Source organism: Trachypithecus francoisi, unplaced genomic scaffold (genome assembly GCF_009764315.1).
Source record: "Trachypithecus francoisi isolate TF-2019V2 unplaced genomic scaffold, Tfra_2.0 Lachesis_group15, whole genome shotgun sequence".
In the NCBI taxonomy this organism is placed as follows: domain Eukaryota; kingdom Metazoa; phylum Chordata; class Mammalia; order Primates; family Cercopithecidae; genus Trachypithecus; species Trachypithecus francoisi.
Window position 1 is genome coordinate 56616973 of NW_022681460.1, and position 122245 is coordinate 56739217.

At 41.5% G+C, this 122245-nt stretch overlaps 2 protein-coding genes across 6 annotated transcripts; one reads left to right on the forward strand and one right to left on the reverse strand.

The window, feature by feature from the left end:
* Nucleotides 1-32188: 32188 nt before the first annotated feature.
* GTF2H5 (general transcription factor IIH subunit 5) lies at nt 32189-48265 on the reverse strand. The gene is made up of 3 exons (XM_033234942.1): nt 48190-48265; nt 46633-46705; nt 32189-32623 (listed from the first exon to the last, which is right to left on the reverse strand). Exons 2-3 carry the CDS (start codon nt 46665-46667, stop codon nt 32443-32445), a joined length of 216 nt encoding a protein of 71 aa, XP_033090833.1. The 5' UTR covers nt 46668-46705; nt 48190-48265; the 3' UTR covers nt 32189-32442.
* Nucleotides 48266-48293: 28 nt separating this feature from the next.
* SERAC1 (serine active site containing 1) lies at nt 48294-109978 on the forward strand. Of its 5 annotated transcripts, none has more exons than XM_033234937.1 (17): nt 48295-48443; nt 59089-59180; nt 61902-61938; nt 67053-67189; nt 68700-68789; nt 70751-70882; nt 73222-73343; nt 74418-74546; nt 88277-88390; nt 90508-90670; nt 98330-98480; nt 99749-99890; nt 101071-101165; nt 102600-102697; nt 103916-104098; nt 105903-106046; nt 107984-109978. In XM_033234937.1, the coding sequence occupies exons 2-17, from the start codon at nt 59090-59092 to the stop codon at nt 108118-108120; spliced, it is 1965 nt and encodes a 654-aa protein (XP_033090828.1). In that variant the 5' UTR covers nt 48295-48443; nt 59089; the 3' UTR covers nt 108121-109978. The 5 variants fall into 5 exon arrangements, with proteins under 5 accessions (XP_033090830.1, XP_033090828.1, XP_033090829.1 ...); XM_033234938.1 differs by having other exon boundaries at nt 48307-48376; nt 107984-108120; XM_033234939.1 differs by lacking the exon at nt 68700-68789 and having other exon boundaries at nt 48294-48443; nt 107984-108120.
* Nucleotides 109979-122245: the final 12267 nt, after the last annotated feature.

Below are 122245 nucleotides of genomic sequence, written 5' to 3' on the forward strand. Positions count from 1 at the left end.
AAGAATAAAAAAAATTTTTTAAATTCCATTTTGTGAAGTCTCTGAAAACTACAGCTAATATTAACACAGACACTAAGCTATTTTGAAGCACTGAAGTTCTAAGTCGGCATCAGGAACATTTTGGGCCTTGGGAGAAAAAAGAGCAAGTTTCATGTTTACTATTGTATCCCTATTCCCATGCCGAGCCCAGCAGTAGGTAGTGATTGTGTGAGCGAGATTTGAGCGAGACTCCATTAAAAAAAAAAAAAAAAAAAGGCTCCACCTGTCAATGTGGTCACAATGGCAATGAAATTTCCTTTTTTTTTTTTTTTTTTAAACAGAGTCTTGCTCTGTCGCCCAGGCTGGAGTGCAGTGGTGCAACTTTGACTCACTGCAACCTCCACCTCCCAGGTTCAGATGATTCTCCTGCCTCTACCTCTGAGTAGCTGGGATTACAGGCGCCCGCCATCACGCCTGGCTAATTTTTGTATTTTTAGTAGAGATAGGGTTTCACCAATGTTGGTCAGGCTGGTCTCGAACTCCTGACCTCATGATTCGTCCACCTTGGCCTCCCAAAGTGCTGGGATTACAGGCATAAGCCACCACACCTGGCCAGCAATGAAATTTCAACATGAGTTTAGAAGAGGACATTCAAATCATAGCAAAAGCTATAATAGTCTCAAATAAAACACTTGGGGGGAAAGTTCTACAGATTAGTATTTATTTCTGTATATTTTAGGTAAAGAGAGAACTAGAGAAAGTTGCCTTAGAAGGTAGTGAGTTTTCTTGGAGATATTAAAGAACAGAGCAAGCAATAACTTGGCAGGGGTATAAGATGTGACAGAGAAAGTTCAAGCTTGGAAAGGTGGTTGGACTAGTTTTGCCTTGATATTACCTGACCTTTTAAATAAAGTGATGAGGGATACTAGTCAAGGATTCTATATTTAGCAGTTTTAATAATTTAATAATAAAAACAGAGTGCTGTTTTTAGGCTTTTAATTATTATTTTAAGAAGTACAAATATGAGATGAAAAATTCATATCTCTAAATGGTTTCAGATCACATACCAAACGAATCATCATAAATTGAGTACATTTAATTATAGGCAAGAATCCCTACACGAAATCATCAACCACTGAAGTTCAGGCCTTGCAGCCCTAAACACATACAGCGACAATAATGCCAGTACTAAAAATACTTGCCTTTGATATCAGTTTTAAGAAAAACAGATTTTGGCTGGGCACAGTGGCTCGCGCCTGTAAACCTAACACTTTGGGAGGCCAAGGCGGACGGATCACGAGGTCAGGAGATTGAGACCATCCTGGCTAACACGGTGAAACCCCGTATCTGCTAAAAAAAAAATACAAAAAATTAGCCGGGTGTGGTGGTGGGTGCCTGTAGTCCCAGCTACTCAGGAGGCTGAGGCAGGAGAATGGCGTGAACCTGGGAGGCGGAGCTTGCAGTGAGCTGAGATGGTGCCACTGCACTGCAGCCTGGGTGACAGAGCGAGACTCCGTCTCAAAAAAAAAAAAAGAAAAAAAAAGAAAGAAAAACAGATTTTATATGAAAAATTTAAGACAATGCAGATATGTATTGACATTTGTTCATTTTTTTAAAGTAGAGTGCTAAAAATTTTCTTTCTCTTAATAAGACTGAAAGACTAGGAAGTCAGCTTGGAGAAATAAAACAACATGACGTGGACAGATTAAAGTTTCCTGGGCCAGGTGCGGTAGCTCACGGCTGTAATCCTAGCACTTTGGGAGGCCAAGGTGGGTGGATCACCTGAGATCAGGAGTTTGAGACCAGCCTGACCAACATGGAGAAACCCCATCTCTACTAAAAATAGAAAATTAGCTGGACGTGGTGGCACGTGCCTGTAATCCCAGCTACTCGGGAGGCTGAGGCAGGAGAATCGCTTGAACCCGGGAGGCGGAGGTTGCGGTGAGCCGAGATCGCGCCATTGCACTCCAGCCTGGGCAACAAGAGTGAAACTCCGTCTCAAAAACAAAACAAAACAAAACAAACAAACCAGAAAGAACAAAACAAAAATTAGCCGGGCGTGGTGGCATGTGCCTGTGATCCCGGCTACCCGGGAGGCTGAGGCAGGAGAATCACTTGAACCCAGGAGGTGGAGGGTGCAGTGAGATTGTGCCAGTGCACCCCAGCCTGGGCAACAGAGCGAGACTCCATCTCAAATAATAATAATAATAGTTTTCCTAGAAATGATTCTATTTTAGAAAAAATATCTATCTATATCTCTATCTAATATATATTTAACCTAAATAGTACATACTTTCTCCCAACCTTTCTGTATCTCCAGAGCAATAGAAGAGATGTAGTGAAATCGACTAGTTGCCTAGCAACCTGAATTAGTGAGACATGTCCCCTTTCATTGATTTGATTTTAAATCATGCTTTTCTTTCTTTTTTTTTTTTTTTTGAGGCGGAGTCTCGCTCTGTCGCCCGGACTGGAGTGCAGTGGCCGGATCTCAGCTCACTGCAAGCTCCGCCTCCCGGGTTTATGCCATTCTCCTGCCTCAGCCTCCCGAGTAGCTGGGACTACAGGCGCCCGCCACCTCGCCCGGCTAGTTTTTGTATTTTTAGTAGAGAAGGGGTTTCACCGTGTTAGCCAGGATGGTCTCGATCTCCTGACCTCGTGATCCGCCCGTCTCGGCCTCCCAAAGTGCTGGGATTACAGGCTTGAGCCACCGCGCCCGGCCTAAATCATGCTTTTCAAGGGCGACTATGAGATAAATGACAAACATGTAAAAGCTCAGGATGCCAGCACGGTAGGTACAGTGAGATTCAGGAACAAGCTGCATATGTGGTCTGCATGTTAGGATATTGTGGTTTATTTGGAAAATAATTTTAGTCCAGAATCCTCTTTTTCCTGTAATGATTAAAATTATTTAAAATTATTTTTGCTAATGGGGATCTCCAGAGTGTCTGTGCAGGTTTATATATATATTTGTACAGGTTCTTTATAGACTTTTTTACATGGAAACATAAGGGTAAATTTGAGGTCTGAGGCCAAGAAAGCCTCATAAACTTTTTTACACGGGTGGCATAAAAAGAAGAGAGGCTGGGTGCGGTGGCTCACTCCTGTAATTTCAGCACTTTGGGAGGCTGAGGTGGGCAGATCACGAGGTCAAGAGACTGAGACCATCCCGGCCAACATGCTGAAACTCCGTCTCTACTAAAAATACAAAAATTATCTGGGGGTGGTGGTGCACGCCTGTAGTCCTAGGTACTCAGGAGGCTGAGGCAGGAGAATCACTTGAAACAGGGAGGTGGAGGTTGCAGTGAGCCAAGATGGCACCACTGCACTCCAGCCTGGGTGACAGAGTAAGATTCTGTCTCCAAAAAATAAAATAAATAAATAAATAAACAGAAGAGAAACACATAAAGAGACTGTAACCTCCAAATATAGAAGTTTATAAATTAGGAATTTATACTTCCTTTTTTTTTTTTTTTTGAGACAGAGTTTCGCTCTTGTTGCGCAGGCTGGAGTGCAATGCCACGATCTCGGCTCACCACAACCTCTGCCTCCTGGGTTCAAGTGATTCTCCTGCCTCAGCCTCCCAAGTAACTGGGATTACAGGCATGCGCCACCACGCCTGGCTTATTTTGTATTTTTAGTTAGAGACAGGGTTTCTCCATATGGGTCAGGCTGGTCTTAACTCCTGACCTCAGGTGATCTGCCTGCCTTGGCCTCCCAAAGTGCTGGGATTACAGGCTTGAGCCGCTGTGCCTGGCCCAGCAATTTATACTTTTTTTTTTTTTTTTTACCAATACAACATGAATGCATTAATTTATTCCAATGTACTACTTCCAAGGGAAAAATATATACATATATATAGTTTGTAGCAGCATTTTATTTCGTTATTGCCTACCATGACACAGAGAGCTAAGTAAGGACAAATTCCAGAGGCATGGAAGGTCTGGATCCCCCAGGAACCTTATCGATGCTTTTTTTTTTTTTTTTTTTTGAGACAGAGTCTCACTGTGTTGCCCAGGCTGGAGCAGTGGCTATTCGTTGTGCCCTACAGCCTGGAACTGCTGGGCTGAAGCTATCCTCCCACTTCAGCTGCCCAAGTAGCTGAGACCGCAGGCGCACTGGGCTCTGCGTCTATACTTTTAAACTCTTGCTCAGAGCTCCTCCTACTGGAACAACGCATTCAGTACCACGTCATATCAGACCGCATCACGATTCACAATGTAACACAGTGTTGCAGACTCACTACACCACAAATTCCTTCTTTGTGGCAGGGAAAAGATTTCACATTAACTGCTGATTTTTTAAAAATCCATATCACCTCTTCCATTTACCTTACAATTGATGTGTACATTCAGATTTGGCTTAACATTTACATAGGGCTTATGACCTGCCTAGGACTATTCTAAGAGTTTAAATATAACTATTCACTTGATCCTTACAACAACCATATAAAGGAGGTACTGCTAATCTTCATTTCAGAGGTGAGAAAGTGAGATACAGAAATGAAGTATTTATTTTTATGTTTATTTATTTATTTTTTTTTTTTTTGAGGCGGAGTCTCACTCTGTGGCCCAGGCTGGAGTGCAGTGGCCGGATCTTGGCTCACTGCAAGCTCTGCCTCCCGGGTTCACGCCATTCTCCTGCCTCAGCCTCCCGAGTAGCTGGGACTACAGGCTCCGGCAACCTCGCCCAGCTAGTTTTTTTGTATTTTTTTTTATTAGAGACGGGGTTTCACTGTGTTAGCCAGGATGGTCTCGATCGCCTGACCTCGTGATCCGCCCGTCTCGGCCTCCCAAAGTGCTGGGATTATAGGCTTGAGCCACCGCGCCCGGCCGAAAATGAAGTATTTTTAAAACTTGCCCAATGTCACACAGCTGGTAAATGACAGACTCAGAATTTGAGCCAAGGCAGTCTGACTCCAGACCCCAGTGCTCCTAATCACAGGCTATGCTGTCAGAAACTTGGAGTAACCAAAAAATGTCACCATATGTATTGAACACGTTCTAAAGTGTTAAGAGTCAATGATGTCAAGATGATTTTTTAAAGTAGCTTTTGTTGTTGTTATTGAGATATAATTAACATAATAAAATGAACAAAACGTGTTTAGTTGAATGAGTTTCACAAATGTATCTGTGTGTGCAAACACCACTAACAATAGAAATAGTTTATCTCCACCAATTTTGGAAGTTGTTCTATTACAATCAAACCTAACCCCTCTCCCTGCACCCCCACCTCTGAAAACTACAGTTCTAATTTCCATTACCATAAATTATTCTTGTCTGTTTCTTGACTTCATATGAATTATACAGTATGTATTCTTTTGTATCTGGCTTTGCTTTCTCACTATAATGTTTTGTTGTTGTTGTTTGTTTGTTTTGAGATGGAGTCTTGCTGTCACCCAGGCTGGAGTGCAGTGGTGCGATCTCTGCTCACTGCAACCTCTGCCTCCCGGGTTCACACCATTCTTCTGCCTCAGCCTCCAGCTTCCCGAGTAGCTGCGACTACAGGTGCCCACTACCACATCCAGATAATTTTTTGTGTTTTTAGTAGAGACAGGGTTTCACCGTGTTAGCCAGGATGGTCTCGATCTCCTGACGTTGTGATCCGCCCGCCTTGACCTCCCAAAGTGCTGGGATTACAGGCGTGAACCACTGTACCTGGCCTCACTATAATGTTTTTAATATGCATCCATGTGTTAATTCAACTAATTGAATTTGTTTCTGCAATTTGCCTATTTGCTTCTGCAATTCTCCTGTTGATGGACTTTTAAAATTTCTTTTCTTTTTTTCTTTTTTTTTTTTTTTTTGAGACGGAGTTTCGCTCTGCCACCCAGGCTGGAGTGCAGTGGCCAGATCTCAGCTCACTGCAAGCTCTGCCTCCCGGGTTCACGCCATTCTCCTGCCTCAGCCTCCCGAGTAGCTGGGACTACAGGTGCCCGCCACGTCGCCCGGCTAGTTTTTTGTATTTTTAGTAGAGACAGGGTTTCACCATGTTAGCCAGGATGGTCTCGATCTCCTGACCTCGTGATCCGCCCTTCTCGGCCTCCCAAAGTGCTGGGATTACAGGCTTGAGCCACCGCGCCCGGCCAAAATTTCTTTTCTTGAGACGGAGTCTCACTCTGTCGCCCAGGCTGGAGTGCAGTGGCGCAATTTCAACTCACTGCAACCTCTACCTCACAGGTACAACCAATTGTCCTGTCTCAGCCTCCTGAGTAGCTGGGACTACAGGTGCCCGCCACCACATGGTCTTGAACTCCTGACCTCAGGCGATCCACCCACCTTGGCCTCCCAAAGTGCTGGAATTACAGGTGTGAGCCACCACACCCAGTCGACGGATGTTTAAGATGCTGCTAGTTTTTCGCTATTATGAATAATGTGCCATGAACCTCATTGTACAGGTTCGTTGTAGACTTTTTTATTTTTAATTTTTTTTTTTTTTTTAGTTTTGAGACAGGGTCTCACTCTGTTGCGAAAGCTGGGATACAGTAGCATGGTCTCCACTCACTGTAGCCTCAGCCTCTCGGGCTCAAGCAATCCTCCTGTCTCAGTCCCCCAAATAGCTGGGATTATAGGTGCATACCACCATACTCAGCTAATTTTTTTTTTTTTTTTTTTTTTGTAGACGGGGTGGCTTAGCATTTTGCCCAGGCTGGTCTTGAACTCCTGAGCTCAAGGGATCCACCCACCTTGGCCTCCCAAAGTGCTAGGATTATAGGCGTGAGCCACCATGCCCAGCCAACATGTGTTTTCATTTCTCCTGAGGTGATACCTAGGAGAGGAATTGTTGGGCCATGGAATAGATGATCATTTAACTTTATACAGACTGTCAGGCCAGGTGCAGGGGCTCAAGGTTGTAATCCCAGCACTTTGGGAGGCCGAGGTGGGTGGATCATGAGGTCAGGAGTTTGAGACTAGCCTGGCCAACACAGTGAAACCCTGTCTCTACTAAAAATACAAAAATTGGCTGGGCGTGGTGGCAGGCACCTGTAATCCCAGCTACTCGGGAGGCTGAGGCAGGAGAACAGCTTAAACCTAGGAGGTAGAGGTTGCAGTGAGCCAAGATCATGCCACTGCACTCCAGCCTGGGTGACAGAGCTAGACTCTGTCCCCACCCCCTCCCAAAAAAAAAAAAAAAAAGAGCTGTCAAATAGCTCTCCAAATTGGATGCACCACTTCGCACAACCAGCAATGTATGAGTCCCAGCTCGCCACGTCCTCCTCAACACTGGGTACTGTAAGTCTTTTTGCTTTCAGCCATTCCAACCAGTGTAAAATGGAATTGCATTGTGATTTTACTTTGGATTTCTCTAGTAATGTTGAGCAACATTTTACATACTGGTTGGGCATGTGAATATTTTCTCTTGTTGAATGTTGTTAAATCTCATTAAATGATGAAGTCTCTTGGTCATTTTATTATTTGTGTTTTGGTTTTTTGCTCATTTTAAAATTTGAATTGACTTTTTGCTGATTCGTGGAGTACTTCATACTCTGAATATGAGTCTTTTATCAGATATATAATTGCAAATATTTTTTCTAATCTATGGCTTAATTGAGTTTTTTGAAGTGGTGCCTAATGATTAGAAGAAATGTTAGCCTTTACATTCAGTTTATTAATTTTTAATTTTATAGTTATGCCTATCTCAATGCTGTAAAGATATTCTACAATGTTCTCTTCCATTAAGTCAGGGGTCCATCACAATATATAAAGAGAGGCAAACATCTGTTTAAGATTTCTCTTTCCTTATGGTCTTGGCCTGGCTCTTTTGTCAAAACTCAACTGAACATATATGTGTGGATCTATTTCCTACGTATGTGATATTTAATGCTATGGAAATTACATTGTTAAAACTTTATTTTCCAGGGTCGGGCATGGTGGCTCACGCCTGTAATCCCAACACTTCCAGAGGCCAAGGCAGGCAGATCACCTGCGGTCAGGAGTTTGTGACCAGCCTGGCCAACATGATGAAACCCCGTCTCTACTAAAAATACAAAAAATTAGCAGGATGTGTTGGCAGGCGCCTGTAATCCCAGCTACTAGGGAGGCTGAGGCTCACTGCTTGAACCTGGGAGGTGGATTTTGCAGTGAGCGGAGATCGCGCCACTGCACTCCAGCCTGGGTGACAGCAGGAATTCAAAACAAAATGAAAGGCTGGGCGCAGTAGCTTATGCCTGTAATCCCGGCACTTTGAGAGGCCGAGGCGGGCGGATCACCTGAGTTCAGGAGTCGAGACCCGCCTCACCAACATGGAGAAACCCCGTCTCTAGTAAAAATACAAAATTAGGCCGGGTGTGGTGGCTCATGCCTGTAATCCCAGCATTTTGGGAGGCCAAGGTGGGCAGATCACGAGGTCAGGAGATTGAGACCATCCTGGCTAACACGGCGAAACCCGTCTCTACTAAAAATACAAAAAAGTTAGCTGGGCGAGGTGGCGGGCGCCTGTAGTCCCAGCTACTCGGGAGGCTGAGGCTGGAGAATGGTGTGAACCCGGGAGGCGGAGCTTGCAGTGAGCTGCCATCATGCCACTGCACTCCAGCCTGGGTGACTGAGCAAGATTCCGTCTCAAAAAAAAAAGAAAAAGAAAAATACAAAATTAGCCTGGTGTGGTGGCGCATGCCTGTAATTCCAGCTACTTGAGAGGCTGAGGCAGAAGGATTGTTTGAACCCCAGGAGGCAGAGGTTGGGGTGAGCAGAGATCACGCCATTGTACTCCAGCCTGGGCAACTAGAGCAAAACTCCATATCAAAACAAAACAAAACCACTTCATTTTCCAATCAATTTTTTTATTGTTAGTATGTAGAAAAATGATCTTTATTTATTAAAACTATAGCATCCTATGACTTAGCTAAATTCTTTTTTTTTTTAAACAGATTCTGGCTCTATCACGTAAGTTGGAGTGCAGAGGCTCGATCTCAGCTCACTGCAAACTCCACCTCCAGGTTCAAGCGATTCTTGTGCCTCAGCCTCCCAAGTAGCTGGGATTACAGGAGTGTGCCACTGCGCCCAGCTAATTTTTGTTTTGTAAAGATGGGGTTTTACCATGTTGGCCAGGCTGGTCTTGAACTCCTGACCTCAGGTGATCCACCCAAAGTGGCCTCCCAAAATGCTGGGATTTTTCTAATGACTAATGATGTTGAGCAACAGTTCACATACTTATTGGCCATGTGGATATTTATCTCTTGAGACCAAAGCTCTCTTTTTCTCCCAAGGAGCTCACAAAGAAGAGGTCATATGAGGACATAGTGAGAAGGCGGCTGTCTGCAAGCCAGGAAGAGAGCCTTTGCCAGGGAACCAAACCAGTTGACACCCTGATCTTGAATTTCCCAGCCTCTAGAACTGTGGAAAATAAATGTTTTTTTTTTGTTGTTTGTTTTTTTTTGAGACGGAATCTCGCTCTGTTGCCCAGGCTGGAGTGTAGTGGTGCGATCTCTGCTCACTGCAAGCTCCGCCTCCCGGGTTCACACCCTTCTGCTGCCTCAGTCTTCCGAGTAGCTGGGACTACAGGTGCCCGCCACCACGCCTGGCTAATTTTTTGTATTTTTAGTAGAGACGGAGTTTCACCGTGTTAGCCAGGATGGTCTCGATCTACTGACCTCGTGATCTGCCCGCCTCGACCTCCCAAAGTGCTGGGATTACAGGCGTAAGCCACTGCACCCGGCCGAAAATAAATGTTTTTGGAGGAGTCTCCCTCTGTCGCCCAGGCTGGAGTGCAGTGGCCTGATCTCAGCTAACTGTGACCTCCACCTCCCAGGTTCAAGCGATTCTCCTGCTTCAGCTTCCTGAGTAGCTGGGATTACAGGCCTGCACCACCATGCCCAGCTAATTTTTGTATTTTTTAGTAGAGACGGGGTTTCACCATGCTGGCCAGGCTGGTCTCAAAATCTTGACCTTGTGATCTGCCCACCTCAGCCTCCCAAAGTGCTCGTATTACATGCTGAGCCACCGCGCCCGGCAGAGACAACTTCTTAATGAGCTCTGCTTCTGGTCCACCTTCACTCCATTCATTCTTCATACTCTTGCCAATGGCTTTTTGCCTTTATAAAAAGATACCAGAAACAAATCTGTATCGGAATCTATAATCAAGGGTAAATGAAGGCAAATCATGAAATTCTTTTGCTGAAAATGCTTCTGTGGCTTCCCATTGCCTACAGGATGAAATTCAGACATTTTGTCATAAAAATAGAAACTCCTACAGGAGCTCCTCTCCTGCCCTTCTCCCAAACACACCCTATTTGTCCTGAAACCTAACTGAACAGCTTTTTTGCAGTTCTTGGAACATGACGTGCTGTTCTTCACCTCCATTGTTTTGTTTTGTCCGTGTTGTCCTCTCTGCTTGAAAGCCCCCTCTTTTCCTGCTGCCTGGTGAATCACTCATTCTTTCAATTTCAGTATGAACGTCATCTCCTCTGTGAAGTTTCAGGCAGCGTTAGATGTTCCCACCTGTCTCATACAGCATCTGATAAGTACTTAGGTGTTTTCCATGTTGTTGTCTCTTTCCTGCACTGGAATCTGAGCTCTGCAGCAGCAAGAATTTTGTTTTCATCTCACCAGACCCTAAGACAGTACCTGTTTGTTGAAGGATGAAAGAAGACATTCTGAGCAATGTACTGTGAAACCAGTATGCCTGGACATCACTGGTGGCATTTTCAGCTGGTACCATCATTTTGGAGAGCAATTTGAGAAACATATACCAAGGACCACAAAAATATTGAAATTCTGTAAACGAGTGACTCTACATCTAGGAATGTTTCTTTTTTTTTTTTTTGAGACGGAGTCTCACTCTGTCACCCAGGCTGGAGTGCTGTGGCCGGATCTCAGCTCACTGCAAGCTCCGCCTCCCGGGTTCACACCATTCTCCTGCCTCAGCCTCCCGGGTAGCTGGGACTACAGGCGCCGCCACCTCACTCGGCTAGTTTTTTGTAGTTTTTAGTAGAGACGGGGTTTCACCATGTTAGCCAGGATGGTCTCGATCTCCTGACCTCGTGATCCGCCCGTCTCGGCCTCCCAAAGTGCTGGGATTACAGGCTTGAGCCACCGCGCCCGGCAGGAATGTTTCTTAAGAAAATAATTCGAGACCGGGCGCACTGGCTCAACCCTGTAATCCCAGCACTTTGGGAGGCCGAGACGGGCAGATCACGAGGTCAGGAGATCGAGACCATCCTGGCTAACACGGTGAGACCCCGTCTCTACTAAAAACTACAAAAAACTAGCCGGGCGAGTTGGCGGGCGCCTGTAGTCCCAGCTACTCGGGAGGCTGAGGCAGGAGAATGGTGTAAACCCGGGAGGTGGAGCTTGCAGTGAGCTGAGATCCGGCCACTGCACTCCAGCCTGGGCAACAGAGCCAGATCCGTCTCAAAAAAAAAAAAAAAAAGAAAAGAAAATAATTCGAAATTTTTGGTACAGGTTATTCATCACTGTATTAGATATTCAAAATATTGGAAACTGCCTCAATTCCAGCTATTGGGAAATGGCTAAGCAAATTATGGCATGTTACAAAGATACGTCACAGTCATTACAATTTGATTTTAAAGAATATTGGGCAACATGGAAAACATCTTATTTTACACTATTGGGCACACATTTGCAGGCATACTCTGATTGCAAATGCTGCTCTAGGATTGCCTCAGGACCTCACTGAGAAGAGGTCTGCTTTAGGAATTGTCAAGGGCAGATATAGCAAGGAACTTGACTAACCTGAATCCAAACCAACACCCTTCCAGGCCAGGTGCGGTGGCTCACATCTGTAATCCCAGCACTTTGGGAGGCTGAGGCAGGGGGATCACTGGAGGCCAGGAGTTTGAGACCAACCTGGCCAACATGGTGAAACCTCATCTCTACTAAAATAAAAAAATTAGCCAGGCATGGTGGCAGGTGCCTATAATCCTAGCTACTTGGGAGGCTGAGGCACAAGAATTGCTTGAACCTGGGAGGCGGAGGTTGCAGTCAACTGAGATGGCGCCACTGCACTCCAGCCTGGGTGACAGAGCAAGACTCCATCTCACCATCTCAAAAAAAGAAAAGAAAAGAAACCCTTCCAGAAGAGCAGAAAGTCAGAAGTCAGAGAAATTAGGCACAACTCAGGTTACTCAGGTTCAAAATAATCTCAGCTGGCTATAACTTCTTGTGCATTTGGAATCCCTTCTGCAGGGCTTGTCCATCTGGCAATGTGTGGATCTCAAGATCAGCTGTTAGAACAAATACGATATTTTAAAAACTTGTCTGAAGATTTTTTTAATATCCAAAAAGCCACAATAAGATTTTTCGAAAGAGGATTGGTAGTGCATTAAAGGCCACATGAGTACAAACAGAAAAGTGGGTCTGGGCACTTGCCGTGAACTCTGTTGATTTTGGGAGGCCGTACAGCTGAAATGACTTAAGGCACAGGGTCAAGGCAGACAGCAATCAAGTAAGATGATATATGCATACAGGAGAAGGACCCAAATTCCATCCGCTGGGTTCAAGGCAGGAAGGAAATGGTTCTGGACTACACCATTTGGTCAAAGTAGAGTTCATAGTTAGCTGGGCTCTGGACTGAGCCAAGCGGGAGCTTTCCCCAGGTCAACTGCCTAAAGAGGCCCTGGGCTATGGAGGAGCAAGCAAATTGGCAACGAGGAGGTGGGGAGAGAAGGAGTGGGCATTGCAAGTCAGGAGAGGGCCCAAGGTGCTGAGTAACAGATCACCAAACTCAAGGTCAGAGACAATGGGAAGACAGCTGCATGGGGAAGGGATGGGAACACGGAGGGAGAGCTCATATCACCGTCCAGGGGTACTGAAGGCCAGTTCCGACATGAGTTTCTAGAATGTGCTCATCTTCCCTACATGCAGGGCCTGGAATGTGTCACTGGGCCAGGAGATGTCCACAGGGCAGCAGCGCTCACCTGAGGAGATTTGGAGGAAATACACCAAAATGCTAACTTGCATTGGATTAGGGTAGTGAGGTTGTGGCTGATGTTTTTCTTTCTTTCTTTCTTTTTTTTTTTTTTTGAGACAGAGTCTGGCTCTGTCGCCCAGGCTGGAGTGCAGTGGCCAGATCTCAGCTCACTGCAAGCTCCGCCTCCTGGGTTTACGCCATTCTCCTGCCTCAGCCTCCCGAGTAGCTGGGACTACAGGCGCCCGCCACCTCGCCCGGCTAGTTTTTTGTATTTTTTAGTAGAGACGGGGTTTCACCGGGTTAGCCAGGATGGTCTCAATCTCCTGACCTCGTGATCCACCCGTCTCGGCCTCCCAAAGTGCTGGGATTACAGGCTTGAGCCACCGCGCCCGGCCGATGTTTTTCTTATTTTTCTGTAATATGATGATATTCTTTCTGTATGGAGAAAATGAACATTTAAAAATAAGAAACGGGCATTGTCAATAGATTCGAATAAATTCTGTTACCATGCTGGATAAGATCAGCAGAGGACGCTGTTTTCTTGACTGACATAGCTGGAGGGACCCTGAGTGACCTGGTGCACAGGAGTTGGCTGCCCTGCTCTCTGGTCACATGTCTTTTCTGTTCTGTGGGCTTCCAGATCACAGCTTAGGGCTGTACCCAAGGTATCCTGCTGACAGCGTGCATGGGGACTGGAACCACGTGGAAGAGGGACACGTCTTCCTTCACCTAAACATACTGTCCAGTAGCAAAGCCGGCTTCTGACACCTTTTTCTTTGTTTTTTTGTTTTGTTTTGTTTTGTTCTCTTTTTTTTTTTTTTTTTATTATACTTTAAGTTCTAGGGTACATGTGCATAACGTGCAGGTTTGTTACATATGTATAGTTGTGCCATGTTGGTGTGCTGCACCCATCAACTCGTCAGCACCCATCAATTCATCATTTATATCATGTATAACTCCCCAATGCAATCCCTCCCTCCTCCCCCCTCCCCATGATAGGCCCCAGTGTGTGATGTTCCCCTTCCCGAGTCCAAGTGATCTCATTGTTCAGTTCCCACCTATGAGTGAGAACATGCAGTGTTTGGTTTTCTCTTCTTGTGATAGTTTGCTAAGAATGATGGTTTCCAGCTGCATCCATGTCCCTACAAAGGACGCAAACTCATCCTTTTTGATGGCTGCATAGTATTCCATGGTGTATATATGCCACATTTTCTTAATCCAGTCTGTCACAGATGGACATTTGGGTTGATTCCAAGTCTTTGCTATTGTGAATAGTGCCGCAATAAACATACGTGTGCATGTGTCTTTGTAGTAGAGTAATTTATAATCCTTTGGGTATATACCCAGTAGTGGGATGGCTGGGTCATATGGTACATCTAGTTCTAGATCCTTGAGGAATCGCCATACTGTTTTCCATAATGGTTGAACTAGTTTACAATCCCACCAACAGTGTAAAAGTGTTCCTATTTCTCCACATCCTCTCCAACACCTGTTGTTTCCTTACTTCTTAATGATTGCCATTCTAACTGGTGTGAGATGGTATCTCTTTGTGGTTTTGATTTGCGTTTCTCTGATGGCCAGTGATGACGAGCATTTTTTCATGTGTCTGTTGGCTGTATGGATGTCTTCTTTTGAGAAATGTCTGTTCATATCCTTTCCCCACTTTTTGATGGGGTTGTTTGTTTTTTTCTTGTATATTTGTTTGAGTTCTTTGTAGATTCTGGATATTAGCCCTTTGTCAGATGAGTAGGTTGCAAAAATTTTCTCCCATTCTGTAGGTTGCCTGTTCACTCTGATGGTAGTTTCTTTTGCTGTGCAAAAGCTCTTTAGTTTAATTAGATCCCATTTGTCAATTTTGGCTTTTGCTGCCGTTGCTTTTGGTGTTTTACACATGAAGTCCTTGCCCATGCCTATGTCCTGAATGGTACTACCTAGATTTTCTTCTAGGGTTTTTATGGTATTAGGTCTAACATTTAAGTCTCTAATCCATCTTGAATTAATCTTCGTATAAGGGGTAAGGAAAGGATCCAGTTTCAGCTTTCTACTTATGGCTAGCCAATTTTCCCAGCACCATCTATTAAATAGGGAATCCTTTCCCCATTTCTTGTTTCTCTCAGGTTTGTCAAAGATCAGATGGCTGTAGATGTGTGGTGTTATTTCTGAGGACTCTGTTCTGTTCCATTGGTCTATATCTCTGTTGTGGTACCAGTACCATGCTGTTTTGGTTACTGTAGCCTTGTAGTATAGTTTGAAGTCAGGTAGCGTGACACCTCCAGCTTTGTCCTTTTGACTTAGGATTGTCTTGGCAATGCGGGCTCTTTTTTGGTTCCATATGAACTTTAAAGCAGTTTTTTCCAATTCTGTGAAGAAACTCATTGGTAGCTTGATGGGGATGGCATTGAATCTATAAATAACCTTGGGCAGTATGGCCATTTTCACAATATTGATTCTTCCTATCCATGAGCATGGTATGTTCTTCCATTTGTTTGTGTCCTCTTTGATTTCACTGAGCAGTGGTTTGTAGTTCTCCTTGAAGAGGTCCTTTACATCTCTTGTAAGCTGGATTCCTAGGTATTTTATTCTCTTTGAAGCAATTGTGAATGGAAGTTCATTCCTGATTTGGCTCTCTGCTTGTCTGTTACTGGTGTATAAGAATGCTTGTGATTTTTGCACATTAATTTTGTATCCTGAGACTTTGCTGAAGTTGCTTATCAGCTTAAGGAGATTTTGGGCTGAGACAATGGGGTTTTCTAAATATATAATCATGTCATCTGCAAACAGGGATAATTTGACTTCTTCTTTTCCTAACTGGATACCCTTGATTTCTTTCTCTTGCCTGATTGCCCTAGCCAGAACTTCCAACACTATGTTGAATAGGAGTGGTGAGAGAGGGCATCCCTGTCTTGTGCCAGTTTTCAAAGGGAATTTTTCCAGTTTTTGCCCATTCAGTATGATATTAGCTGTGGGTTTGTCATAAATAGCTCTTATTATTTTGAGGTACGTTCCATCAATACCGAATTTATTGAGCGTTTTTAGCATAAAGGGCTGTTGAATTTTGTCAAAAGCCTTTTCTGCATCTATTGAGATAATCATGTGGTTCTTGTCTTTGGTTCTGTTTATATGCTGGATTACGTTTATTGATTTGCGAATGTTGAACCAGCCTTGCATCCCAGGGATGAAGCCCACTTGATCATGGTGGATAAGCTTTTTGATGTGCTGCTGAATCCGGTTTGCCAGTATTTTATTGAGAATTTTTGCATCGATGTTCATCAGGGATATTGGTCTAAAATTCTCTTTTTTTGTTGTGTCTCTGCCAGGCTTTGATATCAGGATGATGTTGGCCTCATAAAATGAGTTAGGGAGGATTCCCTCTTTTTCTATTGACTGGAATAGTTTCAGAAGGAATGGTACCAGCTCCTCCTTGTACCTCTGGTAGAATTCAGCTGTGAATCCATCTGGTCCTGGACTTTTTTTCGTGGGTAGGCTATTAATTGTTGCCTCAATTTCAGAGCCTGCTATTGGTCTATTCAGGGATTCAACTTCTTCCTGGTTTAGTCTTGGGAGAGTGCAAGTGTCCAGGAAATTATCCATTTCTTCTAGATTTTCTAGTTGATTTGCATAGAGGCATTTATAGTATTCTCTGATGGTTGTTTGTATTTCTGTGGGGTCAGTGGTGATATCCCCTTTATCATTTTTTATTGCGTCTATTTGATTCCTCTCTCTTTTCTTCTTTATTAGTCTTGCTAGCGGTCTGTCAATTTTGTTGATCTTTTCAAAAAACCAACTCCTGGATTCATTGATTTTTTGGAGGGTTTTTTGTGTCTCTATCTCCTTCAGTTCTGCTCTGATCTTAGTTATTTCTTGCCTTCTGCTAGCTTTTGAATGTGTTTGCTCTTGCCTCTCTAGTTCTTTTAATTGTGATGTTAGAGTGTCAATTTTAGATCTTTCCTGCTTTCTCTTGTGGGCATTTAGTGCTATAAATTTCCCTCTACACACTGCTTTAAATGTGTCCCAGAGATTCTGGTATGTTGTATCTTTGTTCTCATTGGTTTCAAAGAACATCTTTATTTCTGCTTTCATTTCGTTATGTACCCAGTAGTCATTCAGGAGCAGGTTGTTCAGTTTCCATGTAGTTGAGCGGTTTTGATTGAGTTTCTTAGTCCTGAGTTCTAGTTTGATTGCACTGTGGTCTGAGAGACAGTTTGTTATAATTTCTGTTCTTTTACATTTGCTGAGGAGTGCTTTACTTCCAATTATGTGGTCAATTTTGGAATAAGTGCGATGTGGTGCTGAGAAGAATGTATATTCTGTTGATTTGGGGTGGAGAGTTCTATAGATGTCTATTAGGTCCGCTTGGTGCAGAGATGAGTTCAATTCCTGGATATCCTTGTTAACTTTCTGTCTCGTTGATCTGTCTAATGTTGACAGTGGAGTGTTGAAGTCTCCCATTATTATTGTATGGGAGTCTAAGTCTCTTTGTAGGTCTCTAAGGACTTGCTTTATGAATCTGGGTGCTCCTATATTGGGTGCATATATATTTAGGAGAGTCAGCTCTTCCTGTTGAATTGATCCCTTTACCATTATGTAATGGCCTTCTTTGTCTCTTTTGATCTTTGATGGTTTAAAGTCTGTTTTATCAGAGACTAGGATTGCAACCCCTGCTTTTTTTTGTTCTCCATTTGCTTGGTAGATCTTCCTCCATCCCTTTATTTTGAGCCTATGTATGTCTCTGCATGTGAGATGGGTCTCCTGAATACAGCAGACTGATGGGTCTTGAATCTTTATCCAGTTTGCCAGTCTGTGTCTTTTAATTGGAGCATTTAGTCCATTTACATTTAAGGTTAATATTGTTATGTGTGAACTTGATCCTGTCATTATGATATTAACTGGTTATTTTGCTCGTTAGTTGATGCAGTTTCTTCCTAGCCTCGATGGTCTTTACATTTTGGCATGTTTTTGCAATGGCTGGTACCAGTTGTTCCTTTCCATGTTTAGGGCTTCCTTCAGGGTCTCTTGTAAGGCAGGCCTGCTGGTGACAAAATCTCTAAGCATTTGCTTATCTGTAAAGGATTTTATTTCTCCTTCACTGATGAAACTTAGTTTGGCTGGATATGAAATTCTGGGTTGAAAATTCTTTTCTTTAAGAACGTTGAATAATGGCCCCCACTCTCTTCTGGCTTGTAGAGTTTCTGCCGAGAGATCTGCTGTTAGTCTGATGGGCTTCCCTTTGTGGGTAACCCGACCTTTTTCTCTGGCTGCCCTTAAGATTTTTTCCTTCATTTCAACTTTGGTGAACCTGGCAATTATGTGTCTTGGAGTTGCTCTTCTGGAGGAGTATCTTTGTGGTGTTCTCTGTATTTCCTGAATTTGAATGTTGTCCTGCCCTACTAGGTTGGGGAAGTTCTCCTGGATGATATCCTGAAGAGTGTTTTCCAACTTGGTTCCATTTTCCCCCTCACTTTCAGGCACCCCAATCAGACGTAGATTTGGTCTTTTTACATAATCCCATACTTCTTGCAGGCTTTGTTCATTTCTTTTTCTTCTTTTTTCTTTTGGTTTCCCTTCTCGCTTCATTTCATTCATTTGATCCTCAATCGCTGATACTCTTTCTTCCAGTTGATCGAGTTGGTTACTGAAGCTTGTGCATTTGTCACGTATTTCTCGTGTCATGGTTTTCATCTCTGTCATTTCGTTTATGATCTTCTCTTAATTAGTCTAGCTGTCAATTCTTCCACTTTTTTTTCAAGATTTTTAGTTTCTTTGTGCTGGGTACGTAATTCCTCCTTTAGCTCTGAGAAGTTTGATGGACTGAAGCCTTCTTCTCTCATCTCGTCAAAGTCATTCTCTGACCAGCTTTGATCCGTTGCTGGCGATGGGCTGCGCTCCTTTGCAGGGGGAGATGCGCTCTTATTTTTTGAATTTCCAGCTTTTCTGCCCTGCTTCTTCCCCATCTTTGTGGTTTTATCTGTCTCTGGTCTTTGATGATGGTGACGTACTGATGGGGTTTTGGTATAGGTGTCCTTCCTGTTTGATAGTTTTCCGTCTGACAGTCAGAAGGACTGTCTGTTGGTCTGTTGGAGATTGCTTGAGGTCCACTCCAGACCCTGTTTGCCTGGGTATCAGCAGCAGAGGTTGCCGAAGATAGAATTTTGCTGAACAGCGAGTGTACCTGTCTGATTCTTCCTTTGGAAGTTTCCTCTCAGGGGTGACTCCACCCTGTGAGGTGTGGGGTGTCAGACTGCTCCTAGTGGGGGATGTCTCCCAGCTAGGCTACTCAGGGGTCAGGGACCCACCTGAGCAGGCAGTCTGTCCGTTCTCAGATCTCAACCTTCGTGTTGGGAGATCCACGGCTCTCCCCAAAGCTGTCAGACAGAGTCGTTCGCGTCTGCACCGGCCCCGCTGCTTCCCCTATTGGGCTTCAGCTGTGGGCTGTCCCCAGAGGTGGAGTCTACAGAGACAGGCAGGCTTCCTTGAGCTGCTGTGAGCTCCACCCAGTTCGAGCTTCCCAGCGGCTTTGTTTACCTACTTAAGCCTCAGCAATGGCGGGCGCCCCCCCCAGCCTCGCTGCTGCCTTGCGGATAGATCGCCGCAGACTGCTGAGTTAGCAGTGAGGGGGGCTCCGTGGGCTGGGACCCTCCCGGCCAGGTGTGGGATATATTCTCCTGGTGTGGCTGTTTCCTTAAAGCACAGTATTGGGGTGGGAGTTACCCGATTTTCCAGGTGTTGTGTGTCTCAGTTCCCCTGGCTAGGAAAACGGATTTCCTTCCCCCTTGCGCTTCCAGGTGAGGCGATGCCTCGCCCTGCTTCAGCTCTCGCTGGTCAGGCTGCAGCAGCTGACCAGCACCGATTGTCCGGCACTCCCTAGTGAGATGACCCCAGTACCTCAGTTGAAAATGCGGAAATCACTGGTCTTCTGTGTCGCTCGCGCTGGGAGTTGGAGACTGGAGCTGTTCCTATTTGGCCATCTTGCTCCGCCAGAGCTGTTTTGTTTATTTTGAGACGGAGTCTCACTGTGTCGCCCAGGCTGGAGTGCAGTGGCACAATCTTGGCTCACTGTATGCTCCGCCTCCTGGGTTCACGCCATTCTCCTGCCTCAGCCTCCTGAGTAACTGGGACTACAGGCACCCGCCACCACGCCTGGCTAATTTTTGGTATTTTTGGTAGAGACGGGGTTTCACTGTGTTAACCAGGATGGTCTCGGTCTCCTGACATCGTGATCCACCTGCCTCGGCCTCCCAAAGTGCTGAGATAACAGGTGTTAGCCACTGTGCCCGGCCCTGCCACCTTTAACTAACTCACACAAAGACACTGTATGTGGCAGGTGTGTGCTTCCCCTCGGTAAGGTGGGACATCTTGGAATTTATATTGCTTTTACTAATGTAACTTTGGCCCTATTTCTTGTGAAGTAATGAACCTGGCTTTATTTTGCTAAAGGCGCATTTGCCCCTGGTTGGCATCCTAAATCTTCTTCACATTAATGCCAGACCTTGTCTTTAATCCCCAAGTTTCTCCCTGGAATGGGGGTGGAAGTAGAATGGAGTTTTAGGTCAGTGTTTGTGAGGCACTAGGTGGATTGACAGTTGGATAATGAGTGCCGGGGGGGACCCTCATCTGATGCCTTAACTTGCCATTTCTGTGGTTTCTGGAATGAGCTTTCAAATCCTCCCCCTTGCCCCACAGTGGCTCCCTCATGGCCAACTTTAATGTGCATCAGACTCATCTGGGAAATCCCGTAAGATGCAGATTCTGATTCAGTGAAGTTAGGAATGCGCTTCCAGGTTGGGGCCAGTGCTGCTGGTCTGGAAACCCTCTTGGTTTCTCAGGTCTCTGGAGCCTCCAGACTCCTCTGGCAGTGGCAGAAGTTGGGGGCTGCCGGGCGCGGTGGCTCACGCCTGTAATCCCAGGACTTTAGGAGGCCGAGGCGGGCGGATCACAAGGTCAGGAGATCGAGACGATGGTAAAACCCCGTCTCTACTAAAAATACAAAAAACTAGCCGGGCGAGGTGGCGGGCACCTGTAGTCCCAGCTACTCAGGAGGCTGAGGCAGGAGAATGACGTGAACCCGGGAGGCGGAGCTTGCAGTGAGCCGAGATCCGGCCACTGCACTCCAGCCTGGGCCACAGAGCGAGACTCCGTCTCAAAAAAAAAAAAAAAAAAAAAGAAGAAGTTGGGGGCTCCGCAAAGAAACTTGGTTAGTGGAAGAAAAGAGTACTTCCTCCACGGGGTCACTGCTCCTCCGAGTGGATGGTGGACTCACGTAGGGAGGTTCTGGAACACTCTAGCCTGGCAGCCCCAAATTTGGCTTTCCAGGGAAGAAGAGGCGTCAACTGTGGCGATTCTGAGGCTCTTGGCTTCATAAGAAGAGAGGAAGATGCAGAGGGGACGGGGAAGACCTTTGGTCATCACTTGAGGTCATGGAGTTTGCGGGCTTTGGGAGTGCTGAGGCTTTCTAAGAACAGCTGCTCTCCTGGAGACCAGAGAGAGAGACCTGGCCCTCCCCGCCTTTAAGGAAAAATGATTTCAGCATCACCTCACCTGGCTAAATTCTGGTGCATCCGGAATCCCTTCCGCAGGGCTTGGCCACCTGGCAATGTGTAGATCTCAAGATCAGCTCTTAGAACTAATATTATTTTTTAAAAACTTGTTTGAAGAGTTAGTCAGCTGCTTTTGTTCTTCCCAAACGGAAGTGTCACATGAGCAAGTAGTATACTCTATGATTTTGGGATGGCAGAAAAAGAATCACCAAGCCGAATAAACTTCTGTTTTTCTTATGAGCTCTGTTAAGTACCCCATTGGACTGAATCTAGGTTTTAAGGAAACAGAAATCATTACAATCTACAAAGCAGTCATATTTCCTTCACATTACTCCTCCTCAGATTACTCCCCTCTGCATTAATTCCTCCTGAGGATACAATTCAGAAAATGCAAACCGCTCATGTCATCACATTTCAAATCCTATGCCTGTCTTTCTTGCTAATTTTTGTATTTTTAGTAAAGATGGGGTTTCGCCATGTTGCCCAGGCTGGTCTTGAACTCCTGAGCTCGGGTGATCCACCTGCCTTGGCCTCCCAAAGTGCTGGGATTACAGGGTTGAGCCACCACGTCTGGCCTAAACTTTTTTCTTTAACTTCTATTTCTCTATGATACCATCACTTTGGGTGTTCGAGCTTAGCTACTCAAAATGTGACCTGCCAGACAGCAGCACTGCCATCCCCTGGAAGCCTTCTAGAAATGCAGAATCTCAGGCCCCAGCCCACACCCACTCAATTGGAATCTACATTCCAAGGACTTCCAGATGATTTGTAAGTACTTTAAAGTTGAAAAGCACTGATATAGACTAAGAAGCCCTCAATGGCATATCTGCCTCAGTCAAGACCATAAAGAACTATATGCTAGAAAATTTTCAGAGCGGCTTTTGGACCAATTGCTCAGTATAGTCATAGTTAGAGGTTTAAACACTTATAGAACATTTACTTTTAGACATGGTAGCTTCTATTACAATATCCAAAGTGCAATCGCTACAAATTACAGTTGCAAATAGCTCCTGATTTAATGTGTTTGATAAGACTGACATAAGACTAACCCTTCCATTCCACATCTCCACAGAAGTTCAAAACCTTCCAAGATTTCTGTGAATTCTTCATGTCACTAAATCAGGTGTGTTTGTATATCTCTCATGGTCCTGCCTCTGCTCTCCCTGTTTTTGTGTGTCAAACTCAACTTCTGTCCTTAATTTAATAAAATATAAGTCACACATCCAAAGACCTTCTTTGGATGGTGTAACATGTAAGTGCACATGTTACTGAGGGCTTGAGGGAACCAGAGGAGTGATGAGAGTTAGGTAAGCCAGTTAATACTGAATTAGACATCTACCTCCGAAAGTCTCTTCCTGAGAAAGGATATGCTGACATAGCTTAACAGTTTGTTTCACACACACACAAAAAGCAAGGTAAATAGTAAATAAACACAAGACTAAAATATCTTAGTGAATTTATGTTTTATTTTTTAAAAACCTTAACCAATTATGAGTACTGCAATGACTTTCCTCTGTCTAACCAAATGATCCAATTCAAGCTAGCTACTGTCAATAAATAGGTTTCTGCAACGACTTGGGGAATCAGTTATCTAATTAGTGAATTTTAACAAAAGCTAGTTCCTTGCTGGGCAGACTCAGCATTTCCTTGGCAGTAAAAGGAAACAGCTGTGCTGGTAGATTAGCCTACTGGAAACCAAACAAAACCCAAAAACAAACCCTCCTACCCAAAGTCTCCATTGTGCACACACTGGCCCAGGAGTTCTCAGTTCTGACTGCACAGCAGAAGCACCAGGGAGGCCTTTTAAAGATGCTGACGCTTGGGTCCCATCCCAGAACAAGTAAATCTGAATGACTGGGGGCTGAGGCCAGGCATCAACGTTTTAAGAAAGCTCCCTATCTAAAATCAGAAGAAAAACTTTCCTCTGAAATAGAAATCCTGCTTCGGGTTTTTAATAAAGGATCATGAAAAATTAAGTGAAAAGGCAAGTGTCAAAGCAGTGTGATCTCATTGGGATGGGGGTAGAATTCTTTTTATATTCTTTTTTTTTGAGATGGAGTCTCGCTCTGTCACCCAGGCTGGAGTGCAGTGGCTCGATCTCTGCTCACTGTAGACTATGCCTCCCGGGTTCACGCCATTCTTCTGCCTCAGCCTCTGGAGTAGCTGGGACTACAGGCGCCCGCCACCGCGCCCAGCTAATTTTTTGTATTTTCAGTAGAGATGGGGTTTCACCGTGTTAGCCAGGATGGTCTCGATCTCCTGACCTTGTGGTCCACCCACCTCGGCCTCCTAAAGTGCTGAGATTACAGGCGTGAGCCACCGTGCCTGAGCTCTCTTTTTATATTCTTAAAAAAAAAAAGTGTAGATTGTCATTAGCTTTTTAATTTTTTTTTTTTTGAGACAGGGTCTCACTTTGTTGCCCAGGCTGAAGTGCAGTGGTGCAAGCATGGCTCACTACAGCCTTGACCTCTCGAGCTTAAGCGATCCTCCTGCCTCAGCACCTTCCCCCAACTCCGGTAGCTGAGACTACAGGCATGCATCATCATGCCGGTCTTTTTTTTTTTTTTTAAGGCAGAGTCATGCCCTGTCATCCAGGGTGGAGTGCAGTGGTGCCATCTTAGCTCACTGCAACCTCCGCCTCCTGGGTTCGAGCGATTCTCATGCCTCAGCCTCCCCAGTAGCTGTGTGTGCACATCACATCTGGCTAACTTTTGTATTTTTAGTAGAGATGGGGTTTCACAATGTTGGCCAGGCCGGTTTTGAACTTCTGGCCTCAAGTATCCACCTGCCTTGGCCTCCCAAAGTGCTGAGATTACAGGTGTGAGACACCACGCCTGGCCTAATTTTTTTGATTTTTCAGTAGAGACAAGGTCTATGTTACCCAAGCTGTTCTGGAACTCCTAAGCTCAAGGGATCCTCCTGCCTTGGCCTCCAGAAGTGCTAGGATTACAGGTGTGAGCCATCACACCCAGCCTGCTATTCACATTTTAATTGTGGCTACTCCTGAGTGGTGGGATTATGATCGAGTTGTATTTTCTTTTGTTTCCCTTTTTCAGTCTGCCTGCAATGAATGTGTGTCACTCATAAAAAGAGAACTTCAATTAAAAATAAAAACAGGCTGTGACAGGTATAGTTTTAAAAAATTTTTATTTTAGATTCAGGGGGTGCACGTACATGCTTGTACCACGGATATACTGGGTATAGGTGGGGATTGGGCTTCTAGTGTACACATTACCCAAAGAGCGAACACTGTACTTAAGGAGTAGTTTTAAAGGGAGTGCAACATAACCAAAAGCTCAGTAGCCAAGATTAAATCATGTTGGGAGCAGCAGAAACAGGTTTTCAAGAAAGTAAATCAATTTTAGTGACGAACTTGAAAAGCATTCTTAAAACAGAGAATTAAAAAGCAATGAAAATAATGAGATAATAACATAAAAGTGTTAATCATGGAGAATTAATACATTTCTGAAGAAAACAAACAATACACGTATTAAAGTTGTAACAGCTTATTCAAAAACGTCAAAAGAATTCTCCCCAAAGCAAAACAAAACAAACCACCTGTTTGAAGAGATCAAGAAGACTCATGTATTCCAGGCAACATTAAGAAGTTTCAAAATTTCAAAGAAATAATTAACTGCAGAGGAACAAAGGAAAGGGAGGGAGGGATGAAGAATGATGGCCAACTAGAAAAAGAACAGCAGGGTAAGAAAACAAGAGACAAGCTAAGAGAATGCTCCTGCAATCCAAACAGAAAGAGCTCTTCAAAAGTAGTCCAGGCCCGGCGCAGTGGCTCACGCCTGTAATCCCACCACTTTGGGAGGCTGGATCACTTGAGGTTAGGAGTTCGAGACTCAGCCTGGCCAACATGGTGAAATCCCATCTCTACTAAAAATACAAAATTAGCCAAGTGTGGTGGTGCATGCCTGTAGGGATGGCTGAGGAATGAGAATCACTTGAACCTGGGAGGTTGCAGTGAGCTGAGTTTACGCCATTGCACTTCAGCCTGAGCAACAGAGCGAGACCTTGTCTCAAAAAAAAAAAAAGAATAAAGTCCAAACTGGACTCTTTACATTTCTGAGGACAATGAAAAAAATAGCCTAATTTTTATGAAAATAGATTGTGATCCAAACATTCTATACGAGACTATCATTCAAGAATGAAGGCAAAGATAAGAATGGTTTCAGAAATGTTAACTATCCTGACACCTTTCCTGGTAGAGTTGCTCAGAGACAGTTTTGAGATCAGTGAAAGCATCAGACTGTTGGTGGACTAGCTACCCAATGCTCTTTTTTAAGGAATTCTCCTCCTTCATCTGTTAGTTTCTGCATGGCATTGTGACAATGGGGAAAACAATGTATATATGTGCGTATTTCTATCTTCCCCTTTATCATTGTGCTCTTCTAGATTCAAGGTAACTCAGTTTCATAATGATCTGCTTTATATATGAGGGGACTTCAAAAAGTTCATGGAAAAATAGAATTAAAAGATAAAAAAATATATATTTTTTGTTTCTCAACATAAGCTCCATTAAGTTCAAGCAATGATACCAGCCATTCAGTCTATCCCTAAAGAACTGACGGTCCTAGGAAATTAATTACATCAATGCAGTCTTTTTTATTATCTGAAGAAAAACAGGTGCCCCTTAGGGATTTTTTTAAGATAGGGAAACAAAAACAAGTCAGAAGGAGCCAAATCAGGACTGGGAGAGGGATACCTAATGATTTTTGATAGAAATTCTGGCTAAACTGCCCTTGCTTTATGAGAGGAATGTGCAAGGGCATTGTCACAGTGGAGGGCCCTGTGGTGAAGCTGTCCCAGGTGTTTCTCTGCTAAGCTTTGGCTTTCTGGAAATACTCTCATAAGCAGATGATATCTTTATTTGGCCTTCCAAAAAGTCAACAAGCAAAATGACTTGAGGATCCAAAAAACTGTTACCATGACCTTTGCTCTTGTTCGGTCTGCTTTTGCTGTGACTGGGCCTCTTCCACCTCTTGGTAGCCATTGTTTTGTATTTTGTCTTGAGGGTCATGCTGATAAAGCCATGTTTCTCTCTGTTACAGTTTTTTTTTTTAATGTTTGCAAAATAATTAGATACTTTATTTTACAGCTCAGCAAAAGAAATATCATTGGATATTTTGAGCAAAAGGACTCGGACAACTATAGATTTTTTGAACGAGTGGCAAATATTCTGCATGATGACTGTGCCTTTCTTTCTGCATTTGGGTAAGTATCTTATTTAACCGTGTGTTAGTGGGTTGGTTTGGTTGCCATGTTAAATTCCTGTTGTATCTGGTCATTTTCTGAAGATGATCTCTCCCAAAATGATCTCAGTCCTCTTAAAATCACCAAGCAGTCTTTATGTCTGTCTCTGAATTCTTTTTAAGGTTTTAAAAGTCTGTTTTTCTTTGTTACAATTCTTTGAAGAAATGCTTCAGGATCTTGATCTCCCTTGTTTAACATTTCCATCGAAAGCTCTGCTTTTGTCTGCGGTTGACCTGCGCTCGATGGTTTTGTCATCCATTGAGTGGAAAGTGTGCTCAACTTTAATTTTTCAGTCAGATTTACAAAAGATGAATCAACTGAGAAGCATATTGTATTGGCTATTGTTTCTGCTGTTAATCATTGGTCCTCTTCAAGTAGGGCATGAGATAAGTTTTTCCTCACGAAGTGACATGGTCTGCTGCTGTAGGTTTCATCTTCAACATTGTCTCGTCCTTTCTTAAAAGGAATTATCCATCTTTTTTTTCTTTTTTTTCTGGGGCAGAGTCTCGCTGTATCGCCCAGGCTGGAGTGCACTGGCACAATCTTGGCTCACTACAACCTCTGCTTCCTGGGTTCACGCCATTCTCCTGCCTCAGCCTCCCAAGTAGCTGGGACTACAGGTGCCCGCCACCATGCCCGGCTAACTTTTTGTATTTTTAGTAGAGATGGGGTTTCACCGTGTTAGCCAGGATGGTGTTGATCTCCTGACCTCGTGATCCGCCCGCCTCGGCCTCCCAAAGTGCTGGGATTACAGGCGTGAGACACCGTGACCGGCCACAATGAATTATCCATTTGTAAACTGATTTCCTTGGGGTGTTGTTCCCATAAACTTTTTGCAAAGCATCAATGATTGCACCATTCTTCCACCTAAGCTTTGCCATAAATTTGATGTTTGTTCTTGCTTCAGTTTTAGCAGAATTCATAATGTTCTGACAGGGGCTCTATTTACACTGATATCCTTCTTAGTGCCTCAAACTAGATCCTGTTCAGACATGCTATAATGTTGAGTTTATTTTGTTGCAAAAATTTTGAAATCTATGCATTTTTTCATAATATGCATTTTCCATGAACTTTTTGAAGACCTCTTGTATGTTAACTCCCATTCATTTTAATAGTCTTTAAGAAGGGCATTCCTGTTTACACAAATGAGTACTCATTTGAGGCACAAAGAAATCCAATCAATGAAACATCTGAGATCCCAGAGCTAGTAAGCAGAGATCTGACACTTGGACTCAAGGAATCTGGATTCAATCAGTGCTTTTTTTTTCTTTTTGAGACAGGAGTCTCGCTCTGTCAGCCTGGCTGGAGTGCAGTGGCACGATCTCAGCTCACTGCAACCTCGGCCTCCCAGGTTCACGCCATTCTCCTGCCTCAGTCGCCCAAGTAGCTGGGACTACAGGCGCCCATCACCACACCTGGCTAATTTTTTTGTATTTTTAGTAGAGACGGGGTTTCACCATGTTAGCCAGGATGGTCTCGATTTCCTGACCGTTTGATTTACCTGCCTAGGCCTCCCAAAGTGCTGGGATTACAGGCATGAGCCACCGCACCTGGCCCAATCAGTGCTCTTTTTTTTTTTGGAGACGGAGTCTCCCTCTGTCCCCCAGGCTGGAGTGCAGTGGCGCGATCTCAACTTGCTGCAAGCTTCGCCTCCCGGGTTCACACCATTCTCCTGCCTCAGCCTCCTGAGTAGCTGGGACTACAGGCGCCCGCTACCGCGTCTGGCTAATTTTTTGTATTTTTAGTAGAGACGGGGTTTCACCGTGGTCTCGATCTCCTGACCTTGTGATCCACCCACCTCGGCCTCCCAAACTGCTGGGATTACAGAAGTGAGCCACCGCGCCCGGCCACAATCAGTGCTCTTAATCACTTGCCTATCTTGAGAACAGTGTTTTTTAAAAAGCTTATCCAATAATCTCAACCATAGACATTTCAGTGTTATCTTTGCTGCAAATGAAATTAAGTTACATACACTTGAGAATATTTATTGACTATATTTGCAAACTGCATAATTTCTCCATCTTTAAAATATACTCCTTCCCCATCTGTTAAGTTTATTAAGGTAGAATGATGTCAGTATTTTAGTTATAACAGAGGTTTTTTGTCAGAGCTTTTACTGCTAGTTTCTTGTCAGCTAAGATTTATTGTATAACTACAAAATAGAGTAGTAAGTACATTATCAGCTTCTCAGAAAAAGGTACAATTATGTCAAATCACGTGTTCTAGAGAATATAAAGAGCAATAAAATCATTAATGATTTGGATTACCACCTATAATGCCTATCAGAAATAAAATGCAGTAGTGTTTGTTGCCTATTATCTGTAATGCTGTTACTGTTCACCAAAACTGATTTCTCAAAATACATTTTTTTTTTTTTTTTTTTTGAGACGGAGTCTCGCTCTGTCACCCAGGCTGGAGTGCAGTGGCCAGATCTCAGCTCACTGCAAGCTCCGCCTCCCGGGTTCACGCCATTCTCCTGCCTCAGCCTCCCGAGTAGCTGGGACTACAGGCGCCCGCCACCTCGCCCGGCTAGTTTTTTGTATTTTTTAGTGGAGACGGGGTTTCACCGTGTTAGCCAGGATGGTCTCGATCTCCTGACCTTGTGATCCGCCCGCCTCGGCCTCCCAAAGTGCTGGGATTACAGGCTTGAGCCACCGCGCCCGGCCTCAAAATACATTTTTATATCAATCAACTGTGATGTTAGATAGGATCCCTGGAATTTTAAATTAATCACATGAAATTTCACAAGGAAATTGGAATTCAAGGAATTAAGACCTTGAACTTTGACCTAATACAGTATTAAAAGAAAAAACCTTTATTGAGAAATATGACTCAATATCACAACTTTAGTCCATAGTTCTGTGACTGATCAGCTACCTTCCATAACTTATGATTCTTTTATGGTTAAGAATTTTTTTTTTTTTTTTTTTTTTAAGAGATAAAGTTTCACTCTATCATCCAGGCTCCAGTGCAGTGGCACCTTCTTGGCTTACTGCAGCTCCTGGGCTTTAGTGATCCTCCTGCCTCCAGTGAAGACATTTTAATGCTACCTTTAGGACTTTTTTTTTTTTTTTTTAAATAGTAGTAAATTTCTTGGTGCCAAGCACCAACATCTTTGTTCTGGACATTTAAAGTATGCCAAATCAAATAATGCTAGTCAGATACCAACAAACAGCCTAGGTAAATGTCACTTATTTCCTGTTCACTCATAGTTGGACATGTCAGCTAAGTGGTTACAGGTGGGCTTCCTATCGTTCACATCACTCTGTCTTTCTTAATAATGTCCAGAGAAAGAAAGATATTTAACATTTGCCCCAACACAACTTTCAATAAATAAGAGCTAATATTTTCCTTCACTTATTTCACTTAATACTCTTTGCAGTCACTCACTGTTCAATAGTTTTCTCCTAAATATCTTTTTTTCTCTTTTTTACTTCAGTGGCAAAAATCCTAATACCTTTTTAACTCTGGGATTCTATCAAAAATTTTCTAAGTTTCATGTTAATATGAAAGGTTGGTAACAAATGCCTGAGGAATACTAAAAGTTGATTTAGACATGCCTGAAATATAAGATACATTAGTAACATTTTAGTATAGCTGGAAATTCTTTTTTTTTTTTTGAGACGGAGTCTCCCCGTCGCCCAGGCTGGAGTGCAGTGGTGCGATCTCAGCTCACTGCAAGCTCCACCTCCTGGGTTCACACCATTCTCCTGCCTCAGCCTCCGGAGTAGCTGGGACTACAGGCGCCCGCCACCATGCCCTGCTACTGTTTTGTATTTTTAATAGAGATAGGGTTTCATCTTGTTAGTCAGGATGATCTCGATCTCTTAACTTCGTGAGCCGCCTGCCTCGGCCTCCCAAACTGCTGGGATTACAGGTGTGAGCCACCGCGCCCGGCCTGGAAATTCTTAAGAATCATCTTTTACTTAATAAGTTTTAGTACTAGTAACTCATCAAAATTTTTTGCATTGCTATGAGGGAATGAAAACTGTCAACTGTATGGACTGAGTTATATGGGTGGGAACCATGTAAAATATACCTAACTGAAAATCTCCAGATTCAGTAATGTTGTGTAAGTGAGTAAAAATGGTACACAAGTACTTTGAATAAACATACCATAAGGAAGCAGGTAAAACAGATTTGATAAGATTCTACATGTCATGAAAATTCTCTTTTCTCTTGGAAAATTCCTATTTTAGGAACTCATCCCAATGACATTATCTTCAGGAAGGGAAGCAAAGTCCCTCTCAGTGTTATTGTTTTTGCCTTCAATTGATCACAGAACTCTCTCTTGCTATACACACACACACACACACACACACATACATATACACTTTCTTTTTTTTTTTGGAGACAGGGTCTTTGTCACTCAGGCTGGAGTGCAGTGGCAATGATCAAGGTTCACTGCAGCCTCAACCTCCTGGGCTTAAGCCATCCTCCTACCTCAGTCTCCCCAGTGGTTGGGACAACAGGCAGATAATTTTTGTAGTTTTTTGTAGAGACAGGGTTTCAACTCCTGGGCTCAAGCGATCTGCCTGCCTCAGCCTCCCAAAGTGCTGGGATTACAGGTGTGAGCCATTGAGGCTGGGCCACAATATATTTTAATCTAGTAAGTCCTTTCCTGTTGGGCTGACTTTGCATATGGCTGTTCCTATTTTTCTTTTTTTTTGAGATGGAGTCTCGCTCTGTCGCCCAGGCTAGAGCGCAGTGGCCGGATCTCAGCTCACTGCAAGCTCTGCCTCCCGGGTTTACGCCATTCTCCTGCCTCAGCCTCCCAAGTAGCTGGGACTACAGGTGCCCGCCACCTCACCCGGCTAATTTTTTTTTATTTTTTAGTAGAGACGAGGTTTCACCAGGTTAGCCAGGATGGTCTTGATCTCCTGACTTTGTGATCCGCCCATCTCGGCCTCCCAAAGTGCTGGGATTACAGGCTTGAGCCACTGCGCCCGGCCCCTATTTTTTTTTTTTAGGTAAGTTTGATAAGTATTCTTATAGGGAATAAGGTCAAGTAGAATTTTTTTTTTTTTTTTTTTTTGAGGCAGGGTCTCTCTGTTGTCCAGGCTAGAGTGCAGTGGTGTGTTTGTAGCAACCTCGGACTCCTGGGCTCAAGCAATCCCCCCACCTCGGCCTCCCTAAGCTGATTTCTTAATAAAACAGAATACAGATAGGAAAATGCGGCCAATAAAGTTTGAACAAGGAAAAACTAAAGATGCAAAGCAGCATATGCCTTTCCCATTTAGTTGTTTGTAACCCTCTTAAAAAACAATATTCCATTTTCAGGGAAGTGCAAACTGTAGTTTATATTAGTTTTACATCTTCATCAATAGAGCTGGCTGGTATGCAGGTAGGATTTGTGAGACATACATAATGTCAAAGTCCCCACCTTGGCATATTCAAACAGCAAATCTATGACGTTTCTAATTGAAACCAAACAACCATATCCACGCAGCAAAAATGCACAGTTCACAGGGATGAGCAAAATAAATACCTATGTTATACTGACAATTTAAAAGCACACTCCTGTATTAAAAAGGCAGGAAAAGCATTGACATTTGTATTTTAATAAAGGATAATAAAAGACAAATTACAGCCAACTGTTAAAGCCTTTTTTTTTTTTTTTAATTCTATGGTATAACAAAATCAGTTCAGGGTTTTTTTTTTTCTGAACAAATGATCATGATCCCTTGGTCTTTCCCGTGGCATGCTGCTACTACAACACTCTATGTCTAATCAGTCACCTATCAAGTGGCAAGTCTTTCATATTTGCTGCTTATAATTCCTAAATGGTCCATATTGAGTATTTTCATTTCTGGGTAAGGGAAAAAGCATTTTGGTCCATTAATTCACCCACTCGCTCCTGGAGGACATTAACCAATTCTGCTATTACAAAGACGTGAGTGTCATCAATGTCTTGAATGATAAACTTCTTCCCCAGGGCATTGGACTCATCCAAGTACAGCAGAAACTGCTTCATGGCAGGATCACTGTAAAGACAAACACATGATTGTAAGACAGCTTGTTGTCAAATCACACCACAGAGACTTGAGCAATTAAATTTGAACATGTAGAATTTTTAGAATGATTTTTAAAGTTCTGTTACTCAATCCCTCACTTCCTCTCTGCCTTAAGTATTAACAATTTATAGACATGGCTTCATTTTAGAACTATTAGTGTAAGTTAAAGAGGCAGAGGCCAATGGCAAGATTTTTAAAGAATAATTTGTCACTAAGTGAAAAAAATAAAAGAATATCCAAAGTTTTGTAGTTAGTAGGGCCTAGAATCACAGCTTTCTTTTTTTTTTTTTTTTTGAGACGGAGTCTCGCTGTGTCGCCCAGGCTGGAGTGCAGTGGCGCGATCTCGGCTCACTGCAAACTCCGCCTCCCAGGTTCATGCCATTCTCCCGCCTCAGCCTCCGAGTAGCTGGGACTACAGGCGCCCGCCACCTCGCCCGGCTAATTTTTTGTATTTTTAGTAGAGACGGGGTTTCACCGTGTTAGCCAGGATGGTCTCGATCTCCTGACCTCGTGATCTGCCCGCCTCGGCCTCCCAAAGTGCTGGGATTACAAGCTTGAGCCATCGCACCCGGCCAGCTTTCTTAACTGATTTAAAAAATGAATTTCTTCCTTGTCTATGCCCATTACATCTAAGGAACCAGCAGGTGTTCAATGTCCTACCAGTGACAAATTAACTTACAAAACCAGTTAAACAGTCACTTTGGTCAGGCAGGGTGTATAGCAAGAGTCATACCTGGATTCAACCCCAGCTTCATCACTTATTTGTGTGACCTTGAATAGAATACGTACTTATCTCCCAGAGCCTCTGTTCCCAAATACAAAAGTGAGGCTACCTAACAGAATTGTTTACGGAAATTACAGGAGATAATGTCAAGGATGGTGCTTGGCTTGCAATAGGTACTCAAGGGAAGAGATCCAAATTCAATTTTATTAACTTGTGGTTTTTGCTTTGGAAAGAATAGGATTTACAGCAAAATGTCTCTTTCATAAAAACCCTGAATTATGACAAAGGACACTCTTTAGATCTAATACACAATGTGTTTAGCAAAAAATGCATATAAAAATGTCAAGCTGCACCACAGATTTTTGCAATTCTTGAGAAAACAATCTCACATAATCTTTTGGTGTCTTGAGAACTGTCAATATCAATTGGAAAGGTAACAATTTAATACAAAAGATGTCACTATAATTTACTGAAAATAAGAAAAATAAGGTTTAAGTACAAGCACAGGTATTAACTGATGCTAACACAGGAATTACTTCTATTCATAGATGAGTATGAGCCTCAGAACTGATTTGGGGGACTTTGGCTTTTACCAAGTGACATGATTTAACTTACAAACTGACTTAAATTTTAATTGTAAGGATCATATTGGCTGCTGGGTTGAGAAAAGATTGGGAGTGGCAGAGGCAAGGATGGAAGCAGGGGACCCATGAGGTGACATCCAGGCAAGAGATGATGATTTTGATGTAGGTGGTAATAGTGGAGGTGATGAGAAGTGGATGAATTCTAGCTATATACTGACATAAAACCAACATAATTTGCTAATACTGGACATGAGCTTTGAGAAAGAGGAACAAGGAAACTCCAAGATTTTTGGTCTGAGCAAATGGAAGACTGGAGATTTTTACTGAGATAAAGAGGAATGTGTAAGAAGAGGTTTGCAGGTAAGATCAAGTTTGGTTTTAGGGAGGGCATGGTGGCTTATGCTGTAATCCCAGCACTTCGAGAGGCCTAGGCTGGAGGATTGCTTGAGGTCAGGAGTTAGAGACTAGCCCGGACAGCATAGTGAGATCCTGACTGTATTTAAAAAAAAAAAAAAAAGGCTGGTGCGGTGGCTCAAGCCTGTAATCCCAGCACTTTGGGAGGCCGAGACGGGTGGATCACGAGGTCAGGAGATCGAGACCATCCTGGCTAAACGGTGAAACCCCGTCTCTACTAAAAAATACAAAAAACTGGCCGGGCGAGGTGGCGGGCGCCTGTAGTCCCAGCTACTCGGGAGGCTGAGACAGGAGAATGGCGTAAACCCGGGAGGCAGAGCTTGCAGTGAGCTGAGATCCGGCCACTGCACTCCAGCCCGGGCGACAGAGCAAGACTCCGTCTCAAAAAAAAAAAAAAAAGGTTTAGTTTTTGATGTTATATTTTGAGATGCCTACTGGCCCCTGAGTGAAGAAGCTGAGTAAGAAGTGACCACTGAGGTAGAAAGAAAACCCAAAGAGTCCTGAAAGCGACGTGAACAAAGGCTACTCAGGAAGTGGGAGTGATCAATTCTATCAAAAGCTTACAGGGTATAGCAAGATAAGGACTGAAAATTGCCCACTGGATTCAGAAAGTCACTGGACCTTGACAATAGCAGTTTTGGTGGAGTCATAATAGGGAAAGCATGACTGGAGTGGGTTTCATATGGGAGGAGAGAAATCAGAGACAGTGAAGAGAACCAAGTCTTCTCTTTACTGAGAAATTTTGCTACAATGACCAGAAAGGTAGATTGGAAGCTAGAAAGAGGGGTGGGAATCTGAACAGACGGGAATATCAACAGACTATAGGTCTGGCGAAGTTGAAGAAGTGATGGGGTGAGATATTAGAGGGAGTGAACTGGAAAGAGGAGGTGGTGGTCAGAGTCTGATGCCTGAAATGAGACTGAAGAGCTGGCATGTGGGTAAGGAAGGGTAGGTCTAGCTACAACTATGCGAATGAGTGGCTGTGATGAGGTGGAGAATAAGCTCAGTGGAAAAGGAGGTCAGGGAACTGGGAGAACAGCATTATCCTGATACCAAACCCTAGCAGAGACACAACAAAAAAACAGAATTTTAGGCCAATATCCCTGATGAACATCAATGTGAAAATCCTCAATAAAATACTGGCAAACTGAATCTAGCAGCACGTCAAAAAGCTTATCCATCATGATCAAGTAGGCTTCATCCCTGGGACGCAAGGCTGGTTCAACATATGCAAATCAATAAATGTAATCCATCACACAAACAGAACCAATGACAAAAACCACGTGATTAACTCAAAAGATGCAGAAAAGGCCTTCGACAAAATTTAACAGCAGAAAAGGCCTTCCACAAAATTCAACAGTCTTTCATGCTAAAAACTCTCCATAAACTAGGTATCGATGGAATGTATCTCAACATAATAAGAGCTAATTATGACAAACCTACAGCCAATATCATACTGTATGGGCAAGAACTGAAAGCATTCCTTTTGAAAACCAGCACAAGAGAAGGATGATCTCTCTCACCACTCCTATTCCACATAGTATTGAAGTTCTGGCCAGGGCAATCAGGCAAGAGAAAGCAATAAAGGGTATTCAGATAGGAAGAGAGGAAGTCAAATCATCTCTGTTTGCAGATGACATGATTGTATATTTAGAAAACCCCATCATCTCAACCCAAAATCTTAAGCTGATAAGCAACTTCAGCAAAGTTTCAGGATACAAAATCAATGTGCAAAAATCACAAGCATTCCTATACACCAATAACAGACAGAGAGCCAAATCATGAGTGAACTCCCAATCACAATTGCTACTAACAGAATAGAATACCTAGGAATGCAACTTACATGGGATGTGAAGGACCTCTTCAAGGAGAACTACAAACCACTGCTCAAGGAAATAAGAAAGGAAAAAAACAAAGGGAAAAATATTCCATGCTCACGAATAGGAAGAATCAATATCGTGAAAATGGCCTTACTGCCCAAAGTAATTTATAGATTCAATGCTATCCCCATCAAGCTACCACTGACTTTCTTCACAGAATTGGAAAAAACTACTTTAAACTTCATATGGAACCCAAAAAGAGCCCACATAGCCAAGACAATCCTGGGCAAGAAGAACAAAGCTGAAGGCATCACACTACCTGACTTCAAACTATACTACAAGGCTACAGTAACCAAAACAGCGTGGTACTGGTACCACAACAGATATATAGACCAATGGAACAAAACAGAGGCCTCAGAAATAACACCACACATCTACCACCATCTGATCTTTGACAAACCTGACACACACAAGCAATGGGGAAAAGATTCCCTATTTATTTATGTATTTATTTATTTATTTTTTTGAGACGGAGTCTCGCTCTGTCTCCCAGGCTGGAGTGTAGTGGCCGGATCTCAGCTCACTGCAAGCTCTGCCTCCCGGGTTCATGCCATTCTCCTGCCTCAGCCTCCGGAGTAGCTGGGACTACAGGCGCCCGCCACCTCGCCCGGCTAGTTTTTTGTATTTTTAGTAGAGATGGGGTTTCACCGTGTTAGCCCGGATGGTCTCGATCTCCTGACCTCGTGATCCACCCGTTTCGGCCTCCCAAAGTGCTGGGATTACAGGCTTGAGCCACCGCGCCCGGCCAAGATTCCCTATTTAATACTTGATGTTGGGAAAACTGGCTAGCCATATGCAGAAAACTGAAACTGGATCCTTTCCTTACACCTTATACAAAAATCAACTCAAGATGGATCAAAGACTTAAACATAACACCTAGGACCATAAAAATCCTAGAAGAAAACCTGGACATAGACATGGACAAAGACTTCATGTCTAAAACATGAAAAGCAATGGCAACAAAAGCCAAAATTGACAAATGGGATCTAATTACACTAAAGAGCTTCTGCACAGATAGAAGAAACTATCATCAGAGTGAACAGGCAACCTACAGAATGGGAGAAGATTTTTTGCAATCTACCGGTCTGACAAAGGGCTAATATACAGAATCTACAAAGAACTTAAATAAATTTACAAGAAAAAAGCAAACAACTCCATCAAAAAATGGGCAAAGGATATGAACAGACACTTTTCTTTTTTTTTTTTTTTTTTGAACAGACACTTTTCAAAAGAAGACATCTATGCAGTCAACAGACATATAAAAAAATGCTCATCATCACTGGTCATTAGAGAAATGCAAATCAAAAACACAATGAGATACCATCTCACACCAGTTAGAATGGCGATCATTAAAAAGTCAGGAAACAACAGATGCTGGAGAGGTTGTGGAAAAATAGGAAAGTTTTTACAGTGTTGGTGGGAGTGTAAATTAGTTCAACCAGTGTGCCGATTCCTCAAGGATCTAGAACTAGAAATACCATTTGACCCAGCAATTCCATTACTGGGCATATACCCAAAGGATTATAAATCATTCTGCAATAAAGACACATGCACACATATGTTTATTGTGGCACTATTCACAATAGCTAAGACTTGGAACCAACCTAAATGTCCATCAATGATAGACTGGATTAGGAAAATGCAGCACATATACACCATGGAATAAATACTATGCAGCCATAAAAAAGGATGAGTTCATGTCCTTTGTAGGGACATGGGTGAAGCTGGAAACCATCATTCTCAGCAAACTATCACAAGATCAGAAAACCAAACACCATATGTAAGTGGGAGTTGACCAATGAGAACACATGGACACAGGGAGGGGATCATCACACACTGGGGCCTGTGGGGCTAGGGGAGGGATAACATTAGGAGAAATACCTAGTGTAGGTGACGGGTTGATGGGTGCAGCAATCTACCATGGCACATGTATACCTAGGTAACAAAACTGCATGTTCTGCACATTTAACCCAGAACTTAAAGTATAATAATAATACTAATAATAAAATAAAGAAAGCTGAACAACTGATTTGCAACCTGGTACTCGTAGTCACTGGCCAGATCACCAGGTGGCCCATTACTCAAGATAACCACTGCAACCACAGATGCTGACCACATACTGTACCCTTCATGTGCTTTGCCCAGCCCAGCCTCCATACCTTATCCCTGATGTCAATTCCCATGCTTTGCCTAATCAAAAAGTCCCTGTCAGCTTTTGTGGGGATCAGCAGCAGAGTTCTTACTACTGTACTGTCTCCCTTGCACTTGTGGATAAACCCTGAATTAAAAGCCTCATCTGGGAAAACTGTGTAGCTGTGTTAATTTTTATTGCATAGGGAGCCAAAGAGCCTGTGATCTGTAACAGCAATGTTAGTACCATAGCTACACTGCAGAGCTGATGGACTAGAGAATATTTCTAAAACATCTTGCTCATAGTAGGTACTCAAATGAGCAATTAAAATGCCAAGAGCCTGTGAGAGGATACAGGCAGAGAGGTTTAAATTACAATTAGTTCTATCCCTATCAAATGATTTACTGCTGGGAACAGGCACCCCAAAATCTGGCCATAAACTGGCCCCCAAACTGGCCATATACAAAATCTCTGCAGCACTGTGACATATTCGTGATGGCCATGACACCCACGCTGGAAGGTTGTGGGTTTACTGGAATGAGGAAAAGGAACACCTGGCCTACCCAGGGCGGAAAACCACTTAAAGGTGTTTTTTTTTTTTTTTTTTGTTGAGACGGAGTCTCGCTCTGTCGCCCAGGCTGGAGTGCAGTGGCGGATCTCAGCTCACTGCAAGCTCCGCCTCCGGGTTTACGCCATTCTCCTGCCTCAGCCTCCCGAGAAGCTGGGACTACAGGCGCCCGCCACCTCGCCCGGCTAGTTTTTTTTTTGTATTTTTAGTAGAGACGGGTTTCACTGTGTTCGCCAGGATGGTCTCGATCTCCTGACCTCGTGATCCGCCCGTCTCGGCCTCCCAAAGTGCTGGGATTACAGGCTTGAGCCACCGCGCCCGGCCAAAGGTGTTCTTAAACCACAAACTAAAATAGCATAGCGATCTGTGCCTTAAGGACATGCTTCTGCTGCAGATAACTAGCCAAACCCATCCCTTTATTTTGGCCTATCCCTTTGTTTCCCATAAGGAATACTTTTAATCTATAATCTATAGAAACAATGCTTATCACTGGCTTGCTGTTAATAAATACGTGGGTAAATCTCTGTTCGGGGCTCTCAGCTCTGAAGGCTGTGAGACCCCTGATTTCCCACTCCACATCTCTATATTTCTTTCTTTCTTTTTTTTTTTTGAGACAGAGTCTCACTCTGTCGCCCAGGCTGGAGTGCAGTGGTATGATCTCCACTCACTGCAAGCTCCGCCTCCCGGATTCACGCCATTCTCCTGCCTCAGCCTCCTGAGTAGCTGGGACTACAGGCGCCCGCCACCGCTCCCGGCTAATTTTTGTATTTTCAGTAGAGCGGGGTTTCACTGTGTTAGACCACAGGGTGGTCTTGATCTCCCGACCTCGTGATCCGCCCGTCTCGGCCTCCCAATGTGCTGGGATTACAGGCGTGAGCCACCGCGCCCGGCCCACACCTCTATATTTCTATGTGTATGTCTTTTATTCCTCTAGCACGGCTGGGTTAGGGTCTCCCCGACCGAGCTGGTCTCAGCAATTTACTAGTTTGATTACAAAACCATTAACCTGTGAATATATATGGGTATAATTCTAAGACATACATATATCCTCTTAAAAAGCAAACATAGGCTGGGCGTGGTGGCTCATGCCTGTAATCCCAATACTTTGGGAGGCCGAGGCAGGTGGATCATGAGGTCAGGAGTTCAAGACCAGCCTGGCCAAGATAGTAAAACTCCGTCTCTACTAAAACTTCAAAAATTAGCCAGGCATGGTGGGAGGTGCCTGTAATCCCAGCTACTTGGGAGGTTGAGGCAGGAGAATCGTTTGAACCCAGGTGGTAGAGGCTGAAGTGAGCCAAGATCGTGCCACTGCACTCCAGGCTGGGTGACAGAGTGACACTCTGCCTCCAAAAAAAAAAAGCAAACACAATATTATACTTAGTTTTTTTTTTTTTTTTTTTTTGAGATGGAGTCTCGCTCTGTCGCCCGGGCTGGAGTGCAGTGGCCGGATCTCAGCTCACTGCAAGCTCCGCCTCCCGGTTTACGCCATTCTCCTGCCTCAGCCTCCCGAGTAGCTGGGACTACAGGCGCCCGCCACCTTGCCCGGCTAGTTTTTTGTATTTTTTAGTAGAGACGGGGTTTCACCGTGTTAGCCAGGATGGTCTCGATCTCCTGACCTCGTGATCCGCCCGTCTCGGCCTCCCAAAGTGCTGGGATTACAGGCTTGAGCCACCGCGCCCGGCCTATACTTAGTTTTATAATGGAGAGATAGTTAGTATATGTAAAGTTTAGTAGCTTGGGCTCTGGAGCCACAATATCAGGATTTAAAAAAAAATCCCAGTTTAACAACAGCTGTGTAACTGAGCAATTGATTAATTTCCCTGCATCTCACCTTGTGCATCCATAAATGGGGATGATAGCACCTACCTCAAAGGGCTGTTGTGAAAACTAAATTAATATTAGCAACTGCTTAGTATAGCACATGTCACATGGAAAACAGTGTTGGTACAGGAATCCAGGTGTTTTCACTTAACATCATTGTGCAATGTCATTTCCCTGAATCACTTAAAATGTCTGAGAATATTTTAATAGCTATATTACTTGATTAAAATACGCCACAATCAACAAATTTCTTTTTCTAGCACATTAAATAAACACATTTTTATTGGCAGTTCTGATCATTTCCTAAATTTTTTTTTTTTTTGAAATGGAGTCTCACTGTGTCGCCCAGGCTGGAGTGCAGTGGCACGATCTTGGCTCACTGCAACCTCTGCCTCTCGGGTTCAAGTGATTATCCTGCCTCAGCCTCCCCAGTAGCTGGGATTATAGGCATCTGCGACCATGCCCGGCTAATTTTTGTATTTGTAGTAGAGACAGGGTTTCACCATGTTGGCCAGGCTGGTCTCAAACTCCTGACTTCAAGTCATCCACCCGCCTCGGCCTCCCGAAGTGTTAGGATTACAGGAGTGAGCCACTGCACCCAGTGATTTCCTAAACTTATAGAAACGGAGTTACTGTGTTAAAGGATATAAAAGCACAAAACACCCATCACAGGTTGCTTTCAGTTGTTTCTTAGGATTATACTTCCATCAGCAGCTTGGTGGGGTGCCTGCTTTTTAAAAGCTATGACTGAAGACAACAGCCTCCTCATTTACAAGGTATTTTGATATATAACATGCTAAATGGAGGCCTAGTATACACATCTGTTTTGAACTAAAACTTTAATTTATCAAGAATCTCACCTTACCCACTGTGAATCTCACTGTAGGAATAGAGAGGCTGTAAAGGAACATTAACAAATTTGGAATTTTGCCTGAGATCACAAACCTGGACTCAATTCTGTTAACAAAACTCATTCAGTAAACAAATATTTACTAAGCCATATCTATATATGTGTATGTGTATCTCTCTCTCTCTCTCTCTCTCTCTCTCTTAGGCACTGTTCTGGGTGCCTGGAAAACTTCAGTGAACATGGCCCTACTGAGAAGCAAAGGCTGACAAAAGATTTATACATGCTGAGAAAAAAACAGAACAATGGTTAGACTGGTTTTGTCATACTTCTTACTAGCTTCTCACAAACAATACAGGTTTAGAAGCCAAACTCATAAGGATAAGGGTGGTTTAATAATACATATTTCTCCAGATTCTTTGCTATTGTGATGTAAACTGGTTGGAATTTGCACCTTGCCAACAAATTTTTGCTGAAGCACTTGCCAAACCAATTGTGGCAACTGTTAAACCAGAGGTCTGCTCCAGCATCTGGAACTGGACACAGACATAATGTGGTCATGTGTTGCTTGCTTTGGTAATTGCTTGGGAGGCTAGACTTGGGAGAATACTTACTGTGAGCCTGGCAGTTAATGGTGGATCCCAACAAAGAGGAAGTTTTCACCAACCTTTCAGTTTTGACATAAAAATGTAAATTTATAAACATAAAATTTTTTATTATTATTATTTTTTTAATTTTAATTTTAATTTTTATTTTTATTTTGGAGGCGGAGTCTCGCTCTGTCGCCGGGACTGGAGTGCAGTGGTCGGATCTCAGCTCACTGCAAGCTCCGCCTCCCGGGTTTACGCCATTCTCCTGCCTCAGCCTCCCGAGTAGCTGGGATTACAGGCGCCCGCCACCTCGCCCAGCTAGTTTTTGTATTTTTAGTAGAGACGGGGTTTCACTGTGTTAGCCAGGATGGTCTCGATCTCCTGACCTCGTGATCCGCCCATCTCGGCCTCCCAAAGTGCTGGGATTACAGGCTTGAGCCACCGCGCCCGGCCAAAATTTTTTTTATAGCCTTCAATTTTAGTATGTGATAAGCCCTTGGGAGTTAAGAATTTAACTATATCCAAGTGCCCTGATTTTTCAACTCACTGAAGGTCAGAAAAAATGGCCATCACCATAATTTGGTTTACTTCTTTAGCAAATCTCTGCGGACTCAAAAATCAGTTAAACATAACTGATAGAAATGGAGCTTAAATATGGCAGTAAGTGAAGCCAACTTAAGATATATGTGGAACAGCTCTATATAAGTTATTACACATTAGCTTATATTAATACAATGATGGGACTGGAATTTGGAGAGATTCCTGGGACAGTGGAAGCAGCTGTGAGATAGGAATTCAGCAGAACTAGTTTCTAAGACAGGAGAGACAGTAAACAACAGGTCAGAAGACCCGACTGATAAGCCAGGATACAGTAAAGAAACCAGCCAGAACCAAGATGGTGACAAAAGCAACCTTCACTACTATCATACACTAATCGTAATGCATGAGCACGCTAAAAACCACCCCCACCGGCACCATAACAGTTTACAAATGCCATGGCAATATCTGGAAGTTACCCTGTATGGTCTGGACCGGGGACTCCTGGTTCCACAGAATCCCTGTCTCCCCTCCAGAAAACTCAGGAATAATCCACCACTTGTTTAACATATAATCAAGAAATGGCCATAAAATAGCCAGTTAGCAGGCCCCGCCTGCTGCCCACCTACCCCACCCCATTCTGCCTATGGGGTAGCCACCCTTTTATTCCCTTATTTTCAATAAACTTGCTTTCACTTTACTCTGTGGACTCATTCTTGAATTCTTTCCTGCATGAAGCCAAAAACCAACTTGGCCTCCAGGGCTGAGCCTCAATTTTGGTGTTCACCTGCAACAGTTGTAGAAGATCCTTGAGTGGTTTGCCCGTAAACTCCAGACCTATCAAATTCTATACTCCAATATGCCTAAATGCTTCATATAATCCATGGATATTATGAAGTAATAAACAGACTTATGCTGATATCGTATTATTAACAAGCTTCTCCTTGGCATCAAATATGGACATGAGGGAAACTGAAGGACGTTTCCAGTTACCATCCTAACATCTGCATCTGACTCTGAAGGGGAATCCACTAGCACTGGCCATACTCTTTCCTTTGTGAATCTATGTTATTTCCTAAGCCCAAAATCTTTTTGGAAGACTTGCGTTTTTGGGAAGACAGAGTTACCCTTTTGAAAAATTGTGCAGACCACACTTTAGAATTCACTTTGAAGGGAAAAATTAGTTTTGCAAGGATGGTATCTACCTGCAAAACAAAATTTAATAGTCCTGGTGCAAAACACTTCTCCACAGGGAAACTGATTATTAAGCTGAAGCTGATTAACAATATTATTACTTCTCAAAATTTAAATATCTTAACAAGATTCTTTGTATGCACAATTCTGATTTAGTAGATGTAGGGTGAGGTCTGAGATTTTGCATTTCTAACAAGCTCCAGATGATGCTAGTCTGGGGATTATCCTGAAGTGCAAGGTGATGGACAGTCATTAGAGAGACCAGGCAGAATTCAGAGGCTAGATACGGGACAGCAAACTAGGCACTGAGACTTCAGAGTCTCCCCAGTGTTTTGTTCTTTAAGATGTAATCCAGTCATTTTTTAAAAAATTAAAACGTAGGTTTAATGCAATTCCAACCATCATGCCAAAAGGATTATTTTGGAAATAGACTAAATTATTTCAAGGTTACTCTAGAATAGGCAATAAAAAAGATGAATATGGGAAGAGATGAAAGAGAAGAGCAAAGGGAGTAAAATCATGTGATTAAGGAGGCATCAAGCATCATTAGGAAAGGAAATAAATGGTGGAGAACTAGCTATTTGGCAAAATGAACAGACAAAAACGCCCAAAACAAAAAAGAAGCTAGGCTGGGCATGGTGGCTCACGCCTGTAATCCCAGCACTGGGAGGCAGACGCAGATCAAGAGATAAGAGACCATCCTGGCCAACATTGTGAAACCCCGTCTCTACTAAAAATACAAAAATAAAATTAACCAGGGGAGGTGGTGTGCGCCTGTAGTCCCAGCTACTTGGGTGGCTGAGGCAGGAGTATCCCTTGAATCTGGGAGGCAGAGGTTGCAGTGAGCCGAGATCGTGCCACTGCACTGCAGCCTGGCTACAGAGGAAGACTCGGTCTCAAAAAAAAGAAGCTAAATTTAGATCCTCACCTAATAATATGCCTCTCCTCCAAATAAATTCTAGATGAATGAATCTAACACACCAAGAAAAATACAAAATCCCCACAAGAGAGAAGTGAATATTTAACAATCCTATGCCGCTCCTCCGAATAAATTCTAGATATGTGAATCTAAAACACCAAGAAAAACACAAAACCCCAAGAGAGAAGTGAATATTTAACAAACTCAGGGGTGAAGATTAAACTTAGAATTGAAAGAAACAAGAAGGAAAGAAAAGTGATAGCTGACACTCTGTGTATGTGCATCCTCTGTATTTAAAAATAACACTAAAAGGTCAATGAGGAAAATGTTTATGTTATGACAAATTAATAGGAAAATAAGTACACATCAAACCTAGAGTCTTCAAAAGACAACAGAACAGTGTGTTTAGAACTTCTGGGGTCCAGATCTCAACCCCTTTGCTTTTCCAAGTGAAAAAAATCACTCCCCCATAGTGGTTTACTCTCATCAATGTACATTCTAGTCTTTCACATTAAAATAAAAATAGCAAGAACCTGAGTCCCTCACCATGTCCTTCCTCAGCTACCAATCCAGTTCTCTATGAGTTTGCTCATGATCACAGTAAAAATTCTCCAAAGTCTCCATCTCCACCTCCTCACCTCCCTTTCCTTTTTCATAGTACTCCAATCTGGCGTCTCCCCACCCTCCATTAAAATGGCTCTCATCAAAACTCCAGTCTTCATCTCATGCCAGTTCTCAATCAGTGCCCAACACAGCCTACTCATCCCTACGAAACACTTCCTCCTTTGGCTTTCCTCCCTCCAACCTCACTGGCTATTTTCTTCTTAGTTGCCTTTGTTGGTGTCTCCTCTACCAAAACTCCAAATCTGCACTAGGCATAAGGTAGCCCACTAGTTAGGTCACTACAGAGTCCTTGAAACATGGTTAGTCTGTGAGATATGCTGTAAAATTAAAATATTCAGTCTACTTTGAAGATGAAGATTTTTTTGAAGACTTAGAATGTGTTGAAAGCATAGTGTTTTGCATAGACAGGGTTAAACAAAAGAAATTAACTTCACCTGTTTTATTTTACTTTACTTCTAATGTAACTAGAAAAAATGTAAGACTGTATCTGTGGCTTGCATTAGATTTCTATTGGCTAGTGCTGTTCTAATTGTTGGCAGTGTCCTAGGGTTTGGTCTTTCTCCTCCTCAGCATTGCCATCACAGTAAACAGTATCATCATCCATGCACTGGCTCATATTAGAGGCACAGAAAGGTAAGACAGTAGTATTTTCAGACAATGGGAGTGTCCACAGAGCAGGGTTCCTAGACATTGGATTGCTTTGAGGACCTCAACCCTGTCCATTTACGGTTTTTAGTTTCTCCTTTGGAATGTATCTAAAGGAATTTAAGAAACCTTCTCCACTTGGCTCTCTTGTTTTTCTCTTTTTTAAAGTCCACAGTTTGTAATGGTAAAGACTTAAGCAAGTTCCCGAACTCTTTCAGGCCCTAAAATTCTAGTCATGTTTGAGGAGAATGCAAGCACTGCTCCTCTAAAGACGACTCATCTAACAAATATGCTGCCTCTGATCATGCCAGTTCCATCAATTCAACAGAGGGACTGAAATCTGGCACTAGGAACTTTGCAACAAAATCTGTGCCACTTGTTAAAAGTGAAAGACTTGATTTCATTCATATCTTAAAAACAACAGGGTTTTAGAAAAGACACACACGTAAGTCAAGATTCAATATTTAAACTTAAAACTCATGAAGTATCAAAACTACTAACCATTCTATAAGCACTCCTTTCAAGACGTTGACCATGTTTTCTCAGTCAGAAGGTTCAGATGACCTCAAGAATGCTAATAAAAAGAATAAGGTAACACTGAATTAAAAATCATTAACTGTCATATACTTTGGGGACTGCCTCTGAAATGAGGCAAAATAATTAAGTGTCAATATTTAACAGTTAAGTCTATGAAAGACAGTTAACATTAAGAAAAGAGACAGTCTGATTTTTTAACAAAATTAAAATGAGTCTACTTGGAATATTAATGCCACATCTTACTTGCCAACCAACTCCACCCAAGGTCAATTAGCCCTAATAGAAGCAAGCGGCCTAACTCTACACCAGTGTGCCCAACCCAGGTGTAAACCTTCTGTTATTCAAAAGATTTCTTTTCCCATTCAGGAGAATGACAAAGGGTAAGATCCTGGGAGACAGGAATCAAAGATAGTTCTGAAAGGTGCTTCAAAAATTACAGTGAGCCCAACCACCTCCTTTTAGTTTATATCTTATTTTATTGAGACAGGGTCTGGCTCTGTCGCCCAGGCTGGAGTGCAGTGGCGCGATCTCAGCTGACTGCAACCTCTTGCCTCCCAGGTTCAAGCCATTCTCCCACCTCAGCCTCTCGAGTAGCTGGGACTACAGACATGAGCTACCAAGCCCAACTAATTTATTGTATTTATTGTATTGTGTATATATATATATTCACACACACACTTTGCGACACAGTCTCGCTCTGTAGCCCAGGCTGGAGTGCAGTGGCGTGATGGCAGCTCACTGCAACCTCTGCCTCCGGGGATCAAGAGATTCTCCTGCCTCAGCCTCCGAGCAGCTAGGACAACAGGCGCCTGCCACCACACCAGGCTAATTTTTGTATTTTTAGTAGAGATGGGGTTTCACCATGTTGGTCAGGCTGGTCTTAAACTCCTGATCTCAAATGATCCACCTAGCTCGGCCTCCCAAAGTGCTGGGACTACAGGCGTGAGCCACCGTGCCCGGCCAATTTATTGTATTTTTAGTGGAGACGGGGTTTCACCATGTTGGTCAGGCTGGTCTCGAACTCCTGGCCTCAAGTGATCCACCCGCCTCGGCCTCCCAATGAGCTGGGATTGCAGGCGTGAGTAACCGCGCCCGGCCCCAACCACCTCATTTTACAGATGAGGAGACCAAACGGAGAGATTAAGCCATAGTTCCCGGGGAAAGGGTAAAAAAAGTACAAGCCAGATTTCCAGATCTTGTGCCCCTTCACTAAATAAATCACGTCCCGTGCGGACCTAGGCTGGAAAGAAACTACTCAGCGTTGGCCCACTTAATTAACTTCCACTTACACCTGGGCGCAGGGCGCGCCCTAGCCCCACAGAAAACCCCCGATTAAACGAGTGCGGGACTGCAGTGCGGCCCCGCCAGGAAGGGCCTGGAGAGAGTGGGGGACACCGCCCTGTGCCCCCAGCACCCGATGGACAGGCTTCTTGGGCTTTCCTCTTCCTCCCCTCTTCCTTTGGGACCCCTCAGTCTTCCCACACCCCACTTTCCCCAGCCGCTCGGACGCTCGCCACACACCTCAGCCCACAGATGCAGAAGCGCCTCGGCGTCGCGGACACAGTGCGCCTACGCCGATACGTCATCGCGCTAGGGACGATGTTGTGAGTGGAGCGAGCCGGCAGTAGGCGGGCCCGGAGAGGCCGAGGGGGCGGGGTCACGAGCTGCCCGCCGCCGGTGGAGGGCCCCGGCCGGTAGCCGCGGAAAGGTGAGGGCTCCCCAGACTACTGGGTCCGGCGAGCAGTTGGGGACGGGCTGAGTCCGCGTGCCGGCAGGTAGGACGTGAAGGCCGGGCCGGTGTAGGGGCGGACGGGGGCGTCGGCGTAGCTGGGCGCGGTGGGGAGTGGAGAGTAGGGAGGGCAGGGGCCGGGCACGGCCGGGCACCACCGTAAGGCGCGCGGACCGGACCGACCCGCTGACGCTCCCCTGGGTGTGAGGGCCTCTCTCTGGTGGTCGCGAGCCTGACTTGTCTTTCCCGGTCGCTGCCTTTCTCTGGCTGCTGTCGAGGCCTCGGGGAGTGCAGCTACCGGTCCTTCTTCCCGGGCTCGGTAGTCACGGAGAGATAATAAGGAGGAGGAGGAAAGGGCCTCACCGGTCACTTCTGAGCCTTCCAGACCACCGCTTCCTGCTCCCTCTCTAACCCCAGAGATGGAATACTGAGAGATCTCTAAACTCGGCAGCGGTCATTGAAAAGTGAAAGACCCCAGAAGCTTTTAAAGTGATTCCCTTTCCCCAAATCTGTTCTGTAATCTAAAGGAGCACTCTCATTTTTACTAGTTGAAATATGAGATTCTTGTTTTCTGTTCCTTAGGTTAAATTGTACTTCCCGAATTAAGCTCATGCTACCTTCTTTGTTTTTTGAGATGGAGTCTCGGTCTGTCGGCCAGGCCGGAGTGCAGTGGCGCAATCTGGGCTCACTGCAACCTTCGTCCCCTGGGTTCAAACAATTCTCCTGCTTCAGTCTCCCTAGTAACTGGGATTACGGGCGTGCGTTACCACGCCTGGCTAATTTTCGTATTTTTAGTAGAGACGGGGTTTGTCCATGTTGGCCAGGCTGGTCCGGAATTCCTGATATCAGGTGATCCGCCCCCGTCAGCCTCCCAGAGTGCTGGGATTACAGGTGTGAGCCACCGCGCCCGACCTCATACTGCTTTTTTTTTTTTTTTTTTTTTGTTAACATCGTGTGTGTTCATGTGATCGCTTAGGAACCCAGCTCTTCCATTTAGTTGCCTCTTTCTATCCCTCAAATCTTTTCCAACTGGTGATTTCCATATTGTTGCACTGTCTTTAAAATAAAAAAAATTGCCTCCAAGTCTTCTTCTTCCCAAGTATCTTTTATTTGCTTTTTAAAATCTTGCATCCATTCTCTTCCTTGACCTCATCAGTTCCATTTTTGTGCACTTGATGTGTGCCAGCTATTATTCTAGACACTTGGGATACAATGGTGAACAAGTAACTAATTTTGGTGGGGGCAGAGAGACACAAATCGGTTAAGGAATACGTACCATTTGGTGATGTGATAAAGAGTGACTAGAGGGGTTATTTTGGCCAGGGGAATGTCAGAAATTGCCTTAATTTCTGCATTTAAAAACCTTCTGTATACCAGTAACAATTAACTAGGAGTTTTAATAATAAAGACACTATTCATAATGGCGTTGAAAACTGAAGTTATCTAGAAGTAGATCAACCTAAAGCTGTGTAGTCCTTTAGACAGAAAATTGTAAGGCTCTGTTGGAACACAAAAGATGACCCAAGTAAATGGTGAGATATACCGTATTCATGGATGGAAAGACTCAACAAAATGATGTCAATTTTCCTCAGTTCTACAAATTCAGTGTGATGCCAATTAAAATCACCATATTGTTTTATGGAACTTGACATGCTGAACTTAAAATTTATATGGAAAGGCAAAGGGCCAAGAATAGTGAAGTCAATTTTGAAGAAGAAGAAAAATAAGGTCTCTCCCTATCAGATACCAAAGCTTAATATAAAGTTGTAATTATTAAGGTGGTATGATATTGATTCAGGGATAGACAAGTAGATTCGTGGAACAGAATAGAGACATTAGAAACATACCTATTTACGTGTGGGAGCTTAATATACCACTAAGTGGTATTACAAAGCAGGGGGAAAGCATAGACTATTCTAATAAAGGATGATGAAATATGTGGTTGGTGAGATATGTGGCATCATTGTGGAATACAGACAGGATTAGATTCTTTCTTTCAAACTACTGACAACAGTTTCTAGATAAAGACCTAAATGTGAATGGCACAGCTGCAAGGTATTTGGAAAGAAATATAAGAGACCATTGTCTCTAGGAAAGATTTCTTTTTTGTTTGCTTTGTTAAATCTTGTTACACATAAGATTTATCATGTTAACCATTTTGAGATGTTGAGTTCAGTGACTTCACATTGTGCAACCAGCACTACTATCTATCTACAGAACTTTTTTTTTTTTTTTTAAATCTCTCTGAGGATTTCTTAAGTTAAAAAAAGCACCATTGAGGTGTCATTTTATTACTCCAAATGAGAGATGATATTGGCTTGAACTAGACAAGAGTGTAGCAGTGAATACAGAGAAAAATGGATGGATTTTGGGTTATGTTTTGATGGTAGAGAAGAGCAACTATGCATGGTTTGGATGTAGGGTAAGGGGAAAACAAGGAATCAAGGGCAACATCTGTTTTCTTGCTTCAATTAAGAGGTAGATAATTTACCATTTACAATAAAAAAGCATTGACCATTTGGTGGATGGTGATGGAGAAGATTTGTGGAGGAAGAGTTTGGGGAGAAAAAGTAAATAATTCTGTTTTGGATAGTTAAGTATGAAAGGCCTATTGGGCCGGGTGCGGTGGCTCAAGCCTGTAATCCCAGCACTTTGGGAGGCCGAGACGGGCGGATCACGAGGTCAGGAGATCGAGACCATCCTGGCTAACATGGTGAAACCCCGTCTCTACTAAAAAATACAAAAAACTAGCCGGGCGAGGTGGCGGGCGCCTGTAGTCCCAGCTACTCGGGAGGCTGAGGCAGGAGAATGGCGTGAACCCAGGAGGCGGAGCTTGCAGTGAGCTGAGATCTGGCCACTGCACTCCAGTTTGGGCGACAGAGCAAGACTCCATCTCAAAAAAAAAAAAAAAAAAGGCCTATTGGACATCTAAGTGAAAATGTTCCGATAGCTGTTGGATAGATGGGTCAGGAAAGATCGTAGCTAGAGGTACTCTGAGATCACTGGCATATAGATATTAAGAACTGTGGTGTATTAGAATTAGATCAGCTGTATTACACAGAAAACAAGATAATACTGGCTTAAATATGTATGTAATTGCATAGGTAGGCAACCATGCTTTTATGGCAGCAGCTCTGTAATCATCAGGGACTTGGATTCTTCTATCTGGCTGCTCTACCGTCCTTAATAAGATGCTTCATGGTAAGATGACTGCTTTAATTCAAACTGTCAGTTGCTCATTCTAGCAAGAGGGAGGAGGGAAGGAGGAAGAAAGGCACATACCCTTCTTTTTAAGGACACTTTTCAGAAATTGCACGTGACACATCCACTCATATTTCATTAGGCAGTTCTTAGTAACCCATCGTTAACTAGAAAGAAAGAAAGGTGATGTAGTCTTTTTTGTTATCTGTGTACCCAGCTACAATTCAGGTTTTATTAATCAGAATGAAAGCATGAAATGAAGTTTCACTCTGGCTTTTTCTACCAGGGCAATGAAACTACTGATATGAAGATCCCAGTGACCTCCATATTGTTAAACTTAATGGAATTTTCAAATATTTGTTTTATTTTTAAATTATAGTCTCTTCCCTTTTCTTTCTGTGTCTTTCTTAGTCTAAAAATTTCTCCCTGTTCTCTACTTAACATCAGTGTTTGAGATTTTATGTAATCACCATCATAACCTTTTTTTTTTTTTGAGACGGAGTCTTGTTCTGTCGCCCAGGCTGGAGTGCAGTGGCGCAATCTTGACTCACTGCAAGCTCCGCCTCCTGGTTTCAGCTATTCTCCTGCCTTAGCCCCCCAAGTAGCTGGGACTACCGGTGACCGCCACCACTCCTGGCTAATTTTTTTGTATTTTTAGTAGAGACGGGGTTTCACCATGTTAGCCAGGATGATCTCGATCTCCTGACCTTGTTTGGCCTCCCAAAGTGCTTGGGATTACAGGTGTGAGTAACCGCGCCTGGCCCCATAATCTTAAAGGTGCTTTTAAATAGAAATTGACAAGCAGACTCTAAAATTATGTGGAAGTACCAAGGACCTAGAATAGTTCATCTTGAAAAGGAAGGACACAGCTGGAGAATTTATACTGCTAGCTTCAAGATTTACTTTAAAAACTACAGTAATCTGTAGTAATCTGTAGGGCACGGTAGCTCACACCTGTAATCCCAGCACTTGGGGAGGCCAAGGCGGGTGGATCACGAGGTCAGGAGTTCAAGACCAGCCTGGCCAACGTGGTGAAACCCTGTCTCTACCCAAAATACAAAAATTAGCTGAGTGTGGTGGTGGGTGCCTGTAATCCCAGCTACTTGGGAGGCTGAGTCAGGAGAATTGCTTGAACCTGGGAGGCGGAGGTTTCAGTGAGCTGAGATCCGGCCACTGCACTCCATCCAGCCTGGGTGACAGAGTGAGACTCTGTCAAAAACAAAACAAAAACGAAACAAACACAATAACAACAACAAAAAAACCTACAGTAATCTAAACAGTGCAATGTTTATATAAGGATAGATAAATAGATCGATGGAGTGGAATAGGTCCATACTTACATATTCCGTTAGGGTTTTTTTGTTGTTTCTTTGAGATGTGGGTCTCACTATGTTGCCTAGGCTGGTGTTGGGCTCCTGAGCTCAAGCAGTCCTCCTGCCTCAGGCTTCTGAGTAGCTGGGATTACAGGCATGTGCCACAGATATAGTCAGTTGATTTGTGGTCTCAAGCAATCATCCCATCTTGGCCTCCCAAATCACTGGGATTATAGGCATGAGCCACCACACTTGGCCCTATGGTATACTTTTTATTGTTATTTTATAGTGTATTCCTCTATTCCCTCTACTTATAAAAAAAAAAAATTTACTGTGAAACAGTATACCAAGTTACGCTGGCAGCAACCTCGTATATCTCGTGTAAAGTTAAGTTTAGAAATTACATGTCAGCTTTTTGAGGTATTATAAACCATCCTAAAGGCTACTGGCTAAAACAGACATTTATTATTGCTTGCAGGCTAAGGGCTGAATATGGATTTGTAGGGTCAGCTAGGGGCGGGCTAGTTCGATGTGGCTTCACATGCCTGGCGGCTGGTGCTGGCTGTCAGTTAGTACTTGTTGGCTTCATTAATGGGGATATTGGACATTTCTCTTGTGATCTAGCAGACTAACCTAGGCATCTTTACATGGTGTTGGTAACAGGGTTCTCAAGAGCAACAAGACAGAAGCTTTGATGTGCACGTACTTCCCAAGTCTCAGCTTGCATCATGCTTCTATTGTCCTGTGACCAAAGTTACTCGTAAGATCAATCTAAAGTCACCGTGGGAGGGAACTACCAAAGATCATGGTTACAGGAAAAGGAATAATTTGTGGTCACTAAAAAAAAAATCTGCATTTAAGACAAATACTATGTGTAAAAAAAGCAGGCAAATATAAAAGTGAGTCAACTGAAAGTTTTAGAAATAAAAATTTTTGAAGTACTCAGTGGATGGATCAAATGATAGTCTAAATACAACTAAACAGAAGATGATGAATTGGAAGATAGATTTGGGGAAATAATCCATAGTGCATGTCAGAGAGACAGAAAAAAATGGAAGAAGTTGAGATTTGAAGGTTAGACTTTAAAAATCTAGCATACATCTCATAGGAGTACCAGAAAGTAAAAGTTGAGTGGGGGTCAAAGTGATAATTATTAAGAATATTGCAGAATTGAAGAAAAATGTGAGTTCTAAGATTGAAGGAGCATACCAAATCTTGAGTGGGGTATATAAAAACAAACCCATACTCAGAAATAAAGTCGAGAATTGTAAGAACATCGAAAACAAAGATCTTAAAACTGCCAGATGGAATATAATATTGATACTAATGATAAGTAACATTTATTGAACATTTAATTTGGAATAGGCACTATTATGTGCGTTTTACATATATTAACTTATGTGATTTTTTTTTTTTGAGACGGAGTCTAGCTCTGTCGCCCCGGCTGGAGTGCAGTGGCCGGATCTCAGCTCACTGCAAGCTCCGCCTCCCGGGTTTATGCCATTCTCCTGCCTCAGCCTCCCGAGTAGCTGGGACTACAGGCACCCGCCACCTCGCCCGGCTAGTTTTTTGTATTTTTTAGTAGAGACGGGGTTTCACCATGTTAGCCAGGATGGTCTCGATCTCCTGACCTTGTGATCCGCCCATCTCGGCCTCCCAAAGTGCTGGGATTACAGGCTTGAGCCACCGCGCCTGGCCAACTTATGTGATATTTGTAACAACCCTTTACAGTAGTTCCCTTATTACCACCATTTTATAGATGAGGAAAGTGAGACACAGAGAGGTTAATTAACTAGCCCATTATCATGTGTAGTGCTTTCAAATGTACCTGGATTTTGTTTTAATCAGGTATGGTAAGAAGACAGACACGGAGACAACTACCTTGAAAGAAGAGTTTATTATGTACAGTTCCCAAGGAAGAATGGGCATACCACACCATGCAAGGCCACATGGGAAAGTACCAGGGTCATTCAGGAGGCATAAGGAACAATGTGAAAGCATGGGCCAGAGCTTGCTTTTATTGTGTTTTTTTGTGGGAAGGAATGAGCAAGACAGGGTAGATGAGCTGAGCACATTTACGATTGGATAGTTCGAATAATTTTGGCAGACCAGAGAGGTGGTCTCTAGTTCTCTAGTATCTGGCTCCGAGGAGATTTAGAATAAGGGAAGCATTGGCTGTGTGTGGTGGTTGGGGGTGTGCACCTGGGATTGGTTGGTTTCCATATGTGAGAGGCATACTCACAGGCAAGTTGTTTGCTACCTCTAGCAGTTAGCTATCCCAGATCCAGAGAGGGGCAGTCACTCCCTGGGTCCTTAAGGTCCTAAGATATCAAAGCATTCTTAAAAAAAAAAAGACTAATACAAGTCATTTGTGGAATTGGATTTGAAACCAGGTAGTGTGGTCCTACAGAGCACATTCTTAAACTTCCTTGCTTCTATTTTGCCTACAAAGAAACAACAATTAGACTTAGATTTCTCCTGAGCAACAAGAAATATCAGTGAAAATATCATTAATGTACCGAAGGAAACCTACTGTTATTCTGAATTCTAAACCCAGAATTCCAAACCCAGCTATTACTGTTGTTATTTTTTTTTCTGAGACAGAATCTTACTCTGTCTCCCAGGCTAGAGTGTAGTGTGTGATCATGGCTCACTGAAACCTCTGTCTCCCAGGCTCAAGCGATTCCTCTGCCTCAGTCTCCTCAGTAGCTGGGAATACAGGCACATGCCAACAGGCCCAGCTAATTTTTAAAATTTTTTTGGAGAGATGAGGTCTCACTGGTCTTGAACTCCTGGGCTGGCCTAGAGCTCCTGGGCTCAAGCAATCTGCCCACCTTGGCCTCTAAGTGCTGGGATTACAGGCATGAGTCATCACGCCTGGCCCAAACACAACTGTTTTTTAGTATATCTAGAATAGAGCATTTTTAGACATGCTGAGAGTAAGAGTGCTAACTACATATATGCCTTCATGAAAGAACTATCAAAGGATATACCTTCATCAGACTGATTTGAACCTAGAGGGAAGTTGTGGACGCAAGAAACGAGTAAGGAAGGAAATTCACAAAATACCAGTAAATATTTAGGTTGATTGCTTTTAAAAATGACTTCTTTTGGGATGTTTAAAAATAAAATGGAATTAAAATACTAGACAAAAATACCTAAGATAGGAGAGGATTGGATTTAAAGCATTTTAATATTCTCATTTGGGAGGATAATTATATTGTTTGAATTCATACTGTATATAGCACATTTACAATGTAGCTATTGGCCGGGCACAGTGTCTCAAGTCTGTAATCCCAGCACTTTGGGAAGCTGAAGGTCAGGAGATCGAGACCATCCTGGCTAACACGGTGAAACCCCGTCTCTACTAAAAAAAATACAAAAAATTAGCCGGGCGAGGTGGCGGGCACCTGTAGTCCCAGCTACTCGGGAGGCTGAGGCAGGAGAATGGCGTAAACCCGGGAGGCGGAGCTTGCAGTGAGCTGGGATCCAGTCACTGCACTCCAGCCTGGGCGACAGAGTGAGACTCTGTCTCAAAAAAAAAAAAAAAATGTAGCTATTTACTAAAGAAATAGAGATAAATGGTATAACTTTAAGCAATTAAAGAGTAATAAAAAAAATCCTGATCTATCCAACGTGCGATAAATGTAAATGGATTAAATTCATCTATTAAAAGAGAGGTTTTGAAATTATAAATGATACCAATAGATTATAACTATGATGGAAAAAGTTAAGATAATTAAATACTTAGGAGAAAACTGGCAAGGAACTTAAAGCAGTAAATGTTAATAGGGATAAAGGAAGATAGTATGTGATGACAAAAGGAACAAAGTACTAAGTTCCTAATAATCATGAATTTGTGTGCACCTAGGCATATCTTTTCACATTATGGCCCGCCAAAAAGGGTAGTATTTGTTTGCCACACTGATTGGGGTGTTTTGCACTAGAGAGTAAGATCCATGAAAGCAAGGGCAAATTTTTCTTTTTCATTGTTAAATTGCTAGCATCTAGAACAGTTCTTCATTCATAGGAACTCAGATAAGTATTTGCTTAATGAATAATAAAAAAAAAAGACAGCAAAAGGGGTAAATTGACAAGTGCAAAAATCAGTATGAAACTTTAAAAAACCCCTCTCATACTGGTAGTTCATGCAGACAAAAATTGGCAAGGCTATTCAATGGCCGTTTGGAGCTGTGAAAAAAAATTAGCAAGACTATAGAAACAACAAAATTAACAAGCCTAGTATAATGGATATATTCTGCTCACAACAAAGAATACGTTTATATGACATATTTATAAATATTGACTGGAAGAGGTAACAAAGCAAGTCTTCACAATTTTAAAGAATCTATGTCACATAGCACGGTAAGATAATCTTTGCCTGTAATCCCAGCACTTTGGGAGGCTGAGGCGCGTGGATCACTTGAGGTCAGGAGTTAAAGACCAGCCTGGGCAACATGGTGAAACCCTGTCTCTACAAAAAATACAAAAAATTAGTTGGGTGTGGTGGTGGGCACTTGTAGTCCCAGCTGCTTGGTAGGCTGAGGTGGGAGGCTTGCTTGAGCCTGGGAGACAGAGGTTGCAGTGAGTGGTGATTGCACCATTGCACTCCAGCCTGGGCGACAGAGCCAGACCCTGTTTCAAAAAATAAAAAAAAGATAATCTTAAAAAATTTTATATATTTGGAAACTAAAAGCCACACTCTTAAACAGTTCACAGATTAGAGAAAAATTACAGTGGAATTTCAGAGGGATAATTTATAGTCTTTTTGTCGCTGGAGACAACAGTGGCACAATCTCAGCTCACTGCAACCTCGGCCTCCCAGGTTCAAGCAATTCTCCCACCTCAGCCTCCCAAGTAGCTGGGACTACAGGAGTACACCACCACACCTGGCTAATTCTTTTTGGTAGAGTCAGGGTTTCACCATGTTGGCCAGGCTGGTCTTGAACTCCTGACCTCAAGTGATCTGCCCGCCTCAGCCTCCCAATGTGCTGGGGTTATAATAATTTATAGTCTTAAATGCATTTATGAAGGAACAAGAAATGCTTATCTTAGGCATTATTGAAGAAGTTAGGAAAAAGACAGTTGCACCCAAAGAAAGAAAGAAGAAAATAATAAAAAACAGAAATAGAAAACAAAACAAAAGAGAGAGGTACCTTCCTTCCTTTCCCTTATAACAAAAAGAAAAAGGAAAAAAACCTCACTATCCAAAGACAATCTGATATGGGTCTAGAATAATGAGTTGTGTTCTGGGAATGATTGCATCACATTTAGATCATCTTTACTCAGTTGATGAATTAGTTGGGTGACAGCTCTCCTTTGATAGAATGCCAACAATTAACAAATTTCAAAAATTTTAAACAACATGGGTACTATCCTGAAAGAACTAGAGAAAAGCTAAATGCTTCTATGGATTCTAAGTGTACCGTCCACATAGAGCTTCTCATTTCTTTAGGGCCTCAGTCATCAGAGATAAATATATATATATTCAAAGATATTAAATTCTTTTCATGCCTATATGGTATTCTGGTTAATAACATGTCTATTCTTGTTACCTGTTAATTCTTGTGTTCTGGAAATGATTGTATCATAATTTTTTTTTTTTTTTTTTTGAGACGGAGTCTCGCTCTGTCGCCCAGGCTGGAGTGCAGTGGCTGGATCTCAGCTCACTGCAAGCTCCACCTCCGGGGTTTACGCCATTCTCCTGCCTAAGCCTCCCGAGTAGCTGGGACTACAGGCGCCTGCCACATCGCCCGGCTAGTTTTTTGTATTTTTTTTAGTAGAGACGGGGTTTCACCGTGTTAGCCAGGATGGTCTCGACCTCCTGACCTCGTGATCCGCCCGTCTCGGCCTCCCAAAGTGCTGGGATTACAGGCTTGAGCCACCGCGCCTGGCCGATTGTATCATATTTAGATCATCTTTCCAGTTGTGAAAATTACGCACAATTGGACACAGTGTGAGGAAGAGTAATGAAAATACTAACAAAATAATATTCTAATAAGTCCCTTTTAAGTTTTTAAGGGAGAAATTTTTTTTAATTGGAAAGTTTTCTTCGTAGTCTTGAAAAAGCTAACTCTGTGGGTCATCCACTGTGATGGTAACATGTTCTTGTAGTTAAAACAAGTGTTTTGATTTAGATGCTAAATTAAATTTGTTGTGGTTGTTCTACTTACACAGAATGTCCCTGGCTGCTTATTGTGTCATCTGTTGCAGAAGAATAGGAACCTCTACTTCCCCGCTGAAAAGTGGCACACGCTGGAGAGACATCAGTGAGTACAGCTTAAACAACTCTTATTTTCTTATAGGAACAGTGATAGAATTGTGGCCGTTTCTAAGATGGGCCACAAAAATTTGTTGAACCCATGATTAAATCTCAAATTTGTTTATGTGTTTCTGTACTAATAGTCCACCCCAATTTTATAGGCCCAGAGCCATACATACTCCTTTTTCTTGAGAATTATTTTCCCTCTTCTACTTCCCCTGTCAAATTTCATACTCATCATCGTAAACTTAAATATAACTGCATTTTCATTCAGCAGATATGTATTAAGCACTTGCAAAACAAAGTGCCAGGCACCCATGTTAGGTTCTGGGAATACAGTCGTGAGCAAGGAAGATGTCATCCTTGCCTTCCAGGGGCTCGGGATGTGTCTCCAGTCTACTCCATTTGGAGCCTTGCCTTCATTTAGGAAGCTTTCTCTGACACCATAGGCCAGGTTGGATCTGTTACTTGTCATTTCGTAGGGTCAGTGTAGAACTTAGTTAATTATCTTACAGTTTCCACTGTAAACTCTGTGAAGGCAGTATTTTATCTTGTTTGCCACTATAACCTAGTTATTTATTATGCGTGGCATATAGTAGGTGATCAAATAGTTTTTGTTGGATAGAAGAATGAAATAACTTAACTTTCCTGAGCATTATTTCCTTTATGTGTAAAATGAGAAGATTGGCCAGAACATCTTTTATTCATTTGACAATAAACAAAATATTTAATTGACCATCTACTCTGTGCCAGGTACAATTCTAGGCCCTAAGAATACAATATTGAATAAAGCAAACTCCTTTTCCTCATGGAGTTTCTTTTTGATTTTTAAGAGACGTCTGTTTTTAGGGATAGATCATTTTCATCTAGAAAATTCTGATACTGTTTTAAATACAAAAAGAGAAGTGAGGACAAGTGTCATTTTGGCAGCATGAGTTGAAGCTCTGAACAAAGGAGTGTCTCAGTATGTGCAATAAATTATAGGTTAAGGCCGGGTGCAGTGACTCATGCCTGTAATCCCAGCACTTTGGGAGGCTGAGGTGGGTGGATCACTTGAAGTCAGGAGTTCAAGACCAGCCTGGCCAACATGGTGAAACCCCGTCACTACTAAAAATACAAAAATTAGCTGGGTGTGGTGGTGGGTGCCTGTAATCCTAGCTCCTCAGGAAGCTGAGGCAGGAGAATCACTTCAACCCAGGAGGTGGAGATTGCAGTGAGCTGAGATTGTGTCATTGCACTGCAGCCTGGGCAACAGAGTGAAACTCTGTATATATATACTTAAAATCTTTATATTTATTTGTATATATTTTCTTTATGTAAATATTATATATATATAAATATTATATAAAAAAAAATAAAGATTTTTGTGGGCTAGCTTCAGTGCCTAATCATCATGAGTACCATATCAGTTAAGACTGTGCACAGTGCATGTAACAGAAGCTTGAGTCCAGTGGCTTAGGTTAATACGGTTTTCATTCTTCTTACATAATAATAAGTCAAGGTGGAGACAGTTTAGGGCAGGAATTACAGTTTAGCAATCTTCTTGTCTTCCTGTTCCATTCTCTTTATTGTCCTCATGGTTACAAGATGGTTACTGAATCCTTGGGTATCAAGAAGCAGAGGGCCAAAAGCCAGTTTGAGGCTTTGTCTTTTTATGTGGGGAGGGATCCATCTCTATAGACTTCCATCTATATCCTATTGGCTACAACTGTGTTACACAGTTAGCCCTAGCTACAGAGTTGTCTAGGAGTTTGAATATTTTTAGGTGGTAATCAGGTTGTGTATTTGTAAGGATTAAAGGGCATGTGTATTGGACAGGCAATTAGCAGTGTCTGTCATAGGAATTTTTTAATATTGAAAAAGTTTTCCAAGACCCAAACATTTATAAATAAACTTATAATATAATCGCTATTTTATTTTATTTATTTATTTTAAGGTGGATTCTTGCTCTGTCGACCAGGCTGGAGTGCAGTGGTGCAATCTCGGCTCACTGCAACCTCTGCGTCTGTGGTTCAAGTGATTCTCCTGCCTCAGCCTCCCGAGTAGCAGGGATAACAGGCAGGTGCCACCAAGCCTGGGTAATTTTTTTCTTTTATATTTAGTAGAGATGGGATTTCACCTGTTGGCCAGGCTGGTCTCAAACTCCTGACCTCAGGTGATCTGCTCGCATTGGCCTCCCAAAGTGTTGGGATTACAGGCGTGAGCCACTGCACCTGGTCTAATCTCTGTTTTAAATGGGGCTATGTACATATATACCTAACCATCAATTATAACATAATTACTTTAGAAAACATTCTTTCATGTCCTCACTTGACAATATAATCCTTAAATATAGTTCTAGTAGTGATAGGGACAATGCTTCCCATTTCTTTCTTTAATGGGTTGTTAACTAAAAGGGGTCAGAAGGGAAGTGAGCTGCCTGAATGTTGCATTTGGTGGAAGCATTGTAGTCCTACCAGCGTCAGTAGTGGAACAGGGACTAGGAGGTGGAGAAAGAGGAGGTATGAAATGTCTTCAGTATACATTATATTTGCACTCAGTGCTTGTTGATTTGTGTGTTTGTGTCTAAGGATAGGAGACCATTTATTAATAGCAACTGATTATATTAATATAAAAATAATAGCTACTTATCTGATAACATGATACAGGTAGAGACTTACACTGTTGCCTATTTCCTTTCACACTTTTAAAAATGAAATTCATCACATTGACTTTTTTTCTTTTGAAGGAAATATAATAAAGTTTACTGGATCACTTATTTTAGGGTAAGTTGTCAACTGTGGAATGTTAATTGGCTTCATTTTACTCTATTGGAAATCTCAATGGCAGTGATTTACAGGTTGCATGAGGTATTGAAAGGGTATAGATTTTGGAATTAGACTGGTGGATTTAATCACTGATCCCACCAGTTAAATGTTGTCATGATGTGGTTTCCTTACCTTCTGAGGAGTGCTTTATCTTGGAGCCAAGTGTGTACTAGGAACTCTGCCTGCCAGGCACTGCTGCTGTGAGAAAAGCACTTTGACGCACTTATATCAGGCATGCACTTAGCTTTGACACACTTAGAGTCACGTCTTGTATTAGGTTCTAAAGTGGGTGAAAAAGGTGCAAACTGACTATAGTCAAAAGTATTTTGGAAAATCCCGTAGGTCACCACAAAGCTCACATGAAAGGAATTTGAGGCTGACTGAGAAAATCAACAGATGGACATCTCCCACCTGATGCTCCCTCAGGAGCACGTGTAATGAATGCAGTGACCCTCTTTCAGCAAATTGTTATTTTTCATATTCCTTCTTTTACTTTTCTTTAGGGGGAGGAATATATATGTAATACTATTGTACTGTATTTGTTAATACTTTTTACTAGTACAAATATAAAATTAACTCTCAGATGCTGAAATGATAAGAGATATATTTGGCATTTTATCCAAATGCATACATTTCTCCATGACATTGTAATGTATGGCAAAATATATTTAGATAATTTTTCCCTTTGACTCATTCTGGGCAAAGCATAAATGTATATATAACCTTTTCTGTAATGCAGTTTGTCTAGCTCACAATTATATTCAGGAATATAGTGAAAATTAATTACAGTTTTTTCTTATAGTAAAGAATTTTGTCTTTCATGGAAAACAGGATAAAAGTTCAGATACATCCCGAAGAGAGTAGATTGGATTCTTGGATTCTTTTTTTTTTTTTTTTTTGAGACAGTGTCTTACTCTGGTCACCCTGGCTAGAGTGCAGTGGCATGATCTCGGCTCACTGCAGCCTCTGCCCCCTGGGTTCAGGTGATCCTCCCACCTCAGCCTCCCAAGCTGGACCACAGGTGTGTACCACCACACCTGGCTGTATTATTATTATTATTTGTATTTTTAGTAGAGACGGGGTCTCGCCATGTTGCCCAGGCTAGTCTTAAACTCCTGAGGTCAGGTGATCTGCCTGCCTTGGCCTCCCAAAGTGCTGGGATTACAGGCTGAGCCACTGCCCTTGGCCGAGGGCAGAGGATTCTAAAGAGCCTTCTTTGTGTACCTCTGATGCTAAACCAGTGTCTGAACTTTGTTTTATCTGCTTACCTGAGGGTAGAAACCAAAGGTCAGAAGAAGGTGTAGGAAAACAATGTTGCTAAGCTCTCAATCCAGAGTGCAATCTTTGTGTCAGGATTTAGGGAGTGTGTAAGTCAATCTGATTAGGAAAAAAGAAATCTTCATTTTGAGATACACAACAAACAACATTTAAAGTTAACTTCAGGTAGATGATGGGAGTACACATTGGCTCATCTTTTTGCAAAACCGGTTTGTCATTATCTAGTAAAATTGAATATGTATACTATCAGAAGGTATGTAATTCTAGATATATGTACGTGTAGATAGATAGAGGTACACGTACATGTATGCACGGTAGAGATGTATAAGATACGTAACAGCATTGTTGTGATAGACTCAAATTAGAAACGTTGTCAATGCCTGTCTATGGGAGAGTGAATAAGTAAGTTGTAGTATATCCATGCAATGAATAATCGCATACTATACGAAAATCTAAGTGCAGGAACTACATTTTACATGCAGCAACATGGATGACTCACATAAATACAAGGCTGAGCAAAAGAATACATGTAGTGTGATTCCATTGATATGAATTTCAAAAACAGGCAAAACTAAGCTCTGTTGTTTAAGGATGCATATATAAACTATAAAGAAAAGCATATTGTTATAATAAAAATCAGAATCATATATAGAGATGAGAACAGGTCAGTATCAGGGAGGACACACTGTGGGCTTCTGGGGTGCTGTTAACATTCTGTTTCTTGCCTGGATATGATTATGAAGCTATTTATTTGTAAACTGAAATGTGTATATACATGTATATGTATATATACAGTCATGTGTCAATAATGGCGATACATTCTGAGTAATGTGTTGTTAGGTGATTTCATTGTTATGCAATCATCACAGAGTGCACTTGCACAAACCTGGATGGCAGAGCCTACTCCACACCTAGGCTGTGTGGGACAGCCTATTGCTCCTAGGCTCCAAACCTGTACAGCATGTGACTGTATTGAATACTATAGGCTATTATAATACAATGGAAAGTATTTGTGTACCTAAACATATCCAAACAAAAAAAGGTACAGTAAATAACATTTTAAAATGGTACACTTACATAGGGCACTTACCATGAGTGGAGCTTATAGGATGGGGAGTTGCTTTGGGTGAGTGAATGGTGAGTGAGCATGAGGGCTTAGGACATTGCTGTACACTACTGTAGACTTTATCAACACTATGTACTTAGGTTACATTACACTTTTTTTTTTTTTTGAAACGGAGTCTTGCTCTGTCGCCCAGGCTGGAGTGTAGTGGCGTAATCTCGTCTCACTGCAACCTCTGCCTCCTGGGTTCAAGTGATTCTCCTGACTCAGCCTCCTCAGTAGCTGGGATTACAGGTGCCTGCCACCACACCTGGCTAAGTTTTGTATTTTTAGTAGAGCCTTGATTTTGCCATGTTGGCCAGGCCAGTCTTGAATTCCTGACCTCTGGTGATCCGCCCGCCTTGGCCTCCCAGAGTGTTGGGATTACAGGCATGAGCCACTGCGCCTGGCTGAACTTTGTATTTTCTTTAAAGGCAGAGTCCCACTATGTTTTGCCTAGGCTGGCCTTGAACTCCTGGACTCAAGAGATCCTCCTGCCTCAGCCTTCTAACTAGCTGGGACTACAGGCATGCACCACTGCACCCAGCTACACTAATTATAAAACAGTATTTTTTTCTTTAATAATTAACCTAGCTGGATGCAGTGCTGTGGGCCGGTAGTCCCAGCTGTTCGGGAGGCTGAGGCGAGGGGATGACATGAGCCCAGAAGTTTGAGGTCAACCTGGGCAACATAGTTGAGACCCTGTCTCTAAAAATAAATAAAGTCCTGGCTTTCATAATTAACCTCAGCTTACTGTATATATATATTTTTTACCTTATTACCTTAAATTTTTGAAAAACTTTTTGACTTTTGTAATTACACTTAGCTTAAAACACAAGCACATTGTATAGCTATACAAAAATATTTTCTTTCTTTATGTCCTTATTCTATAAACTTTTGTCTATTAAAAAAATCTTTTTGGCCAGGCATGGTGGCTCATGCCTGTAATCCCAGCACTTTGGGAGGCGAAGGCGGGCAGATCATGAGGTCAGGAGATCGAGACCATCCTGGCTAACAAGGTGAAACCCTGTCTGTACTAAAAATACGAAAATTAGCCAGGCGTGGTGTGGGTGCCTGTAGTCCCAGCTACTTGGGAGGCTGAGGCAGGAGAATGGCGTGAACCCGGGAGGCAGAGCTTGCAGTGAGCCAAGACTGCGCCACTGCACTCCAGCCTGGGCAACAGAGCGAGACCCCCTCTCCAAAAAAAAAAAAAAAATCTTTTTGAGGCCGGGTGCGGTGGCTCACGCCTGTAATCCCAGCACTATGGGAGGCCGAGGTGGGTGGATCACGAGATCAGGAGATTGAGACCAACCTGGCAAACACGGTGAAACCTGTCTCTACTAAAAATACAAAAACAAAATTAGCCAGGCGTGGTGGCAGGCTCCTGTAGTCCCAGCTACTTGGGAGGCTGAGGCAGGAGAATGGCGTGAACCCGGGAGGCAGAGCTTGCAGTGAGCCAAGACTGCGCCACTGCACTCCAGCCTGGGCAACAGAGCGAGACCCCCTCTCCAAAAAAAAAAAAAAAATCTTTTTGAGGCCGGGTGCGGTGGCTCACGCCTGTAATCCCAGCACTATGGGAGGCCGAGGTGGGTGGATCACGAGATCAGGAGATTGAGACCAACCTGGCAAACACGGTGAAACCTGTCTCTACTAAAAATACAAAAACAAAATTAGCCAGGCGTGGTGGCAGGCTCCTGTAGTCCCAGCTACTTGGGAGGCTGAGGCGAGAGAATGGCGTGAACCCAGGAGGTGGAACTTGCAGTGAGCTGTGATCATGCCACTGCACTCCATCCTTGGGGACAGAGTGAGACTCTGTCTCAAAAAAAAAAAAAATATATATATATATATATATATATTTTTGAGACGAGGTCTTGCTCTGTCGCCCAGGCTGGAGAGCAGTGGCTACTCGTGGGTACAGTCATAGCATGCTGCAGCCTCGAACTCCTGGGCTCAAGGGATCCTCCTGCTTTAGCCTCTGGAATAGCTGAGACTACAGGCCTTGCTGCTGTGCCAGCAAAAAAAATTTTTTAACTTTTTAAATGTTTTTATTAAAAATGAAAACACAAACCCATCAGCCTAGGCCTACACAGGGTCAGGGTCATCCATATCACTGTCTCCACCTCTGCATCTTGTCCTACTGCAAGGTCTTCAGGGGCAGTGACACGCATGGAGCTGTCATCTCCTGTGATAACACTTTTTTCTGGATACCTTCTGAAGGACCTGCCCTAGGCAGTTTACAGTTAAGTAGAAGGAGTACACATTGAAATAGCAATAAAAGTATACTATAGTAAATACATAAATCAGTAACATTTATTATTATCAAGTATTATGTACTCTACATAATTGTATGTGCTAGACTTTTCTAGGATGGGCAGCATGGTAGATTTGTTTACACAGCATCACCACAAACGTGATTAATGTGTTACGTTGGCTACTTAGTCACTAGGAGATAGGAATTTTTTAGCTCGTTATAATCTTATGAGACCACTATCGTATATGAGGTCTGTTCTTGAACAAAAATTCAGTATATGGCGCATGACTGTATAAATGTTATATGCATATTACTGTATACATGTTATGTTTCCCAATAAAAAAGAAAGAAGTTTACTATGACAAACTTAATAGAGAAGAATAGCTCTTGTGTTACATTTTGATTGTGTATTTATGATGCATTTTTTCTTTTCTCTTTAAGAGGTTCTTTATTTCTTACATATGAAGTTCTGGCCCTGAAGAAAGCTGTGACATTAGATACTCAAGTGGTAGAAAGAGAAAAAATGAAGTCATATATATATGTGCACACAGTTTCTTTAGATAAAGGAGAAAATCATGGTAAGTTTATTGTGAAGTAAGCCTCTCTTTGTGAAAAATGGAAGCTAGTCATTGAATTTAAAAATATGTCTATTTAAAACACAATATTAGTAGTACAGATTGAGCTAATTCTAAGAATCACCAAACCCTGTGAAAACCAAGTTCCTAAAGAATTAATTAAGGACCAAAGTTTAGACTTCCACATTTAATCCAGGTTTGCAACTCTCCTAAAACTAAGTGAAGAGAAGACTAACTGGCATTTTTAGTCTGAACCTGGAATTCCACACCTTAGTGGAACTGTCAATACAGAGGCTGGCTCTCAGTTTGGCAAGTACAAAAAACATGATTTTATCATTTAGCTCAGCGATATTTCTACTTTAAGGGATGTATTCATGCAAACCAAACACATGAGATACATTCATCAATATGAATGCCAACTCATTTATTATAATTATCTGTCACCCAGGCTAGAAAACCTGTCTTTACTAGTTAGGACACTCCACTTCTCAATATTTAGGACACATGGAAGCCCTCATTAGTGATCATATGGTTGCATGGTGAACATGAAATTTTACAGCAGAAGAGTATATTTTCCTCAACATATGGGTAGCATGGTGAGTCACACAGTTGACTCACAGCTGCCTGTTCATACACTGTTAGCCAGAATGTGCCAGTTAACATGATGTTCCTCAAGTGGGGCAGGCTCTACTGCTCTCCTGTGTCTGTCACCCGCTGCTCTGTTGCTATTAGTTATCACTTTCTATATTTCAAAATGCTTTTATGGTATGTTTACAATTTCAATTACATAGATAATTGTTGTTGCTTATAATATACCTGTATAATAAGACTTAATCTCTTTAATAAAGTATTTCCAAACTTCAGTTTGAGGTGAGCTCATCACGAGGGACATTTTCCTGGATATTGCAAAACCTGTGTTGTATGTGAAGATTTTCTTTAGCTTTAGTAAGTGTTTTTGTAGTTAAGTGTTTTTGTTTTTACTTTTCCCTAACTTGGAGAGCAATCTTATTTTGGAATTGAGAGCTCTGTGTTTCCGTAATGGTTTTAGTTGCATCAATAGTGACAATAAAAAGACAACGGTGCTATTTTGTATTTTCTTTGTGAAAAAATTTGGAGTTTATACATTTCTCTTTGAAACACTGGAGCATAGTGTTAAGAATACATTCTTGGGTGGGGCGTGGTGGCTCACGCCTGTAATCCCAGCACTTTGGGAGGCTAAGGCAGGTGGATCATGAGGTCAGAAGATCGAGACTATCCTGGCTAATATGGTGAAACCCCGTCTCTACTAAAAATACAAAAAAATTAGCCAGGAATGGTGGCGGGCGCTTGTAGTCCCAGCTACTCGGAAGGCTGAGGCAGGAGAAGGGGGTGAACCCGGGAGGCGGAGCCTGCAGTGAGGGGATATCGCACCACCGAACTCCAGCCTGGGCGACAGAGCAAGATTCTGTTTCAAAAAAAAAAAAGAAAAAAAAGAATACATTCTTGGTTTTACTTGATTTTATGATCATTTTAGGTATTGCCTGGCAGGCAAGAAAAGAACTTCACAAAGCAGTAAGAAAAGTATTGGCAACATCCGCCAAGATACTACGGAATCCATTTGCTGGTAAATATCAAATATGTGACTTGGAATCCTTATCAGTAATCTGAAAGTCATTGGAATGATCAACCTGATACTTTTTTTCATTTTTTATACTAATATTTTTTATAGCTATGGAAAATAATCAGGCCAGGTGCGGTGGCTCACACCTGTAATCCCAGCACTTTAGGAGGCTGAGGTGGGTGGATAACCTGAAGTCAGGAGTTTGAGACCAGCCTGGGTAACATGGTGAAACCTTATCTCTACTAAAAATACAAAAATAGCAAGGCACGGTGATGGGTGCCTGTAATCCCAGCTACTCGGGAGGCTAAGGCAGGAGAATCACTTGAACTCAGGCGGCAGAGGTTGCAGTGAGCCAAGATCATACCACTGCAGTCCAGCCTGGGTGACAGAGTGAGACTCTGTCTCAAAAAAAGAAAAGAAAAGAAAGAAAATTAATTAGCATTATTCTCTTGGACTGTATTTAATTTTAAGGGCTTAATGCTTTGGACAATTTTCTTCCTTCCTTAGGTAATTATGAATAAATATGGAGATAAAATATACCCTATTCTCTTGATAAGTGTTTTTTAATTTTAAATTTGTTAGAAAATCACTCCCATGCCTTCTCATAATGAGCATAGTACATCCACAATCATAGATTTCACAATCAGGTTAATCTACAATGTGGAGCTAGATACAAAAGAGCTTATCTGATCTCCTTAAAAAGTTGGCATTGTGAAAATAAAAGGTGAGAAAACTTTCTACAGTTAAAAGAGACTTTATTAAATCCTGGTTTTAAAAAACAACCTTAAAAAAATTTTTTTTTTTTTGAAAAATTGGGGAAGCTTGAATATGGAATTAGACTGAATTTTAGATGATTTGGGAAGATTTTTGTTAGTGTTTTTGGGTGTGATAATAGCATTGTGGTTATTTAAGAGAATGCAGGATTGTTCTTAGGAGATGCAGGTTGAACTGTGAAAGGGTAAAATGTCATTTTGTCTACATCATCCTTTCAAATAGTTTGGGAAAAATTACATATGAATATAGATTAAGAAAATATGGTAGAATAATAACAGTTATTGAATCTAGATGTGATGTATGGATATTAACTTTTTTTTTTTTTTTTTTTTTGAGACAGTCTTGCTCTGTTACCCAGGCTGGAGTGTAGTGGCACGATCTCTGCTCACTGCAAGCTCTGCCTCCTGGGTTCACACCATTCTGCTGCCTCAGCCTCCTGAGTAGCTGGGACTACAGGTGCCCGCCACCTCACCCGACTATTTTTTTTTTTTTTTGTATTTTTAGTAGCGACAGGGTTTTACAGTGTTAGCCAGGATGGTTTCCATCTCCTGACCTTGTGATCCACCCACGTCGGGCCTCCCAAAGTGCTGGGATTACAGGCGTGAGCCACCGTGCCCAGCCTATGTTAATGCATTCTTTAATTTCTTTCATATATTTGATCTTTTTGAAAAAGTTTTGGGGAGAAAAAGATTTAAAAATGACCACATATGAAAGACACCAGAATATACAAAACAAAAGCATACATGTTGAACCTGGGCAATGGTAACAAGTCCCTGTCTCTAGAAAAAAAGAAAAAGATTAGTTGCGCCTAATGGTACACACCTGTGATCTCAGCTACTCAGGAAGCTGAGGTGGGAGGATTGCTTGAGGCCAAGAAGTTGAAGCTGCAGTGAGCCATGATCGTGTCACTGCATTCCAGCCTGTGTAACAAAGTGAGACTGTCTCAAAAAACAAAACAAAACTGACCCCTGCCCCCCACCAAAAAAAAAGCACACACAGTATTCATAATAACTATAAAAGATAATATTATAGAATTGAGAACAAATAATATCAGTTTTTATCAATACCTGTATACATGGATTTAACTCTCCAATTGTAGATTTCAAATATTTATAAATTACTGTCTTAAAGTGAAGATAAAAGTATTATCTTAGCTGTTCACATTGTCTTGGTTTTTTCTTTTTGCAAAGACCCTTTTAGTACAGTTGATATAGAAGATCATGAGTGTGCTGTGTGGCTGCTCCTACGGAAGAGCAAGTCAGATGACAAAACCACGCGACTCGAGGCTGTGCAGGAGATGTCGGAGACCCATCACTGGCATGGTAATGAGACCACCCGAACAGGTGGCAGGTCTTCAGCTGGCTCTTGATTTTCGATGTAAAAGACAAGGGAGTGAGATTCAGGAAGGAAAATAATTCAGGCAGTCTTAGTATATATAAAAAGTATTTTAAACATTTTAAGAAGCTTCAGTGATACGGAAAGTAGAAAGCCTGCTGACCTGGTAGTCAAATGTGTTTGGTAAGAATGAGCTTAGAAATGAGGTATATATGTTTGTGTAACTTTCTACCAGAACAAAGTTTTATTTGGTTACATACTTCTTTGAGAGCAACTCTTGATTCTGATAGTTGCCTAATGTACTTCAGTTTTCTTTGGGTTTCTATTTAATGAAGTATACTTAATTGCTTGCTACACCATACAATTATATTTGCTTTTACTTTTACAATCTACTTGACTCTAATACTAATAGTTGAATGTACCCAATTTGTATGTGTGTATATCATTTTTTTTTTTTTTTTTTTTGAGACGGAGTCTCGCTCTGTCGCCCAGGCTGGAGTGCAGTGGCCGGATCTCAGCTCACTGCAAGCTCTGCCTCCCGGGTTTACGCCATTCTCCTGCCTCAGCCTCCCGAGTAGCTGGGACTACAGGCGCCTGCCACGTCGCCCGGCTAGTTTTTTTGTATTTTTTAGTAGAGACGGGGTTTCACAGTGTTAGCCAGGATGGTCTCGATCTCCTGACCTTGTGATCCGCCCGTCTCGGCCTCCCAAAGTGCTGGGATTACAGGCTTGAGTTACCGCACCCGGCCGTGTATATCATTTTTAATGGACTATTTGAAATATGTAATTGTGTTTCAGAGTCACACATTTTACAATAAAAATACTTTAAAAAGAACTCATATCTGCTCTGGTTATAGTACATGGACAAAACTATATTTTGTTAGTAGAGCTGTCTTGTAAAAATGGGCAAAATAGAAAAAAAATAATTTTCTCAGCTAGGCACAGTGGCTCACACCTGTAATCCCAGCACTTTGGGAGGCTAAAGAGGGTGGATCACTTGAGGCCAGCAGTTCAAGACCAGCCTGGGCAACATGGCAAAACCCTGTCTCTACTAAAAAAATACAAAATTTCAGCTGGGCATGGTGACGTGTGCTTGTAATCCCAGCTACTGGGAGGCTGAGGCACAAGAATTGCGAACCCACGAGCCAGAGTCGTTAGTGAGCCAAGATTGCACCACTCTCAAAGAAAAGTTAAACTCAGAATGAGATCTCTGCAAATTAATTTGTTAATTGGTTGGTGGCTACAATTATAATAATTTATAATGTTAGTATAAGCTCACTTAATGTTGGTGGAGATTTAGAATAGAAATATTTTTCAAAATTTGCCTTCCAGGGCTCCATTCCAGACTTACTGTATCAGAGAAATCAGAGGAAGTGCCCTGGCCCATAGATTTTGAAAAAGTTCCCCACTTGATCCAGAAGTACTCACCCAGGTTGTTATTATTATTATTATTATTATTATTATTTGAGACAGAGTCTTGCTCTGTCACCCAGGCTGAAGTGTGGTGGTATGACCTCCGCTCACTACAGCCTCTGTCTCCTGGGTTCAAGCTGTTTTCCTGCCGTGGCCTCCCGAATAGCTGGGATTACAGGTGCCCACCACTACGCCTGGCTAATTTTTGTATTTTTAGTGGACACAGGGTTTCACCATGTCGGTCAGGCTGGTCTTGGACTCCTGACCTCAGATGATCCACCTGCCTTGGCTCTGAAAGTGCTGGGATTATAGGCCTGAGCTGCAGTGCCTGGCCAACCCCAAGTTATAAACCGCCATTATTGAAAATAATGATTGCTTTCATGATTGGAATTTTGTTTTTGATATATAAAGAATGGTGTTTTGTTTTTGATATATAAAGAATGGCATGTTTAATTGAAAGTGCCGCTGTCTGGAACTGCAGACTAAATATTCATGGGCATTATGAATACCAAAGCACCATAGCATCACCACGGGGCAGTAGGCTTAAATGCAACCTCATGTGTTTTGAGTAGTGGTCGGAACAGCTTTTGAATGCTGGAATTGTTTTAAAAAGAAGTTAAATTGGTTCTGACTTACCAGTTTCCACCTTTGAGTTTCCTTTTTTCCAAAAAGTTAGGCTGTGACCCCGGTCTCCAGATATATGTTGAGGAGAACTGTGAGATCAGTCCTGGAAATGTAGCTAATGTAGCTAACTTATAGGTATTGTAAATGTAGTTGCACTTGGGACATTTTGGATTACAAATTTGCAGAGCAGTCTAAAACTTAGAGTGCTTTCAAGTAGTTTGTTCAGTTAATCTTTACAACATCTATCAGCTGGTTTTGGTATTGACAAAAGATAAATGCTTTTTCAATAGATTACCAGTATAGGCTAATTGCTCAAGCCTGTGATCCGAAAACTCTTATTGGTTTGGCACGAAGCAAAGAGACTGATCTTCGCTTTTTTCTCCTACCACCTCCTTTGCCATCTTTAAAAGAAGTAAGTAAAACAATATTAATAATAATTTAGAGAGTGAAAAATGGTTTAATATATTATCTTCACTTTGGGTACAAAATACTTTTAAAAAGTAGTTGTTGGCTACTTCTCACAAGCAGGTAAACTGGAATGTAAAACTGAAATCATAGTAGTTATACAAATATTTGGTTCCTCAGGAGGGGCTGAGGAACTATATTTTTCATATTTTTTTATTATATTATTTTCTATTTTATTATTTTCTGCCTTTGGGAATTGGGAGTCTCTGTGAACCAGTGGGTGACATGCCATAGCATATCAGCATCCATGAGTTGGTCCCTTCTGAGCTTCTGTAGGTCAGGTTTTCTCAGCCTCAGCACTATTGACATTTTGGGCCAGATAATTCTTTGTGGTAGGGAACTGTTGTGTAACTTGTAGGGTGTGTAGCAGCATCCCTAGACTCTACTCCCTAGATGCTAGTAGCACCCTCTAGTTGTAACAACCAAAGATGTCCCCAGACATTGCCAGATGTTCCCGGGGCAAAATAGCTCCTGGTTGACAAACACTGCCACAGATTTAAAGCATGCTTCTTGAGTATCTTTCCTAGACTAGAAAATGAAACTCTTAAAACTTATGCGTTTGTAGCTTTTTGAAAAATAGGAAAATGAATATGCTAGATATTAATTATTAGAGAAAATGAGATAGTAACACGTTCTGGATTTAAAAAGCAGTAGCTTTAATTAGTAAGGGTGCAGTACTTCATTTTGAGTCAAGATGTTGAGAATGTCAAGATATCAGATGAAAATTCAAAATTAAAGTTTATAGTGCGTCTCTCAGTTTGAAGTAGCAAACGTGAAAATATAGAATCCAAAATTAAATGATTGTTTATTTACCTGGGTGGGTGACTGTTTTCAAGACTGAAAGCAATAATTAATCTCTGATATCTCTTTCCCTGTATCTATATCATATATATATATAGAGAGAGATGCACATATCATATATGACTTTGATATATATGGTAAATGTTGGCTTTGAGTCTTTGGATATTTTTTGTTGTACTCAGTTGTTGAGTATTTATGAAGAATTTTCCTTTCATTTCAGGATTCTTCCACTGAAGAAGAGCTCAGGCAGTTGCTGGCTTCCTTACCTCAAACAGAGCTAGATGAGTGTATCCAGTATTTTACGTCTTTGGCTCTTAGTGAAAGCAGTCAGAGTCTAGCTGCTCAGAAGGTTAGCTCATGTGTTCATTCAGTAAATATTTTCGAGTGTCCACTCTTTCCGATGTATTGTGTCAGGGGCTAGCATTCATCCAGTAACTGAGTAAACATGCTAACTTCTGGTTGTGTGCCATGCCCTGGGCTGGATGTCAGGGATGACAGGGAGGCAGGTAAATAAACAGTCACAGAGTGTGTAAGAGAGATAAAGGTGATTTCAGGAGCCCTTCACTCTGCTTAAGAGATCATTTACAGCTTCACAGGAAGTAACTCTTAAATTTTATCTTAAAGAATGAGGGCCGGGTGTGTTGGCTCTTGCCTGTAGTCCCAGCATGTTGAGAGGCTGACACGGGTGGATCACGAGGTCAAGAGATCGAGACCATCCTGGCCAACATGGTGAAACCCCATCTCTACTGAAAATACAAAAATTAGCTGGGCGTGGTGGCGCATGCCCATAGTCCCAGCTACTTGGGAGGCTGAGGTAGGAAAATCGCTTGAACCTGGGAGGCAGAGGTTGCAATGAGCCAAGATCACGCCACCACACTCTAGGCTGGTGACAGAGCGAGACTCTGTCTCAAAAAAAAAACAAAAACAAAAAAAGAATGAATAGGGCTGAGCGCAGTGGCTGACAACTGTAATCCCAGTGCCCAGTGCTTTGTGAGGCTGAGGTAGGAGGATTGCCTGAGGCCAAGAGTTTGAGACCAGCTTGGGCAACACAGTGAGAACCCCCGTGTCTATAAAACATTATAAAAAAAAATTAGTTGGACGTGGTAACGTGCCTGTAGTTCCAGCTGTTTGAGAGGCTGAGATGGGAGGATTGCTTGAGCCCAGGAGATTGAGGCTTCATTGAGCTATGATTGTGTTACTGCACTCCAGCCTGGGCAATAGAATGAGACCCTGTCTCAAAAAAAAAAGAAAAAAAGAAGAAGAAAACAAGGCTCTCAGTGAATACTGAATTCTGATATTCTTGGGGTGTTAGCAAGTTTTTCTTTATAAAAATCTCATACCTCTAAGAGAAACCAGAACGGATAACCACCATTATTAACTGCAATAACTGTGTAATCTCAATGAGAGGAACGTATTTTGTCAGTAAAAAAAAAATCACAGTATTCTATATTCTTTGACCAATTAAATGCATTTTCTCATTTTTCCCTTTTATGAGAAATTAGGGACACATCAGTAGACAGGACTTGTCTAGTATACTTTACGTAATTTCCCCTTTTGGGCCATGTCTTGGAATTGCTCCAGTGAATTATAATGGTTTTTTCTTTTTGAAGCTGAGAATTCCATCGTCTGGCCTCTATAGCCCTTTCTGTGCACTGACCTTCTTATGCTTTTAAATTCTGTTCCCAAAGTGGCTAGAAGGTGCCATGGTTTTTTGACAAGATATCCCTGGCTCTTTTTGATTCTTCCTGCCCTACGAGATATGGCTGCTTCTCCAAGGAGATCTGATTCTTCTTACAGGAAAAGGTTAAGAGTCCAAAACCCAGGCACTAGGTGTGCATAATAGTTCTTCATGAAGGTAGAGCTGGTGGACTCTGGGGGCTCCTAGACACCTAAGTAACAGAGCAGAACAATTACCTTTTTCTTAAAAGGTCTTAAATTTATGGTGATATTTCCAATTCAACTAGTTTTCTTTATAATCCACATACCATAAAACCCTTTAAAACTATACAATTCATTCGGTTTTAATGTATTGAATTGAATATCATAGAGTTGTATAATCATTACTCCAATCTAATTCCAGAATATTTTCACCATCCCCCAAAGAATCCCTCTAACCATTAGCAGTCACCACTCATACCCCTCTCCAGCCCCTGGTAACCACGAATCTATTTTTCCTATGGATTGGCCTGTTCTGGACATTTCATATAAATGGAATCATCCAATATGTGGCCTTTTGTGTCTGACTTCTTTCACTTAGCATAATGTTTTCAAGGCTCAACCACATTGTGGCATATCAGTGCTTCATTCCTTTTTATGGCCAAGTAATTGTCCATTGTATGGCTATGCCGCATTTTATTTATCTGTTCATCAATGATGGACATTTGGGTCATTCTTATTCTTTGGCTGTTATGTGTGAGTAATATTTCTATGAACATTCTATCGTTTGGCTATTATGTATGAATAATACTTCTATGAACATTTCTAATTGGAAGAAAAAAAACTGTACTGTAAAAGATAGGGAAAAAGCAAAGCATTTTTCCTTCTTTCTCACACCACTTAACACTTCTGACACCAGAAGTGTGGAGGGTTTTTCCCTACACACTCAGCAATTCTCCGTAAGACACCAGCTCGGTGTCCTTCCATTTAATTCAGTTCTGACATCTCTACCTAGAGATGGTATCAGAGCCCATAGGTTAAGGGCTCTGTCCCACAGTACTGCCCCCCGCTTCGGATGCCAGTCACATGTTCCAGGTGTGACCCGTGCTTCTGATCAACCAGCCATAAACTGGCAGTGCCTATGACCCCCTCCTTGGGTTTGATTAATTTACTGGGACAACTCATGGAATTCAGGAAAACACCTGATTTATGCTTACTGTTTATTATAAAGGATATGACAGAGGAGAGGGATGGACAGCAGATGGAAGAGATGCATAGGGCAAGTTATATAGGAAGGGGTGCCGAGCCTTCATGCCCCTCTGGGTGCATCACCCTCCAGATATCTCCACGGGTTCCGGTATCCAGAAACTTTCTGAACCCTGTCCTTCAGATTTTCATGGCTTTAATCAGTTGGTGTGGTTGATTGAATCATTGACCTTTGGTGATCACCTCAACCTTCAGGCCCTCTGTCCTCCCCAGAGGTTGGTGAGTAGGGCAGAAAGTCCCTACCCTCTAATCATGCCCTTAGTCTTTCTGGCCACCAGCCCCCTTCTTGAAACTATTTAGGGGCCCTCCAGCCACCAGTCATCTCATTAGCATACAAAAGACACTCATCACTCTAGGGGGAACCGGGGTGGAGACCAAATATATGTTTCTTATTAGATCTCAATATCAACATTCATGTGCATGTCTTTGTGTGGATGTATGTTTTTAGTTCTCTTGAGTATATAACCTAGGAGTGGAATTTCTGGGTCTTATGGTAACTCTGTGTAACTTTTTGAGTAACTTTCAAATATTTTCCACAGAGACTTTACCATTTTACGTTCCCACCAGGGATATATGTTATTGTCTATCTTTTATTCTAACCATCCCATTGTGTGTGAAGTAGTATCCTCATTCTGGCTTTGATTTGCATTTTCCTAATGCTTAATGATGTTGAGCACCTTTTCACATGCTGTTGGCACTTACATATCTTCTTTGGAGAAATATCTATTCAAATCCTTGGCCCAATTTTTTTTTAACTAGTTATTTTGTTTTTGTTTTTGAGATGAGGTCTCACTGTGTTACCCAGGTTGGAATGCAGTAGCTCTTCACAGGCAAAATCATTACGTGCCCTACAGCCTTGAACTCCTGGGCTCAAGTGATCCTCCCACCTCACACCTGTAGCTGGGTCTACAGGTGTGAGCCACCATGGCTCCCTTTGCTCATTTTAAAATTGGGTTACTTGTCCTTTTGAAGCATCTTTTCATGTTGTAGCACCCAATTTATAAGTGGGCTTTTGTTTTTTTTTGTTGAATTGTAAGAGTTCTTGATATATTCTAGATACAAATCTCTTATTAGATATGTTGAATTGTAAGAGTTGAATTTTTTTGTTGTTCAATTGTAAGAGTTCTTTATATTGTTGAATTGTAAGAACTCTTTATGTATTCTGGATACAAATCTCTTATTAGATATGTAATTTGCAGATATTTCTCCCATTCTGTGGATTCTTTTCACTTTCTTGATAGTGACCTGTGCACCCCAAATGTTTTTAATTTTCATGAAGTCTGGACAGGCATGGTGGCTTATGTCTGTAGTCCTAGCACTTTGGGAGGCGGAGGTGGGAAGATTACTTGAGCCCAGGAGTTTGAGAACAGCCTGGGCAACATAGCAAGACTATCTCTACAAAGAAGAAAAACATTAGCCAGTTGTGGGGTGTGTGCCTGTGATCCTAGCTTCTCAGGAAGCTAAGGCGGGAGGAGCACTTGAGCCCAGGAATTCGAGGCTGCAGTGAGCAGTGATTGTGCCACTGCATTCCAGCTTGGGCAACAGAACAAGTCCCTGTCCCTAAAAAAAATTAAAAAATAAAAAACATTTTTGATGAAGTCCAATTTATATATATTTTTCTTTTGTTGTTTGTGCTGTTGGTGTCAAACCTAGGAAACCACGGGCCTGTCATACCAAGTAGTTTCTTATCTAAATCTGTATTCTTCCCTTCTCTATTCTTATGCCCCTGCTTTTCATCTGGAAGCCAGGGAACCACCTCATTTTCAGCAGGCCTTGTCTAACATCTGACAGTTTCAGCTTGGTTGGGACCAGGCTGTTTACAGACAGGGTCTTGTGGACTCGGATGCTTCTCTGTGTTCTTCCATAGTGTCTCCCACTCCCATCACTAACTTCTCTCCTGCACCCCCATGTCAGAGCTCCTGAGACCTGGCCTGACATTACTATTTAGTTGATATTCCTCTACCTTCTATAGTGTTCTGTAACCTTACCTTTTGCCAAGTGAAGAGAGGGAAAATGGTTTAATACTACCATGCCACTTCTTTTTTTTGAAATGGAGTCTCCCTCTGTCACCCAGGCTAGAGTGGTGCAGTGATGTGATCTCGACTCACTACAACCTCTGCCTCCTGGGCTCAAGCAATTCTCCTGCCTCAGCCTCCCGAGTAGCTGGGACTGCAGGCATGTGCCACCACACTAGGCTAATTTTTTTGTATTTTTAGTAGAGTTGGGGTTTCACCATGTTGGTCAGGCTGGTCTCAAACTCCTGACCTCAGGTAATCTGCTCGCCTTGGCCTCCCAAAGTGCTGGGATTATAGGTGTGAGCCACTGTACTTGGCCCCACTATGCTGCTTCTTTGTGCAGAATTCTTGGCCTCAGCAGTAAAGAGTTACATAGTTTAAATTGGCCTTGTGCATGTGTATGTGTGTGTTCATAGTTAAAATATCATATGTTTGTGTGTTTTAACATTCACCACCTTGGAGAGGACCTGGGTCTTCTGACAACTTCTCCTACCCATTTGAGGTGCCTCATTTTAAAGATCTTCCCCTAACCAAAGTTTTTCTGAAAAAGTAATTTGTATGACCTTTTTTTTGAGATGAGGGTCTCACTTTGTCACCCAGGTTGGAGCATGGTGGCATGATCTCGGCTCACTACAGCCTCCACCTTCTGGGCTCAAGTGATCCTCTCACCTCAGCCTCCTGAGTAGCTGGGACTACAGGCATGTACCACCAGGCCTGGCTAATTTTTTTTGTATTTTTGGTGGAGACAGGGTTTCGCCATGTTGCCCAGGCTGGTCTCAAACTCCTGGCTTAAGAGGTCCGCCGAGCCTCAGTCTTCCAAAGTGCTAGTATAACAAGCGAGAGCCACCGTGCCTGGACCATATGACCTTTTAATTGCATTGTCTTTACGCTACTCCAATTTAGTATATTTAGGAACCATAGAGCACACTGGAAATGATGAAACTGACACTTGAAACGTTTCCATTCTACTTGGGCAGATCACAGACACATATAGATCCATCCTTTAAGTAAATTGTTTTTAGTATTTTTTAAAAAAACAATGAATGCTTTATGTTTAATGAAGGACCTTTGATTTTTCCACTTGGCAGGTACTAGTTTCACTTTGATTTGAGTCCCTGTTCTTTTTTTTAAAACAAGAGGTAGCATATCTTTAATTAATTTTTCAAATAAATATTTAATGTTAATTCTAATGTCCCATCTCTTTAGGCCAGTAAGCACTGCCTTTTACTTTTTTATTTTTTTTTTTTTGAGGCACAGCATCGCTATATCCCCAGGCTGGAGTGCAGTGGCTCCATCTCGGCTCACTGCAAGCTCCACCTCCCAGATTCAAGCGATTCTCCTGCCTCAGCCTCCGAAGTTGCTGGGACTACAGGCACAAACCACTATGCCCAGCTGATTTTTATGTTTTTGGTAGAGACGAGGTTTCACCACGTTAGCCAGGATGGTCTCGATCTCTTGACCTTGTGATCTGCCTGCCTTGGCCTCCCAAAGTGCTGGGATTACAGGCTTGAGCCACTGCGCCTGGCCTCCTTTTCGTTATTCTTATTCCCCCTGCTCTGCCTTAAGTTTGTCATGCCTCCTGGATTTCACATATGCCAGGAGGCTGGGGGTGCTGACATGGCGGGTGGAGAGAGTCCATCTGGTTTGTAGTAATCTGTCTGCCCGGTTTATGACAGACCTGTCTCATAGTGGTCCCCAAGGGCCCTTCAGTGTCACTGTGCTGTTTCTATATAAAACTGCTTTCAAGCTGGGCACAGTGGCTCATGCCTGTAGTCCCAGCTACTGAGGAGGCTGAGGCAGGAGGATACCCCAGTCCAGAAGTTTGAGGCTGTGGTGCTCTATGATAGCTTCTGTGAACAGCCACTGCACTCCAATCTGGGCGACATAGTGAAACCGCATCTCTAAAAAATAAATAAACAAAACTCCTCATGTACGGAGGCGACTGTCAACCCCAGCATACAGCCAACACAATAATGTTTGGTTTTGGAATAGAGTTCTTAACCTTTGAATACCATGGACTCCTTTTGTGATTTGGTTAAGTCTAGGAACTCAGTTCTAAATGCATAAAATATAATGCATAAGATTACAAAGGAAACAAATTATATTGAAATAGTGTTATCAAAAGAGAAAATAAATTCTGATATAATTAATATATGTATTTATGGATGCATTCAATAATAAAATATATTTAAAACATGAAAGTTGAAGTTAATTAAAATTTTTCTCTAACTTTTTATTTTGGAATAATTTTAAATTTAAATAATTGCAAAAATAATACATATCATTAAGGTTTACCAGTTACTGGCTGGGTGCAGTGGCTCACGCCTGTAATCCTAGCACTTTGGGAGGCCGAGGCAGTTAGATCACGAGGTCAGGAAATTGAGACCATCCTGGCTAACACAGTGAAACCCCATCTCTATTAAAAATACAAAAGAATTAGCCGGGCGTGGTGGCGGGTGCCTGTAGTCCCAGCTACTTGGGAGGCTGAGGCAGGAGAATGGTGTGAACTTGGGAGGCAGAGCTTGCAGTGAGCCGAGATCATGCCACTGCACTCCAGCCTGGGCAACAGAGTGAGACTCCGTCTCAAAAAAAAAAAAAAAAATTCACCAATTACTAACATTTTATCCCGTTTGTTATATCATGCCTCCCTTTTACTTTCCTTCTCTCTGCAGATATATTTTAAGGTACCTATTCACATACATTTAATATTTTTCTCCCTGAGCCATTCATTAGGTACAGACATGATGCCCCAAGGACATTCCCTGAAAGAACCACAGTACAGTTATCAATTCAGAAAATTTAATATTGATATAATACTGTTGTGTAATATTCAAATACTCCGTATTTGAATTTTCCCAGTAATTCTTTTATGACAGCTTTTTTTTTTTTTTTTTTTTTTTTTTTTGGAGATGTAGTCTCGCTCTGTCACCCAGGCTAGAGTGCAGTGGTACAATCTCGGCTCATTGCAATCTCTGCCTCCCCGGTTCAAGCAATTCTCCTACCTCAGCCTCCTGAGTAGCTGGGATTACAGGCATCCGCCACCAAGCCTGACTAATTTTGTATTTTTAGTAGAGACAGGATGTCACCATGTTGATCAGGCTGGTCTCGAACTCCTGACTTCAGGTGATCTGCCTGCCTTGGCCTCCCAAAGTGCTGGGATTATAGGCGTGAGCCACTGCGCCCAGCCTATGGCAGCCTTTTTCTTTTTAAAAAATCTATTGCAGGATCTAGTCTGGTATTAAGTGTTGCATGTGAGTCTTGTGTATTTAGACTCCTTTTACCTGAAAATTTTTTCAGCCTTTCTCTGTCTTCATGACATTGACATTTTTGAAGAGTACAGGCCGGGCGCGGTGGCTCAAGCCTGTAATCCCAGCACTTTGGGAGGCCGAGACGGGCGGATCACGAGGTCAGGAGATCGAGACCACCCTGGCTAACACTGTGAAACCCCGTCTCTACTAAAAAAATACAAAAAATTAGCCGGGCGAGATGGCGGGCGCCTGTAGTCCCAGCTACTCGGGAGGCTGAGGCGAGAGAATGGCGTAAACCCGGGAGGCGGAGCTTGCAGTGAGCTGAGATCCGGCCACTGCACTCCAGCCTGGGCGACAGAGTGAGACTCCATCTCAAAAAAAAAAAAAAAAAAAAAAAAAAAGAGTACAAAGCAGTGGTTTGTAGATTGGCCCTCAGTTTAGTTTGTCTTATGCTTCCTCATGTTTAAATTCGGGTGTGCGTTATTACAGGAATATGATGGAGGTGATTTTGTGTCCTTCCCAGTATGTCATGCCCAGAAGTGCGTGATGCCAGCTCACCCCTTATTGCTGATGTTCCCTTTATTCACTTGATTAAAGTGATGTCTGCCAGTTTTCTCTGCTTGAATGTTAATGTATTTCTTTATTTGAAATTAATATGGCTTGGCCGGGCACGGTGGCTCAAGCCTGCAGCACTTTGGGAGGCCGAGACGGGTGGATCATGAGGTCAGGAGATCGAGACCATCCTGGCTAATACGGTGAAACCCAGTCTCTACTAAAAAGACAAAAAATCAGCCGGGCATGGTGGTGGGCGCCTGTAGTCCCAGCTACTCAGGAGGCTGAGGCAGGAGAATGGCGTGAACCCGGAAGGTGGAGCTTGCAATGAGCCGAGATCTCGCCCCTGCACTCTAGCCTGGGCGCCAGAACGAGACTCCGTCTCAAAAAAAAAAAAAGAAAAAAATTAATACACGATTTGTAGGAGGAGGAACTACTTTGAGATTAGGAGACTATCCTGTTGCTCTTCAAACTTTTAGCCAGTGGTTTTATTTAATAATATTCTTTGAATAAATCTTGCCTGAATAACAGTTATTGTTAGGTGGTTACAAATGCTGAGTTTTCCCCCCTAATTTTATTACTCCTTATTCATTTATTTAGTACTCTTCTGTGGGAAAAGCTTTCTTCCTCCTCCCATTTCTCCTTTCTGCCTTTCTTTCTAATCCATATGGGATCACATATGGTTATTTTTCTTCACTAGATTATAATCTATTACTCTCCTTATTCATACTGATGTTCACATTGTCTCAGGTTTGGCTGTGGGAGCCCCTTCAGGTTGTCTCCCGTGTCTTTTGGAAATGGTTTGTCATTATTTTTGGAGCAGTTGCTTATTTTCTGGCATTAGAAAATGTTCGTTTTAGACTTTCCCTGTTCTAGCCCTAGAATCAGCTGATTTTTAAAGCAGACTTGGTTCCTTTTAGGGCTTATGGTGTTTAGTAACCAAGTTCTGGGCTAGGGAAGCCCATTGCTGCTGTTGTTGCTTTCAGGCCTTCAGTGGATAGAGCTGGGGAAAAGAGGCAGCTTCATATGGTTCCATTCAATATGTACCTTTTCTTTTTTAATGACATACCAGTGTGAATGCTGTTGTTGCTTCGCTGAATAAGAACATTGAACTGTTGATCTCAAATCATTATTGCTAGGGAATATGGAAAGCAGTGTAGATTTGGGATCACTAGTATGAGAATGTGCAAATTCACCATTTGGTGATAGTTGGCATTGAAAGGAAGAGTGAATATAACCGTATTTTCAGATAGCTGCAACAGGAGATGTGATATGAAAATACCTGTGCTTTCCCTTACGAACAGAATCACAGGGACTGCTAGTGTTACTGTGGTTTATTGTCTATGTTCATAACTGAATACTATGCAGAATTTCAGTTAGAGGTTAGGAAAAAAAAGGTAATTTTTTTTCCATCCAAGTTTACACCCTGCCTGCCTTGAATTCTATCTACCCCATACCCCTAAGGACCTTGTTAAAAACTCCTGCTTTAGAATGAACATGATTTTAAAGACCAGTTAGTTTGGACAAATCACAGAGCTCTAAGGTTATAACTTTTTATGAAGAAACACCAGAGATGGGCCGGGCACGGTGGCTTATGCCTGTAATCCCAGCACTTTGGGAGGCCAAGGTGGGCGGATCACGAGGTCAGGAGATCGAGACTATCCTGTCTAACATGGTGAAACCCCATCTCTACTAAAAATACAAAAAATTAGCCGGGCGTGGTGGCACGTGCCTGTAGTCCCAGCTACTTGGGAGGCTGAGGCAGGAGAATCACTTGAACTTGGGAGGTGGAGCTTGCAGTGAGCTGAGATCGCACCACTGCACTCCAGCCTAGGCGACAGAGTGAGACTCCATCTCAAAAAAAGAAAACAAAAAAAACACACCAGAGATGGGCTGTTATATATTACTGTTGCCTTGCAATTTTTCTACCTATTCCTTTTTCTTTTTTTTTCTGTTTTTGAGACAGGGTCTCACTCTGTTGCCCAGGCTAGGGTTCAGTGGCATGATCATGGCTTACGGCAACCTTGACCTCCCTGGGTTAGGCAATCCTCCCACCTCAGCCTCCTGGGTAGCTGGGATAGCAGGTGCACCACCTTGCCTAGCTAATTTTTTGTGGAAATGGGGTTTCACTGTATTGACCAGGCTGGTCTTGAATCAGCCTGGGCTCAAGCAATCCACTTGCCTCGGCCTCCCAAAGTGCTGGGATTACAGACGTGAGCCACCACCCTCAGCCTGTACCTACTCCTTGTTATTGTTTTCAATATTGTCATTCTCTAGCTTTTTCTATGCATTTCTTTAATCCTTAGGAAATTATTTTTTGTTGCACTCATAGAATTTGATGTTTGGAGTTTCTTAAATCTTTATGAATTTATTTAGTCTTGTCATATCTTAATTCAGTATAAAGCAGCAGTAACTATGTACGTTTATTTTTACATTAGGGTTTAGAATATAATCCATACAACCATACTGTGAGTTTGTTCCTTTGTATTCATTCCTTTTTGCTTGTACTTCTTACTGCCACAAAATCTGCCAATTCATAAGTAACAAGCTTCGCCAACAATGAGAATGGAATGGGAACTGCGTTCTACATCACACTGCCGAAATGGCCAAGACAAATGAAAGTCCTAGATCATTTTTCCTCGCCTTCTCCCCTCTCTGTCCTTGGGGAATTTAGAGTAGAAATAGATGAGATGATTCAAGGGTACAAGGTGGGAAAAGGGGTTTGGGGGAGCCAGCATGTAGTGATAAATCTTCAAGAAAAAATTCCTGCCCCCTGATAAAGTTCACCAATCCACTATTTACCATTATCTCTGCCACAGAAGGATGACTTTTCATGACTTAGCCCCATCTCAATCTTCAGTTTAAATAATGTGACTCCCTGAGATCCAATGCGTGTTTAAATGTAAAAAAACAGAATATTATATACGAGAAGAAGGCATGAATAAAAAGTATAGAGTGACCAAAAATTATTTTTAGTTGGTTTACTGAACCATGGACCTTATAAATTAACTAAAAATGCAGAATCTTATGGATTATATTTTCTATAGAAAACACTGGGCTTTATATTAATGTATACATTTTTCAGCCATTACCTTGTAGTTGTCCTCTTTTGCCAGCGGGTGGGCTGTACGCACACAATTATGACCCCTAGCTCCAAAGTGAAGCACTTCCAGAGCACCTACAGCAATGCAGCAATACATCTTCTCTCCATCCCTTCCGTCTCTCCTACCCCAACGCGCACACACTCACTCTACACGAGTAGTAGCACAGGATACATACACACCGTTCTATACCTTTTTCTCACTTAAGGATTATTGTGGAGATTGGTATATATCAGTGTAAGAAGAGACTCAAAATTTTTAGACTGGCATAGCATTCCATTGTACAACTGTACCATAATTGATTTAACTAACCCCCATTGATGACTATTAGCTGGTTTTCAGTCTTTATTATTGTACAAACAATGCAGCAGTGAGCAAACCTGCATATCTCACCTTCCCTGTGTGTGAGCATCTCTGTAGGATCAATTCTTAAAGGGCATGTGCACTTGTGATCTTGATCGCTGATGCCAGGTTGTCCTTCATAGAAGTGGTGCCATTGATACCACTTGCAGCAGGGTGCTGTGCGTGCTTGTTTCCCTAGAACCTCGTCTGTCTGATAGATGACAAATGTAGTTTCTCAGTGTCCTTTCAATGTGCATGCCTCTCATGAACAGTGCTGAGTGTTGTTTATATATATTTATACAATAAATATATAAGCAGATATATAGTTATTTATATTATTATATTTATGTATTTTATATATAGTGAATTATATTTAGAAATATGCCTCTAAAATATAAAAATAAAAATATATAATTTGCATATTATATATGATATATAGATATAAAATATGTAGTATATTATATATAATATATAGATATAAGAATATATAGTCTATTATTATATAATGTACATATATACTATATAATATATAAATATGTAAATACATATAAATATGTGAAGGGGTGGCCTGCCCCTCCACACCTGTGGGTGCTTCTCGTTAGGTGGAACGAGAGACTTGAGAAAAGAAATAATACACAGAGACAAAGTATAGAGAAAGAAAAGCGGGGCCCAGGGGACCGGTGCTGTGCTTACAGAGGACCCACACCAGCACCGGTCTCTGAGTTCCCTCAGTATTTATTGCCAAAAGATAAGGGAGTAAATCAGCAGTAAGACATACAGATACACGGAGATGTTCCATTTACCCAGGGACGGGCAGGAGACAGATGTTTTTCTTTTACTGAGATTTAAGAGAATGGTACTGACCTTCAACCACAAGCAGGCTTTAAGCATTTGCCTAACAAAGCACATTCCTTACAGCCCAAAATCCTTTTAACTTTAATTAACACAGTGATGTCTCTAGCAAGGACAAGATTGGGGGTAGAGTCACAGATTAACAGCATCTCAAATACAGAGCCAAATGGAGTCTCTTAAATTTACTTCTTTCTATATAAACACAGTAACAGGCTGACCTCTCTTTTCCCCACAAATATGTAATATATAATTTATGTTTTTATATATTTTAGAGTTATATTTATTTTCCTAACAACTTTATGTTTATGACTGTTGCTTGTGTTTCTATAATAGCGTTGGTATTTTTTGTCACTGACTTGTAGGAGATTATTGCATATTAGTGACATTAACCCTTGATCTGTGATAAGAGTTGAAATTGAAATGTTTTAATTTGGAAACATTCAATAAAAAAAGAAATGTTTTTATTATTTATGTTTTAATGTCTGTTAGAAATAGTCCACACTTCTGTTTTGTAATTTTTGTAATGATTTTTGTTTATCCTTCCATATGAACTTGAATTTCAACTTGAGAAGAATTAAAAGCTCTGTGATCGTTGTCATTGTGATCTTTCTTTTTAACTTGTCCAATAATGCTTTATATCTTTTGAATTATGTTGATTATTAGACTTTAAGTAGGCTATTAGCAGAATCTGGAAAATAATATACTGTTCTGACCACTGGGGGCTGAAAGAGATGACACTAGAACGTCCTGGGCTTTTCTTACTTGTTAAAGAATTGTGAGTTAGTCTTCACACTTTCAAACAAAAGGACACAGAGGAGAGACTTGAGGAGGACACAGAGGTTGCGCTCTTCTCGGAATAATTTGTATGTTTTCTGTTCTGATAACCCACAGTTTCCATAAAATTCCTTTTACGTTTCCAACATATTTTGAGACCCTACACATTAGTATTTTCTAATGCCATGTATTAGTTCAGAGATTTTTTTTTTTGGTCAAACAAGAATATTACTCACTTTTTTTCAGTAAAAATTTTAATTATTTTAATTTCAGGGTGGTTTATGGTGTTTTGGAGGAAATGGACTTCCTTATGCTGAAAGTTTTGGAGAAGTTCCTTCAGCAACAGTGGAAATGTTCTGTTTAGAAGCTATAGTAAAACATTCTGAGGTAATTTACATTTTCAAAATGTAGTTTACTTTTTATGATTTCATTGAAATAATTATATAAGTTGATTCTTTCAAGGGCAGTAATCGTCATTTACTGTAAAAGGAGAAAAGCCCTTCACTTATCTTTAAATTTCTGCTTTCCTCCAGTTTTGATTGTTAGACTAATCATGATTTAGCACCAATAAATGAGATTCTGTTTTGCTAAGTATTTCTAAAAATTTATTTAATTTTAATTGCATAAAAGAAATTAGCCCATCATCTAAATGTGGCATTTGCCTTTGAGTTATGTTGTCTTCTACTGCCTTTCTCAGATATTTTTACATATTATTTTCAGATAATTTCCATTAAAACAACTGCCAAAGATGTGACAAGATAAAAGAAAAAAACAGGCCGGGTGCGGTGGCTCACGCTTGTAATCCCAGCACTTTGGGAGGCTGAGGCGGGTGGATCACCTGAGGTCAGGAGTTCGAGACCAGCCTGGCCAACATGGTGAAACTCCGTCTCTACTAAAAATACAAAAATTAGCCAGGTGTGGTGGTGTGCGCCTATAATCCCAGCTACTTGGGAGGCTGAGGCAGGAGAATCGCTTGAACCCAGGTGGCAGAGGTTGCAGTGAACTGAGATTGTGCCACTGCACTCCAGGCTGGGCAACAGAGCGAGACTCCATCTCAAAAAAATAAAAAAAAAACAAGGAAATATTAGATGACTGTACTCTTGAAGTGTGACTGTAGCATATATCAATGATGGTTAAACTCTTTGGTACCGTGGAAACTTTTCTATCATGATGACAGTTTAAAGAAGAAAAAGGCAACAAACCTTGTAGTGCTCATAGTGCAGAAACATCACCCAGGAAATGTGTTTAAAAATGCACATTTTTCCACTCACTTGTATCAAGTTTAATGTCATACATTTGGTGTGGAGTCCAGGAATTCGCATTTGTAGCCAGCACCCTGGTGAGGTGAATGCAGGTGATGTGACCCACATCAAGACAAACACCATCCTTGAGATTCTAAACTCTCCAGTTCAGTTTTGGGACACATTAGACATGGCTTAAAAGCCATGTGTGGAAAGTTATCTTTGCACTAGAAAGTCATCTTTAGTTCTCACCCATGAAATTAGGAACTGACCACAAAGCAGAGGGAATAAGGTGTTGTAGTACAGAAGGGACCTGGGAAAATTTGCTCGAGTGTGATGTCTCCTGAGTTGTTTTTCTGAAGCAATAGCTGCATCTTCAGTAGAAAGGGCAGTGCATGGAATATAATAGTTACCTTTCCAGAAATCTCTCAAATTATTGCAGATCTTACTCGATATACAGTATATTTAAAAGGCATACATTTTAAAGCACTTAAAATATGATATAATTTAACAAAAATCTAGAAAATGAAAATTGCCATATGTACATATGGTGTCATGTCCTTGAGTAAAACTAGTGATGGGAAGAGGCAAGGCTGTGCCCAGAGACATTAGAAAGACTGACTTGTTGGTCTGTTCTCTTCCCTTAATATGCATGTTTTCTTTTTCTTTTATCTGTTTTCTCCATTAAAACTTCAATCCCTTTTTACTTTTACCTGATCTTTCTCTTTTAAAAAATTTTCCAACTTCTAAGTTTGAGGCTAGCCCCATAGCTGTGGGCATTGTGTGGAATGGGGTGTGGGACCACAGAGGTCACTGGTTTCGCCCTGTGTGAGTCCTTGTTTGCTGAACGAAATCTGTCTGCTTGCACAGAGGACTATTTCCTGGGAACAGGTGGCAGATTTCTCAAGGTGAGAACTGTTTTAAGGTAATTTCAAGTCAAAGTGTCACTATAAATTGAAACAATTTTGTAATAATGACATTGTCAGGTTACATCCAACCAAGAGCTAAGCAGAATGAGAATAATGATTTTAGTAGTCCTGGTGAGAGATGCCTTCTTGGGACTTTTTCTATGATTTTGAAGCACTTCCCGCTTAGACAGGGATTTACTGATTTAAGCAAGCTGAGACAAAAGCTTTGAGGAGTCTCCCTGCATCCCCGCCCTTGAGCAGGAGCTACCTAGCTGTCCCCATGACCAGGCTGTGTCATCTCACGTCATGAATTTGTGCAATGTCTAAGGGAGCTTTCGTTTATTTATTGTGCCAGATATCCACACATTGTGATAAAATCGAAGCAAATGGAGGCCTGCAGCTACTTCAGAGGCTGTACCGACTTCACAAGGACTGCCCTAAAGTACAGAGAAATATAATGCGTATCATTGGAAATATGGCTTTGAATGAACATCTTCATTCTTCTATAGTTCGCTCAGGTAACAGCGTTATATACTGAGTGTTTTTTACTTTGTTTTTCCATCTCTACCCCTCATGATATGTTCATTTGTAATAGACAAGGCTCTATTTAGGGTTAGGTATGGGTCCTTAGAACATGTTATTTTGATACAGGCAAGGAATTGCTAGAGATTGTAGATAATCTGTGCCTAAGATAATCATTGTTGTAGATGATCATAGGAGAGCAGGTTTGCCATGATGATCATCTAATTATTTATGTAATTTTTTTTTCTTTGAGAGAGAATCTCACTGTGTTGCCAAGGCTAGAGTGCAGTGGTGTGGTCATAGCTCACTACAGCCTTGAACTCCTAGGCTCAAGAGATCCTTCTACCTCAGCCTCCCGAGTAGCTGGGACTACAGGCACGTGCCATCGTGCATGGCTAATTTGAAAACCTTTCTATAGAGACGGGGGTCCCATTTTGTTGCCCAGGCTAGTGTCGAACTCCTGGGCTCACGTGATACCCCTGCCTTGGCCTCCCATAGTGTTGAGATTACAGGTGTCAGCCACCATGCCCGGCCTGTAATTTTTGATGTGATTTGGTTAACCAAGAGGCATAGTCAGACTAAAAAGAGATTCATTTTATGATTAATGATTTTCCCTCTTGCAAGTAATAAACCAGCTGTGGGGAGATAAAGACCAAGCAAATATCCTGCTTTCTATCCTCTGGCAGTTCCTGCCCAATCTAGTCTTCACCTTAATGGTTTTAAAATCATTTTCTAGCTCCAGCACACCCTCTGCATTTCCTTTTCAGCTTTTGACATTGTGCTGGAAGCAAGAGTCCTTCTCTCTCCCTCCTCCCTCCCTGCATATCCTCCCTCCCTTCTACTGACAGGTCCATGAATTCCTATTTTTAATAGTTTATAATTTATTGCTGTACTTAATAATTTGGTGCCAAATTGTTCCAGCTTTGACTAATGGGAGCCCCAGCAAACTGGTCCATGTCCTCTATGATATGCCCACATTATTTTGGGGAGGCATTTCTTATTTCCTGGTATAACAAGATATTTTAGGCTCATTTCTCTGAAGAAACCTCTATCCTTTTAGTGGGAGAATGATTCTTAGAGACCAAGGTCTAAATGATAGGAGTGCATATTGCTCCTGGGGTGTCTTTGCTTCTTGCCTCTTTCAGTAGAAAGAGCTGGATAATACATACACACACATATATATACACACAGACATACATACACACACAAATACGTATAAGTGTATATGTACACATATATGTGTGCTGTGGGATGGAGGATATACTTTCAGCACTTACTAATGTAATTATTGATACTGTTTGGTTATGTTGGTCATCTTGCTCTTTGCTTTCTATTTGTCCCTCTTTTTCTTCTTTTTTCTGACTTCTTGTATTACTTGAGTGTTTGTTTTTAAATTCAGTTCTTTCTCCTCTTTTGGCTTTTTATATTATGTTTGTGTGTATTTTTTAATGGTTGTATCCTTACAGTCTACTTTGAATTAAGATTATACCATTTCATATGATGTAAGATCCTTACAACCCCATAATTCAGTTCACATCCCCTGCCATTCTTTGTGATATTGTTGTAATATATTTTACTCTTATTTATAGACTTCACAATATATTATCATTGTTGTTATTATTTTTAGACAGGATCTTGCTGTGTTGCCCAGGCTGTCCTCAAACTCCTAGGCTCAAGCGATCCTCCTACCTTAGCCTCATAAGTAGCTGGGACTATATGTTTGGGCCATTGTGCCTGGTTACATTGTTGTTATTTAAGTTTTAATAATTATTTTAGTTTATTTTGTGCTTCTGTAACCTAAGGCTATATGTTGGAGGCTGGGTAATTTATAAATAACAGATTTATTGTCTCTCAGTTCTGGAGGCTGGGAAGTTCAAGATCTAGGTTCTGGCCATTGGTGTCTTGTGAGAGCCTCATTGTTTTATCATCACATGGCAGAAGACCGAAGGGGAAGCTAGCCTTCATGTTGCATGAAGCCTCTTTTTTTTTATTTAAAATTTTTTGAATTTAAAATTTTATGTACATAATAGTTGTACATATTTATGGGGATGTACATGTAGTGATGTTCTGATACAAGCATACAATGTGTAATGGTCAAGTCAGGGCAATTGCGATAGCAATCACTTCAAACATGAATTAATTCTATTAATGTGGGAGGAATACTGATGGCTCAGTCACCTCTTAAAGGCTCACCTCTTCACACTGTCACATTGGCAACACTTGAATTTTGGAGGGGACACATTGAAACCAAAGGAACAGTCGTGACATTTAAAGAATATAAGAAATCAAAAATCTTTTTTGTTTGCATATTTATAATCTCCAGTGCTCTCCCTTTTTTCTGTATATATGAATTTACATCTGATAATATTTCTCTTCAGCCTAAAGACTTTCCTTTAGTATTTCTTTTTTTTTTTTTTTTGAGACGGAGTCTGGCTGTGTCGCCCAGGCTGGAGTGCGGTGGCCGGATCTCAGCTCACTGCAAGCTCCGCCTCCCAGGTTCACGCCATTCTCCTGCCTCCGCCTCCCAAGTAGCTGGGACTACAGGCGCCCGCCTCGTCGCCCAGCTAGTTTTTTTGTATTCTTTAGTAGAGACGGGGTTTCACCGTATTAGCCAGGATGGTCTCGATCTCCTGACCTTGTGATCTGCCCGTCTTGGCCTCCCAAAGTGCTGGGATTACAGGCTTGAGCCACCGCGCCCGGCCTCCTTTAGTATTTCTTGTGTGTTGGGTCCGCTGGCAACAAATTCTTTCACCTCGTTATTTTAAAATGTATTTACTTTGCCTTTATTTTATGCCCAGGAAAAGATATCTTCCCTGGATATTCTTTGTTGACTCTGTGTGTGTGTGTGTGTGTGCGTGTGCGTGTGTATATATATATATTTTTTTCCAGCATTTCTAAAATGTCATTCCACTCTTTCCTGGAATCCATTGTCTGATGAGAAGTCTCTTTGGATTTCCACTTTGTTCTCTTATATGTTAATATCTTTTTTCTCCAGCTTCTTTGAAGATCTTTCTGTTTGATTTTTGACTCTGAAATGCCTAGGTGTCATATTTATCCTGCTTGGGGTCCACTGAACTGAGAGAATTAACATATGCATTACTGAGAGAATTAACATATGCATTACCTCATACATATCATTTTTTGTGGTGAGAACGTTTAAAATCTATTCTCAGCAATTTTCTTTTTCTTTTTTTTTTTTTTGAGACGTAGTCTCGCTCTGTCGTCCGGGCTGGAGTGCAGTGGCCGGATCTCAGCTCACTGCAAGCTCCGCCTCCCGGGTTTACGCCATTCTCCTGCCTCAGCCTCCCGAGTAGCTGGGACTACAGGTGCCCGCCACCTCGCCTGGTTAGTTTTTTTTGTATTTTTTAGTAGAGACGGGGTTTCACCATGTTAGCCAGGATGGTCTCCATCTCCTGACCTCGTGATCCGCCTGTCTTGGCCTCCCAAAGTGCTGGGATTACAGGCTTGAGCCACCGTGCCCGGCTGCAATTTTCAAGAATACAATACATTGTATTGATAGTTTGGTGTTTTTGATCAAATGTGGAAACTTTCCTGCCAGTGTATCATCCAATATTTATTCTTTTGTCCTTTTTTATTCTTATCTTTTTCTGGAACTTCTATTATAGATATTAGATCTCTTTTTTCTGTTCTGCAGGTTACTGAGATTCTATTCATTACGTTTCAGTTTTTTCCTCTGCGCTTTACTTTGGATGATTTCTATTGAGCTATCTATAGGTTCATTGATGAAGTGCAGACTAAGGGATTCAAAGCAGGACAAAGACCTGAACAAATCAGTATCTTGCTATAGAAAAAAAAAATCACTCTTCTCTGAAACTTGGGTCTACCTCAAGTCTTCAGTCCTCTTATCTCCTAGACAGCCCACTCATCACCTTGGCCTCAATTACATGACCTTCTCATCTTCATTGACTTCCTGCTCTGCTCCTGAGCTGTCTAGTACTCTACTCCTAAGTCATACATTGAACCTAGTCACTGCCTGAAACCACTTCACCTAAAAATCAGCCCTGAGAACATCCTTGTTTCATTCAAGCTTGGTTTTGCATCTACCCCATAAGGACTGGTTCTCTTCTCTATTGAAATCTTCTATCCACAGACCCCTTTATCCTCTCCCAATCCATCACTCTTTTTTATTCTTTGTTTCCTCCCTGAACCCAGCTTATATTCCGTGGTCTGTTATTTCAGAAACATTTTTGCCAGTACCTACAACTCACTTTCCCTTTGATCCTGTTAGCAGTCTCTTGGTCAAGACCTTGATGAAACCTACTGCCTGCTTACTCTGTGGCTGAACATGGAATCATTGTAGATTGGTTGTCAGCATGCTTATGAGATCACAAATTAAAGAACCTTCAGTATTGCTCAGCAATTATGTTTCTCCAATCAACATGCCTTAACATTCTTAGCGATGACTATTGTAAACCTTCTCCAAGTTCCTTAAACCTTCCACATATTCTTTCCTCTCAGAGGATGACTTCTCCTCCTACTTTACTGAGACAATTGAAGCCTTAAAAGGAATTTTCTCACTAACAAAAACCAACCCTATTCTTCCCTTTTCGTGATAATAGGAAGAGAGACACCTCTTTTGTAAGGCCTCCAGCCATGTTTGGGTCTGTCTCCTTTCACAGTCTCAAGAATGTATACTTTTTTCTGGTCTCATGGTCAGCTGCTGCCTCATAGCTGGACCCTCTGATCACATACATTGGAGGAAGATGTGAAGAACATTATCTACATCCTCTATAACATCCTCTGCTCCCTGTTATAGCTAAACTCCTAAAAGAGTTACCTACATATACCTTCTTTTTGCTCAGCCTTCATTACTTCTCAATACTCCAGATTGAATTCTGCTACCTTGCCCTGTGTTTTTTTTCTCTTTAGGCATCCTGTGTCTTTCCCTGTTTTTATATATTTTGTATCAGTCTTAGTATCAGATCTGCAGATTTTTGCCTTCAGATTTACAAAAGTTGGAAGCAACCTAAATGTCTGCCAATAGGAATGAATAGTGGTTAAACAATGGCGTACTCAAGTGATGTTAATACTGTAGTTCAAAGGAATGAAGTTGATATGTATAGAGAGCTCTCCAAGACATATTGCTGAAGTACAGTCACAGAACAATAGTATGATTCCATTTAGGTTTCAAAAAGTGCATATAGAGCTACATTTTTTTTTTTCTTTTTCTTTGAGACAGAGTCTCACTCTGTTGCCCAGGCTGGAGTGCAGTGGTGCTATTTTGGCTCACTGCAACCTCCTCCTCTCGGGTTCAAGTGATTCTCATGCCTCAGCCTTCTGAGTCGCTGGGATTACAGGTGCCCACCACCATGCCCGGCTACTTTTGTAATTTTAGTAGAAATGGGGTTTCACATTTGGCCAGGCTAGTCTTGAACTCCTGACCTCAAGTGATCCGCCTCCCTCAGCCTCCCAAAGTGTTGGGATTACAGGCATGAAACACCATGCCCAGCCCATTGTATATGTTTAAATTATAGATATATGACTATATTTTTCAAAAGAGTGTCCACCAAACTTCTACCTGCGGATGTAAATGGAATTGGGAAATTATGAAAGTACTAAAGCAAGACTTTCATCATTAGATGCTACTTTTAGTTATTTCATTATTTTTTACAGTTGACATGTACAGACATGCATTGCTTAATAGTGGAGAAACATTCTGAGGAATGTGTCATTAGGTAGTTTTGTCACTGTGCAAACATCACCAAGTGCACTTACACAAACCTGGATGGTAGTGCCTACTCCACACCTAGGCTGTATGGGACAGCCTATTGCTCCTAGGCTCCAAACCTGTACAACATGTTACTGTACTGAACACTGTAGACAGTTGTAACACAATGGGAAATATTTGAGTATCTAAACATAGAAAAGGCACAGCAAAAATACTGTACTACAATCTTATGGGATCACCATCGTATATGTGATTCATTGTTGACTGAAACATTATTATGTGGTGCATGAGTGCATTCAGATGTTATGTAATTTTAAAATGCTCAATGTTAAAGAAAGACATAGGTTTTCCAAAGGGCATTTGATTATTTTTCAAAGGTGGAGGTATCTTGGACATTGCAAACATATTTTGTCAACTGAAAAAAGCCAGAGATGGCTTGTGCCATGCTTTCTCTTGTGACTTCATTAAAAATAAAGCCATATTTTCATATATACCAATAACATACTTGTCTATCTCTATAGATAGAATTTTTAAATATTCTTATTTTATTATTTTAAAATCTTTAACAGATTTTGAAGAGGAACCTTCTGATGTTATAAATTTGAATATTGTTAAGTACTGAGTCTGAAGCTTCTTTTAGGTTATTAAATGCTGGCTTCCCATCATCACAGTGACTCAACACTTTTGTCTTAAAGAGTGGGAGAAGGGCATGGGGGCAGCTGTCGGGTATTGAGTGCCTGCTGGGCCTAGGCCCATGGTTTTCACATACATTAGTTTATTAAAACCTTCCTCTAGCTCAGTTGCTAAATAACTTCACTGAGGTTCCAGAGTAAGTAAGCAGGGAGCAGAAATGTGAGTCCAAGTCTAACTTCAAGGCCCATGTTCTGCTTTATTTTAAATTAAATAAATTATATAAATAAATAGATTTTCACTGTACTTCAGAAAATAGATATAGCAAAAAAAGCTAAACGTACCTTTTTTTACAGAGCCCTCTTCCACCCTACCTCTCTCCTAAGAGGTAATGATTTTGTAAGTTTGGTGTATAGATCTTTGTGTGTTTGTGTGTGTGTGTGTGTGCATATATACTTTTATACATATTTATGTATATAAAGTTTTTTTTTTTTTATTTTTTTGAGACGGAGTCTCGCTTTGTCGCCCGGGCTGGAGTGCAGTGGCCGGATCTCAGCTCACTGCAAGCTCCGCCTCCCAGGTTCACGCCATTCTCCTGCCTCAGCCTCCCGAGTAGCTGGGACTACAGGAGCCCGCCACCTCTCCCGGCTAGTTTTTTGTATTTTTTAGTAGAGACGGGGTTTCACCGTGTTAGCCAGGATGGTCTCGATCTCCTGACCTTGTGATCCGCCCATCTCGGCCTCCCAAAGTGCTGGGATTACAGGCTTGAGCCACCGCGCCCGGCCTGTATATAAAGTTTTAAAAACAAAAACATTAAGAAAAAGAAATCATAGTATTATCCATGCGTTTTCTGTTTGCCTCCCTTTAAAAAATGTTTTTTCCTTCCTGATCTCCAGATTCTACAAGAGTTTTGTGTGTCAAATTCATTATTAAGAAATAATTTCCTCATTTGTATGAAAGGGTATTACTGACTGCTGGTCAGGATGAAATAACTAGTACTGAGTTTCATAATTCTTGTTAAAAGCAAAACATCATGGTATTTTGTTCACTTTTGTGAACACCTCTATAATTGCTATTAGTGTTAGGTTCTCTATGTAAGAAAATGGCTCTTGAACCCCTCTTTCCTTCTTTGAGGTCCCTTAAGGGGTATGTGGATGGTATTGTGCCACAGGTCTCAGAGGATCACAGGGGAGAATGGGGTTGGAGTGGTCAGACTTCTCTGCCAAGGACCGACACACGAGGTTTGCCTTTCTCCCATCACATTCAGTTTGAAACTTCTCTCTACGGTCTGCGATGGATTCACATCAGTATTTAGGATACGTGTACTTTTCACCAGGCTGGGTGTCCATCATGGCAGAAGCAATGAAATCTGACCGCATTATGGAGGCCTCACACGCTGCCAGAATCCTGGCAAATCTAGATCGAGAAACTGTGCAAGAAAAATATCAGGATGGCGTGTATGTGCTGCATCCCCAGTATCGAACAAGGTAAGGGAGCAGAAGAGAGTCGCTTTGTCCCCTTTGGGAATGTGAAGGCTAGAGGCCTCAAATTTTTAACTAATTTCTGCATAATTCACATAAGTTAAATACCTTATAAGTCAAATATCTTATTTACTAAAATAATTTGTCTACTGTAACCTCAGAAGAATTGGAGGTTGTCATGAAAAGCACATGAACTAGCTAAATTATCGTGGTTATTTTACAAAGGGCTTCCCTTCAGGTAGATTGAATTCACCTTTGATAATGCATCACACTTAAACTTTGTAATACATGTCTCCTTTGGTTCAAGGAATTTTCACTTAGATCCGAGTTAATAACTGATTTGGATTGTAGAAGTCAGCTGACCAGGAAGGAGACAAGACATTGTCTTATGTGGCAACCAAATTAGCCTGGGCTTAGAACTCAAGGGACTGGAGAAAGTTTATACTTAGTTATAAAAGGATGCATTGGAAGGAATAAGTTGTAATCAGTTTGACTCATGCCCCTTTTTAAGGTTATTTGTGGTCATTATATCTAGTTCTATAATTGCTAAGACAATAAATATAGAAGGGACCACACTGAAAAAATAACATATTTCTTGGTTTTCTTAGGGCAGTTTACAAAAAATACCTCAGAAAATAGCAAAAACTTCCTTTAAATTAAAAAATGAATTACCTGATTAATTACAATTTGTAAATAAAATATTATGGTAATGTATTTTATATGTGCATTGCATAATTGTATGTGTACTGTAAATAGCTTGCAACTAACATACTATCTATAATTTTTAATGGGTCATATGCAAAGAGTGAATGTTACTTTGAAATCTCATTTTATAAGTATTAGTTTCCTTAACACATTTTCGAAAATCTCTTTTATACATACTGACTTTGAAACTGTTATTAGCACGTTCTTCTTTAATTTCTCAAATACTTTTATTGATTTGTAGAATATTCTCAATTGGAAGTCTTTAGAGGGTAATCTGACTATGACATCTGTCAGTTGATTGATTGCTAAGCTCATTACAATCGATTGTGGTTGGTCTGCCTGATTAGAAAAGTCTCCATTTTTAGAGAACAGTGAACATGCTTCATGTATGTCTATGCCAAAGCTCCTTCTAGGGTTTCTCAGCAAACCTGTGCTTATAAAACTTGCTTGAATTCAGTTTTATGTCACATAAACCTGCTAAAGCACCATCCACAGAGAATGCTGTGTAATTCTTACCAAAGCAGTAATGCATTTATTCTACTTCTTTTTAAAACTCTCTCCCCTATTAGACAGCCCATTAAAGCAGATGTCCTTTTTATTCATGGCCTTATGGGAGCAGCATTCAAAACATGGCGCCAGCAGGACAGTGAGCAGGCTGTAATTGAAAAGCCTATGGAGGATGAAGACAGATATACAACGTGTTGGCCCAAGGTAAGGGAGTCACTGACTCTGGCCCTGGTTGCTGGGGCCCTGATTGTGACTACTTGTTTTTCTCTTTGTACTGGGATTTTTTTTCCATGCAGTCCTTCTTTCCCTTAGGGAGATTTGTAGTATGTTATGACAACAACTGGGCTTGTCACCCTATCTTGTATAATTTCCATTTGGGGTGCAGTATATGACTCTAAAAACATTCTATTAAGTAAAAAATAGGGGTAAGAGCCAGTAATAGTTCACTTTTGTTGTAATATAAAAATAACATAACCATACTTATAATAGGTACCTAATTCTATGATCTTAATAATTATAAAAATAGAAAGTCTTTGAAGAAGTAATTATACTTTGCATTTCTTTCTTTTTCTTTTTTTTTTTTTTTTTGAGATGGGGATCTCACTTTGTCACCCAGGCTGGAGTGCAGTGGTGCGATCTTAGTGCACTGCAACCTCCACCTCCCAGGCTCAAACAGTCGTCCCCTCAGCCTCCTGAGTAGCTGGGACCACAGGCACATGCCACTATGCCTGGCTCATTTATACTTTACATTTCTTTGATATGATTTCTCCCAAAGAACCTTAATTCTGGAATGAATTCATTGAATGGAATTTATCTAAAGCTCATTTAAAAGTGATGCTGCATATATGTATGAATAGTTTCTAGGGCATTGTTCCATTACTACTTATTGTCCTTCACAAAGGCTTATCAAGTAGAAGAATGCTTTGCACTTTCCGGTGGCACTAAAGCACAGAGATGATGATAGACCTAGGGTACACAGAGATAGAACTGTGACCATTATTATTAGTGTCTCTGAATTCTCAGATCCAAAGTCTGTCAGACTATGCCATCTGTCCTGAGAGATAGCATTCTACTAAATTCTTTCAAAAAGCCAATTTGATCTAGACTTTAAAACAGGCCTTGCTTTTGGCTATAGTGGGTTAAAATTGAAAATATTCTCTTGAAACCTTCATTGGCCTTATGCTATAAATACTGGTACCACTTCAAGACCAGAGACATAAAAAGATAAAATGCTGGAATTGTTTTTACAGTACCTTCAAACCTTATTCCAGTGCTATCTTTAGGTGTATTGCAATAGGCCTTTAGTTGTAAATTTCATTTACTAGGCAGTAATTGCAGTAGTGGAGATTCATACTTGTTCTCACATATGTTTTGTTTTACTTAGACATGGTTAGCAAAAGACTGTCCTGCTCTCCGAATTATATCTGTGGAGTATGACACCACCCTCAGCGACTGGAGAGCAAGGTGCCCTATGGAAAGGTAACAGAGGCGACTTTTAGACCAGGAGGACAGGGAAGAATTCAGGCCGCAAGTTTAGGTCCTCTTGGATGGGAAGTGATTTTAATTTTTTGATGCCACAGACAGGATTTTCTTATGAAAAACAAACCTAATCTTTTTTCTCTTCCTTCTAGAAGGAGTTTGCTTTCAATAAGCAGTGGAATAGGAGAAGGCTTAGGTATATCATCAGTGGTGGGCTCCTAACATGGTTTATTTACAACTGTTCTAATAGTTAAGGATCATGGATTCTCTAGCAAAGTCTCCTTTTCTATGAGAAGTAAAAGTGATGTTTTTTGTTCTTGTGTCCACAATCATACTGGCTAAAGGAAGCAAAGAGAAAGATGCTGAGAAACATCAGCCGCTATATCCCTTGTATGTCGTCTGTGCCAGTTGTATACATGGGAAGGAGTGCTCGATTTCAGAGTTACTGGATGAGAGTAGCCAGATCCAACCTTTGATTTGCTGTGCAGTCTTAGACCAGTCAGTTAACTTGTCTGGGAAGCTTTGTCTACAGATTGAGAGAGTTGGTCTAATCAGTGTTATCAAACTGCTTTCTGAATAGACCTCCCGTAGGTGCCCAAGAAGGGTATCAAGGTGAGCAGGCAAGACCCCAGGTCTCCCTCCCCATTTCACCCAGAGGAGCTCTGGGGAACCTTTATTTTGAAGAAAGGCGTCTACAGATAAACAGTTTGAAACTACCAGACTAGATAGTTTTGAAGTTCCTCTTTAGTTTAAAAATTACTTATTTCAAATTCTGATTCTAATAGCATCCTGTTTATGCTAGTTATAAAAGCATGCATTGGAAGGAATAAATTCTAATGAACTTGACTCATTCTAGTGTTTCTAAATAGCATCCTAGTATTTCTAAAGAATAAACCAAAATCATGAAAGCTTAATATTTTTGCAGCCTAACTACCAGTAGAGAGACCACAGTCTTTGGTGATACTTTCATTGTCAGGCCTTGAATGAGAAAGGACATATCCTAAGTGTTGAGGGGGCAGTTGCAGGGAGACTCAAGTTTGACCTGAAAAAATTGCCTGACACAATGCTCCAACAATGTTCATGTAGTAAATGAGTGGCCTGTTCTGGGCTTAGATATTCCTAATTATGCCAATGTTAATAAGTTACAACAGAGAATGAACAATTTCAGGAATTGAGCAGAGAGATCCCAGGCGGGGTGGCTCATGCCTGTTATCCTAGTGCTTTGGGAGGCTGAGGTGGGAGGATTGCTTGAGGCCATGAGTTCAAGAAGAGAGAATAGGGGTATTTTAAGCAGAGAGAAGGGGCGTATTTCTAACTCTAAAGGTAGTATATAGCGTTGGTCCTATAGACAAAAGTTCTTAACTCTAAAAATTAGCCAGCAAATTGAGGGGATCAATAGCCTCGTGTCATGCCTGCTGTTTTTGTTTTGTTCAGAAAGTCCATTGCATTCAGAAGCAATGAACTTCTTAGGAAGCTCAGAGCTGCTGGTGTTGGGGATAGGCCGGTGGTTTGGATATCACATAGCATGGGAGGTAAGTGTGGCTTCAGCTTTGTGAAGTGGCCATTGTGATGTTATTTTCAGCCACTGTGGCCAACCTAAAGTTACTGTGTCTTTCCGTTTTACTTAATAGCGGCCCCCTTGCCCCCCGCTAAATTAATCTGTGTAGCTATGGCTAGGACTTTTAAAATTACTACTCTTCTTCCATGCTGTTCCTTTCTCTAGAAAGGGGCAGTCTGTTCCAAACCATCTAAGAGGGATATGGGTTTGACAGTGTAGTGCTTTCACACAGCAGTAATGAATAAACATGAGAAGCAGCCCATTTCATATAAACCCACCTTGTCAACATGCCTCAGCATTCCTGGGGGGCCCCAGGGTGCCCCTTTATTCTTTCTGCTCCCCCTCACCATTGCAGAATCTATGGTCGCTTTAGTGCCCACAGTCCCAAACCCTGGGTGCCTGCTCACACCAGGCTCAGAGCTGTTGAGGTGCAGGTGTGATCAAGTGTCTGTTCTTGGGGTCCTAGTGGTTGCTTATGGAACTGCCTCCCCTGCGTGCGACTCCCCCAGTCCAGTTTGAAATTTGCACCACCCACCTTGCAGAAGGCCTTTCTGCAGCCCGTGGCCTAGTTTATCTGATGAAGCACTGGGGATTGCCTCTGAGGTGGGGCTTTTTGCTAAGACAAAGGTGGGTGTAGCCCTTTGTGTCCTTAAAGACCCACTGTCATCATCTTTGAGATCTTTGTGTTTCATTATGGGTTCCAAAGCCGGGGCAGGGAGATGGAGGAAAAGGTGCCTCCAGAGGAACAGTTGCCATGAAAGCTGTGTTCTCCATGGGGGACTGTGTGCTGTGGAATAATAGCACCGTCCTGACAGTGTGTTCATCAGCGGGCTGCCATGGCAGGCTGAGAGACCAGCCACACCACACTCATGACCTGAGGGAGCTCCCAGCTGGGCATACCTCATGTTTCTGCAGTGGGACAGTAGATCCTGTCAGACGAGGATCTGCCCTACAAATGAGTTTCTAGACTCTTACCTGTTTGTAGGCTTGCACTGTAAGGATCAGGAGTATATTAAACGTTTTAAGGCCTTATTTCTTATACTACTGTACGGAGAATTGTTTAAACCATTTTTTAAAAGAAAGCATCTCTTTTTATGTATTTCTTGTTTGGCCTTTTCTTTTTTTACAGTAACAGAGGGAAGGAAAATAGCTTATGCATTGTTTTTTGTTTTTCTTCCTTGTCTGTGGCTAGGTCTTCTCGTCAAAAAGATGCTGTTGGAAGCCTCTAAGAAGCCAGAAATGAGTGCTGTTATCAACAATACCAGAGGAATAATTTTTTATAGTGTCCCTCATCATGGATCACATTTGGCTGAATACTCTGTTAATATTCGCTATCTTCTGTTTCCCTCTTTGGAAGTCAAAGAACTTAGCAAGGGTAATACTTTCTGTCATAAAGGAAATTGGGGTTATATTAACATCACTTATACAGAGAAGAAGAAAAAGTTTCTTCCCTGAATATATTATCTCATTTCATAATTTGTATATAATTGTGTTTAGACTATTCATGGAAATTTTGTGTTGGGCTTGATTTTTCTTTGATAACGTCTCATTTTTTTTTTCTTTTTTTTTTTTTTGAGATGGAGTCTTGCTCTGTCACTCAGGCTGGAGTGCAGTGGCGAGATCTCGGCTAACTGCAAGCTCTGCCTCCCGGGTTCACGCCATTCTCCGGCCACAGCCTCCCGAGTAGCTGGGACTACAGGCGCCCGCCACCAAGCCCGGCTAATTTTTTTACATTTTTAGTAGAGATGGGGTTTCACCGTGTTAGCCAGGATGGCCTTGACCTCCTGACCTCGTGATCCACCTGCCTCAGCCTCCCAAAGTGCTGGGATTACAGGCGAGAGCCATTGCACCCAGCCTCATTTTGTTCTTAAGCCATTATTTACTCAAGCATTGCAATAATTTTAATATTATCTTAAATACTTAACATTAGAAAAATCACGTAATGTTTTGCTTTTAAGTATTATTCCAAATTACCAATAAATGGCTTTTTTCCCCATGAGTGGAGAATCGTCAACTGTTAAAATGTAAATGAGGCCGGGCGCAGTGGCTCAAGCCTGTAATCCCAGCACTTTGGGAGGCCGAGACGGGCGGATCACAAGGTCAGGAGATCGAGACCATCCTGGCTAATACGGTGAAACCCCGTCGTTACTAAAAAATATAAAAGACTAGCCGGGCGAGGTGGCGGGCGCCTGTAGTCCCAGCTACTCGGGAGGCTGAGGCAGGAGAATGGCGTAAACCCGGGAGGCGGAGCTTGCAGTGAGCTGAGATCCGGCCGCTGCACTCCAGCCTGGGTGACAGAGCGAGACTCCGTCTCAAAAAAAAAAAATGTAAATGAAACTTTGAGATTGTGAGCATTAATTTTAAAGTACTCTATTTGGTTTAATTAATAAGCAGTTTTCTCTCTGGAACACCTGTTAATCAGAATTTCGACTCCCTGGCTCGAGCCTAAATATACCAGGTGTCTTTTTGCTCCTATTTTCTCTTTGTTCTACTTTATGGAGAATCTCTTGATTTCTTCGAAACCTTCTGTTGGACTTTCCTTTCATGGAGTCAGATTTTGTTTTCCACACATGCCTTCTTTCCTGTGCCCTGGTGGTTCTGCACTCATGGCATCTTCTTGTTTTGTGGCTTATCTTTTCAAATAATTCTAAAGATCCTAAGTAGAAGCTTTGTGAGTTCCCTTCTATTCCTCATCTAGCTGTTTTTTTCTGTGGCCAGCTTTTCTGTTTGCTTATTTGATCCATCTCTTTTAGGTCATAGGCCTATCTGGTGCCTCTTGGTTGCTCTTTCATATGTGAGGGTGAGGGATGGAAAGGGACAGGCACTCTATGATTGTAGACAGGCTTTGCTGATGCGAGGCTGGGCTTTGGGGTGGGTGTAGCGGTACCATCATCACTGGAGGACCCCTGAGGTCCCACACACCAGACTGCCCTGGGAACTGCTTCCTGCCCCCAGTAATGTGATAAAACCTCTCCTGCTGCTGACTGTCCTGTCAGTTCTTGGTTTTAGCTTTTTCCTTGAATCTTAATGACTTCTTGGCAGGGGAGAAAATAAACGTTTACTCAAGCCACTGTCTTGAATCAGAATTCTAATTTCCTCTCTAAATTTGAAAGATTAATGCATTTTATTATGAATTGGATAAATAACTTGTCACAGTCTTGTTCTGTATAATTTTACAGATTCTCCTGCACTTAAAACACTGCAAGATGACTTTCTGGAGTTTGCTAAAGACAAAAACTTCCAGGTGCTGAATTTTGTGGAAACACTACCAACCTACATTGGCAGCATGATTAAGCTCCATGTGGTGCCTGTGGAATCAGCAGGTATTCACTCTTTTGAAACTTGTTGGCTGTTAGATGCTTAATTGTACCTAGCATTTACTTGTAAATAGCAATTTTTATATCCAGGTTCTCAGTTTTAGGAGATAGTTTTTGAAGATCTAGATTTGAATTCTTTTATTCTTTTCAGCAATAGATTAAAATTTCTCTGTAAACATATAACCTGGGCATTACCTCTCCCTGCACTTTATATAACTGATCAGATGAGAAGGGTTAATTGGCTAACTCTAAGTTAGGTATCAACAGTGAACTCCATTGTAGTAAAGAAAGAAACAAAGCTCTTCTATCGGCTAGATTGAAAGGGGCATTTATTTAATAGACTTATATTTACATGCAGAACCCTTAAGAAAATCAGCTTAAAGTATGGAAGCTTTCATAAATAGAAGATCCATGGGGAACAGTAAAGCTCCAGAAATATTCCAATGGGAAAAACTAGTGTTGAAATACAGTCTCTTCATGATCCTGGGGTTGAGGGAAATGGCCAATGCCGGCTCTCTAGTGTCATATAATGTATTACAGCCCAGATCTTAAATGTTTTCATAGACTCCTCTATTACTCCGTACATAGTAGATATCCCGTACATTTCACCACCTGAATTGCTTTTGCCTCATCTGGCCACGTTTTCAGCTTGCCTGTTATCTCTGGGAACCCCTTTCTTACCGCCTCTGAGGCTGGCTTAGGTGCTGTTCTGGTGGTGACCAGCCACACTGTGGGTCCTTCAAGCTAGGGACAGCATGCATCTGGAGTGCTTGCCAGATGGTTCTTTTGTCTACATAATGAGTTTTGTCCTAACTTCATTATATGCTATCTAAATAAAATGAAAAATGTCATACTTTGTAGTAGAACTGAAAAATTTTACCTTAAAGTAACATGCTATAGGGTAAGGAGTTACTGTTTAGTAGTTGAAGAACTTGAGGAGTTCCAAAGAACAGCTGCCAGATGTTTTTAAAAAGGACTTTGGAAGCTTGAAGCAACAGCCAAGTTTTTTGTTTTTGTTTTTAAGAGACAGGGTCTCACTTTGTCATCCAGGCTGGAGTTCAGTGGTACGATCATAGCTCATTGCAGCGTCGAACTCCTGGGCTCAAGCGATCCTCCCACTTCAGCCTTCTGAGTAGTTGGGACCACAGGTGCACACCACCACACCTGTCTAATTTTAAAATTTTGTGTATAGATGGGGTATTGCTGTGTTGCCTAGGCTGATCTCAAATTCCTGACCTCAAGCAGTCCTCCTGCGTTGGCCTCCCAAAGTGCTGGGATTACTGGTGTGAGCCACTGTGCTTGGCCCAAAAGGAAAGTTAATATCATGGACCAGCTGCTTGGAGTGGCATAGCCTTGTCCTAATTCTGTCACCAAGAGGCTCTTCTTCCTTTATAACTACCACCTGCATTCCTCACCTAGGTGGCCTCACTAGTACCTCTTATCACTTCCGTGTAGGGGGACTTTGCTAGACTGAAATATCTCAAGCACTAAATCATTTTTACCCTGAAAGTGATCATTGCGGTTTAGGTATAGAATGGATCCCATGTGAAACATTCCCATTCATTTCACCAGGACAAAGGAGCTTACTAGGAAGTTTATAACAGAAACTCTGAAGTAAGTTAGTAATAACCTGCAGGTGTAAGAAGGTTTTGAAGATGCTAGTGCTCAGTCTCTGCTTGCTCTGAAATAAGGAAGTAGGCCAGAACACATACGAAAAGTTTACGGAAAGCATAAAATTATGGTTATGCTGACTGAGAATCCATTCCTGCATGTTTCATCAAATGTAGTTTAGCTACAATCAAACTTCAGGTTCCTTTATCTTTAAAGAATCCCTTGTCACAACCAAAGCAATATCTGCAACTATCCATTTGGCCCCTTTCAGTATTGTCAAGGGGAAAGCTTATATTTTTACTTAGGTTTATTGACTTTTTTGTTTTCTTCAGATTTAGGCATTGGAGATCTAATTCCCGTGGATGTTAACCATTTGAACATTTGTAAGCCAAAGAAAAAGGATGCTTTTTTGTACCAGCGTACTTTACAATTCATCCGTGAAACTTTAGCCAAAGACCTTGAAAACTAACAAACAGTTGTCCTCTTCCAATTTTCATATGTGAATTCAGTGCAAGAAACTTGGTGTTCTGTTTCTCCTTTTAAGCTCTAAGCAATCATGTAAACATAGTGATCATAGCTTCAACATGGTCTGGCATGTGTTGCAGACTACAGAACATTGTTCTCCCTTCAAGTGCTGTAAAGCATCAACCCGGCAGTGGCAGGCACAGAAGGAAAGGCTGGATTGGGCTCCTTTGGCGTAAAGAAGTCCCTGTGTGCTGCTTTATGGTTTGCGGTGTTGGGCCTGGTGACTGGAGCAAAGCTGCTGTGAGACAGTGCCCTTTCCCGTCTGTGACTTTCCAGGCGCGTGCAGGAGGGGCACAGCAGGTTCTGAGGGGAGAGCTACCACTAACTCAACTCACCATAAAAATGCCATTAAGAGAGTACCTAAAATGGAGAGAAGAATGAACTAGAACATTAAAGACTCTTTTACTTCTGTGTATTGATTTGCTGTACATTTTAAAAATGTGTCAGTTTTTTAAAGTTTGAGTTTTTAGCTTTCAGTTCTACATTTTATCTGACACATTATTACTGGTGTTAACTTCGTTAGACCTATTGTCATGTCTGGGTCAGTTCCTTGTATCTCTTTTCATATTGCTGAGAACAAATCTTTTTCTTTTTTAGAGAAATTCTAGCTTATAATAATTCTTTCCAGACTGTAGTTGCCTATGCTTGGAATTGGTCCTAGATAAGGATAAAGTAGCTAATCCATTATTGATCACAGTATGAAATAAAACTATTCTAAGCCATTAAATGAATTAGCAATTCTTAGTATCAAGATTCTCAGATTCTCTTTAACTAAAGTAAACCTTTCTTCCCTGCTCATTTGGAAGTGATATTAATTGACCTCTATAGCATGCAAGAAGTAGGAAATCGTGTTTTTTTCTTTAGAGTAAAGCATTATTGAGATAATTTACATACCATAAGATTCACTCTATTAAATTTTACAATTCTTTTTTGTTGTTGTTTAGAGACAGGGTCTCACTCTGTTGCCCAAGCTGGAGTGCAGTGGCATGATCATGGCTCACTGTAACCTCAAACTCCTGGGCTCAAGAGATCCTTTTGCTTCAGCCTCCCAAGCAGCTAGGACTCCAGGTGCATGCCACCATACCCGGCTAATTAAAAAACAAAACAATACTTTTTTATAGAGACAGGGTCTCACTGTGTTGCCCAGGTCTCAAACTCCTGGTCTCAAGCCACCCTCCTGCCTTGGCCTCTCAAAGTGCTGTGATTATAGGCCAGAGTCACTGTTCCCAGCCTCAGTTCACTGGTTTTTAGTATATAGTTCGCTGAGTTGTGCACCATCATTGCTATCTAATTTCAGGATATTTCATCATCCCCAAAAGAACCCCATGCCCATGAGCAGTCAGTTCCCACCTCTGCTTTCCCCAGTCTGCGGTAAACACTAATCTCTTTTCTGTTTCTATGGATTTAGGGATTTTATGTAAATGGAATTGTACAATATGTGGCCCTCTCTGCATTCCATTAGCATGTTTTCAAGGTTCATTCATGATATAGCATGTATCAGTACTTCCTTTTTATGGCCAAAATTACTCCATTGTGTTATATGCCATGTTTATCCAATCAGCTGATGGACATCTAGGTTTTGTTCATTTTTTGTCTGTGATAAATAATGCTACCATGATCATTTGTGTACAAATTTTTGTGTGGATAGATGTTTTTGATTTTCTTCGGTGGAATTGCTGGTCAAATGGTAAGTCTACGCTTAAATTTTGAAGATGGTAGACTTTTGTAGAATGAGATAGTCAAAGCTAAAACTGGAGTACAGTATCTGAAGGTAAATGGCTCATCAATAAACCCTATCAGCATCTGATTGTTTCATTATACAACAATCTAGCAAAACCCACTTATTTATTGCTGTATGTAGATATAGCAAATATGACAGTTGCTAACAACAAATGTACTATCTAATGTGATAACATGGGAAGAAGGGGTAGATATGTTTAGTACCTTTTTTTTTGAGATGGAGTCTTGCTCTGTTGCCCAGGCTGGAGCACAGTGGCACGATGTCAGCTCACTGCACCCTCCACCTCCCAGGTTCAAGCGATTCTCCTGCCTCAGCCTCCCGAGTAGCTGGGACTACAGCCACGCACCACCACGCCCAGCTAATTTTTGTATTTTAGTAGAAACGAGGTTTCACCATGTTGGCCAGGATGGTCTCGATCTCTCGACCTTGTGATCCACCCGCCTCGGCCTCCCATAATGCTGCGATTACAGGCGTGAGCCATCGCACTTGGCCCTGTTTAGCACATTTTCTTGTTCTGCTTTCTGTGAGCCGTGGCAGATAAACCACAGTTGAAACAACTGTTCGTTAATTCAGAGTAATGGAATAGAAACCCTGTTTCTTAAATTTTTAATAGAACGAATACAGCTGTGCTTTAAAAAATACGATGTGGAAGAGATATCCAATATATTCCTAACTAAATTAGAGTAGTTTTCCAAGAGAGCCACTTACCTTTTCTTTTTATTCCGTCTGTGAAATGGAGGGTCCACCTTCCATTTATCAGGCAGGTAGGGGTCTGGGTAAAATTATACATAAGCAAGGTTAAAAGAAATGGCATAGCACATAAACAACACAGTAAAGCAAAATAAGTACAGATAGTCGCTGGCTTAATGATGGGTCAACTTACAATTCATTCAGTTCACAATGGGTTTATCAGAGTGTTTTTTCTTTTTTTTTTTTTTGAGACGGAGTCTCACTCTGTCACCCAGGCTGGAGTGCAGTGGCGTGATCTCCGCTCACTGCAAGCTTTGCCTCCAGGGTTCATGCCATTCTCCTGCCTCAGCCTCCCGAGTAGCTAGGACTACAGGCACCCACCACCATGCCCAGCTAATTTTTTTGTATTTTTGGTAGAGACGGAATAGTTTCACTGAGTTAGCCAGGATGGTCTCCATCTCCTGACCTCATGATCCACCCACTTCGGCCTCCCAAAGTGCTGGGATTACAGGCGTGAGCCACCGCGCCCGGCCTATCAGAGTGTTAAATGCATTTTTGACTCACAGTGGGTTTATGGGGATGCAGCCCCATCATAAGGAGCATCTGTATAAAATGATGGCTGAAGGTGCAATTCCAAAAGGAAATACAATCCCTGAACAACAACAAAAAAGTGATGAAGGAACAGGTGGAAACCACTTGAAAATCAAATCAGCACAATTACAGAAGTAGAAACAGCACATTAAAGAACAGACATGGGGCTGAGTATGGTGGCTCATGCCTGTAGTCCCAGCACTTTGGGAGGCCAAGGTGGGCAGATCATGAGGTCAGGAGATCGAGACCATCCTAACCAACATGGTGAAACCCCGTCTCTACTGAAATTAAAAAAAAAAAAAAATTTGGTGTGGTGGTGCGTACCTGGAATCCCAGCAACTTGGGAGGCTGAGGCAGGGGAATCGCTTGAACCCAGGAGGCAGAGGTTGCAGTGAGCTGAGATTGCGCCACTGTACTCCAAGCCTGGGTGACAGAGCAAGACTCTGTCTCAAAAAAAAAAGAAATGGATGAAAATTCTATTAATAGAGAGGTGGCTGGATGGATATGGAACCACAATAGATGCAGAAGCAAAATAAAATAATTAGAAGATAATAGGTAAGCTATTCAATTGTAAAGGCAATAGACAGGCATTGTGAACATCACCTCAAGGAATAGGGACCTATGTGCCTTTCCTGAAAAATTTGCTTCTTAATTAAATCCAGACATTCAAAAAAAAGAATGAAAATAGCACACTTTAAAATGCAAACGAAAACCCTAAAAACAAAAACACTTATGTTAGAAAACAGTAATGTTGGAGAGAAAGAATTGTGTGCCCAGCTAAGTTGCCCTTGAAATGGGTACAAAGGTAATGGACTGGCATGTTCAAACCTTCAAGAACTTGGGGAATACTGTGCAGTTCTAGTTTACCTTAGCTTAAAGTAAATTAAGTTTATTAGATAATGACATATAGTATGCCATCATACTATATGTCATTAATATTAAACAATTTACTATATGACATAGCATTCTGTCATCTAGTAAATATTAAACATTAAATACATATGTATTCTAGAATATATATTTAATATATTTAATAACCTACATTTAAGAAACACGTTTTATATATATATTCTAGAAACCTCTGTGTATATGTATAGTAAAATCCGAGACACTATAATATATAATACACATAGATTTCTAAAGTAATGTTTATGATTACTTCTGGATAGATTTTGGGTGAACTTTTAACTTAATACTTTAATGCTTAATTTTATGAGTATTTGTTACTTTTTTCTTTTCTTTCTTTTTTTTTTGAGACAGAGTCTCACTCTTACGCAAGCTGGAGTGCAGTGGCGTGAGCTCGGCTTGCTGCAACCTCTGCCTCCCTGGTACAAGCGATGCTCCTGCTTCAGCCTCCCAAGTAGCTGGGATTAAAGGCGCCTGCCACCCACACCCAGCTAATTTTTGTATTTTTAGTAGAGATGGGGGATTTCACTATGTTGGCCAGGCTGGTTTTGAACTCCTGACCTCAAGTGATCCACCTGCCTCAGTTTCCCAAAGTGCTGGGATTGTAGGCGTGAGCCACTGCGCCCAGCTGAGCATTTGTTACTTTGATACACAATTTATTCTAAAAAGAAAGCTCTATAAAAGTCAAAATCCAAATAATAGCCACTGTGCTTATTGATCAAGTTATTGCAACATAAACTGGAATATTAGTGAAAAAGATATCTTAAAAAATAATAGGCCGGGCACGGTGGCTCAAGCCTGTAATCGCAGCACTTTGGGAGGCTGAGATGGGTGGATCACGAGGTCAGGAGATCGAGACCATCCTGGCTAACAAAAATAAAAAAAATAATAAAAAAATAATAAAATAATAAATAAAATAAATAATAAAAAAAAATAATAACAGGCTTCTGCTTTCAGTAATGGCAGGATAGATCATTTGGATCTAATCTCCCAGTGAGGACAATTAAAGAATCTAGAGGAAATTTTTTTTTTTTTTTGAGATGGAGTCTCATTCTGTTGCCCAGGCTGAAGTGCAGTGGCGCCATCTCGGCTCACTGCAAGCTCCGCTTCCTGGGTTCACAACATTCTCCTGCCTCAGCCTCCCGATTAGCTGGGACTACAGGCACCCGCCACCACGCCCGGCTAATTTTTTTTGTATTTTTAGTAGAGACGGGCTCTTACCGTGTTAGCCAGGATAGTCTTGATCCCCTGACCTCGTGATCCGCCCGCCTCAGCCTCCCAAAGTGCTGGGATTACAGGCGTGAGCCACCACTCCCGGCTGACAAAATGTTTTTTAATTGATCAAAGAGCTACAAAGAAAATAATGATTTATTGGCCAAAGTAGTATTATCATCATTATGAGACGGAGTCTTGCTCTGTCGCCCAGGCTGGAGTACACAATCTTGGCTCACTGCAACCTCTGCCTCCCGGGTTCAAGCCGTTCTTCTGCTTCAGCCTCCTGAGTAGCTGGGATCATAGGTGTGTGCTACCACGCCCTGCTGATTTTTGTATTTTTAGTAGAGACAGGGTTTCACCATGTTGGCCAGGCTGGTCTTGAACTCCTGACCTCAGGTGATCTGCCCACATTGGCCTCCCAAAGTGCTGGGGTTACAGGTGTGAGCCACTGCCTGGCCCATTATTTTATCTATAGATATAGAGTCCAGGAGGCTGGGCGTGGTGGCTTATGCCTGTAGTTCCAGCACTTTGGGAGGCTGAGGAGAGTGGATCACCTGAGGTCAGAAGTTCAAGACCAGCCTGGCCAACATGGTGAAACCCCGTCTCTTTACTCAAAATACAAAAATCAGCCAGGCGTGGTGGTGGGTTCTTGTAATCCCAGCTACTTGGGAGGCTGACGTGGGAGAATCCCTCGAACTCAGGAGGTGGAGGTTGCAGTGAGCTGAGATCATGCAGCATGGGTGACAGAGCAAGACTTCATCTCAAAAAAAAAAAAGTCCAGGAAAAGGCAACAAACTGAAGAGGAGACCAGCAAGCAGAACTACATTGGCTTGAGGCAAGGGTGCCACTCACATATTTGGCAACCTCAGTATGCAGACAATTACAAAAAAAAGAAAGTTCCCTGTGGGCAGATAATATTTGTTTATTTATTTATTTGAGACAAGGTCTCTGTCACCCAGGCTGGAGTGCAGTGGCGCAATCACAGCTCAGCAGATAATTTTTAAAAGGCCTTTCCTCTTCCAGCATATGGCTTGGGATATAGAGCAGGGATCTGTATTTCTGACCCCACTTAACTTCTTTAGTTGAGTCTCTTTGTACAAGGTCCCACTTTGAAGTCATTTGCAGAGCCAAAAGCAGCAACCAAGAAATGGAGCTATGGTTCTGGCAAATTCCCAAAGTAAGAGGGACAGAAGTTAAAGACCAGGGCTTGCCAAGGGAGTCGGATAGTCCCAAATACATTAAGCTGGGACTGCAGAGGGCTGTATACACAAAGTAAGGATGACCTAGAAGGAAATATACTGTGCTCGTGACTTTGGGTAATTCAAGGAATCCCAAGCCCACCACTTGAGTTAAGAGGATTCCAGACTGGGAGTGTCTCCAGGCATCTGACCAAAGCAAATTAGGAGGATATATTCACCCCAGCCTTTAAATTATTCCTACAAATAGTTTTTCAAATGCCATATCAGTGAATAAAGATAACCAGGCATACAAGGAAATAAGATACCATGAATGAGAACAGCAGCAGAACAGATCCCTGTGCCAAATAAATAAATAAATAAACAAAACTTGAGATATTGGAACTATTAGACACAGATGATTAAACAACTATGCTTAGCATGTTTTTTTTTTTTTTAAAACACAAGGTTGAAATATCTTCATAAACAGGCTTATATAATGACTTAGGTTTTAGAAAGTCTGAAATAGATTTGACTTAGAATAGAAATAGATTCTAGACAAGGAACTAGTTGAAATTAGATTACACCTGAAGAAAGTTTGTGAACTGGAAGGTCAGAAAGAGAAAGTATTCAGAACGTAGTACAGAGAAACTAAAGGTAGAAAATATGGAAGAGAGACTAAGGACATAGACAAGTAAAAAGATAAGAAAGTCTGCCATAAGGTTAGAGTAGCAGAAGGACAGAGAGAGTGTCTTAGAGGCAGTATTTGAAGAGATAGTGTTTGAGAAGTTTCCAGAACTGATGAAAGACACTTATCCACAGACTGAAGAAGTTAATCCAAAACAGAGGATATAAAAATAAATCTGCATCTATACAGAGAATAGGGACACTGCAGAAAAGCCAAGACAAGAGGAAGAACTTAAAAGTAGTTAGAGAAAAAAGTGTAAAGAACAACAGTTAAAACTGCTGCTGTTGAGAAGTCATCAGTCAATGGAAGCCGGAAGACATTGGAAAGATATTATCAATGTGCTAAAAGAAAACCACTTCCAATCTAGAATTATACATCCAGTAAAAATCATGAACACCTAAAATGTTAAGGTGAAATAGACATTTTATATAAAGCAAAAGAGTTTACTGCCAGCCGACCTTCATTAATGGAAGGCAGAAGGCAAATGATCCAGCCAGAGGCACTGGAATTCAAGAAAGAATGCAGAGTGAAAAAAGAGGTAACTACTAGGAAAAATTAAATAAAAATTTTATAAAACAATGTATCAAGTGGGTGTTAAAATATGTAAAATTAAAATGCACAGCAACTATAGCGTATAAGTTGGGGGTGAATAAATGGAGTTAAAATGCTGCAAGGTTGTTGCATTATTCACGAGAAAGGTAAAACAATAATGATTATCACTAGACTTTGAGAATTTAATGATATGTCTTGTTTCTAAGATAACCAATAATAGACAAAAAATAGTGTATAATGAATTCCGAACTAGGAGAGGAGAAAAAGGGGAATAAATAAAAATCTTAAGGCACAAACAGAGGGGAAAAGAAAGAAGGAACAGATGGTACTAAGAGAAAGCACAAAATGGCATGGCAAATTAAAACCCAAATATAGTAATGATTGCATTAAATGTAAATGAACTAAATGCCCCAGTTAAAAAAGAGTATGTCAGACTGGATAAGAAATAACACCCTACTGTATGTTTATGAGACCCATCTGACACATTGGCTACAGAAAGGCTCAAAATAAAAAAGATGGAAAAAGACGTCACATAAACACCAAAAGAAAGCTGGTGTAGCTATCAGAACACTTCAGGGCAAGAATAATTATTATTAGAGAAAAAGAGGGTTACTTCATGGTGATAAAAGATTAAATTCAGGCCAGGTGTGGTGGCTCAAGCCTGTAATCCCACCGCTTTGGGAGGCCAAGGCCGGCGGATCACTTGAGGTCGGGAGTTTGAGACCAGTCTGACTAACATGGCGAAACCCCATCTCTACTAAAAATACAAAAATTTTACTGAAAATACAAAAATTCTACTAAAATTACAGGCATGGTGGCGGGCACCTGTATTCCCAGCTACTTGGGAGGCTGAGGCGGGAGAATTGCTTGAACATGGGAGGTGGAGGTTGCAGTGAGCTGAGATCATGCCACTGCACTCCAGCCTGGGCGACAAAGCTAGATTCCACCTCAAAACAAATAAAAATACAAAAATCAGCCAGTCCTGGTGGCATGTGCTTGTGATCCCAGCTACTTGGGAGGCTGAGGCAGGAGAATCACTTGAACCTGGGAGACGGAGGTTGCAGTGAGCCAAGATCGAGCCACACTGCACTCCAGCCTAGACAACAGAGTGAGACTCTGTCTCAAAAAAACAAAACAAAAAAGATTAAATTCACTAGGAAAATGGTAAATTTTAATTTTGTATGAATGTGAGTACATGACATAAAAATTATATACTATAAAAATGGAGAAAACTACAAAAAGAAACAGATGCTACAGGAGATTTTTAACACACCTCTCTTGACCTGCTGGAATATTTAGAGCCCTATACTGTATCCAAGGAATAGAGAATATATATTCTTTTCACATTTGACCATATGAGCTCATATGGTCAAATGAGCTCAGCATCTCAACAAGTTAGAAAAATGAACAGTGAAATAAAACCAAGGAAAATAGATGGAAGAATTTTAAAAGAACATAAATTAATGAAATAGAAAAAAACAAAATAGAACCTCAGCAAAACTAGAAGCTGATTATTTGGAAAGACTAATAGTTGACAAACCATTAGACCAATCAAGTGAAAAGAGGCACAAATTGCCGATATTAGGAACGAAGAGGAAGTACCACTACCGTGCACACATTAAAAGATAAGAGGATATTAAGAAATAATTTCAGGCCAATATTATTACATTTTTAATAGAAAACTCCAAGGAAAATACAGCTTACCCAAGTTGCCCATGAAGTAGAAAACTTTTTTTTCACAGTTCTGAAACTTATTTATTAACTTAATTCTGTATCATGGACATCTTTTCTATGTGAACAGGAATGAGCAAGAATGGGAATTATCTTATTCTTTTTTTTTTTTTATACTTTAAGTTCTAGGGTACATGTGCACGACGTGCAGGTTTCTTGCATTTGTATACATGTGCCATGTTGGTGTGCTGCTTTTATAGTCTGATTCCTATAAAAGGAATAGAATAAGTGGTTTTAAAATCTCACAAACTATAGGCCCAAGTGAATTCAATGTACTATTCCTTACTGGTCAGCAAGGACTAGCCATATTTATTACTTTGAGATTATCAGTATAATCTTATTGCTGAAAATCATCAGAGAACATTTATGACCTATATTTTATATATTAAAATTAGCTTAGAACAAACCTAGACAGAACTAGACTAGTGAGTGCTACTGAAAGTTTAAGGAGGAAATAGTTCCAATATTATCAAGTTTTCCCAGTTAATAGAAAAGAGTGTAGTCCCCAGCTCATTTTATGAGGTTAACAAAACTCTGATATCAAAACCATTCAAGGACAATATAAAAAAGGGAGAGTTACAAGCCGTTCTCACTTATGGATGTAGCTGCAAAAATCCCAAGCAAAAATATTGACAAATTAAAGTCAGCAATATTTAAGAGGATAAAATAATCTGCCCAAGTTGGAGTTACACAATGCATGCAAGGTTTGCTTAGCACTGAAAAATTGATCAATGTAATTCACCATATTAAACAACAGGAAAAATCATAATCATTGCAATACACACAAAATATCTGATAAAATTCAACCACTATTCATGCAAAAGATAAATTTAGCAAGCCAGGAAGAGCATTTTCTCAATAAAGGATATTTAAAGAAAAAAACAACAATAAACATCATACTTAGTGGTAATAATATTAACATCTTCCCTCTGAGAACAGGAATAACACAAGAATGCCTACCAGCAGCATTTTTAACATCGTACTAAATGTCCTAGCCAACTCTGTAAGACACAAAGATACAAGGATGAGAAAGGAGTAAACAAAATTCATTGTTTGCTGATATGATTATTTACATAGAAAATCCAAAAGAATCCACAGATGCCATGTTTTGTCAATTCCAAGACACATTTTATAATATTTGAACATCTCTGTAATTGGGCTGCATCTTGCAATACATGCTGAGTCATAATTTAGTTGGAAGCCTTAAGAATGATGTTACATAAATGGTGTATCTGATAATTGATAGTATACTAGGTGTATCAAAATACAGTAAATTGTTAGAATTTTGAGAGTTTGGCAAGGGTGCTGATGCATTCAATACAAAAAGTCTATATGTATACTAGTAAAAAATAGCAAATGAATTTTAAAATAAGAATTACTGTCTGTTAGATATAATAATGACATTAAGGTTATGAAAGAAAATGTTGGAGAGAGACATGTTGAAAGTACTAAGGAGTCAAGTATAATAGCAGAATTGCTTTAAAATATTTCAGCAAAGGAAAAATATATAAAGCAAATATAGCAAAGTGTTATTACTGTTAAATCCCAGATAACAGATACGCGAGGGTCCAGACTATTCCCTCTGATTTCATGTATGTCCGAAACTTTTTATAACAAGTTAAAAACTAAGACACATCAAGGAAAACCTTAAATGAAGAGATGTGCTGGGTTCCTGGACTGAAGACTCAATACTGTAAAGCTGTCTATTCTATTCCATGCAATCCCAAAAATTCCAACAGGTTTTTAAAAAATGGAACTTGAATTGATTTTAAAATTGATATAGGCCGGGCACGGTGGCTCACGCCTGTAATCCCAGCACTTTGGGAGGCCGAGGCAGGCAGATCACGAAGTCAGGAGATCAAGACCATCCTGGCTAACACGGTGAAACCCCGTCTGTACTAAAAATACAAAAAATTAGCCGGGCGTGGTGGCGGGTGCCTGTAGTCCCAGCTACTCGGGAGGCTGAGGCAGGAGAGTGGCGTGAACCTGGGAGGCAGAGTTTGCAGTGAGTTGAGATCGCGCCACTGCATTCCAGCCTGGGCGACAGAGTGAGACAATGTCTCAAAAAAAAAAAAAAAAAAAAAAAAAAGATAAAAATACAAAGTCTCAAAAATAGCCAAAATACTCTTAAAGAAAAAGGATATGGTGGGAGTGCTTATCAGATATCAAAGTTAAATGAAATAAGACAATGTTGTATTGGCACACAGACAGACAAGCAGGTCAATGGCACAGAACTCGGAGAGCTCAGAGGGTCTACATGTTCTGGAACAGCTGCATGAGCTGTTCAGGGAAACCTCTCCCCCAGAAAGACATCTATTAAACTGCTCAAAATTAGCCAAAGCAATCATTCAGTGTCTCTAGAGATTGACCAAAAGGCTTATGACAAATTGCGAAACATCTATTCAGCAAGATTTAAGGAATCTTGGTAGGAGCAAGGTGAGGGCATCACTTTGGAACTAGAAGTAGAGCCTTCACCATCCCCCACAGATCTGCCTTGCACAAAGACCTGTTCCAGCAGGTAGAGTGTAATTGACAGCAAATCAATTTCTCTCTCTCTCTCTCTCACACACACACACAATTTTGTACCCTATGCTTAAAAAAAAATTATATTGATGAAACCACGTCACAAATCAATTCTGCACATGGCCACATCGAACGTTAACACATTTTTAAAAGTAGATGGTTTTCTAGGTCATAGTCTCAGATCACAGGCCAATAAAATTAGGGGTAAGCAATTTAAAATGCCAACAAAATCCCCCCAAAACAAAACAAAAAAAAATTAACTAATTGGAAATTATACAGTCTCCTAAACAACCAATGGATCAAAGAGAAAATAATGACAAATTACAATCTAGCAATTAATGACAAGGAGAAAATTCATCCAAAATGCATAGGGTGCAGTTAAAGCCAAAATCAAAGGAAAATGTTTAACTTTAATTAAATATCTTTATTATTAACTATGAAAGACTAAAAATAAAAAACCCAGTTCTACTATTAAGATTAGGAAAGGAACAAAATTCAAAGTGCAAAACAGATCCAAGTTAATGTTAAAATTAATGAAAGATATTTTAAAAAAAACAAAGAAAAAATATATTTTTAGATAGTCTCACTCTGTCACCCAGGCTGGAGTGCAGTGGCGCAATCTTGGCTTACTGCAGCCTCTGCCTCCTGGGTTCGAGCGATTCTTATGCCTCAGCCTCCCAAGTAGCTGCGATTACAGGTGTGCACCACTACGCCCGGCTAATTTTTGTATTTATAGTAGAGATAGGTTTTTCCCATATTTGGCCAGGCTGGTCTTGAACTCCTGAACTCAAATGATCTGCCTGCCTCGGCCTCCCAAAATGCTAAGATTACAGGTGTGAGTGACTGCATTGGCCAAATATTTTTAAACACAATACAGAAGGAGCTGACGATGGTGGCTCACACCCGTAGTCCCAGCCCTTTGGGAGGCCAAGGCGGGAGGATTGCTTGAGGCCAGGAGTTCGAGACCAGCCTGGGCAACATGGTAAAACCCTCTCTCTACAAAAAATACAAAAAACTAGCCAGGCATGGTGGCACGCCCCTATAGTTTCAGCTACTTAGGACCTGAAGTGGGAGGATCACTTGAGTCCAGAAGGTCAAGGCTACAGTGAGCTATGATCATGCTACTGCACTCCAGCCTGTGTGACAGGCTGAGATCCTGTCTCTAAAAAGAAAAGAAAACAATAGAAATATAAATCCCAAAGCTGTTATTTGAAAACGTCAATAAAATTGAATAATCCCTCGAGAAACCTAATTCAGGAAGCAAGAGCAATGGTTTATTACTTAACAAATGGTCCTCGTACAAACATCCCTCAGGAAAAAGGTGTTGGGCTCACTTCATACCATTTCTAAACTATATTCCAGATGCTTTGAAGAGTTGCCATTAGCCAGGCAAAGCCTATAACTTTAACCATTCTACCACACAGATTTATTCAGATATTTCTACAACCAACTTCTTCTATTATACACAGAATGAAATCCTAAACTATAAGGTCCTCTGAAATCATCTTTCCCATTGGCTAACATCCTTCCTCTTAATCAACTCTGTTACCTTTCAACAGAATTGAAAGGTAATCCTCCTTTCTGTTCTGCAAAAGACAATGTCAAGAGAATGAAAAGGCAAGCCACAGATTCAGAGAAAATATTTACAAAAGATGTATCTGATAAAGGACTGTTATCCAAAAGGTATGAAGAACACTTAAAACTCAACAGTAAGAAAATGAACTTTATCCATTTAAAAACCGGACCAAATATATGAACAGATACCTCACCAAAGAAGACACACAGATGGCAAACATACAAGATGTTCAATATCATGTCATTAAGAAACCACAAATTAAGACAAGACACTACTACATACCTGTTAGAATGGCCAAAATCCCAAAACACTGTCAGCACTAGATGCTGGTGAGGATGTGGAGCAACAGGAACTCTCATTCACTTCTGGGGGGAATGCAAAATGGTACTCCCACTTCGGAAGACAGCTTGGCAGTTTCTTACAGACATATTTTTTTACCATATGATCCAGCAATTACATTCCTTCGTATTTGCCCAAATGAATAGGAAACTTATGTCCACACAAAAACATGCACACAGATGTCTATAGCAGCTTTATTCATAATTGCCAAAACTTGGAGGCAACTAAGATGTCTTTCAGTAGAAGAATGGATAAACTGGTACATCCAGACAATGGATTATAGTCAGCACTGGAAAAAAAAGAGCTATCCACTCATGAAAAGACTACATACTGTGTGATTCC

Excerpts from the sequence above, each read along its gene's own strand:
- GTF2H5 (XM_033234942.1), bottom strand. The coding sequence starts at position 46,667 with ATGGTCAACGTCTTGAAAGGAGTGCTTATAGAATG. Across the intron at positions 32,624-46,632 it reads AAAGGAGTGCTTATAGAATG|TGATCCTGCCATGAAGCAGT; the intron begins GTTAGTAGTTTT and ends TTGTCTTTACAG.
- SERAC1 (XM_033234937.1), top strand. The coding sequence starts at position 59,090 with ATGTCCCTGGCTGCTTATTGTGTCATCTGTTGCAGAAGAATAGGAACC. Across the intron at positions 98,481-99,748 it reads CATCCCCAGTATCGAACAAG|ACAGCCCATTAAAGCAGATG; the intron begins GTAAGGGAGCAG and ends CTCCCCTATTAG. Across the intron at positions 102,698-103,915 it reads GATATCACATAGCATGGGAG|GTCTTCTCGTCAAAAAGATG; the intron begins GTAAGTGTGGCT and ends GTCTGTGGCTAG.